Here is a 144,179-nt window from a genome sequence, read left to right as displayed (position 1 = left end):
TGCACCACTGGGAGGCGGGAGGGGCTGGGGTGCAGCTGCCTGGGTATGCAGGGGCGGACAGGTGATGATGTTGGGTGCAATTGTATGTACATTGCCCTTCATGTGTCTGGACTCTGTTTCAGATGTGGAACCTGGTGAACTGCACTTCATACCGGCATGTGGTTGGAGACACATTGGTGTCAGAAGGTAGTAGTGAGGCCTGGGTGCGCAGTGTCGGCACTCTCTCTTCCTGTCCCTCTCTTATTTTATCTGTTTGTCTCTCACCCTCTCTTTCCGTCTTTCTCTCTCTCCCCCTCTCTTTCCGTCTTTCTCTCTGTCTCCCTCTCTTTCAGTCTTTCTCTCTCTCCCACTCTCTTTCCATCTTTCTCTCTCTCCCTCTCTTTCTCTCTCTAAGTATCTCTCTCTCTCCTTCGCTCTCACTCTGTCCTTTGAAGAGCGCAAGACACACCTTCTCATCTGGATTTTTGTCTTACAGACTGTGACCTACAGATTGTCCCCAGGAGAGCCGCCTTGTGTCTTCATTTCTCTTCTGTGTTTATTTGAATACATTTTCGTTTGTTTATTCAAAGGTGAATGTGTGATGCTCATTTTTGTAACAACACATGCATGTCACCAAATGTTATTGGGCGACATCAGGCGATTATTTGGTACATGATTTTGTGTAGTTGATGTGGCATGTATTTGCCCGGGGGAGATGCCCGGGGAGGGGGGTCCTGGGGGTGGTGGCGGTGGGTGTTGTGGCCCTGTTGGGGTTCCGAGCTGCATGATCAGTGCTTCATGGCATCTGCTGCCCTTCAGGTGTGGCTGTGGGCTGGGCTCCCTTTGTGGTGCAGGCTGTCATTTTAACACCACGTCAGAGCAGGTGTTAATTTCCTGCTGCTAACGCACCTTATCGCCTGTTTTGTGTTCTTATCGCTGATCTGGCTGGTTGTTGAGAATGTTGCGGAGTGGTGTTGTTGCCGCTTTTGGAATGGGAACGCCTTCTCTGCATCTCATTAACGATAGTTGCCAGGGTCATCTGTGGTGATGTCTTTTGAGGCTGCTATCGCAGGTAAACTGGTGATATGGGCAGTTAGGACCAGCTTGTGAATGGGGTGTTAGTTTTAACACTACTTTGGCTGCGATAAAATGCCGATAACTCGCCAACAGTTCATTCAGAATGTGCCCCCTTGTCTACTGCAAGCACGACGTACTTTGTTGAAACCATTATTTATTTCCCTTTGTGTGAGACAAGCCCTTATTCTCTGTTTATCTGAAACCCCCCCCCCCCTAATTGTCCCCTTGTCAACTATTTATGTCTGGTGGAAAACATGTTGAAATCGACTTAGCAATCTCTCCGGGTAGAATGAGCATTGCCAAATCTAATGTATACTATTTTAATTGTGATTATTGATGCCCTTTAGTGAAACACGATACAGAAAAGGGGGTGGTGATGAACAGAGTGTCTGAATTAAGCAGACCACTCTTACCCAGTCCAAAGATCAGGGCTTTAGTGAAACACGCCATTACTTGAACAATGAATGTTTTAAGAAGGGCGCTATTAACGACGCACTTTAGCAATACCTTGTACTGCTTACACAATGCCAGACACCTATTCTTTATGGACCTTGACTGTTCAATGTTTTAGTAGCGATGTAGTTATTGATGTACTTTAGAAATATTTTGTTCTACTTGAACAATGACTGTTTTAATAGGGAAGGTATTATTGGCGCATTAGCCTTACTTTGTGCTGCTTGAATTACATGAAATATCACTGCTTTTACTGATTTTGACTGTTCACTGTTTTAGCAGCAACGTGATTATTGATGCACTCTAGTGATACTCAACATCAATGGAACAATGATAGCTTTTTTAATAGGGATATTACTACTGATGCACTTTAGCGACATAGTATATACATGACCAATGTTAGAAATTATTGCTTTTAAAATTCTTGATTGACCAGAGGCAACTTAGTACTTTTAACTACCCACCAAATAATGTTTTATGTTTAATGCATAGTGTAATGTTTTTTATTAATCAGACATTTAATACATTTTACTTACTTAGATAGTAAAAGCATTACTCATCGTCTATTTTAATGTGTCCCTGTGATGGAGTCTCCTCCATCTCTGACACATTTTTAATTTTTTTCTGTAAGAATTATGGTTTCCCAGGCACAAATATTTAATACCAATTTTAAAAGCAAATGAACTTTATCTGCTCAAACTGGCTCTTTGCTTTTTACATATGTTCTCCACTTCCTTAGCGTGCTTTCAGTTGTTGTTTTTTAAAATGTGTCATTTATTTACATAACTTGATGAATCTTTAGGAAAAAATGCCTGTTACCAGATTCTTTTTTAACTATTTTCTGAATTGTATATAATTTGTGATTTAATATGAGATTTTAACTCTAATGTATTTGTGTCACTGTATTGCTTTGTTCTTTTATGTGTTTTGTTTAAAATCCGAAATGAAGATTGATTCAAGCACCTTAGCATGTTTCTAGCTTTCCCTTCTGTTATATGGCTTGCCAAGAAATTCGGACAACTTGAAGCTCTTTTTCCAAATACCACACCTGTGGAGAAACACAGGATTTTGACAAAAAGTCTGCCGAAAAAATGGGTGTCCGAATTTGCAGATTGTAACACTTGGGGTAAAGTGTTTGCAACAGTATATTTGATGTGCTTATGGGTCCCTTAGAGGCCCATAAACAGGCATCTTATGGGAATGGCCATATGGCGCGTACAGCTGCAATTGGGGTCTTAGCTGACTGGGATATCTCCGCGGCTGTGCAGAACCCCCTGCACAGAAGTTTTATTGAATATCACGCAAGTTGTCCGGATATGCTTTTGGAAGCATCACATTACGAGGAGCACGTCTGTTCCTTCGGCATACCTAATTAAATGGCATCTCTATTTTCTACTAATGATAGGGATGACCTTTGGAACAAATTGCATTCTTAAGTGCACGTACTTTCATGGACTTTCAACCTCCTTCTTGATCTCGTTTTCCCTGAAACAACAAGATGTAAAACTTTTAACGCCTTAACAGCGGCGGTTCTTCCGCCGCGGTGCGGGCGTTCTAAAGGGTGGGTGCTTCTGAACTCTTCTGAACTTTGAACTCTGTTTTGGTCTTTTGTCTATATACTACGACCTTAACAAGGGGAGGGTGTTATATGGAGGTTAGGGTCATTCTCGACATTGCTATGTTAGCATGAGCTCTGCTGCCATGATGATGCTTTTGCGCACGTTACTCCATGACTCTATTTTGCAAGACTCTGTTTGTGCCTTTCACATGAGAACTGTCTGCTTATTGTGTTCTCTGCTTGTTCCTGGAGTTTAATCTGAACACGATGTGCAAGGTCAATAAACATGCCCCTTGTTATTTTGATCTGGTCATTCCCTAGCACCTAGAGAAAACATGCTAAACACAGCTGCACTGCTGGAAACTCGTGCTTTGATATTACGGGATGCATGTTGTTCACACACACTTAGAGAGAGACTTTCCTTGGAGAAGAGCTATGCTGTTCCTAAGATGTAAACCTACCATCTAGGCTCTAAGGTATGGGGTCTGCTGACAAAGCCCAGAGATCTTCCTTTATCCCCTTCCGTGCTCCCGTCGGCCCCTCCCCAGTGCTGCCTTCGGCCAACGGCTGACAAAGCCCCGCCTACCCTTTAGAACGCCCGCACTGCGGCGGAAAAACCGCAGCGGTTAAGGCGTTATATAATAAACCTCAACTTACCAAAGGGAGGGTGGTTAGGCCTTATAGTCCATTATCCACTGTCTGTATATGATGACATCCCCCTTTATATTCTATGGTATTGTAACAATGCTAACTGTTTGTGTTTATCCATTTTGCTGCTGGTAGTGGCTTGTATACTGCATTATAGAGCACAATAGTTAAAATAAACATTTTGAACTATACAGTTACTCTGACAATCCTTATTGTGGACAAGTATGAGTGAGTGAGCGAAAGGGTATGTCTTGCTACCGTGATTCCTGAGAGAGTCAGGAGGGTTGTGTTCTAGGTTGTCTAATTATTTGTAGCTTTTTGATTATGTAGGAGAACGAATGAGGCACTATTGCTAGTCGGTTTTGGGATTTTGGGTACTATGGTGGTAGGAAGGTACAACCCCTATACACCGAGGTCCTGTTTTTCTACGCATAGTTCTGTGTATGTGCAGAATCCCCACAACACTTCCGTTGGGTGAAAGCAATCACGTATGTGACGCGTGCCATAGATAATAGAAATGTGAAAGCTCAATACTGTTGCCAATTTCAAAAAAAGTTTCCAAACAAAAAAAACACATTTGTTGAAGGTATGTGTTTATACATTTTTTCAGGGTGCTCTACACTAAATGAAATCTTCCAAAATTGTATATTTGTAAACACAATACCTGCAATGAAAAACACCAACTTTTTGTGTAACACTACAGTCAACACTGAGTGTGGTCTATCACTGCAGTCAACACTGAGGGGAGCACACATTGTGGGCTGCATGTACCCTGATGCACAGTAGCATACTTTTCTGGGATGTGATGCAGTGTCTGGTCACACCATTTTCCCTGCTCAAACTGATTTTCATGACCTCCTCTACCATTATCTCACTTTCCTAATGTTCCTTTTTGCAAAAATTGCGTTCCGGCCCATTGATTACACTCCATCCGGGTTGAGCCGGAGATTACAGCCTGAGCCGGAGAGTACAGCTTGAGCCGGAAATTCCGGCTGACTATGGACATAAAGATGCAACTCATAAATAACCCCATGAATTCCAAAAGTCGTAAAGTTAAACTTTTGTCTCAGATTGCCTTTGTGAATCGGACCCATTGAACAGCAGTGCAAAAATAACACAAAAGTTAAGATAACTTTCGGCAAATTGTCCACATTGCACCCAAGAATTTAGCTACAGAAATAACCAAAATAGGTCTGGGGTCGGACCTCAAAATTCATAAAGCACACACCCAAATTTCTACAAGTGGGGGCCAACCATAATCTGAGTGAGTGGGCATACTAGGTCAAGCAAACACTACATGGGGGGCACTCTACACTGAGAGAGAACATACTGGACAAATGTCCGAGGTTCCACTGGACCAACCTGCAGTGAAATCCCTCATCTGGAAAGTGCCCATTTTGAGCTGGAAGTATAATGTCTGGTCCAGAGGGACAGTCACCAAGTCCCCATATGGCTTATAACTGCTAACAGCCTTAAACTCAAGAAAATCACAGGTCAACCTGAAAGGAGCAGCCTTCCTGGAGTCCCTGGCCAATGTAACTGCCCAGAAGCGAGATCTCATTGCTTTTTTTGGTGGAAAAGAGGAAGTAGTAGGATGGTCCCATAGCTCATAAAGCCCAAGAAGGTGAAGATAATTCTTTATGTACAGTAACCATTTTATTTTGGGAAATCATTCCGCATCCAAAACATCCTTTAATGCTAGAAGTAGTGGGCTAATTCTGGGGTAGTCAACAGCAGCCTCTAATATAACAATGGATGCAGTCTGGATTTGTCTATAAGCCTTTGTATGCCCATATTTTGAAAGAGCAGTTGCAGTGGAGTACTGGAGGTTAAAAGTGCATGGTTGCTAATAAATATGTTTTCAATGCCAGTTAATGGCTCTGTATTAGAAAAAACACACAATACATCCCCATAAAGGGTTGATGCCAAAGCCTTGGCCTTTAATATATAGTGTGCGCTTTACAAATACTGGATTTCAAGCCTTGGTGGGATTTGTTTGGTAAGGGAGGCACTGTATTCCTTATGTAAAGCACCCATTAGCTGTCAAAGCTTCATGGCAGACGCTTCAATGTGGGGCTTTCAAGACATACTCATGTTAAGTAAAATACCCAAATAGGTGAAGCAATCCACCATCTCTAGTGTAGACCCCCCCAAAACAAAACATTTTTGAAGGATTTTGAAGGTTAAATGACATAAACTTAGTATTGTTTGTATTGACCTCTAAGCCCAGAGTGAGATAACATTTCTCAAACTGATTGACGAGCTTCTGCTGTCCTCTGGGGTTCTTGGCCATCAGAAGGGTGTCATTGGCAAATAGCAAGAAAGGAGTTTTAATTAAAGCCAATGAGGAAGAGTCAGCTTCAACTGAAGATAAAAAACAAACAATATTGTTACTGTTTAATGCAAAAGGCGTAGCGGTCAACACACAGCCCTGATTAACACCTCTGTGTACAGGGATATACTCTGTCAATTCATCCTGTTTCCTTCCACCTGATTTCAGCATAATTGTGCTTGTGAAGGTGCATGACCAGGGATAAACAAATCAAGGGCAACTTCATGTTGTACAAAACCTGACACAACATCGTACGTGGGAGCACATTAAAAGGGGACCTGAAATCCACAAAAGCTACATAGGAAATCCCTTTCCAATTGTGACAATATGCCAATAAATCATGAAGTATATAATATACCCAACAGCTCCCTTATGTCTGGTACTACCTAAATAATTTAGAATTTAGAACACCTGGTTTTTATGTTGTACATTGCCTTGATAGTTTAGCTGCCAATTCTTCCATCCGACTCATAGTTTGCCGTTCTACTCACAAGTTGAAACCTCTGCAGTGAGTTAAGCTTTATTGCTCAATTACTTAAAATCGTTGCAATATATTAATATTACAATAATCTAAAAGAGAAAAAAAATGAGTTAAGATCCCACACAACTTGCTACGAACTATGGGAGAGTTTAAAACATTACCAACAGTTTATCCAAACAGTCAAAAAGGGCAAGTGCATAAAATTTTGTGGGGAGTATTGTCAAAGTCTCTCTTGCTTGATGGCCATCTGGTTTCTTTTTTGTGACTCAGTTTTCTGTGACAGGGCTGCCCGGATTGATTCTGTGAATTTTCCTAGCCCCGCAACTGTTTGAGCTGTTTTGGCAGAGAAACACAGGTCTGAGGCTTCTCTACATCGTACAAGGCCGTAGGTCATGCAGATGGGAAGAACTAGCCGGTGCCGCTCGCTAGCCAGCTTTGGGCAGCAATACAGCAGATGGAGCCAGGACTATCGATGATAACTACAAAGACGACATACACCTAAATTGTCCTTCCGGGCCCAGGCTTGGTTAAAATCCACAATAGGCAGTGCAAGAAGTCTCATATAGTTGATTTTTTCCAGACCGGGACTGTCAGTGCTTGCTCAAATATGGCTATGGTTTGCCCACTGTGTAGGAAGTGTCCAGTGCTGAGAGATTGGGATGATGGTGTAAGCTTTCCAGATCTCTTTCGTAGGATATTTTCTTAACCTGTGTATTCACTGTTCTTTTCCATGCGGTTCCTGGAATATTTAAATTGTGCACATTTTCAGCATCTATTTCGAGCAATTCTATGGCTTCTGCCAACTGAACCTGCCATGGGGATCGTCATTCTTCAAATATTGTTTTAATTAGCCTTTTCAGGGAGGTTACTGGAGCACGCAGGGTACTAATGTAGTATTTTAGAATATCCCCTAAGCAGCTGATGTCTGGACGGGTGAGACCCAGCTCCAACCATTATCTCTTGCTTTCCTGGCTTGTCGTGGAAGTTCTAGAACTTTCTTATAGGCAGAAATTTTATGGTTTATGAGAAACTTAGTGAAGGCTCCGGGGAAGGCTAGGTGGCCGTAGTTAAGAGAGGGGACTAATTTTGCTTTTAACACTTTCAAGATGTGTTCAGCAGTCAGACTCTGTAGGCGTCTATTGAGATTTCTCAGGCTGTATATGATGCTGGCCCCCTTCCTCCTTAGATGTTTCAGATGGGCTGTGGGTTTGGCACCGTCCGATAACCTGAGGCCCAGGTAGTTATAGCTTCTGCATGTTCTAATTTGCAGGTCTCATAGGCTCCATTGTGCTGTCTTTTTTTGGTGGTACTTCCCAAAGATAATTATCTTGGTCTTTTCTTGGTTCACCAAGAGATTGTTCTTTTGGTTAAAACTATACAGAGCTTCAAAGGCTCTCTGTAGGCCTGTCCTGGTGTGGTCCATTATGACTATGTCGTCTGCGTATTGGAGGATTTGGAGTCGCTCATTCCCCAGCCTTGGTGTTAGTAGATTTGCCCCCTCCAGGGCTTTGCCAAGGTCGCTGTATAAAGATTAAAAAGAAGAGGGGCGAGAACGCATCCTTGTTTGCGACCATTATTAGTTAGAACCTTAGTTGTTGCAGACGTTTGACTGGTTTTGATACGATCCCAGGTCCCCTCATGAAGGGCGATTATTGCCCTTAGCAATTTTTGCGAAATGTTTGTGTTTTTCAACTCAATCAAAGGCTGCGCTGTAATCAACAAAACAGCAAAATAGGGGTAATTGTGATGGCTGGGTCGCTTAGAGTGATAGGTGTCCCAGTGCTAGGATGTTATCTATCGTAGAGCTTTGAAGCCTGAAGCCGGATTGGAAGAAGGGGAGGAATTCACACATAAAGGCATTTGAAAATGGTCATCATCTGACTGTCATCCTGTATGAAACATGGGTACTGGACAATTTCAAGTTGGCTGATCAATACATCAAGCTTGCATCAGCCGCAGTTTTCCTAGATAATACCAAGCTCAGCTTGTTTATGTCTCTTCTCTACTCCGGCAACAACAGGTATGGGTTTTGACTGAAAACCCAGATATGTCATAACCAACATCCACACGTAGAAAATACCCTGTAATACTGGTAAAGCAATGGGGACAAGGTAGAAAATTCTGTACAGCGCACAGTTATCCAACTGCCATGCACTGTGTCTGCATATTTCCCTTCCCCCTCACTATAATGATCAGTGCAGAAGTTGTACACCCTCTTCCTAAATCCGCACTGCAGACAACATTGACTCATCAGTGTACTGTCCTCGGAATCTCACACTGCAGAACCCAGAGATGTGCATCCTCATCTCAAACTTCAGAGGTCAAATGAGAAGCAGTGTTCATTTTCCTTCATCTCACACTGGGACACAGACAACCTAATTTAGAGTTAAGGGTTACATTCTGCTCCTTGTGCTAACCTGTGTCTTCACAGGGATTGGAATCATGACTTGCAGTTTTCCCCTGATCATTGTAATTGATCAAATCTGTCAAAATGTATAGGAGAAAATCATTGCGAAAATGGCAAACATGTCAAATTTGGTGTGTTAAAAACCGACTCCTCAAGTTATGCGCCAATTTCCTTTCAAAAAATGCCAGAATAGGATACATTTACTACTGTGGGCTAATGATTTGTACCACATGTGGCAAATACCTGACCCTATTCGGACAAACTTGTAATGAGAACCAGAGAGATGCCGCCCTGACAAAAGCTGCCTACTCAGCTCTCAGGCTTTTCTCTGTCAGTTGTTGATGGGATCTTTGATGAGTGCAGAGGAAGCTACATTACCTCCACTGGGAAAGTGTGTCCTCCTGTGGAAGGTGATGAGAATCTGAAATGGGACACAGGAGCACCCTCCACCTTAGGGAAAGATATTTGTTTTTTCAATTGGGCATTTGAGGAGGCTACATCCTCCAGGCATTGGTGCAACCCCTGCAGTTCTATTACTCCAAACCTCTCTTAAAGCAGCACTCCCACAGTTTCATTCAGCCTTTTGGACAGTATTGTATGCCCCTCGAACATTTTGAACAGAACAGCAGCACTCAAAGTCCCACTGAACACGTGCCTGAGCCACTGCCCAAGCACTTCACACACCTTTCATACAGCACTGCTCTAACACATTTACAGAACTATGCACATGAAGCACTAGACTAGCTATCACACAATGCCACATTTGAGTCACTGCAACAGAACAGCTTCTTTCTAAGGTAATGTATCACGGAATCTCTTATAATGTATTGCACCAAGCCACTGTTGTAGTGTGGTACCCTCATGAGGTGCTCCACCCACCTGATAATTCCCTAAATCACCAAACATGTCCTTGTTATAGTTCTGCAGCATTGGGCTTATGTAATGAACTGCACCTCCTAAATCTCCACTATAGTATGGCATGCTCTATGACTCTGCTTAAGACCTTTAACCCTTGAGCCACATCACCCTCCTACGCACCTACTGCAACATTGCAAAGGTCTACCCTCATCACTGTAGTTCAACATTACATGCCATCCAATACACAGTACCCTCATGTACATTACCTAATCCACTGCACAGCCCTTAAGTCCCTATTACAACACTGTAGACCTTCCAATGCACATTTCAATGGTAGATGTAACCTATGTGACTGGACAACCCTTTAGGTCCTCCTCCAGCACCGCAGACCCAATACTCATACTCCAGCAGTGCTATATCCAGCAGACTGAGTTTACATAATCCTCCCAGCTCCATACAGGTCACCCATTCCCTGCTCGCTGCTTACCCGAAGGCCCACCTAGTCTCTCGCTTTACCATTTTTTATTCAGTAATATTGTATTGCTGTGAGCCCTTGCTGGACAGTGCCAGTAAGAGGAAAATTAGGGAATTTGTGATATTGTGACAAATATCTTTTGTGATTAAAAAATGAGAGTGCACCATTGCAAGTATACATTGCGAGCCTACTTCGACAAAGAGTGAATTAGATTATTTCCCCAACTTTACCTGTGAATTTCCACTTTCAACATTTTGTCTATCGACTTCAGCGGTACAGCTATTAGTGCAGCAGGTGAGTGTCATTCAAGCCCAGTGCTGCTATGTGTCTACCACTACCAAATACTGCTGTATTTTATTATGCAACCTGGGGCCATATTATAGACGTGTCCAGGGGGCGCAAAAGCATTAGCCTCCACTTTGTGCACCCTGGGGCACATTGTTATTACAGAAGGGTGCACCCCCTTCTGTAATACCAGAAGTGCTGCTGCACATATAGTGCCAATGCTTCCTCAAGAGGGTGTTCCCTCATTTGCATGAGGGTGTGGCCCGATGCAAATGAGCGAATTGTTTTCCCTCTGCACCCGCGCCGTATTACAGAGGGGGGTGCAGAGACAAAGAAGCTTTTAGGAGGAGCACTGACAGTGTGCCAGCTAAAAAGTGGTGCACTATAAGTGTGCCTCCTGACTGCAGCCGTCTGGTGGGGAGAAAGGGGGTCGCATTGACCCCGAGACATCCCCATGCAGGAGGGTGCAGTCACTCACCGCATCTGCCTGCAAGGGGATCTCTAATCCCCTTTTAAAGTGCAGGCGGGTTGCCGCCTGCACTGTGAAAACACCAAGCGACTTCAAAGCAGCCGCTCTATTTTTCAAGTGAATGCCCTGCCCTGGGGCAGAGCGAGTTCGCGGCTGCCTGGGAGCAGCGTATTCACTCTAATATGGCACATGTTCCTCGATTGTGCCGGGTGCATATTTTAAAAGGTGCACCCGCTTTAATCAAAGAAAATGTGCCGTATGGGTAATATGGCCACTGGAGTATGTCATTTTACATGCTTACATTGGAGCTCGCTGCACCTTTGTTATAAATATTACTTAAACAATGTTATTGTGCTTTTGAACATGACTATGTGCAGTCAATAAGGCCCAAGGTTTTTAGAGAACAATCAGAGATCAGCCAATTTATTTATTGACTTCACCAGAAATGCGCTCATTTTCTTTGGCAAATCTAATGAGGTGTGTAGCATGGAGAATCTGATTCCAAAAACGATTTCCCTCAATTACTAAACAGTATAATTTTACAGTATATTGTGTCTCTGATTATCCAATGCCACGACCAACCTCTTATAGCGCCCCTAAAACACTTAAGTACATGCATTATACATTTCAGCTGAAGATAGTTTGTTTGGTTTGCCTTTATGGAGAAGTGGGTTAGCGGTTGCGCACAACGCTCCCGTTAAAGCCCCTGAAGAGAAGCTAATGGAGCTTCGAAACGCGTCGGGCAGATCCATTATGGAGCGGCATCTATAAGCGGATCCCCGTCCTCACCTACACATAAATCAAGCTGCTGGTCATGTGCTACTCAAAGGTGGACAACCTTGGAGCGACAATTTATACGTGGCCATCCAGCCGCGGAGTATGTACCCGCCCGTCATCCTTGGGGGTCACAGAAGTGAAAAAGCAGTCGTACACGGGATCGAGGACGGGCCCACTTGCGGGGCCGATACAGGACTTGATTATGTGCTTTCCGCACCACACTTCCCATACCACACAGTCTCATTTGAGCCTCCCATTGGTGGGTGTGTCATATGGAAAATGGAGAAGTGAGTTAGCGGTTGCACACACCGCTTCCGTTAAAGCCCCTGAAGAGACGCATATGGAGTTTCGAAACGCGTCGGGCAGATCCATTACGGAGCGGCATCTACAAGCGGATCCCCGTCCTCACCTACACATAAATCAAGCTGCTGCTTGTGTGCTACTCAAAGGTGGACAACCTTGGAGCGACAATTTATACGCGGCCGTCCAGCCGTGGAGTATTCACCACCCCGTCATCCTTGGGGGTCACGGAAGTGAAACAGCAGCTGTACACGGGATCGAGGACGGGCCGACTTGCAGGGTCCATACAGGACTTGATTATGTGCTTTCCACACCACACTTCCCCTAATACACAGTCTCATTTGAGACTCCCATTGTTGGGTGTGTCATATGGAAAATGGAGAAGTGGGTTAGCGGTTGCGCACACCGCTTCCGTTAAAGCCCCTGAAGAGAAGCATATGGAGCTTCGAAACGTGTCGGGCAGATCCATTACGGAGTGGCATCTACAAGCGGATCCCGTCCTCACCTACACATAAATCAAGCTGCTTCTCGTGTGCTACTCAAAGGTGGACAACCTTGGAGCGACAATTTATACGCGGCCGTCCAGCCGCGGAGTATGCACCACCCCGTCATCCTTGGGGGTCACGGAAGTGTAACAGCAGCCGTACACGGGATCGAGGACGGGCCCACTTGCGGGGTCCATACAGACTTGATTATATGCTTTCCGCACCACACTTCCCAAAATACACAGTCTCATTTGAGCCTCCCATTGGTGGGTGTGTCATATGGAAAATGGAGAAGTGGGTTAGCGGTTGCGCACACCGCTTCCGATAAAGCCCCTGAAGAGAAGCATATGGAGCTTCGAAACGCATCGGGCAGATCCATTACGGAGCGGCATCTACAAGCAGATCCCCGTCCTCACCTATACATAAATCAAGCTGCTGCTCATGTGCTACTCAAAGGTGGACAACCTTGGAGCGACAATTTATACGCGGCCGTCCAGACGCGGAGTATGCACCACCCCGTCATCCTTGGGGGTCACGGAAGTGAAACAGCAGCCGTACACGGGATCGAGGACGGGCCCACTTGCGGGGTCCATACAGGACTTGATTATGTGCTTTCCGCACCACACTTGCCATAATACACAGTCTCATTTGAGCCTCCCATTGGTGGGTGTGTCATATGGAAAATGGAGGAGTGAGTTAGCGGTTGCGCACACCCCTTCCGTTAAAGCCCCTAAAGAGAAGCATATGGAGCTTCAAAACGCGTCGGGCAGATCCATTAGGGAGCGGCATCAACAAGCGGATCCCCGTCCTCAACTACACATAAATCAAGCTGCTGCTCGTGTGTTACTCAAAGGTGGACAACCTTGGAGCGACAATATATATATATATATATTTATATATATATATAATTATTTTTTTTTTTTTTATCTCCATACGACCTGAGATCACGATGTCCATGGCCAGTTGACAGATGGCAAGAGAACGCCAGGCAGGTCTCCCGGCAAATTATAATCCCACAGCGGCTTCCTTCAAAGAAATATTTGCTCTCGGAACATGCCAGAAGTTTATTTTACAAAGGCAAAAATGCAGCCACTTATTCAAAAAATGTGTGAGACTGATACAGATAATTACATATTTAAACATTACTCTCTAACCCATGTATTCACTAAGATACAATTAATCAGTCAGTTATACAATCAATTTTACAGAAAAATCTTCCATTTAGACACTTATATACCCATTTATTCTTCAATCGACCTTGAGATATACATATATAAAACATATTTAAATTTCAGAAAAAGACACATTTACTGGATGATGCCATCAGTGATGTCATCAGTGATGTCATTTGAGATGTCATCAGTGATGTCATGAGTGATGTCACTGACCATGTCATGAGTGATGTAGTATGTGATGTCATCAGCAGTGCATTGCGGGTGCGCAAGTTATAGTTAGCTGAACTAACTGTAACGGGGGAATTTCAATGGTTTTGTATTAGTGAAATGTCCTGTAACATGTGTGAAACCTATGGTTTTTTCGGTGAATTTCTAAGGTTTTTTAAATGCTCATTCCTAACTATAACTTGTGTGAAACCTATGGTTTTTTCAGTGAATTTCAAAGGTTTTGTAAATGATAATTGTTAAATGTATTAATTGTTAAATTTCTTTCTTTTTTATACTAATTTTCTTCATTTTTATAATAAATATTTATATATTATTTTTTTTTTTTTATTTCATATTTTAATGTAAAATAATAACAAAACTAAATTCGAAAAGATGTTTTTTTATTAATTACATTTTTTTCAATATATTAAAATTAAATTCTATATAATTCCTTTTTCATTGTTTTTTTTTTGGATAATCGCACAGTACGGTGTTCTCACCTTCGTTTGTACGGTAAATCGTACTCAGCGCGTACGCGCGCATAAGACACGAATACGTTCTGACATTACACGGCGCATCATCGCTTCCGCGTGACATCATGTACGCTTGAACGACGCCGCGTAAGCGTACCCCATGAAAGGTTTATAATGTTTAAAACGATATATCTATGTATTTATTGTAAATTTTAAAGGTAGACTTTATCTGGGATAATCATAAAAATAGTTTTTTTTTACTTTTAATAAGCGTATATTACTTTGAAAAGCAATTACGAAAATCCCGGCAGTACTTCGTACGTACTCGCATTGTAAGTGCATAAGAGCTCCGTAAGCGCACCGTAAGAGTACGCACAGACATATGACTTTAAAAGAAGAGATTTTATTGGTTACATAACACTTCCTACTGCAAGTGTTGAAAGACCCCTCCCATTTTGATAATTCTATTTGGACTTTCTCAGGAGCAGCATCTATTCTGGGGAGCTGAAGTACTTTAGAAGCATTATCATCAAAATGGCTGGTCTTCCTCAAACACCTTCTGACCATTCCTCTGATGAAAATTAATTTTTGATTGAGCCTCCTCAGAAAAAGAGGAAAGAAGCCTTCATCTGGATTTTTTTTACTTTTCCAGAGGGACAGAAGAAGGTTGATGCACCTAAAGTCACGTGCAAAATCGGTGACGTTACACTGTCCAGAGATGACCAATCAAAGAAGTACAAATTGTAAAAATAAAAAATGCAAAAACTTGTTGAAAAAATAGAAAAAAAATACAAAACTAAAAAGACAAAAAAACAGTTCTGTTCAGAACTACCTTCACTGGTCAAAGAAAGAACTCTATTTCTATGTTAGTGTGTCAAAGTTTGTCAGAATGAATTTGTAGTTCATAAATGAATGAATGAATACATTAGTAGTGTATGGTGAATGTGAAAGTGGAGAACTATAAGGAAGTGCTTCAGAATATATCTATAAGGTGTTTACCTATAGTATACTGTAGTACCTCCAAAGCACTTGAATGTAACATATGCATATAAATATGTTACAAGTCTATGCTTCAATTTGCACTACTGGTGAAACTGTCTGGATGAATTTGTATGTGTTAGGGGCGATTTTACAACCCCCTTGTGCCTCTTTTACACAACTGTTGCATCACTTTTGTGATGCAGCAGTGGTGCAAAAGATGTGCCATGGTGTGTGGTATTTAATATGTGACGCATTTGGAAGGTGCGTCACATTGTAAACCCCTGCACCAGAAGGAGGCTTTCCTGCGCAGGTGGGGGTGTTCTGGCGCAGGAACACCTCCTAAAAGTGACTAAATGAAATCTATAAGATTTCATTCAGTCACTTTTGGGCTTATACTGCAACAAAACCCTGCACCTGTTTGAAGCAGGTGTAAGAATTGACACAGTATTATGAGCATAGGGCCCAAAGAGCATTGCTGGAGCTGCATTGTGCTTCCAATGCAAGTCAAGCAATGCGTATCTCCACAGCACAGATACATCACATATCTGTGCCATTTTTGCCTCATAGTGCACCACATTGTAAATACGGTGCATCCATGGTGGTGATGTCACAGTGCGCAATAACTGTCATATCTCTGGGGATGTACCACTTATTGTACATCTACTAATTACTGTTTTAATGTAGTGAATGCCTTACTACACACTGATCAATGAGTCACTAGAAAACTATACCAAGAGTAACAGAGTCTTTGGTGGAAGTGTAAAGATAGAAACTGCGAAATTCAACATAAAAAGGCAAATTTGCAGGTGCATAGAACAGTATAAGCACAGTCTATGGGGGTTTGAAGCAATCTATGTCCTAGGGCCCACTTTGCACCATGAGTACTTGGCTACTGACATAGGCCTCATTCATGAGATTTTGCCATAGGAAAGGCCTACTTTGCTCTATAATTACTTGAGTACTGACTGTATAATTACACTTCTGCAAAGAGACTGCCTGATTGAATTTATAAGAGCTTCATTTTTACCACAGTGCATACATAAGGACATTCCGATGAATACCTCAGTACAATACTGAATCAGCAATGACAGAGTGTATACTGGAAGTGTAAGGAGAGAGACTGGGGAATTGAAGGTATAAAACACAAATTTGCCGGTACATAGAACAGTGCATGCATAGTCAAATGGGGTTTGAAACAGTCCATGCCCTAAGGCCCACTTTACCTCTGAAGTACTTTGGTACTGGCTGAATGATTAGAATCCTGCAAGGAAACTGTCTGGTTGAAAGTATAGCAGCTTCACTTTTAGAATAGTTTATAGCTAAGCACATAGTGCTGTATGGCTCAATACAATACTGAAACAGTAGAGTGAGAGTGATTGCTGAAAGTCTAATAATACAGACTGGGGAATTCAATATAGAAATGACTAGTTTGTAGGTACATAGAAGACTGCATGGATAGTGTATACAGGTGTAAAGCAATCCATGGCCTAAGGCCTACTTTCCTCCATGAATATTTCGGTACTGACTAGATAATTACAGTTCTGCAAGGAGAGTGCATGACTGAATTTTAAATAGGTTCCTTTTTAGCACAGTGCATAAATAAGGACATTCTGTTGAATAGCTCTGTACAATATCAGCAATCACAGAGACTTTGCTGGAAGTCAAACGATATACACCTGGAAATAAAAACTATAAAACACAAGTTTGCTGGTATATAGAAGAGTGCATACATAATCTATAAAGGTTTGAAGCAGTCCATGCCCTAAGACCCAGTTTGCACCATGAGTACTTGGATACTAGCTGAATGATTACAATTCTGCAAGAAGAGTCTCTCAAACCATTTTTTAATTTTTAATCATAAATTCATTCTTGTAACATTTCATAATTTAATAGAGCTTCTAACATGATGTCATCTGAAATTTCATTTTCTTGATTATGAATTTCAAAAGTCTTATCATGACACTCGATGTCGTCTAATGCTTCAACAAAATCATCATCCAATGTTTCATCTAAAAAATTGCAGGTAATATCTCCAGCACCAAAACTTTCATCTTCATTCTCGCTCCCCATGAAAGGTATATTTAGCTCCTCTATCAGAGTGTTACTAATTTCAAAACTATCTTCCATATTGTTCTGTTCTTCTTCCATAGTGAATTTTATTATGTTGTTGTTCCTTGTAGAAAAACATAAACACTTCATGTTATCATTTTTCCTAATACATAATACAAAACTAGCTTTATCAACTATTTTGCACTTTAAAAAATATTATGCAAAAACCATTCTCAACTACTTTATTTGATTATATCAATAACATTTGCTTATATGAATTTTTAGTTATAAAATGTCCTTACATTTTCAAACCAGTCCCTCTTTATCACTATAGAAAAAAACTAAGGCTAATATAATAAAATGCAGTACTAAAAAAAGTACAAAAAATATATTCACCTTACCAGTTCCAAAGTAGTTGATGTTTTGTAGTAAAATGCAAAGAATACAGGTACACTCAGTATACATATTTTTTTAATTTCTTCAAATGTGTTTCAAAGATACAAACCGTCTTTACAAACTTATGTACACCAAGGACATTCTGTCACTTCAGCTCTGTAGAAGTTCATCCCATCGATCATTTTTAACAGTTAGTTATACTTACCTTCAAAATCATAAATAAAAAAAAAATATATTTATTATAAATTTAGCATCTGTAGAAGACAAAAAAATACAGTTACAATTTATCTTTTACAACACAAAATCATTTGTAAAGCATTTCATTTGCCTTTTTTGCTGTTCTCAGAATATATTGAATTTCACTAGAAACAGTGAGTTCAATAGTACTCATCACATAACAGCAGGCAAAAAAAAAGACAATCAAGAAGATTATATTAAAAAAAACAATCTCTTTAACAATCTAAAAAATAGAAATAAAACATATGTTAAATATTTTTTTCTAAGTCCAAAAATATGAGGTATGTCAAACAATCTTGAAATAACAAAACACCATCATTAATTTTCTTCCATTATAAATAATTTTACTTACAAATATGTGCTGACAAAATTTACAACAGAAAGTCATTAAAGGTTTCACATACTTTTCCCCATGGCCAAAAAGTATGTATGAAATTCTTAGTTTGAAAGTTGTTCAATAGTTACTCTGAGCGTCTTCCTTCCAGCCTTCTGATCCAAAACCACTGACATCATTTGCACCGTCCCCCGGTGCTCATCCCTCAGCCCAACGCTATTCAACATCTCCATGGCTACCCTCGCACAAGTGGCCCGCCATCTCAACCACAACATCATCTCCTACGTCGACGGCACCCAGCTCATCCTCTTCCACACCAAGGAGCCGCATACCACAAAAAACAACCTGCACGACGCAATTAAGGACGTCACCAAGTAGATAAGGAGCAGCTCTCTAAACCTGAACTCGCACAACATGAAGATACTCATCCTCAGACCCACCTCCTCAGCTTCAGATGACTCTTGCTGGCTAACTACACTGTGAACAGTACCAACACCTACTGACCATGTGCACAACCTACGATTCATCCTCAACTCCTCCCTCTTCATGTATAAACAAGTCTACAGCATTTCCTCACACTGCTATAACACCCTCCACATGCTCCGCAACATTTACAAGTACATCCTAAAGAAAAGAAGAAGAAACAGACTACTCTGTGACAACACACTCTACACAAGAATTCCAGCCAAACATGTATAACAACTATAATCAATCCAAAGCACCTCCACCTGACTGATCTTCAATGTCCCCTGCTACAGCCTCATCACCCACGACATGATACACTGACACTGCCTCAACATCAACGAGAGAATTACCTTCAAGCTCCTTACCCACAGTTACAAAATACTCTACAACACCAGACTAATCTACCTTAACAGCAGCAATCCTGAAAGGCCAAATTTTGATCTTAACATTTTGGCTTTAAAAATATTAGGTAAGAATTTGGTAACTCTTTAGGCAAACATTGCTTAAAAACTAATTGAGTATCATTACAATGTATCTAACCTTTCAGACATTTTAAATAAACAGTGTAATGTCCAGATGTTGTAGAAGGTCCATCATGAAAAATAATTGCAACAGCTACAAAAGTTCTTCTTGATATTGGTAGTTGAGTAGCTACAACATTTTTAATTAAAGTTTCCAATTTTCTTCCATCAGCTCTACAACGTTGCACCATTAAAATTACATACTGTCCATATCTTTGTAAAAATAATATTGATGACATTTCTGATTTACATTGGCTACACTTCATGTTTTGACTTGCTCCTCTAACTAGATTGTTAAAAGACACTGATTCACAGTCTGGTAAAGTCAAATATATGAATCTTTCAGTGTCTATGCTGGTGCTACATGTAAACAAACACTTTTGACAGTCATGTTGCCATTCATAAGAAAGGTCAAAAATATTTTCAATATCTATACCTTCATCTTCCAGTACACCAAGCATAAACATTAAAAATTCCAGACAATCTTGCTGAATATTCTGCGTAAATTGAGTAGAACCAGAACATATGTCCAAAACATTTCGAATATCAGAATCACTTTGTATTTTACTTTTATCACTACTACATTTCTCATAAACAGAATACAACAATGAACAGAATCTTTTGTCCCGATTTTCAACAATTTGCTGTTGCAAACTTTCAAGAAATAAAACAACATTAACAACTACATTAGAATAGCAGTTGACACCACAACTATTTTCAAACTGATAACCAACATTCTCTTCAACACTGTCCTTTGTCTTTTTGCTTGCAGGCGCAACTTCATCTTGCTTTTCTTCTTTCTCTACAGTTTCACTACAGATATTCTCAAATCTTCTTTTTCTACCTACCACACGCTTTTCAAATACTGGATATTGACCTAAATAGGGTGCATATTCTCTTCTTAACCTATTATACTCTTTCACACAATTTGCATCTGCACTAACCTTTATCTCATCAAGATCAATCAAGTACAATCCAGATAAAGTTCTGACTCAGGACAAAGCAACATATGCCATACCCTCTTTAAACACGGTTCTTCCAATATTCACTAAAGCACTATCTACACTTAAACCTTGATATTTATGAATGGTCACCGCATATGCCAAACAAATAGGAAACAGTTTTCTGCGTACAAGCAAAAACCGAGATGAACAACGACTAAATTGTTGTATTTCAGCAGTTTTATCAAATTTGATTTTCAAAAATTCAATCCCATCTCTATTTACGTAATTAACAAAATCAACAATTTTACCCATTGCTCCATTTAGTAAACCTTTTCTACATTCAAATTATGTCGTAAAATTACCCTACAGTTTACACATGCATTCAAATTCTTTTCTAAACCAGCAGTTTTACTTATCGACTTCTCTAAAGAATCCAATATCCTCTTCAACTTTCCAGTCAAAATAATATTGATTCCTTCATGTTCTATTTTATCAATAGCTTCCAATTTTACAATTTCTTCATTTTCTAACTTTAACATTTGTTCATTGAAAATACAGAACATTCACGCAGTGTTGGCATTAAGCAGATTACAGACTTGTTTTCTGCAATTTTCATATATAATTTCTCAGGAACAATGTTTTCATTTGGAAACAAATTGGGAAGTAATCGTCTCTGTAAAGCTTGTTTGCCATGCTCTGTCACTTTTCCCATTCTTACATCTTGGAGAATTTTTCAATAATCTGCATCATTTGCCTGACGAATTTTTGTAATAGGTTCCTTATATTGAAAAAATGACCAAATGTTAACATTTCCAATGCTCCCCAAAGAATTTCTGGTATCTTCATGTGCCAGTGTTTTAAACACTGGTTGTCCTTTTACAGGAGTAAGTTGTAGTAGATCTCCTAAAACTATGACGTGTTTTCCTCCAAATAATACGTCATACTCTGTTTTAAGAATTTGCTGCATTCTATAATGCACAAAAGCAAGCATTAAGTTTGATACCATGCTTAACTCATCAATAATGAGAAGTTTCATATTCTTCAAGATTCTTGAAACTTCAAAACACGCTTTTCCAGATAGCTTGTGGTATTCTAATTTGTTTTCATGCTCTACTGGTAGCATTAAAAAATGATGTAAAGTAATTCCTTTAATATTGTGTGCCGCCAACCCAGTTTGAACAGTGACAACACAAGACAAATACGAGTTAGTTGTTTTGTGTACATAAGTTGAAATTACTTTAATTAAAAAACGTTTTCCTGTTCCAGCTCTCTTTCTTTTCATGAAGTAATCCATGGTTAATCTGTTCTCTCACTTGCGCATATATTTGTTTCTGCTAAACATTTAGTTGTTCTTCTAAGTTTCCTAAGTTTCTTACATCTTCTTGAGCTTGATACAATGCTGTTTCCACCTCTTCCATAGCAGTTGCTGCTTCACTTTGAATAATTGGTTCTCCTAATGGATCCTGACTTAACGGAGAAGAAGTTTGACTGTCTTGCGAACTGTCTCTAGCAATCTCAGCTGCAATTGTAGCCTCTTGCTCATTTTCGTCATTCAACTTTTCACATAATTAGCAAAAACAGGACTTTCTATAGTATCTTTAGTTGCATTAAAAGAATCTTCATAGCTCTCGAAATCTCAAAGTAATTCTAATTCTGAACGTCATGGCTTGAAAAGTTGCAAAAGAGCTAAATAGTAAAATTCCCTTTTGTCAGGTGTCTCGCAACTCAGTTTACGGTGATTAATCAAATGTCCTTTTCTTTGTTTCACCAGACATCCTTCAGAACCAATCACGGCATATATACCATTATTGATGTTTTCTGTAATATTCCATATAAAAATATAAGGGGTCAATTAGGATGGCGGACGGATCGCCACTGCCATGCAGGCGGTGGCGATCCGTCCGCCATCTTTGCCCATCCGCCGCCTATCTTCCGTCCGTCACCGATCTTCCCGCCCGCCACGGTCCCCCCACCATTGTAATATGGCAGGGGGACCGTGGCGGGCGGAAAGATCCTCCACCGCTTTTCCGCCACGGTCACCTTGCGACCGCGGCTGAATAGCTCTAATGTGGTGGCGGTGTCTATCAGACACCGCCAGCCATATTAGGATGTGCTGGGGCCTATGCCTTTCCGTGGCCACGAAAAGGCATACAGTCCTTGCTTTGGGGGCCCGTTGCGGGCCCCCAGGTTGAAGGTGGGGTGGGGGTTGCACATGGAGGGTACCTATGGCACCCCCCTGCGTTTCAAAATACAACATGGCAGGCACCGTGCTTTAGAAAAGTCGAGAAGGATCCGCATAGTGTGTGCGACGGCTGCGTGTTTTTCAGTTACATCATACACATTTAACCACATTAGTGCTAAGGCAATTCCTCTTCTGTGCTGCAGGACCTGGATCCTCATTGTTCATGACGAGCTCAGCTCGTCATCAGCACAGGAGCAGTGTACTGCATGACGAGCTGAGCTCGTCATGAGCATGGAAGGGGTTAATATTACGTGATGTGCGCAATTGGTGTGCGAACAGTCCGCGACTCCTGCTCCCGCGCATTCGTGACACATGCGCATTATGGTACATGGCACTTGCGCGGTGGCAGGTCCCTCATTTCATCATATACGTGCTGGGGAGCGCTGGGTGCACGACTCCCTCCCAAAAAATGTATGTTCTAAAATAATATGTATGTGTCTTTAATATACATATTAGGGCAAGAGATTATCTAAGATATTCATAAAAACGATATATTTGTACTTATAATAAACTTATATTATTTTTAAATATATTTTTGCAAAGTTGCATCGGGTGCGTGCTTCATGAGCGCAGAGTGCGCGGATCCCATGTGACCTAAAAAAAAGATTTCATTGTTTCATAACATTTCCCACTGTAACTATTGAAGGACCCCACCCATTGTAATCATTCTTGTTGGAGCATCTTTAGAGAGACATCTCTTTTCCTACAAGAACCCTTTTAGTGTTTTTCAAAATATATCAAACAAAATGGCATCTGGACAGCATCAGCAGCAGGAGGAAGTATCTTCTGAAAAATAATTCGTGCAGGAGGCACCACATCCACAGAGGCCGGAATCTGTCGTGTGGAAATTCTTCACTTTCCACCTGGAGAGAAGAAAGTAAATGCGAGAAAGGTGACTTGCAAAATTTGTGACCAAGTCCTGTCAAGAGGCAGATAAAAAAAATACTCTTGTGGCACTGCTTCTATGTACAAGCATCTCCAGACCACACATCCTCTCAATCTTGCTCAGGAGGAAATGAGGCGAGCTGCTTTGAACTCCTCACCTGCTGTGGCAAGTATGTCCAGAACGTCCTCAGGAACACCTGCAATGGATATTAGGTCAGAATTGGTCTTTCTCAAGCAACTCTCCGTGAAGTGTAAGAAACGTATATGCTTCGGTGAGCAGTCAGTGGATGCAGTTTGTGCCGTGCAACACAACCATCGTTGTCAATTATATGTTTTTGTTGTTTTTGGAATGATAAGTAATTCCAAAAGTTTCCTGTTTTATTTGTTCTTTTTTTGTTCATTTTTTTGAAAAAACAACAAAAAAATAAAAAATTGTTAAATAAATACAAAAGAAAAACGAAGAAAAAAAAAGTTCTTATCAGAACTACCTTATCTGGTTAAAGAAAGAACTATAATTTCAAGGTAATGTGTGAAAGTTTGGTTGAATATATGTATACAGCATGATTGACTGAAAGAATGCATTAGGTGTGTATGGTGAATTTATAGGTGAAGATTTATGAGGAAGTACTGCAGCATGACACTGCAAGCTCTTTAGCTGCACTGCACTGTGGCACTTCTGAAGCACAGGGATGTGACCAATGTACATGCATTTTTTGCAACTCTGTGCTTCCCTCATAAACTGCAGCCATGCAGTGACACAGGCACCCTTGCACCATGGTGCAAGGATGTCTGTGCCATGCAGAGATTGTTTTTGTGCAGGAAAGGACACCTTCCTGCACAAAAACAATCACTAAGCATTTTCCTCTTTCAATGTATGCTGTGGAATGCAGTACGCACTGAAAGAAGAAAAAATGAGTAGAAATAAAATAAATTATCCTCGCTGCACCTTGCTACACCAACTCTAGGATGGCGCAGCATTCACACACATCTCCAGATTAATGATTTCTCATGAATCTGGAGATGTGTATTGTTCTATGGGTGTTGCCTGGGAACACCCACAGCAACACCTATGGAACACCCCTTCAATGCCTGGTGGTGCAGTGTGCTTGTATATCTGCCCCATAAGTGCTTAGGTATTGTCAGACTGATAGAATTAGAACATAGTGTTGGATCGGTGATTGAAGAATTGCATGAGGCTGACAGGTGGTATCCTACGCTGCATGGGTACTACTTCAATAATTAATGGAGTGGACCAATAATATGTATCTGCTTAGAGATTTGTAGGGATTGTGCACAGAATATTGTACGTGTACTTGTGCTGGTGCCTGGGTCATTCTATAAGAACATCACTAGTAACTAGAATGAAGACAGTGCTGCAAACAGAGTGCTCAGTTAATTTTAAGTGCTTAGGTATTGTCTCCATGCCTGAGTCATTCTGCAAGTGCATAGACAGTGACTGGGTTCCTAGAGTGCTAGTAGTTGACAGCAGGATAAGTTTATAAGCGCTTATGTTTCAGCTGAGTGATTGGATACGGACATGTTTTTTTGTGTCAGGATGATTGTAGGAGTGGACACAAACTCACAGTGTGATTCCAGACAAGCATGACTATTACCTGCACTTTTGCAGGACTGACTCAGAAGTCTGCAACGGGTTAAGGGACTGCGAACATTATGGACATTTGACTGTACCACTGCTTGTCTCAATGCCTTAGTCATTTTGCAACTGCATAGACAGTGACTGAGTTCCTAGAGTGCTAGTAGTTGATAGCACCAAAATGTATAAGCGCTTATGTTTCAGCAGAGTGATTAGATAAGAACATGCTTCTTTCAGGAAGATTGGAGGAGTGCACAAAGACTCACAGTGTGATTCCAGGCAAGCATGACTATTACCTGGGCTTTTGCAGGTCTGACTCAGTAGTCTGCAAGGGGTTAAGGGAACGCATACATTGTGCGCATTTCACTGTACCACTACTTGTCATAATGCCTGAGTCATTCTGCAAGTGCATAGATAGTGACTGGGTTCCAAGAGTGCTAGTAGTTGATAGCAGGATACTTTTATAAGCAGTTATGTTTCAGCAGAGTGATTATATAAGGACATGCTTCTATCAGGATTATTATAGGAGTAGACACAGACTCACAGTGTGATTCCAGACAAGCAGGACTATTACCTGGACTTTTGCAGGACTGACTCAGTAGTCTGCAAGGGGTTAAAGGACCGCATACATTGTGCATATTTGACTATACCACTGCTTGTCTCAATGCCTGGGTTATTCTGCGAGTGCATAGACAGTGACTGGGTTCCTAGAGTGCTAGTAGTTGACAGCAGGATACGTTTATAAGCGCTTATGTTTCAGCTGAGTGAATAGATAAGGACATGTTTCTGTCAGGATGATTGTAGGAGTGGACACAGACTCACGGTGTGATTCCAGACAAGCATGACTATTACCTGGACTTTTGCAGGACTGACTCAGCAGTCTGCAAGGGGTTCAGGGACCGCATACAATGAGCACATTTCAATGTACCACTGCTTGTCTCAATGCCTGGGTCATTATGCTAGTGCATAGACAGTGACTAGGTTCCTAGAGTACTAGTAGTTGACAGCAGGATAAGTTTATAAGCGCTTACATTTCAGCAGAGTGATTCGATAAGGACATGCTTCTGTCAGGATGATTGTAGGAGTGGACACAGACTCACAGTGTGATTCCAGAAAAGCATGACTATTACCTGGACTTTTGCAGAACTGACTCAGTAGTTTGCATGGGGTTAAGGGACTGCATACATTCTGCACATTTGACTGTACCACTGCTTGTCTCAATGCCTTAGTCATTCTGCAACTGCATAGACAGTGACTGGGTTCCTAGAGTGCTAGTAGTTGACAGCACAATAAGTTTATAAGCGCTTATGTTTCAGCAGAGTGATATTAGATAAGAACTTGCTTCTGTCAGGATGATTGTAGGAGTGCACACAGACCCACAGTGTGATTCCAGACAAGCATGACTATTACCTGGACTTTTGCAGGACTGACTCAGCAGTCTGCAAGGGGTTCAGGGACCGCATACATTGTGCACATTTCACTGTACCACTGCTTGTCTCAATGCCTGGGTCATTATGCTAGTGCATAGACAGTGACTAGGTTCCTAGAGTACTAGTAGTTGACAGCAGGATAAGTTTATAAGCGCTTACATTTCAGCAGAGTGATTCGATAAGGACATGCTTCTGTCAGGATGATTGTAGGAGTGGACACAGACTCACAGTGTGATTCCAGAAAAGCATGACTATTACCTGGACTTTTGCAGAACTGACTCAGTAGTCTGCAAGGGGTTAAGGGGCCGCATACATTGTGCATATGTGACTGTAACACTGCTTGTCTCAATGCCTGGGTCATTCTCCAAGTGCATAGACAGTGAATAGGTTCCTAGAGTGATAGCAGTTGACAGCAGGATACACTTATAAGCAGAGTGATTAGATAAGGACATGCTTCTGTCAAGATGATTGTAGGAGTGGACAGAGCTGCTTGAGAGCCATAGAACAGGTCAGCAGAGCCGTTGTAGACCCAGGCACCCAGGTCAGCCGAGCTGCTGTAGAGCCAGAGAACCAGGTCAGCTGAGCTGCTGTAGAGCCAGAGAACCAGGTCAGCAGAGCTGCTTTAGAGCCATAGAAGCAGGTCAGCAGAGCTGCTGGAAAGCCAGAGAAACCAGGTCAGCAGAGCTGCTTTAGAGCCATAGGACCAGGCCGGCAGAGCTGCTCTAGAGCCAGAGAAACCAGGTCAGCAGAGCTGCTTTAGAAGGAGAGAACCAGGTCAGCAGAGCTGCTTTAGAGCCAGAGAACCAGGTCAGCGGATATGCTATAGAGCCAGAGAAACCAGGTCAGCAGAGCTGCTTTACCTCTCTACCTCTACCTATCTACCTCTATCTGTCTACCTATACCTCTCCACCTCTACAGCTCTAGCCTCTCTACCTCTCTCTACCTCTCTCTACACGCACGCAGATGCACATATATATGCATATGTATACATTTGTATATTTGTATGTGTATATATATATATATATATACATACATATATAAACATATATAATCTGCATATCTATATAAATACAAATATAAATACATGCATACATATACATATACATATATGCATACATATGCATGTAATGTACATGAAAGTTTGAAAAACACTAATAAAAGCAAAGCTAAAAAGCCACCTAATTATAAACAGAATTGCTTTAACTTAAACAAGGGCAAGACCTATTGTATTGTCAATGCTTGTTTACTTTGGTTCCATCGAGAGGGCATTCAGATGTGTGACACATTTGCCATACATTCTGAATGTTAGCACTCTAGTTGCTCATTGGATCACTGTAGTAAAGCTACTGCTCACCAGGGAAGTCTGCTGCTGGTATTCAAAGGGTATGTTTCAGTCTGCAGTTAGAATTTTTTAATGAAATAGAAGAGGATCTGAGAAGTCGAAATGTGCCCTAATTTTTCGTTTTGCAGCACTAATCATAATTTCGATGGCAAAATGAAGCCCCTCATTTTGTTCCTTAGCAAATAAATGTTTTAAGTGTTACCACTTTATTCTAATCAAGATGGCTTCAGGTGCTCCATACTTTTGTCATAAGTAAGACTGTTAGTGCTCTAGTTGTTCTTTAGAACAGTCTGGGACATTCTGTCATTTGGCTATACTTGGGCTACATCTGGTTGATATTTGTGCTACGTTTGGGCTCTTTTGTCTCTGGTGGCCAACTTGGGAGACTTATTTTTTATGAAGTTTCCTAATTTCCTCATTTACTACTGTCTCCTCAGTAGGAAATACTTTCAGTTATTTACTTTGGTTCCATCAAGAAGGCATTCAGATGTGTCACAAATTTGCCATAACTTCTGAATGTTAGCACACTAGTTGCTTATTAGATCACTGTAGTAAAGCTATTGCTGGTATTCAAAGTGCATGTTTCAGTCTGTATGTCAGAATTGTTTTTAATGAAATAGAAGAGGATTTGAGAAGTCACTCAAAATGTGCCCTAATTTTTCTTTCTGCAGCACTAATCATATTTTCTAAGGCAAAATGAACCCCCTCATTGTGTTCCTTTTTAAACTAAATGTTTTAAGAGTTACCACTTTATTCCAATCACGATGGCTTCTGGTGTGCTATACGTTTGTCATAAGTAAGGCTGTTAGCACTCTAGTTGTTCTTAGGAACACTCTGGGAAGCTGCAGTAGAACACAAAGGAATCAACTGACAGTCTCTGCCCTTGTTGGGTGTACATGTTTTACTGAGAATTTCAGACTTCATTCTCACATGACTGAGAAAGATAATGTGAGTTTACAGAAAATATGCTCTCAGTTTAGCTTATAGATCACCTTCCAAATCCCTGTGGGAAAAGCATGAGAAAATAGTTTTCTCCCAAACATGATTCATGATATCCCAGCAGAAGGATTTTTCACATGGTCAAATCACCTTAGAACACACCACAAATCCTAAAATGAGTATGGTACCCTCAACAAATGATTTATAATGTAACTAAAGTCTTAAAACTTTCTATTAACTGCAATGCTTTTTAATGATGTGTTATCATATATTGGTCCCAAGATGACTGCCAACACTTCTTGGATGAAGTGCTGACAGCCAATCAGATCTCACGATGAGATGTGTGGTTAGGCTACGCCCAGATATATATATATATATTTTTCCTTTAATATCTGAAAACTACTGAACAGATTTACACCATTTAACAAAAAGGCATGAGTCTGAACCAAGGATGACCTCTTTGCCAAATTTGGTGTAATTCCATTCAGCAGTTCGGGCTATAGCTGCGACTAAAGGTTCCTATGGAAAATTGCATGGGGAAAGCATGTTTTGGGACCCCCTTTTGTTCTCTGCTCCAACTTGATGAATCACCCCGAGACTTTCAGGATAGGAGCGGACCAGAGCTGGCCAAAAGTTTTGAAAGTGTCCTGATTCATCAACCGGCGCCAAAGTTATTGGGAATAGAATGTTGCGGATTTCCTACGGAAAATAGGTCCTAACTATAACTACCTACTGCCGACCTCCAGTAGGTAATATATATATATATATACAACAAATCCAAATCGCTGGCTTGCGTTGTATCGAGCACCACTCGCCGCAACACTGGACACAGACCCAGAGTAAGTGCTTAAGATGATTTTATTTTTCCGATGGCAAGACGCATTTCGCAGCACACAGCCGCTTGCTCACTCGATATATATATATATATATATTTCAACCAAATGCCCTTGAGCTTCGAGAGGGCACACATGCTGTCCCCTACCATTGGTCTGTGCACCTCGCTGCAGCGCAGTATTCTTGCATCCTTTTCTTTTGTTGCTTCCATCCTTCCATCCCGACGCATTTCGAGGCTGAACGCCTCGTAATCATGGGCTGCACACAGAGAAATCGAGGGCTCACCTGGATTCTTTTCATTCTTGATTTATTGAAAAAACCGCCCTCAGTGGGCGTGGCACACAACAGATGTCTGATGGCATGATGGTAGTTGTGGTCCGAGCAGGTGAGATTCAGTGTTCGCCTTCAGTAGGTTCAATTCCCCAGTGTTTATTTTCGCACTTGTAAAACCTTGAGTAGGCAAAGATGTCAGGAATGTGGGCTGATTAAACCAGGAACAGCATACTTCACGGAGAGAAAAAGTTTCACTCAAAAGCCTTTCCAGTTCACAGTCTTGCAGGAAATGGTGCTCCTCTACCACGGCCAGGACTGCCATGTGAGATAATGTTTCAACCAAATGCCCTTGAGGTTTGAGAGGGCACACATGCTGTCCCCTACCATCCGGTCTGTGCACCTCGCTGCAGCGCACTATTCTTGCATCCTTTTCTTTTGTTGCTTCCATCCCGACGCCTTTCGAGGCTGAACGCCTCGTAATCATGGGCTGCACTCAGAGAAATCGAGGGCTCAGCTGGATTCTTTTCATTCTTGATTTATTGAAAAAACCGCCCTCAGTGGGCGTTGGACACAACAGATGCCTGATCGCATGATGGTAGTTGTGGTCCGAGCAGGTGAGATTCAGTGTTCGCCTTGAGTAGGTTCAAATCCCCAGTGTTTATTTTCGCACTTGTAAAACCTTGAGTAGGCAAAGATGTCAGGAATGCGGGCTGATTAAACCAGCACCAGCTTGTCTTAGGACTGCGAAGTCGGATGAGAAGCGGCTACAGAGAAATTTTCCTTTCGTGAACAGCACGCAATCTCGAAGGTGATTTTATTTGCTGACTGAACTTCTAATCCCACTCAAGGATTTATAAAGTGAATATTATGTAGGGGGACTGAGCCTACTCAAGGTATTATTAGACTCTGTGTGTATTGGACTTCGAAAACCAGCATGCCAAGCGTGCAAACAGAAGGCCACGCCCACTTAGGGCGGATACAGCGCATCAATTAAATGCGTACCTAGCACAGAGATGTCATTCCCTCTACCAAGCAGTCCATGAATACGGGGCGGTCAGCCTTGAAACGCGTCGGATCAACAAGTATTTTAATGAAGACAGAAAGCAAATTACAGCGAGGCGCACAGTGCTGGATGGAACGAGAGAGCGCTGTGTGCCCTTCCGAAGCTTGAGGGCTTTTGTTCAAACGTATATATATATATATATATATATATATATATATATATATATATATATATATATATATATATATATATATATATATATATATATATATATATATATATATATATATATATTTATTTATTTATTTATTTAGCACTCTTGTAAGTCTAGCTGTCTAGCTGCCCACTGACTCGGTTTTACTAACATTTTGCATTGTGGTTGCGGCATTTTTTTGGGGGAGAAGCCAGGATGCAAAATGTTACTTGGCATTTACTAAGACATGCAAGGGCTGACTTGCGGCATCTTGGTATATAAAATGTAACGCAACACAGCCACTTGTGCGGCGTTGTTGTACTTTGCAGCATCCGGGAGGCATTATATTGGTGAAGCACAGGCTTTCCTACGCATTTACCCAGATTTGAGCACATTCCCAGACATGGGAATGTGCCAAAATCCTACACCTTATCCAGTGAGGCGTAACAAAAAAATATCTTTATTTCTCCTCTTTGGTCCCTCTTTCCTTGCATGATACATTCTGCATCACACATAGAAAAGATTGTTTTTATACAGGAAGGTATCCCTTTCCGGACAAAACCAATCCTGCCCATAACTCAGGCATTGGCGCTAGTCCACCACAGTGTGCCAGGGTTAGGTGGGAGCAGAAGACTGCCATATCTTAGTATACATAGCGCTTTCAGCTCTGTCTCATTCATGCAACAAAGCAACTGTGCTTGCTGCCCTATGCTGAGTGATAAGTATCACCCACCATCTTTGGCTGCTCATACACCCAAGTCACCATAACACTGGAAATTAGGAAGTAAATGAAAGAAGAAGAATTCACAAATGCACTATGTTTCGCCTTGCCCAACCTTCTCTCCAAAATACAGGCAATGGCAAAGACCTTTGTCTTCTTTTTTGGAAAGGTTAGCAAAGCATGTACACTAACATCCAATCACATACATTCACTTGCACTGGCTGTTTTCTGTTCTAAGCATGCCTGAACTTTAATATTTTTAAAATGATGTCCCTTAACATAATTTTTCCATGAGTGCTCACAATACGCCAAGGATTACCATTATAGTGTCAAGTCATTATGTGGCCAGGATTTGCTGTCATTGTTGTCAGTGTCATCATGGTCCGATAGTTTGAACCAGGTGCAGCAAATTGTCACAAAATATAACTATTGTGTCAAGGCCAGCGTGGTGCCAGGATTTACCACCTTGTGCAAGGGACAGCATTTTACCAGGCATTACCATCAATGTGTAATTGCTGGCATTTTTCCAGGGACTACCACCATTGTGCCTGGCCTAGCATCTTACCAGGAATTTCCAGGACCAACATTTTTCCAGGGATTTCCACAAATCTGATATGATGTTGCCAGAGATTACTGCCTTAGTGGTAGGCCACTATGTTGCTAGGGATTACCACCATTGTGTTTGTACCAGAATATTGCAAGTAATTTCCACCAATGTGCCAGGGCTATTAAGAATCCAAAGATCACCCTAATCATTCTACTATGTTTACTATGTTGCCAGGATTCACCACAATTGTGCCAGTGCCAGCATGTTGGCTGGAAATACAATCATTGTGCTAGGGACAGAATTCTACCAAAAATGATCACCATTGTGAAAAGTCAATCTTGTTTAACAAATTACTACCAACTTTACCAGGTCTAGAAGTTTATTAGAAATTTCTACCAATGAGCTAAAGCCAGCAAATTACCAGAGATTACTGCCATTGTGGCACAGTGAACATAATGCCAGAGATTACAACCATTTTTCAGAATTAACATGTTTCCACCGTTGTGCCAGGACCACCAGGTAAGCAGGCGTTACCACCATTGGGCTAGGGCTAGCATGTTGCCAGGGATTACCACTGTTGTGTCATGGGCAACATGATGCTGGGGATTACCTCCATTATACTAATGCCAGTATTTTGAAAGGGATAACCAACATTCTAACAGGACCGGGATATTAGCAAGGAATTACCCCTACTGTACCAGGGCCGGCTATATAATGCTACAGACTATAGTTTTTGTGCCAAGTCCAGTATTTTGTTAGGAATTACTACCATTGTGCCAAGTGAACCACCATGGTGTTCTGGACACCATGTTGGTAGGGATGACCACTATTGTGCCAGACCTAAATATTTCCAAGGGTTATTACTATTGTGTCAGAGCCAGCGTGTTGCAAGGTATTACCTCCAAGCCACAGTCAGCATGTTGACAGGGTTTATTAGTATTGTGGCAGGGCCAGTATGTTACTAGGCATTGTATTAGGGTCTACATTTTCACAACACATATCACCATTGTCCTAGCACTGGCACATTACTAAAGCATACCACCAATAAAACATGAGCAGCAAATTGCCACAATTCACCATAATTGTACCAGAAACAGCATTTCATGGGAGACAGCAGTGGGCAAGACACCTGTTGCAAATGAGCCCAGAATTACACTAGTGGTCCCAAGAATGTATCTCTGTACAATCTTGTTTAATGAACCCAGCCCTTCCGGGAGAAAGTACAATCATTACCATCATATATCAAGGGCACCAATTACTTTCTCAGTAGAATCCATTCTATTCCTTGAAAACAAGACTACATCCTGGTAATGTTGGATGGGATAATACTACATACATGCACAGACTAGAGACAGAATATCCGGCTTAGAGTAACCCAATCTACAATATATTGCATAGGCATCTTTTAAGAGTGGACTCTTTACCCATATAATCTATAGGCAGCAGTCCAAAGAGCATGTATGGAAAAAATGTACCCGAAAAAATATCTTGAGCCCCTGGGATACAGGCAATTATCAGGCTAAACGATTTAACATAAATAATTATAATTGTTTCTGTATTGCTGGCATTGTAGGACATATGGTAATAAATAATAACAAAGCAACTAAGCTGAGCCATAATACAGGAAGAAATTTTGTATAACACTAATACCATTTAGTGGAGGGTTAGACCTATCATCCGTAGGGTGGTCTTCCCCCAACTTTTTGCTTGCTTACCTCCACTTTGTGTTGTATCTGAGCACGTTACCATTGCTAAACAGTGCAAAAGTGTCTCTGCTTCTCCCCTAAAACATGGTCACATTGGTATATATCTAATTGGCATATTTAGTTCCCTTAGAAGTCCCTTGTAAAGTGGTATACCTTATACCCAGAGCCTGTAATCTAAATGCTACTGGTTGGCCTGCAGCACTGATTGCACTGATTGCACCACTGTGGAAGGTAGGATCTGCTTTCATGGTTACCCTCAATTTTTGCTGGTGCCATACTGTTTTTCTGACTAGTCTGACCAGGATCCTGTTAATCAAAACCCCAGTTACTGTCCATCCTCCCAAAACTGGCTGTGGTGAGTCCCTTGGTACATTCCTAATTGGTTTGTATATGTTACTAAGGTGCCTAGGGCCTAGGTACACGAGGGATCCCCCATGGGCTTCAACATGTATTTTATCACCCATGAGGGACCCTCCAGACTCTGACTACAGACCTGCCATTGCAGGCTGTGTGATTTGGTGCTTGCATCTCTCACAAAATATATGTTTCCTTATATTTAACGGCACTGCACTTAAAGCCTCTAAGTCACCCCTCTAGTAGGCGTTTCAGTCCCAAAGGCAGGGTGCTCAGTTCTGAGTGAAGAGGGTGCCTCTGCACGAGCAGGAGACCCCTGCAGCCTTTGGAGTCCATTCTCCTGGGTTGTCAGTGTATCAGCCATTACGATATTAGAGTGGTCATGCGTCATTACGCAATGACATTCTTATAAATGGCTGGTTCGAACCCTGTCATGTTTGATATCAAATACATTGGAATCATACTCCCTCCACTGTAAACGGTGTGGGAGGTATGATTCAATGCACTGCAAATCTCCTCCAGGAGGCCCTCAGTGCTCCCGATACCAGTCATCCAGGACCGGACAGCAAGCTACGGATGCTGCCGACCTGAGACATGCTGAGCCAAGCTCGAGTAGGGCAAGGCATAACAAAAGATATCCTGTCACACGGAGATGTGACCACCTCCCAGACAGTTTTTAGTGTATTGGAACAAGATGGGGTGATTGACAGCGCCACAAACCCTGCTTGACAGGCACATTTGGTGCCCCCCTTGCATACTCCAGTTCAACCCAGTTCGGGGAGCCCTTGGCTCTTGCTCTGGCACAAAACAGGGCAATGGACATGGGAGTATCCTCTCCACTGCCGAGCCCGTCCTCTGGGAGGGACCCCTGAATCATCCCAATCCTTTCCTTAGGATACTTAAGGTTTACCTGAGGGTAAGTTATGAGTAAGTATCAAGGACCCCCTGAGGAACTAAATGCTATAAGTCCTAGGTCAGGGATTAAACAGCAATTGAAACAAAACAACCTAGGTACTTAAATGTAACACTTGTCAAACCTAATATTGCACAGAAAGAGAGGTTACAAAAGGTATATACTCAATATTTATTGAATTCTTCATGAAAAAACAAGTATCACATATTATCAGTCACAAGTTAAAATTTATCACAATTCATATTAAAAACATAAAAAGCAAATAACACAACAATAAAAAGTGGCAAAATAAATCTCGACGCGCGTTTCGGCGACCAGCGCCTTCTTCTGGAGCAGCCACGTATATCCTCTACAATAAAGAAAAAATATAAAACAGGAATAACCACATTAAAATCCTCATATACTAATCAAAAAATACATATACAATGTCTAAACAATTAATCTAAAACCTATTTCTAGCCTCTCAATTTTAACAAGTTTACACATTTTATTATGCGCCCCTGTTACGGGCTTTCATTTCCTTGCACACTTTAGAGAACCATGGACCCACGAATTTTTGTTAGACCGATAGTTAATAATTCACAGAAAGGGCTAATTCGGGGAACAATTTTGCAAATATGCATTACGTAATGCATATTTGCAAAATTGTTCCCCGAATTAGCCCAGATGCTTCTCCTACATCGCAGCCAAGGCCTGGAACGAGCTCCCCCTCCTCATCAAACGAAGCCTGACAATGCACCTATTCAGAAAGGATCTCAAGACCTGGCTCTTTGAATGACCACTGAGCTGCTCGCACCCCCACCCCCTCCCCAGCACCTTTAGACCCTCATGGGTGAGTGGCATGCATCAAAACTCCTGATTGATTGATTGGAGTGTCTGTAATAAATAACTTTTTATAAGTACACTCTGTTCTTTTTCACTTAATTTGCACTACAAGATTGGATGCTGGTGAAATAAGCTGCTTTACACTCCTCCTAGACAAAGCCTGTAGGCTGATCTCCACTTCTACCACTTAGAGAGCTTTCTAAGGTTTCTAAGGTTCTCTAAACTACTAAAACACTATAAGGGTTGTCTGTATTGGTGCAGGGTATTACACTTGAATACGTGGGCACCATATACCAAGCCAGCCTCCTACAACTACCCACACACGAGGTGTGTGTCAAATATGTCTCAGGACAACCATTGCAAGGCTTGTGTGTGTAGTATAATGCCACTTTGACTTGCCAAGCCTTAAACTCTCCTTTTATTATACAAAGGCCACCTCTAAGAAAGGCCCTAGGTAGCCCTAAGGGCAAGGTGCTGTGTAAGTAAAAGGTAGAACATATACTTTTACGTTTTTCATGTTCTGGTAGCGAAAACAGGCAAAATAATTCTTCACTACTGTGTGGCCTACTCCTCTCATAGGGCAGCATTGGGAATTCCTTAAAACACTTTAAAGCTTTAATTCCTGATTGGAGAGTAGTAGCTAAATCATGTTTCCTATCTTTTGAATGGTAACGACAAATCCTCTTTAGTGGTAAAGTTGGATTTGAAATTACTATTTTAGAAATGGCACTGTTAGAAAGTACAAGAAAGTAAACGCAGCAAGTGCACTCAAGAAACTAATTCAAACAATCAGCGTGTGCACCAAGTGAGGGGTTCTGCAGACCACCTAATTCAAAATGAAAGAGAAGTACCTGGAAGTGTATCCAGGTTTACCCGGTGCACTACAAGTGTGTCACATAATAGTGTACAGCCACAATCATACAAGCATCAATGACAACTATGGATTATAATACAATAATTCCAAAGTAATCAGTAACAGTATGCAAGGAATCCAACACATTCTGAGAATGTTCTCAAAAACAAAGACAATTTAGGATCTGCGTATTTTATTCAAACGTCCTGGCAGATCAAATCCAAAGTGAAATGAATGATGCAGCTTAAATTCAGCATATAAAAACAAACTTCAAATTCCCAATACATTTCGGGCTGTTGATGGTAGCCCTTCATCAGGGGAATCGGTAACAAGTAAATCAATAGTTGTAAAGGACATCAATACAATCACAGTCATAAATACAAACTGACATTGGGTTCAAAACAGGTGACTAAGGAGCACCAATTCCCCGACTCCATGTTGACAAAAGTACCGAAGTGCTGGTAAGAAGAATATCGATAGAACCAACATCCAAGATAAAGACTCGATTAGTGCCAAGTGTAAAAGGTGAATGAAAATATGATGAAAACTACACCCAAAAACAACGAATTCCAAATACCTGAAGGCAGAGCTGTCAACACATTCAGCCACAATGTGTAACCAGCAACCATCAAAATAAACTGTCAAAGCAACAAGAATTAACTTAAAACCTTGTTACAGAGAGACAAACTCTGAAAAGCTGATGAACAAGTATAATAGCCGACTACCTCCAATGTGCAATGCCGCAGTCGTGAAGTAAACAACGTCCGACAGTAGAAACACGAGCACAATGAAAACACGACCACCTGAAAATCAGAGTGACCTCATTTTAAACTCTGCTCAAATGCTGAGAAACAGGGAATAAACGATATTCAACATAAAAACATAGGCTTACCAAAGACCTGCGCGAACAGTACCAAAACGAGACTTCTTCTGAGAAACGCCGGCCGCGTATGACGCGCCACGTTAGTTTCCAGTATATAAACTCGATCATGTAGAAAATAGTGCGTATAGAAAGAGGACTGAGGAGACGAGCCTCACAGTAACCGGAAGACGCATTAGAACGTGCAAAATAAAGTTCAAAGAAAGGAGACTGAAGCAACCCGCTCCCACTGCGAGAGACAAGAGCATGTGAAGTATAAAATGTGCTGATAGAGCACTAAAGCACAATGAGATGAACAAAATGAACTAAACCACAACCTAAATAATACGGAATGCAATGTTGTGAAAAAGGCAGAATTCTTAACCTTAGCAAATGAACTTGACATGATGGAGAGAGTAAAAGATGAAAAGATGAAAAATATAAAAAAGAGAAAAGTAGAATACCGGTGAGAAAATAAGAAAAAAGTCAACATGAATTAGAAATGCTCAAACATGAGAAGAAATATCCAAATGGTGCCTAAAACCTGGTCTATTACAAAAGCAGTAATAAAGAAATATAGCCAAACAGAAATTACAGAAAGCATGACAGTTTAAATTTGTCATTAAGCCCCTTAGGGGATAATGTTTGCATGTACCAAATCCAGTGTGAATCATGTTCAGAGAGTAATTTTGACATGTCTCGATCTTCTTGTTCTTCTACTTTTTCTAGCACCCCAAATCTAAGCTTTGTGATGGAATGATTTTCACGCTGCCAATGTTGTGATAGGGGTGAACTCATAGTTCTAGTACGGATTCTACTTTTGTGTTCTGTAATCTGGGTACAAAGAATCCTCTCTGTCTACCCTAAATACAACAAGTCATATGGACATCTGATGACATAGATCGCATGATGACTGTTGCAATTAGCGTTGAAATTCAAGGGAATCTTTTTGCCTGTACTTGTATGACATGCACTATTGCCAACAATGACATTGTTACAGTGTGAGCAATTTATACACCTAGTCATTCCTTTAAATGAGACCTTATGGATATCGAGTTGTATATTCAATATCTCTTTAAGGTTGCATGATCTTTTGTATGCAAATAAAGGAGGACTGGAGAACATGCCCTTAAAATCCAGTTCTGACTGGAGTAAATCCCATCTTTGTAGGATACATTTTTTCATGAGCGCAGAGTGAGTGGAAAAAGTAGAAACAAATACTTCCCTAGACTTAGAGGGAGGAACTGTTCTCTTTTTTAAAAGTTCCTCATGGTTTAAAGCAGATTCTCTCTTCTCAGCATGATCAATGACTTGTTGGGGATAGCCTCTCTCTTGAAATTTTAGTTTGGCTTCTCTCATGTTCTGCAAGCCTAACTCTAAATCTGAAGTTAGGCGTTTAATTCTCAAAAATTGAGAAAAAGGCAGGTGGCGTTTCAAAGGCCCGGGGTGGAAGCTCTGGTAGAGTAGAGCGTTGTTGCAATCAGTGGGCGGTCTCTATAGTGGTACCCGAGTGTTTGTGCATGACATTCGGGGAAGCTATGCTATTCAATTCAATCTGAAATGTAAATTGAATACGAGGATTTATGCTGTTGAGTTTCAGATTCGGTGTTTCAAGCAGGTTGCGTGACCCTTGCCAAGTGATAAGTATATCATCAATGAAACGTCTATAAGTGACCAGATTCGAAGTCCAAGCATTATGGGAAAGAATGTTCTCCATTTCAAATTTCAACATGAAAATGTTGGCATAGCTGGGGGCTCCAGAAAAGCCCATCGAGATACGATTGGCTTGAAGAAAAAACAGCTTTTTCCAGTGAAAGTAACTATGAAACAAACAAAAATGAAGCATTTCTAAAAGAAATACCTTGTTACCTCTCATATTGTCTAGTTTCAAAAAAGCCCATTCAATGGCTTCAATGCCCTCAGTATGGGGAATGGAAGTGTAGAAAGACACCACGTCTATAGTGCACAACCAAATGTTTTCACTTTCAGAACACTGATCTTACGTAAGATATTGAGCAAGTGAGTAGTATCTTGAAGATATGAAGGACTGGCTTGAACAATGGGCTGAAAAAACACATCCAGATAGTGCCCCAATGGCTCATGTAAATATCCGCAACCGGATACTATAGGCCTCAAAGGAGGATCCCTCACATTTTTGTGAACTTTTGGGAGCATGTATAAACCCTGTCTCCAGGAAAAAGGGTAAACAAATACTCTCTTGTTTTAGAATGAATCCAATTCATCTCAATGGCATGTGTTGAAATGGAATCCAACAGGGTAAGAAAAGTGTTTGTAAGATCTTCAGAGAGTGGCAAATACATCGAAGAATCCTGCTGCATCAAGCCAATCGTGTTGTCATATTGAATGCGATCCATCACTACCAGAGCTCCACCTTGTCTGCTTTGGTGAAATGTAATGATTTATTCAATTGTAAAGTTCTCAAAGCGAGTCGTTCTCTAGTGGTTAAATTTGGTCTCCCTGGAATGACATTGGGAAATCTGTTAAAATCTTGTTTGACTAATGAATAAAATAAGTAAATAGTTTTGTGTGACGTAGGAGCAACAAAAGTACTCCTTGGATTATATTCCTGATAATCATCTTCTTGTGAAGGAGCTGATTCATGAGAGAGGGTGGAGAAAAAATGTCTTAACCTTAACTTTCTGGTAAATTTGTACAAAGCAATTTGAGAATCAAGGTTGTTGGTTTGGTGAATCAGAACACATGAACTCCCCTTGTTCAATACCGACAGTTGATTCTCCGTAAGTTTTTTGGAGGAAATATTGAACACTACTGTTTCTTGCGGCGTGTTCCCCCGGTTTTTACTGAATCGATGACCTCTGCAGGATTTGCTGATTCGAAGACTACCTGCGTTGGCGGTTGGTTTGCTGCGGAACTGATCTCGAAAATATAAACCTTAGTCATACTAGGGCCTGCAATGGCAGTGTCATCTGCTGGAATTGGAATTGATGAAAGCACAGAAGGTCTAGATAGTTGGGTGTCGGTGACAGATACAAGGCTCTCTTCTGATGAGGGTGTCCCCTGCTTTTGCCAGCTTCTTTTTTGGGCGTAAACCTCAGCCCAAGAATAAACTTCATCCAGTTTATAATCTATAGTATCATGAGAAAATTTTCTAATCTTTTGCTCGTGAATTTCCTTGGCATAAACATCTTGTTTACTATTAAGGTCATCCAGAGTAGTTGTCCAAACGACAGCTTCCATTACAGATATCAGGCTAGATTGTAATTCTTTAATTTCTGCTTCAAAACCCACTAAGACTTGAGAAAGTTCTTCAATAATTAATAAAATCAGATCTAGGGAACATTTTTTTAAAATGGCATACCACTTTTCCATGAATTTCTTATTCATTTTAAATAGCATGGGCTTAATGGCGAGGCGTAACCCCCTGGGTATGTGACTGGCCTTATGATATTGGATTAGAGTGGTAGCGTGCAGATGCTGGTTGATCTCTCTCCGCATTAGGTATTCTAACTGTCAAATTTGTTGTTGGACAGGGCCTGTAGCAATATCAAATGTCCTCACTTCTCAAATAAGCCCATAAATGTCAGTGGCCTCTGAGGAAGTATAAACCTTAGTTTGAGCTCTGTTTTCAGTCAAATGCAAAATATCATCAAACAACATCTTGACAACAATGAAACACAAAGTGGTGCACAAAATAGCTGCTGGGCAGAAAATTGAAAATACATGAAAGTAAACACAGCAAGTGCACTCAAGAAACTGATTCAAACAACCAGCATCAAAAGTCCAAATCTGAAATTAAATGTTTACAAACAAAATAGTGTGTGCACCAGCTGATTCAAAATAATAGACATTTGTCTGGTCTAAACTTTGCTCTCTGTGCCTCAGCCTGTCTCCAATATACTTCTGGGCTGGGGGATAACTACCCTTTGGGCATTCCCTTTAGACAAACACAGGAAGGGTCGATGCGACAGAGGACTCATCTGCATTCATCTGCATCCTGGGAGACGAAGCTCACACTTACAGCTGAATAGACTGTATCCTCTCCCCACACAAAGTACTGATTACCCCTCTCCACAGATAGCCTGGCAGACAGGGCTGGGATTAAGGGTGATCTGTGCACCTCAAGGAGCTGATTAGAAATCACACCCCACTTCAAAACCATATTTGGGTATAAGTACTGGGACTTTACCAAATCAGTACACTTGTGGACCTGGGAAAAATTCTGTTGGAGTATAGACTGCTGAACTGTAAGGATTGCCACTTTGCCTTGACTGATTGTTCCAAGGAACTGCTTTTGTACTTTGCGGAGCTGCACTGCAGCCTGCTGATCTCTGCACTGCTGAGGACAATGACTGGACCCATCTCATCTGAACTCAGAGTGACTCCCAGTGCTTCCTGGCTTGCCTCCTGTATTCTGAAGTCTCAGACACACAAAATACTTTCTACAATCCTGCTGGTGCTGCTGGACTCTGACATCTATGTGCCCTTCTAGTCCTGTGACTTAGAAGTGGGTTTAGCAGCTGTTTTGCATCAAAGCTGAAGCATCGGCATCATTGCGCCGGTCAAATCCTAAGCATCGCCCTTCGAGGGTGATGTAGAGGCTGTTCCATGACACTGATTCCACAGCCTGCGCAGCCCAATGATGACACTCTGTGCAACTCGATGATGATGCATTGTCTGCATCTAAACGGAGCTCTAGGATGACTAGACTGTGTGGAACACATCATGCCCTCAGCGTTCTCGCTTTGCTCCCTCCAAGGTACTTTTCTGGCAGGACCTGTGTGAGTCTCATAGCTGGCCTGTCTTCCATTGCAGTTGAGAAAGCAAAAGACACAAAAATGATGGACGGAATGCAGACTAAATCAAACACTCACCCCGAGTCAAGAGATCTGGGTTAAATCCATCATTTGTTTGCTCACCATGTCAACCCAGCAATATGCAAATAAGTCTTGACCCTGTGCCTCATGGGAACAGTACAGCCCGAACGGCCAAGCCAGGTCCTTCCTGGACCAGAAACAAGCATCCTGGGACCAGTTTCGGGGCATCACCCCTTATCAGCCAGGCTAGTTTGAAACCAGTGGCACAAGTGAGCTCGGGACCCAAGTCTGGGCATACCCAGCGCACCTTGGGCGAGAAAGTAAAAGACACAGAGATGATGGACGAAATGCGGAGCAAATCAAAGATTCACCCCCAGTCAATAGATCTGGATTAAATCCATTGTTCTTTCGCTCACCATGCCACCCCAGCTCCGACTCAGCCATATGCAATTCAGTATTAACCCTGTCCCTTAGGGAAAAAGTCCAGACCAAGCTGCCAAGCAAGGCCCTCCCTGGACCAGAAACAAGCAGCCTGCAACCAGTTTCATGGCATCACCCCTCATCAGCCAGGGTAGCTTGAATCCAGTGGTACAATGAGGCTGGGACCCACATCTGGGCATCCCAGGTGCACTTAGGGTGAGAAAACAAAAGACACAGAGATGATGGACGGAATGCAGAGCAAATCAAACATTCATCCCAGTCAAGTGACCTGGGTTAAATTCATCGGTCTTTTGCTCACAATGCAACCCCAGTTTAGATCTAGCCATTTGAAAACTACTAGTTCCCTGTTGCCAAAGGTTGAAGTGCCTCCGAAAGCCTGATAACATATCCAATAAACAAACATGTTCGCTATTCAATCTGGTCATTCTTAACATTGTGTACTGTTAGACCTGTTAGCCTTAGGGTTGTCTGCCCCCATTTGCCTTCCGTCTCCATTTTTTCTGATCTTGTTTTTGCTGGCATCAATATTGTGTGCACTTCAGCATAGCTAACCAGTGCTAACATGCATGTGCTCACTCCTTAAAACATGGTATTATTGGCTTATTGCCAATTGGCAAATTGTATTTACTTACAAGTCCCTAGTAAAGTGGCACTACATGTACTGAGGGCCTGTAAATTAAATGCTACTAATGGGCCTACAGCACTGAGTGTGCCACACAATTTAGTAGCCCTTTAAACATGTCTCAGGTCTGCCATTTCAGAGCCTCTGTGTAAAACTTTAAACTGGCAGTTAAAAATGTTGTGCCTTGTTTATTCCTCTTAGACAGACACACACCATGGGAGCTTAGGTGTGACTGAATGGGACGTCTGTGGCAGGATGGGATGGAGGAGCTGGGCACAGCTCCTCTTGCACTTGAATAGGCTGTGTCCTGTCTTCGCTCAAAGGGGCTAACAACCCTGCATTGACCCGTCTTCAATAAGTTCCTGCCCCCCAAGTGGTGCTGCTCAGGTCTTTAACCCTTGGTGTGGCTGTTGAGCTCTTAAAATCATGCTTTGTAACTCTTAGCGAAAGTGAGCGGGCCTGTTCACACCAGAACTGTGCTCTTGCAGTGACATTCGTTGCAAGCTTCTGCCAATAAGTCTCCAAACACAGCCAGCATCGGTGTCGCAGAAGACCGCCACCAGAAAGCTCCAGCCTGCCTGTCCGTGACAACCAGCTTGCTCTTCACACCTGACCAGCCACCGTCCACAATGCTCTCCTTTCTCCCTGAGTGTGGAGTTCACCTGGCATCTCTGCAGAGGGGAGATGGGCAGACAGATGCCGGATCCCAACTTTCCTCACCCACATGCAGCATATGGTATTCAATTTATGGTAACGTGAACAGTTCTACCCTTAATAAAGGCTGCCATAAATCCAACAGACCCAGAAATATAACTATTCTGATACTACTAGGAAAAAACTAAAACAAAAATTCCGACACAGGATAAAGAAATTAAGAAAATCTACAAAAAAAGGTGATGGGTCAAAATTTAGAATAGGCTATCCTTGGTGTTCAGGAAAATTTAAACCATTTCTACTTCCTTATTATTTTAGCATAAGGAAGAATGCAGAGAAATCAAAGAAGAGGCTCCGAAAACCTCACAGCATGGCTAGCAAGACATCAGATAAGTAAAATAAATACAGGAACGCTAGTCATCCATCCTACCATGAATTTATTAGGCGAGGATACTTCAAATAAATTCTTCACCTATTTTTATACAAACTGGGTTTTGTTGAAGAAAACAGGAAGTCAGAAAACACTGTCCTTGGAGGAGAAGACTAGGAAGCCTGGCGAGGGAATGCCACGACCAGCTGATGCCCTAGAAGGAGGACTAGGACCCGGAAGAGAAGGCTTTTTCCGTCGCATCACACATGCACCAGAGACATCTCCTAGACCAGAGCGAAAATGCAGGGGAAATAAAGTAATTTCAGCCAAAGACTGATGTGTGGGGAAGGCTTGGCAGGAATCTGTGATGGAACATAAAGCGCGCTCCATTTACAGACCACGCTCTTTATCTGTAGTTGACCCTGCCCCTGTAGCCGACATCCGTCGGCGAGCAGGGCTCTTGTGACACTGAGAACTAGCAAGATTAAACTTCAACGGGAGTAATATGGTACTGTATATGACATTTGCTACATCATGGTAGGCGTGAACATTTGACTTTGACCCAGTCCAGCATGATCAGATATCCCCAGTTGGCACTTAATGGTTTTAGGTTCATAACTCAGATTCTATTGACTTTTTTTGTTTTGGACTTGTTTTATTTATTAAAATCTGTCCATTTTCCTGACCTACTGTGGAATCTTTTTGTGTGGTGGTATCACAGTTTTACTACTAAAAGTGTTGCACAAATAAATTACACAGTGCCTCTAAGTTAATCCTGACTGCTCTGTGCTAAGCTACCAAGGGGGTTGGTATAGGTATTGCTTGTGTCCTAACCTGACAAGGATTGTGGTTGTTGCTTGACCAGGGCTCACACCCCAGTTGACCAACAACCCAAATTCTTATATGCATGCTATGATTAATTTCTTGGTTTAGCAGCACACCATTTTAATATAAAGGTTTACAAAAGAGCAGTAATAGTACACTATGCTGGATGATCTATCGACACATACATAACCAGTGAATGCATACAGAAACATGATTGTATAGCCAACTTTTCATAGATACTTAGGATATGCAAACAAACAGATTAATGAAAGCAAAACCGCTGTCATAATAACATTTTCAATGGGTAGAGGCAGTGACAGGTATATATCAATCATTACCTTCCAATCCCCAAAGAAGAAACTTCGGGGCTTTTTTAAAATTGTTTGAAGAAGGAGTTGGCATCAATCATGGAAGCGATGGAGGGGTTCAAGTTTGTAGAAGGAATAACTGAACTGAACCTCTCTAAATCCATTACACCATATTGTGTCTGATTATATGCTAATTGTCTCATTGCTTCCCTAAGTTCTTTCACCGGTGCCTTTCCGACTATTTGTTATTAGATCAGCAAGAAGAATGTGTGAATGATCTGGAATCCTGTACTTTCCCTTAATATTAGTTTTGCAAGTAGTATATCAACCACTCTTTTAACATAATGCATTTGTGCAGAACTGCTCCAACTGTTACTACTCATGAGCTGCTACATCTCTTCCACTACTATTAGAAATTGGGGTCTCTAGTTGGCAGATTGTTACCCTGTCCAAATAGGGACCCTTCTTCCTTACCAGGAATAGGGGGAAACCCTTTTAAAATACCCCTGCTTACCCCCTTGGTAAAGCATTTGCACATAACCAGCAGTAATACAATGAAAACACTACAAAAGGACACCACACCAGTTTTAGAAAAATATCCAATATTTTATCCGTGGAAAACAAGACTAAAATGATGAAAATCCCCCTTATAGTTCTTAGAAATATCAATAGGCAAAAATAGACTTAAATTGCAGTTCCTTAAGGTCGATAGCTCCATATGGGGCTATCGCTGCGTCGTGAACATTAAATACAAACAGTTCTGGCTGACCGCAGAGTCACTGGTCAGCTACGGTGTCAGGAAGACAGCTGGCGTCAGCCGGCATTGGTTTTGGAGGTGAGTGCAGAAGTCGTTGGGCCCTTGAAGTCACACGCTTTGCAGATTGAACTCCGTGCGGTTGAAATCAGGAGCGCTGGCATCGGTGGGCATTGGCCCTGCAGTTTTAAGTGCAGCGGTGTGGTGTGCGGTGTCTTCAGGTCATGGTGCAGGTAGCGGCAAATGACGGTGTCCAACAACATCGGTGAGACCAGAGCTGTGATGCGAAGTGGAGTGGTGCTCATTGCGGTGCTAGCAGCTCATGGTGCAAGCAGCAACGGGAGCTAATGGTGATGGTGTCAGTAGGCCAAGGCTGCGATGTGTGATGGGGTAGTGCTTCTAGTAACTTACAAGTGGTGCCATCAAACCACAGTGCAAGAAGCGTCGATGTCGGCGTGGAGCGGTATCATCAGAGCTACCAGGGCATTGACGTGAAGCGAGGCAGTGCAGAGTGTGGTGCCCACAGATCATGGTGTAATCAATGGCTCGGTGGTGGCGTTGGGCAGTGTCGTCGGTGAAAACAGGGTTGCTGTGCGAAGTTTAGCATGCCTTCAGGACAGCAAGGCAACAGCAGTATCGCTCATGGCATTGGGTTCCTTTTTCTTCTGTTACAGCACAAAACACACAGTTCCCAGTGGTGGTAGCAGATGCACTTGAAGTCTTTGCTGAGGGGGCAAGCTCTACCTTAAGCCCTTGGAGAAACTCAAAAAAATAAATTGAAGAACGTTCAGTCCAGTCATTTCTCTGCCCAAGACAGAAGAAGCCACTACAGGCCAGCACAGCTAAGCACACAGCAAAGTGGTAGTTCCTCCTCACGGCTTCTCCAGTTCTTCTTCTTAGCAGATTCCAAAAGAGTTCTAAAAACCAGGGGTCAGGGACCTAATATTGTTACTGCATTTTCCCTTTGTTCTCTTTGTGGCAAGAGACTCTGAGCCCAGTCCAAACCAGTTCTGCCCTCTCTGGCCCAACTTTACTACAGGAGTTGGAGACAGCATTTTGCAGAGGAGAGACTGGCTATTCAGGTGCTAGTGAACACTGTGCCCACCACTCTAAATGCAGACCTGGCCTATTCAGCTCAACTATGGGCCACCCAGTAAAGGCAGGACACACCTCAACCCCCCTTGTGGCTATCTACAGAGAATACACATCTCCAGCACAACCCTAGCCCCTGTCACTTCAAAACCAGACAGTCAATACACAAACCAGCAGAGACACACAGAATGGTTAGACAAGAAAATACCCACTTTCGTAAAATTTAATTTGTAAACAGATAATTTAAAAATCAACTTTACTAAAAGATGTATTTTTAAATCCCAAGTCCAAACTAACTATTTCTCTATCTTGTCTCAATTGAAAGTTAGGCTTGTAACATGTTACAAAGTAACTCCAATGTTAGCCTGTCAATAGTGAAAAACGAAATTGGCAGTGGTTCACTATCATAACATGTCACACACACCAGGATATGCCCTACCTTTTACATACACTGCACCTTGCCCATGGGGGTACCTTGGGCCTACCTGAGGGATGCCTTACATTTAAGAAAATGTAAGTTTAGGGCATAGCAAGTGAGGAAACTTGCCAGATCTACATGGCCGTAAAAACTGCACGCAGACAATGTTGTGGCAGATCTGGACACCTTTGAAAGGCTGCTTGTGTGGGTGGCACAATCAGTGCTGCAGGCCCACTATCAGCATTTGATTTACAAACCCTAGGCACACACAGTGCACTATATGAGGGAATTAGTAGTAAATCAAATAAGCCAAATATCGAAACACCAATCCATTACACAATTTACAGCAGGAGCACTTGCACTTTAACACTGAACAGCAGTGAGAAAGTGTGCAGAGGCACTAAACCAGCAAAACGAAGTCCAACATAGTCTAACATAGAATTGAAAACAGAAGGTCAGAAAGAAAAAAGACAGCGGAAACATGCCAAAAGATGCCAGTTCTAACAACTACCTATGGACCTTTTACTGGGACACCTTTTGTCTATGAACCTTCAGTTGACTGTGATCGCTTCTTCGTTCCACTGGTCAGAGCTGTAGTCAAGAGCATCCATATGAGGTTCTACTTTGAACAGAGAATCTTTCTACCTTTACAGTCTGGCCACCATGCTCAGTCAATTGAATCACCATTCGCATGAAGAATCCAAAGAAAAGCATTCAAAGGCTCTGAAAAGGTATGAATTCATATGGCCAGCATATGTCCAAACCTGCCTCCTTGTGACCACATTGTAAGAACTAGAAGTAGAGGTCCAGGGACTTCCCCAGCACCCCAAAATATCAATGCTGGAGCTCACAAGGTGAATCTGCAATAAAGATGCTTACATTTTGCTTTTATCTTCTCAACTTTGCTGCACTTGAAAGACAGGCCAAATGTCATGCTTGTCTTCTGGCAAATTGCTGCTTGTTCTTTGACTTTGAAGATTGGAATTGTCTCTTTTTTCCCTAAAAGTGACATGATTTTGTAAAGTGAAGTAGCTGACAATCGTGTTGGGTGTATGTGATGCCAAAGGAAATGTTGAAGATGTAATTTATTTACTTCTAACACACAAAATGTGAATACTTGTAAATGAACTGTAAATATATTTCAGAATGTATCAGCAATTAGGAAAGCATAAATGAAACACATTTTTGTAATTTTGAAGTGTGATATAAACAAAGATTCAAATATGATCAAAACAAATCAACACACTTGGTGATGTCCAAGTGAAATATTCACTTAAACCTGATTTTCACACATTATCCACTATAGGAAGACTCAGAATAAATATATTTAAAAACACAGGTTGAGAAGAAATCGTTTATAGGACGATCGCTTTCATTCACCCTTTTTATGAATCATCAAATGCACCACGTAACCACCTCTTCAAATTGTGGGTTAGTGGATAATTGCAGGAAGAAACTGAGGGCCATATTAACAAGGGCTTTATCTTTAGAATGCCAAAAAAGCGGAGATAAAAGTATCACCCTCTTTACAAGAGGGTGCTAACATGCATAATCACATGTTAGCACCCTTTTTCCCGCCACCTCCCTTTGCATCTCTAATGAGATGCAAAGTGGGCGTCACTGGGCATTCCCCAAAGGACTACCTTGTAAAATATCGCTGATGTTCACATCGTGATATTTACAAGGCAGCCCACAATTTCAGCAGACTTTAGAATTTGGCGAAAAAGGAGGTTTTCGCCAAAATCTAACGTCGGCTAAAATCCTGATTTAGCAATCCCTAACATAGGGGTGGATTATGCTGATACGACCACAGGGTTGTATCAGCAAGGTTATCAGTGTTTTGCAGGGAACATCTCTGGAAAACCAGCGATCTTCCCTGCAAAACGACGATTTCCCCGCTATCACAGGAATTTTTATCCCCTTGGAGATACGCGTTGTTAATAACGAGATATGTCAGCGATAAAAACCTGCAATAGCTGGCGTTGAGAAAATGAGCGCTAAGCGAGCTTTGAGATAGTTATCGCAAAGCGTTGCTAATATGCCCCTGAGTGGTTGAAACATTACAAACCTTTGAGCATTAGGGGCTTGCAACTGGAAAGCTGAAAATGTAACATTTGAAGAGAAGCATTAATACTTTATTATCATGTTGAGGGTCAGACTGACCAATAGGGAACTCAGGCATTTCCTGATGGGCTATTCTGACAGGTCAGTGTGAGTGCCTCTTTTTTGGCTAATTGTGGGCCTGTGTTAAGGTCTGCTGGGCTGGTTTATACTGTTTATTTCCCTGATTTTCAAACAAATATTGTTTGCAGCAATTTTAAATCCATGCAGTCTTCCATATCTTTCAAAACACTAATAAAACTTTCCTTTACAAGGTCAAAACGTCCCAAATTTGCAAACAAAGGCTAAATTTTTAGCCCTCTAATTCACTACTGGGACCACTTTTATTTTGGTGCCTGGGCCTATTTTCCAGAATATGTTACTGATTATGTTCATATATTAAACACACCCACCTTAAATAATTGATTAATAAGGTTTTAACTATTGAAAATATTAAGTTACTATTGAAATTTTAAACGTAGAATATTCTGCACTCTCTGTGCGACACATTAAACTTCACCCAATTGTGTACCTTTACATTGTCTGTGGTTTGAAGCCCAACACGGTAAACAGGACTTGACAATGACTTTATTGGCCTTTCATTTTCACGAAAATGCCTGGCGGACAAACTGCAACGGAATATCATATGCTGGAATTCGTTTCTCCTAAGAATAATGTCGGTTTCAAACGTTGTTCGCACAGAGGTTGAAATAATGTATCCTCACACTGCAAAACATAAAAAATAATCTACTTGCACTGGTACTCTATACCCTGCAGCAGAAAGAAAGCACGAGGTCATTACTGATGCAGCCAAAGGAATAATGGATAATGGGCATTTCCTGTTTGCCACTTTTAAGAATGAAAGGGCAGATCATATGTGGCGCCCTGTGAAGAAATTACACCCATCCCTTGTGCATTATTAACACCAAACATGCTGATATATTTTGCCTGGGCCTTTCATGATGGCTTTTCCCTTGTTATTTCCTCTGATGAATTCTGCTCCCTGTAAGCGGTAACAGTTTTTTGCATGGCTGAACAATTAATTTTCTCTCCGTCTTGGCTTCTGCCAAGCTTTGTCAAGGTCAGAGACACAGTGTGAATGGGAGTCTTCTGCCTGTCATTTTACTTTGAATATGAATTCAAGTAATATATTACAGGGCAAACACCTGAATCCAGCCCCCTCATTGGAGAAGCCCTGCGACAAAACCACCAGTTGCCTATTATTAGTTCCATACAAGGAGATGCATTATAAAGTAGCATGTATCATACTCCCAATTATTGTCTAAATGCTACCAGTTTCCCGATAATCAAATGAAATTAGAGAGCTCAGTTTAATGATGCAACATTCGTGAAAAATTAAAAACATTATACCTACTGGAGTTGTTTAGGTGTTTAATTTAAAATGTGTATCGTTAAACTTATTGCAAATGTTATCAATTAAGTTATGTATTTAAAATGTATATGTTTCATAAAAGAATTAAAATAGTAGGGGCTTATTTATGAGAGCCCTGCATCACTTTTGCAGCATGAAAGTGGTGAATGTGTGACACAGGGCTCTCATAAAGATTTATGAAGCCACAAAAAGCCACCTTGTTTGGCTTTAAATGGCCTCATAAATGATAAGTAATGCGACGCAGCGCAAATCACTGCATTACCTTACTGTGCACCCGGGAGGCATTCCATGGGCGCAGCAGTGGGTTTCCCCATGTAATACCCATGGAATTTGAGGCTGTCCCAATTTACAAAGTGATGTAAACCTGGGGAAGCATCACATCTGTACGCCTCCTGAGGTGAGGTGTAACAACGAGAAATATGTTTGTTTCTTCTAGTTTTTTCACATTTTCACCAACATGTCATTAATGAGGCCCTAGGCATTGTGCAGTGGAGCACTGTACCTTGCTGCACTGCCCTACGCCAAAGTCAAAGGACAGGAATGCACCGTATTTAACCAATACAGTGAATTCCTATACTTTCTGCCTGGGCTGGCACCGTTTTGGTAGCCTAGTGCCAACATAGGCACCGATGCTCCATGATGCTAGGGTAATTCCATTGCAGGCAAGATTGTGTGTGTGCAGGAAGGGTCTCCATCCTCCTAAAAAAATATTTTAGAAGGCGTTTTCCTCTTTCTACATTTGCTGCACAATGCAGCATACATGGAAAGAGGAAAAAGCAAGGAGAAATAAAATTTCTCATTGTTACGCCTTACCTTGGGAGGCGTATCAATTTAACGCCTCCCCAGGTTGACATCACTTTGTAAATCTGGGTCAAATTACATGTGTGTTGCGTGGGAAAACCCACTGCAATGCCCATGGAATGCCTCCCAGGTGCATATTAAGGCGATGCAAGGATGTGTGCTGCATCGCCTTTCTCATGATTTATGAGGCCACCCAGAGCCACTCATGGTGGCTTTGCGTGGCTTCATAAATCTTTGTGAGAGCCCTGTTTCATGCATGTGCCACTTTACTTGATACAAAAGTGAGGCAGGACTCCCACGTAAAAGACCCTTAATGCTTGCCTTTTCTATTTTGTAAATGTGCTGTAATTTAACCTAAAAAGATTACAAGTATATTTTGACTTGGCAATGTTTGTAATTCGTAATTTTGAGATTATCTGTGACTCGCAAATTATGACTTGCAATACCAAAACTCCCCAACCGGTGGTGCACAAGAACATTTTTGCACCATTAATACAATTAAGCCAACCACAAACAGCAAATCAGCGTGTTGTCAACCTCCAACAAATCACACACATGCTCGGTGGGATTCTTAGCATTTCAGGCAAGCAAGCTGGCACATTAGTCATCAGAAAAATACCATCCACGCTCAGCACATAGCATGCAATGTCTATCTATTCGGTGTCTCATTCTCTAGCTACATTGCTGCTACCTAGCAGTGATGAATACAGTGTTCTGCTTATCACTGAAAGATGATACACCACCAACAAGAACTACTACCAACAAGAACTTAATTCAGTCCTTGTACTAATCATTCCTACATCCAAACCCAAAACAAAAGCAGTCGACTCCACCTTGCCATCGCAGCAATGCAAGCTAAGGAAGCTAGTGAACTATCAACAAGGACAAGGCCACAACACTGACTGCATTTGAAGACAGGAGCCTTGAAAATGATGTGGTTAAAAAAAAATACGAATTTCCAGACCATGAACACACCCGCCCAGTAGTGAGGGGCAATGGACTGTAACATTACATGAGGGAGCTGGTCTGTGAAGGAGAGTATAAATATTTATTTATTTATTTATTTAAGCGATTTTATATAGCGCAAACTTTACCCGAAGGTGTCAGAGCGCTTTACATAGGACCCAGTTTCAAACATAAGGACTGACGGTACAAAAAGAATTTGCAAATTTTTGACTTACATAAGAACCAGTTGAAAACATACGGACTTAGGATTACATGCGTTATAAAAAGGTACAAACAGAAAAAAATTGCAAATGTACAAGAGATAAAGTCACACAAGGGGGAGATACAAATCGATAAACTCTAGGCATATACTAGTGAAATCTCTATCTACTTAGGGAGGGGATACACATGGATATACTCTAAGAGTCACATAGGGATGGTAGAGAGCAGAGCGGACTCCTGCATAAACTAGTGATTAGAGTTATCTCTATATACATAGGGAAGGGGTAAGACTGGATATACTCTAAGAGTCACATAGGAATGGTAGAGAGTACAAAGGTCTACTGCATATACTAGTGATTAGAGTTATCTCTATATACATAGGATGGGGATACACATGGATTTACTCTAAGAGTCACCTAGCAATGGAAGAGAGCACAACGGTCTACTGCATATACTAGTGATTAGAGTTATCTCTATATACATAGGGAGGGGATACACATGGATATACTCTAAGAGTCACATAGAAATGGAAGAGAGCACAACGGTCTACTGCATATACTAGTGATTAGAGTTATCTCTATATACATAGGGAGGGGATATGTCTGGATATACAGTCACAGCACCAAGGGAGGGACAGAGAAGGGCAGGAAAGTGAGACAAACCAGAGAGGGAAGCAGATAGTAACAAGTAAGACAGCGAGGACTGTGTCAGGGGCATCAGGAGAGACAATAGAGAGGTCACTAGGACAGAGGGGGGAGGTCAGAGATCGCTAAAAAGGCGGAGGAGAAAGGTAGAAGAAGAAGTGAGTCATAAAAAGAAAATGGCGGGGAACACAGAGGTCCAGGTCTGAAAGTCCAGGAAGAGTGCTGCCATAGCCAGCAAGTCCGGGGGGAGAAAGGCAGTCCGCAGCAACGGTTGGGTGTTTACCATCGTGTTTTTATTATGTCCTTGCTGCAGAGAGAGAAATTCTCTTTAGTTTTGTCTCTGGAAGCGCGTGGTCCGCTGCTCACCTCTGTCCCGATGCTACTGTACACCCCCAGATATCCAGGCTCGGCTCCGTCGGCCGTTTTCAACACTGGACGCCATTTTGGAGTCAGGCGATTGTTGCCGATCGGGGCTATTTCGTGCTTCAATGCGGTGTTGGGGGCAGCAATCGACTCTCCAGCTCCCAGCTCGCCGCCGATGGATGGGTGGCGTCACGACCATGCTCGGTGTGATCGCGGGGCTGTGGAGCGGCGAGGCAGAGACCAGGACAGCCAAAATGGCGGACCGTCACCGATCGCCGCCACCTGCCTCCGCGTGTGCCCTCCAGAACTCGCGTCAGGGAAAATGGCGCTGTCGGAGTGCCGCCACTCCTCCGCTGCGGCCGCCAACAAGTGCCCCCGTGCTGCTCCTGGTGCATACCTCGAGGCACCGGTCCGGACTCCCAGAGCCCCGGCGGGTGCCATCTTGCCACCGGGAGCATGCAGTCCAACTCTCCCCGTTCTTGTTGTTGAGCGCACCCAGGCATGACTTCGCGGCATCTCCCGGCGCTGCATGCGCTCCGTCACCCGGCCGATGTCAGTACAGGTCGGGGTGATGCTAGGAAGCGGGCAGCATGAGAGCCCGATCGGGGAGTCTCAGCAGGACACGTCTGCCTGCTGAGGCCCCTCCCTCTGTGAATACGGTTTGGTATGCTGCCCATTCAATTGCAGAGCCAGTGACATATATGACAAAGCGCCAGGCTCAAGAGCACAATCTGTACAAGATTCAACAGAAAGACTGTGGAGAGACTGGCAACATCAATCTTCCTTTTTCTCATTAAGTGCCAGATGTACAACCATTCATAGCAGTCGCAAACTGGAAATTGGCCCATTTGCAAACGCTAAAAATGGTTGTAGCATGTGCCAAACTTATTTTGAGAGTCGATAACCTGTTACTGACTCGAAATAGGTTCTGCGAGTTGTTATTAGAAAGTGGCATGCCAAGGACATCCCTTCCTAATAGCAAGTCACAAGGGGATGTAACACTGTTTTACGACCACAAATGCAATCACAAAAGAATACGATTTATAACCAATTTCAAAGTGGTGGTAAGTCAGTCGCAAAGGGGTAAGGGTCCTCAGGGGACCCATTCCCCTTTGTGATTGACAGCAAATATGTTTTTTAAGAGTGATTAAAAAATTAAAAAATTAAAAAATGAAACTTAAAAAATGAAACTGAAATGTTGAATTTTTAGAGTAAATGGGCTGCATCTTCCCCCAAAAATGTTTTTTTGAAATAGCAGTCACAGACATGGTGGTCTGCTGACCCCAGCAGGCCACCATCCGTGTGAATGCCAGCCATTCACAATGGGTCGCAAAATGTGACATGTCTCATGAATATTAATGAGGAAGGTCATTTGCGACCCATTTGGGTATCGCAAACAGTGTCTTATAAACTGTTGTAAATCAGTGGTGGTGACGCGTAGTGTGCGAGCTGCAGAAAATGCAAATTGCGAGTCAAAAACACGGAGGGTCACATATCTGTCCCCTAATCTTCAATCTACTGCTGGAAGAAGTGGTCGTAAGTGCTGATATATCTAGTGATTGGTTCAAGTGACATCAGCACATTTTTCAGTTGGAAACTGTCAATAAATGAAAGGAAGGGGTCACTTCTTTCAGTATACAGAGTAGCCTCCAGCCAAAGTGGTCAATCTATTGCTAAAAGCAAAAGCTAGAAGATGCAAGTTTTAAAGGGATGTGGACAGCTGTGGGAGATTTCCCAGCACATATATCCAGAGGGTGTCATTTTGTTAAGTGTTAGTGTCTCCTTGTTATACTGTCAAATATATAACCACTGAGCAATTGTTCAAATGGACGGGATTAATTTACAAATCGATGCACATCAGCAGAGAAATAAACAGATATTTCCTAAAAATATTGATGTGCCTTACTGTGTTCTCAGTCATTCTCTGATTGTTTCACTCTGTGGGTATTACTTATTTCTCTGATGGATTACATTTTTTTCCCAAACAATTGCACTAACAGTGGGCTGTGTAGGGGAAAAAGTCACATGATTCTATGATTTTCCAACATGTTTTAGGGTCACACAGGCCAGCCGGCCCAAATGAGATCTTCCAACCACATAACCTACTGCCCGTCGCCGGCTGCTGAGGTGTGTCCTGTGGCCCCGGAACGAGGTCATCTTCACCCTTGATTCCAGTGTGTCCTGCGGCCCCGGAACGAGGCTGTCTTCACCCCAGCCTGATCGACTCCTTTGGGGATGCCTTTACTCCCACTGCAGGAGTGAGGCCACCATTCACACCAGCCTGTTGCCTGCTGTGAGGGCGCCCTGTTTCCCGTGGCCCGGTGCGAGGTCATCCCTTCCCTTTGCCAGCTGCTGCTGTGAATCCTGCGGCTCCGGACCAAGGCCCACCCTGATCGACACCACTGGGTGTAGCCAGTGCTCCTACATCCGGAGTGAGACCATCTTTCACCCCAGCCTGGTCGCCTGCCTTGGAGGCGACCCTGATCCCTTCAGCCCTGGAGCGATGCAGTCGCAAGGCTGTATCTCCCCATCTCCTGCTGCCCTTGCTGGCCGCAGCAGTGATCCTTGTTGCTGGATCTGGATTCGCCGCCTCAGTAAGGGCCCTGCCTTTCGCCCTTCCTTGTTTCTTGCCGTGTGGGTGGCCTGGTTTACTGCAGCACAAGAACGAGGCCGCAGCAAGGCCTCTTCCCCCGCCGAAACCTGCTACATGCAGCTGTCTACAGCGCCTCTATAGTATTGCTATTATCTAATAATAACAACCGTCTTTGCCTCTCACAACCTTGGAACAAGACCTGCTCCCACATCCTTGGAGCGAGACATGCTTCCCACCGCCTGCTCTCACACCGCTGATTGTGACGGCGAGTGCTTGCCTTACCCTGCCCGAGTTGGTCGGGCCCCCTCAGTGTTCTTCCATTAGAGTCCTCTGCCCGCTGTGCATGACTCACAGCCCTATTGCTTCACTTACTCCAAAAATGTTGCTTGCCTTCACCGTCCCAGGAGCTCCTGCTTGGCTTTCTCCTTGGTGAGCCTCAACACACAGAGTCCCTGCGGGGAGCTGCCTTTCTGCCTTGCCTGCGCTCAGAAGTTGTCTCTCTCTGCCAGCAACTTGAACAGGTATTGCCATGCTCCCTGGGTTCAGACTCTACATAGGTGCCTCCACTCCTGACGCCCCGCAGCTCAGCGGCAATGTCTAATTGTGCTCTGGATCAGCAATCTCTCTAAATTAACACTTGAACCTTGTCTTCAGCCTACCAGTTAATCCTCCTGGCTTTAGCTTGAACTCCATCTCTCTCCAGTATGGCAGGCTCTTGCCTGAATGCAACAGGGGGAAACTCTTACACCATCATAAACCCTCCTAACCTCTCCAGGACCACTGCTAAAATCTTCAGGAATACCATCCTGAGAAGATACTCTTAGACTCTGATCTCCGACCTGTACTTCAAAGCTGTACTTCATTACCAATTACCTTATTTGTTACTAAAGAAAAACAGCACTATGGTCTACAGCCATATCAAACCTACTTAGTGTACATGAATCGAGAAATATTCCCTATGGGGCCAAACTGACGATTGTGCCCTCCCAAAATCTTAGAGCTGACCTTACCATTACTTTATATAAAAACAGCACTATTCTGATCCAAGCACCAGGACAAAGACCTCAGTAAACTCGCTGACTTCTTCACAATCTTTAAAATGCAAGTACTTACCTCCTATCTCTCTACGCACCCCCTATGCCTCCCGTTAATGTCTACCAAAGCTGCAGCTACTCCCCCATGCACCCCTTCACTCTTTCATAAAGGTTGGCTGGCACGACTCTCCCCATTGTTTTCCCCAGTCAAAACTAATCTCTGGGCTGCATCTCTAGATCTGTTAGAGAACTTCCCTCCACTCCACCCAACCTCCGTCATCTTATAACAAGGCAATGCCGTCACCCCCTCTTCCGATCCTCGCTCCTCTCGTATACTCTTAGTGTCTAACACACAAGCCACTCACAGCCCTATGACCACCCTGCTGAGCATGCCTAGCCCTTCTCACACTCCTCCTCTCAGAAACCTAGCCTTAGAGTGGTCGAGCTCCTCTACCAGGCTATCCACTCATGTCAGCAGAACTAGTCCTGACTCACAGATCCCCTTTCCGCAAGTACAACTTTCACTTATGGACCTTGAAACTCTGAACCTCAGAGAAGCCAATATAGCTCAGAGCATCCATAAATCAATTCTTGATTTGAAGAGCATCCTTCACCTCACTGAATACTCTATCTCGAATATCAAGCTCTCTCATACCTCCGTTCTTCCCCCACTCACCAAGCCCTTCCTCCAACCCATGCCGCTGGCCCATAAACACCTTCGCCCTCACTAGCATCCCAACTATCTCTCTGAGAATGAACTTCTAGCCCTCCTCTTATCATATAAGACCTCTCCTGATGCCCCAGTCCTCTAGACAAGAAAGATGAATACTTAAATTGCACGGTCTTCAATGAACATTTATAGATAATCTACTCTCCGTAACAGCAATAGCTTAGCGCAAGTACCCTTATCCTCCCCTACTTACAACACAAGCCCCAACCCTCCACTCTCTGGCCTCCTATTTAGCTGCTGATCAGCAGCGAAGCATGCCTCTGACATTGCCACACTCATCCTGAGACAAACAAACTGACGTAGCATTCCTAACTGAATCATGGCTCAACGAATCAGCATAACCTTACCTAGATTTATTGGTCCTGCCAAATTATAACATCATAAGGCTTGATAAGCAAATAAAAAAGGGGGAGGCATTGCTTGCATCTACTGCTCAGACCTCCTTGTTACAGATCTTCACGCAGACCCCACCGATACCTGCGAATATCTTGCACTCTCCGTATGTAACAACGCTACCCAGTTGTGCAAACTGCACACCTTCTACCACCCTTCAGGCAAGAACGACACATTTATCGTCCTCCTCATGGAAATCATTACAGCTAAGTTTTAGCCTCACTCCAATAACATTTTCCTCTGTGACTTTAATCTGCACTGGAATGGCCTCAATGACCCTCAGGTCAAAGACCTCAAAGATTTCCTTGCTGACCAATCACTTACTCAACCCTGCACATTGTCAACTCCCAAGAAAGGCTCCACGATGGATTGGATCATTGCTAATGCAAAGGCAGTCAGGCTTAACTCAATAGAACCATGCGACTGGTAAGACTACCACATGATTATATTCTTAATGTCTGGCATCCCTAAGAAAAGGCCAGCGCAACCTGTGAAACCAAAACTCTGGCTCAGAGACACTAAGAGCCTAGAACTCGAGAAACTGGCTGCACATTGCAAGAATGACCTCCACCCCTCCAAATCTATCAAAGGCCAACGACTTTCCAGAGCACTACAACTCGACTATGTCTGACATAATTGACATAATTGATGATCTTGCCCAGCTGAAGCAAAAAAGATCCCAAATCAAAGACAAAAACCCCTGCTTCAATCACTCAACAATAAAAGGAGAACTATCCGGCTAACAGAAAGAAACTGAAAACAGCACCCCTCAGTATTCCAACTAAAACTTCTCCGACAGACCAGAAATGCATTGAACCGGAACATCCTCAAATCCAAAAAAGAGTTCTTCAGACCAAAACTGGAAAATTCCAAGAACAGACCTGCCAATTCGGCACATTGGCAGGATATGCAGCCAACAAAGAAAAAACTGAGATAATGATCTGGAACCAAGATGGTGGAGAGATAAACTGCATTGAAGAATTGAGATATTTGTGGAATAAAATAACTAACGACCGTGAGAAAATCACTGCTCTTATCTGTGAGAGAGTTGGAAAAGAAATAGATGGGTTATTAAAAAGATGGCAGAACCTTCCACTCTCGATTTATGGCCAGATTAATCTGGTTAAAATGTCTATCCTGCCCAAACATACCTTTCTCTTTGACAACATCCCGTTACACTCCTGAAAAGCAAGGGAAGATAACATCCTTTATCTGGGCTAGCAGGGGTATAAGTCTCTCATGGAAAAAGTTGACACCGGAAGCAGGATTGGGAAGTTTGGGTCTCCCAGACCTACAGCTTCACTGTTGGGCGATCCAACTTAAAGACAATAGAATGCTTCTTCAACGTCCCAATGAGTCCCTAATAGGAGTTATGTTCAAAACTATGTTAAAAGGCCTACCTGAGGAAGGATTCTCTTACAAATATGGGGCTCTAAAATGTTTTTAAAAGGTCAGACTGAAATGTCTCTAGACAGCGGCAAGAACTTGGTACGAGATATGATCAATTCTGGGTGTACCATACTATAGCAGGTTGTCCCCTATATGGGATGCTCCAGGTACTCCAGAATGTTTAACTGATAGTTTGGCGAAACCTTTGAAACAGCGAGATGTTAGGTGGTGAAGACAGTTGGTGGATGATGGACAAAAGCTAACATGGAGCGTCTGGTACAGTAAGATGAATGGGGCTATCTCTAGATTTAAAATGTATCAGGTTAATGCGCGGCTTAAGGGTTAAAACTGGTTGGATGTAGATTCTGGACAAAGGGACCTAGATCTTCAAGATATAGCAACAAGGAAAAGAGAAGTTGCACACTGGTATCAATGCCCACTGTTAGCAGAGTTGGCCGAGATGAAAGCACCATATAGCGCATCAGATGGATACTTGCCAGGAGCGTAGCTGGCACCGTTATGGCAAGTATCTTGTTTATTAGGTGGTTATACCTGCTGCATTAATCCTTTTTTCATCTTGCATAGAATCTACTGCACCCAAAAAACTTGAAAAGATAAGGGGAAGTGTCGACCTAAAGTATAAACGGTGTGGCAGTGGAGATTTTGACGATGTGCATATGTTTGCCACTTGCCCACAGTTAGAAGAATTTTGGTCAGCAGTAGGTAAGTCTATCTCTCACTCTGTAGGAGTCAACATAGAAGTAAGCACTGATTTAAGTATGTTTGGAATATCTCAGCTGGTTAAAGACAAGCACAATCTGCAGGTTAACTGCCTCCATTTGATCTGTTATTTAATACTACTAGCAAGGAGAGAAATCTCAAACTTTGGACTCAGGCAGGGGACCCTTCGTGGCAGGGACAGAAGAGATCTGTGTGCTTTTTAAGAAGCTGGATATAAGTAGGGGTAGGTTCTGGGACTTGCTAAAGATCTGACAACCTTTCTGTCCAATGATTGCACCCTCTCAATTCAGAAAAACTGAGATGGCTGTGGAGCTTAGATATAACCCAGTAAATCTGAGCAAATTCCGGGCACTTACGAAGGGTTGGTCTATTGGTGCCAATTGGTGGTGGCATGAGGACAAAACAAAAAACAAAAACAAAAAAAACAAGGCTAAGTACACTTTGCGTCATATACAAGGGACTTATAGGTAAATAAAAAAATACAAATTAGGAGTATAGACAAATTTAACATGTTTTAAGGCTCAGAGCAAAGGCACTTACACACTGTAGGGCACAAAGAAGGGGACTCATTTGCGGAATTTATTATAGTGATAAGGTGATTAGGTACTTCTTGCTATTTTGGAATATTTATAGATGAACCCTTGTGCTGCTGATGCAACACTTTTTTTGTTGCAATGGCGGTGCAGTACGCAGGCACATAGTTAGAAGGTCATGCAAAGCCACACTGCCTGGCTTTTCATGGCCTTGTAAATACAGCCCGTTTTCACGCAGCACGTTGCGTGAAAGGGGTATGCCATGGGAGTTGCTGTGTGTGTTCCCAGGCAACACCTACGGTTTCTGCCGCATTCCCAGAGTTTCAACATTTTGTAAACCTGGGAATGCTTCAAAATCCTATGCTGGCTTAAGGAGGCGCAACAAGGAGAAATACTTTTATGTCTCCTCATTTTTTCCTCTTTCTATACGTGTTGCATTCTGCAGCACACATAGACAGAGGAAAACACCATGAATGATTGTTTTTGTGCAGGAAGGTGTCCCTTCCTGCACAAAAAAAACATCCCCACAACACAGACACCCTTGCACCATGGTGCAAGGGTGCCTGCATTGGCACATGGCAATGGCAGGGAATTGTGAGCCAGTGCAGGGGAAAGCACAGTGATGTGTCATATTGTTGTAAATATGGCGCATCCCTGTGCTTTTAAAATGACACAGCTCAGCGCAGCAAAATGACTTTCAGCGCTGCGCCGCGTCATTTTGAGGTAAATGAGGCCCGAAATTATTTTTGACGATTTGGTGGTCAATACTAACAGCAAGTAAATACAGGAAAAGTTGTGGTTCATAGGAGTTCCCACCCTTGATGAAATAATCAACTCTGCCAAGGCAATTGAGAAATCAGTCTCCTAGGTATGTGAGATCAATGATGAGCAGCCTACCAGCAAGGCCAATGAAGTGGGCCCTGTGATCAGCAATTCCAATAAGCGTGAAACAGGTAAACAAAGAAAGAATGGCATTAAACCTCTATGTTGCTGATGTCGAAATGTATCACAAGTGACCTCGTATAAAAACTGTCCCTCCTGAGAAGAGATTGTCATATCTCTGGGCGTACTAGGTATTTGCAGAGAGGGCAGGCGTCACAAAGACCTAAGGTGGCAAACATATTGCTTGATATTAACTGTGCCAAAAATGAATGTGCTGAGCCTGAGACCAAAGCAATAGGAATGGCATTGGTTGTAAAGAATTAGAAAACAAGTTTGGAAGAGAGGTAGATAGACCTCCCAGGTGTACCTTACATGTAATGAACATTGAGCTGGAGGTTATGGTAGATTCTGGTTCACCATAAACTACAATATCTGGTAATGTTTTTGATGGGAAGTTTCCAATCCCTTTTTGGCACACTACTAAACCCTGAAATAGCAGCAGCAGCTTTCGATAGGAGAACCATTGATTTTCATTGATAACTCTGTGCAGAAGTAACAATCATGGCGAGAAAGGCAGTCATCAAAATTGATGTGACCCACAACGGTGTTTGTGTGCTAGGCTAGATGAACCAACAATCCTTTCAACATTGGCATATCACGAATAGGAGATCTTTGGGCAAAAGGGGAGGTGGTGGAGTTTCAGAAACTACAACAACAATACGTGCTAGCAGATAAAGAATCCTTCTGATATCTACAGATCAGCCACGCCTTATATACAGCTATACCGAGGAGCACGTCGCTCCCTGAATCCTCTCCACTAGAGGATAGGCTCCTCAATGGCTACTTGTCACAAAAAGTGATCTCTCTTACATATAAGAAGCTTATCAATAATACCCCTGACCCCCTAGAGAGACTTAAGGATTGCTGGGTGAGAGACAGCCTTGAGATAGATGAGGACGAGTGGCGGTGGCCTCCCCCTGAGAAGTGAGTTTTTCCGCTTGACTGAAACTTAGCCATCTGAAGATCCTTCATCAGATTTATGTCACAGGACCTCAACTGATACACACGGGGAGGGGAGTTGAAGGTGAATGTCGTCGGAGGTGTGGGCAAGTGGGCACATACATGCACATCATAAGGGAATGTGACCACATCCAGCAGTTCTGGCAAGGGATATGTAGCACTTTCAGGGCAGTCCTACATAAAGACATACTCACTGAGGCTAAACGATTTCTCCTTAACATATGGGAGCCCATAGATCTCAACACATCGTAGAAAACCTGAGTGACACTGGGCCTCACTGCTGCAAAACGGGATATTGCACAAAAATGGGGGTCAGATGTAGCACCTACATTGTCAACCTGGAAAAAGAACCTAGATTGGTGCACGTTTAGAGAAATGACTGTATATATTGCATTGGGGTGTCCAAAGAAGTGGTCCTCAATATGGAATAAATGGAATACATAAAGGGTGGATATCTGTGTGGCTCCCTTGATATCAACAGAAGATGAGGCACTATCCCCTTGAGTCGAAACCATAGACCTGTTTTGTTCATATAGGTCAAAATTCAGTATTTGTATTTATCATGTGATAGAAGCACTGTAATTCTCTATTACGATGCCATTGTCTTGTTATTTTTTCAATAAAAATATATATTTTTTTTAAAACAACAATTCTTTCAAATTATTGTGAATTCCAATGATGGGAATGATTTGGATATGGTTGCTAGCATGAGTGAGGTTTGTGTGCCTCAAAATGTGCAAAAGACAGAAGAAATGTGGTTAAAGTTCGAAGCTGAGATGATGCCTTAAGTAAAGCCAAATAGTACACACCTTCCGATTGGCCACCTATCAAGCACCTGAAGGGAGAGTGGTAAACCTTTTCCCAAGTTTCTGATGAGCTAAGTGTGATAAATTAGATCTTATTCAGAGGTGACAAGTGGGTGCCTCCCAAGGCTTTCAGAAAGGTAATCATGAGTGCCAGCCACCAGTACCACATGGGCATGTCAACTCGGAAAGTTTCCTTATGAACCTATTTTTGGTGGCCTGGAATACACAGAGAAGCAGACCATTTTGTAAGTACTGAGAGGAGTGTGCCAATTGTGATAAAAACCTCAGGTGTATTTCGTCTCCTATACAACCAGTCATTTGGCCTCAATCACCACGGCAAAAGTTGGCCTTCAATATAGCAGGTCCCTTCAAGAGACTACCAATTTACATGAAGGTTGTCATAGTTTTGGTTGTTTTTGCACTAAGTGGATGCATTTTGGACCTCATCTCACTGTTGGGACCACAAGTTTCCATAACCCCTTGCCCCAGAATGAATAAGGGGCTGCAGGGGAGCACAATTTAGCCTGCATTGGCCTGCTTTGGCCTCTTGCATGAGGGATGCTTATCGGACCTCATCTCGTTGTTGGGACTACAAGATCTGTAACCCTTGCCCCTGAGAGAAGGAGGGGCCACGGGGGACACATTTTGGACCTCATGCACACTTGGGCCAAATCATTGACCTTGGTCTTGATGTACTTAAGAGTATAGATTGTTCACTAAAGTTATTAGTTGACCAAGGGGCTTGCAGGGCTGAGCATGGAGGACTCAGACACTCTATGTAATATTGATGAGCTTAGATCAGGGCCCGACTCGGCTGGCAATATCAGACGTAATCGTAATAATTGCCTGCCACTAAAGGTAACCATAAAACCTGCAGATGCTAACCTGTTGCACAACGATTCTCCCCCTATGAGGAGCTCCATTCCATACCCTAGACATCTGGGTACAGTCCCCTGTTCACGTGTAACAGGGTCAAAAGGGACATGGTCAGACAATCATACTAGTGAGATGTATGTACCCAGACTATACAACAAGGTTTTGCAGCTACCACCACTACTTCTCTTGTGGTAGGGCTCACAAATGCTCCTTTTCTACATAATTATCAAGCTAAGGATGATATCCAATTAAAGAACAACATTTTAAACTGGCTGAGCAGAACATTGGTACGCTATAACTGTGATATTTTATATAACAACATTCTTAATGTGTTATCCTGTCCAGCTTGCCCGCAGTCCGCTACCCTCTGCTGCCTGCCTACCTGCCAACCTCTGTGACTCAGCTCCTAATTTCTTGCTCTGTTTTGCCTTATTTGCAATTTTTTCTGCCCTTTATTTTGCCTTTTCTGCTCACTTTTCTGTCCTATGTTTTCCTTTTTCTGTTTGTTTCTTACCTCTTCTCGCCGTTTCATTCCTCTCACCATTTCCCTCATCTGGCCACCCAGCACCCCACCCTCCCCCAGGACTTACTCAATGGAGGCCACAGCACAACCCCATTGAGCGTGTTTCAGCTCCCCCTGAAAACCAGTTCTGTCCAGCTTGCCTACAATAACCTCCCCTCTGATGCCTGTCTACCTGCTGCCCTCTGCTCGTGCCTCCTCTGCTCCTTTCTTGCTTTGTTTTGCCTTTCCTGTTCGTTTTTCTACTCTGTTTTGCCTTTTTGCTGCTCATTTTTCTGCCTCCTGTTTTGCCCTCTTCTGCTGTTTTGCCTTTTCTGTAAATTTTTCTGCCTTCTGTTTTTCCTCTTTCTGCTTGTTTTTCTGTCCTCGTTTTCTGCTTGTTTCTTCGTGCCGTGTCCCTCCTTCCACAGTTTCTCTCCTCCCACCACCCAGCGCCCGCCCTCCCCCTAGGACCTACTTAATGAGGTCACAGCAGGACCCCATTGAGAAGGTCCCCGTGCCACATCCCCCTGTAAATGTTCTCTGGTCCAGCTTGCCCACAGTCTTCTACCCTTTGCTGCCTGTCTACCTGCTGCCCTATGTTTGTGCCTTCTCCTCTATTTCTTGCTCTGTTTATCTTTTCTGCTTATTTTTCTGCCCTCTTCTTTGACGTTTGTTTAACGTTTTCTTCTAATTTATCTACTCTCCTTATTGCCTTTGCTGTTCATTCTTCTGCCCTCTGTTGTGCCCTCTTCTGCTCTGTTTTGCCTTTAATGGTTTGTTTTTCTGCCCCCTGTTTGACCTTTTCAGCTCGGTTTTCTGCCCTCTGATTTGCACTCTGCTGCTCTGCCTTTTCTGTTAGTTTTATTGTGCTCTGTTTTGCCTTTTCTGCGGGTTTTTCAGCCCTTTGTCTGCCTTTTCAGCTGGCTCACGTTTCTGCCCACTGTGGTGTCTGTGGCAGAGATTGACTTTCTATTTTGGAATGTAGCTGGACTTTCGATTAAGGTGAATAATGCTGTTTGGAATAATCTGAAAAGGATCTTCATATTGTCTGTCTAAAAGATACATAGGCATGCAAGTTGGTACATATTGATGGGTTCATATTAGTACTAACCCCAGCGCCTATTCTAGACCGGGTCTGGTGGTTTGGTAAGTTTAATTTCAATTGCGCTAGATAATAGGATCTTTAAAAACAACCTTGATTCACTTTATTTTCAAATTATATGTCTGTTACATGAGTCTAAGGTAATGTTTGCTATTATAAACTTCTATCATAACAATGTTAATCCTTATTACACAGGTATTGTAGCCTCTCTTGATCCAACCCGTATCAAGCTTTTGAATGAGATAAAAGGGGATTTTATGATAGTCTGGGAGGTGACTTTAACTGCAGACTTTTCCCAAGTTCTGGAAGCTCTGTTTGTGGTGCATTGAGATGTGACAATGAGGATTTTTCCCACGTTGAGCATAACCCATGTGGTGATACCCTTAATAAAATAAATAGTACACATTCTCTTTTACTTGCATTAGATTTCACTGCTGCCTCCTCAACCCATAAACAAGTTACTTTCACTGGGAAAGGCTCTGTAGTCTAATTTAATTCATCATCTTTTCAGAGAAGTCTAGACATAGGGTTGCAGACTTCTCGATTATAGATAATTGCCTGATGGATCATAACCCTCTGCCTTTTACTCTGTCTGTGGAAACTTTCAATCCTTAGCCCCGTATCCCATTCAACCAATTGAGACCAAATGCATTAAGGGCATCCTCCGCAAATGTATAATGGTGGATCCTAAGCACCTGTTAGCTGACATAGTAGCCAAAAAGAGTAAACAGTTGATGGTGTACCTGGAAGTTGAAATGGACAGGTGAGAAAGGGACTCACAGCTGAGCATACCCTGACAGGTAAGTAAACATTTAAATAAATAAAACGAATTTCGTTGCGCTCACTGCATCGCATTTTTGGATGCAGTGTACTCAACACAATTTGTTTTATTTATTTAAATGTTTACTTATCTGTAAAACTCCATAATCCATACATTACTTCCCCCCACCCTGCCCCTCCCCCTCCCCACCTCACCGCCCTGCATTTACTCCCAATGCCGGCCGCGGCTGTCCAGAATGTGTGCTAAAACAAGCAAGGACATTAAAAGTAGCCTGGGATTGGGTAAAAGAACAGGCAGTCATGGCATCAAACACATCCTGGACCCAAACAATACCCTTAATCCTCCAAGAACTCGAACACGAAGGTCTATTGTTAATAGTGATGAGACAATTATACCAGGGAGGAGAGTGCAGAAAAGTATTTCTAGAGATTATCCTTGGCTGACAGTGAGGCCTTAACAATGAGCAAGTATGCTTAAACAATGGAAGAGATGTGAGATTAGTCTTTGCAGTAAAGGCAAGAAATTCTGTTACGTAAAAAGGAGCAAATAAGTGACATTCAATGGTAACCCATGAAGGAGTAAAAGGAGAAATATCCGGAAGAAGCCAATGAGAAGCTTGTTTAAGACAGAAGGCTTTGTGATACAGACGAAAATCCGGAAAATTCACTCTTTCATTACATTGTAACTGTCTAACATGTGACAAGGAAATTCTATATTTTTAATAATTCCATAAAGATTTTGAGAGAAGCAGATCATTTTTTTTTAATAAATGGAAGGAATATGTATTGATATCATTGAAAAAATATATACCAGAATGGGATTGATCATCATCCTAATAGAATCAAGGCAACCCCACCAGACCCTCTTTCATATTTATTTTGACCTAATCCGTTATGGAATTAGTGAACCATATTCCTAAGTATTTGTTTCTAGATCTATTCCAACTAAATACAGTCAAATCAAAGTGTTCCTTGCGGCACAATTTGGTAATGGGAAGGATTTCACTCTTGTCAGAGTTCATTTTATCACCTGAAATTGCTGAAAAATCAAAGAGTTCTGGCAATAAAGGGGTATAGAAGATTTTGGGTTTAATATCGAAAGTAAAATATGATCCGCATAAGCAGATAGCTTCAAATGATGCTCATCATAAAGAAACCCAGAGATAGAAGTATTATGGTGGATATGAGATAGAAAGGGTTCAAGAGATAAGATGAATAAAAGAGGAGATAGAGGGCAACCTTGCCGGACACCACGCTGAAGTGAAAAGAGCTGTGAACCAAGTTCATTACCTATGATAGAAGCTCTGGGTGTTGCGTAAAGTAAAGAAATTAGAGAAATTAACTTATGTCCAAAGCCAAGCCAATTAAGGGCGGGCCATATGTAGGTGGCCAAATACCGATCGGTAAAACCGAAAAAGGGTCATTTTCGGTGTTACCGACAAAAAGTTAGCCATGTAAGATGTAGGTAATACCGAATAGAGTCGATAATAACGAATCGGTAAAAACAATAAGTTACCGACTAGGAATTACCGAAACAATGAATACCGAATCGGTATAAACGATTCGGTAAAAACCCCAAATATGCTATGTAGCAAACCCCGGTAATACCGATTTTGGCCAAAATCGGTAATAACGAATCGTTAAATACCACGTTTCAGGAGCATGTGGTAATCAGGAGGAGTCTATATAAACAGACCCAAAATGCATCAGTGTGAGCACAATGGCAGGCCTCTATCTCATAGCAAGGCGGCTACGCCTGAGAGCAGCAGGAATGAGGATCTGGAGACGTGAGGAGCAGGTGTACAGAGTACGCATCACTCTGTTCCAGTTGACAGATGCAGAAATACACGAGAGATACAGATTGCACCCACAAACCATCCTGGAGCTAATACGGGACCTAAGACCCTATCTGGAGCATCAGACGCCAAGGGCCCACGCAATCCCCACCCATGTCCAGGTACTCTGCTGCCTGCACCTCCTTGCATCAGGAAGTTTCCAGGGTGTCATAGCAGCAGTGGGTGGAGTATCACAGAGCTGCCTATCCCGGTTCTTCAACACCTTCCTAGACGCCATGATGGACAGAATGGAACATTACATATCCTTCCCCAGTACGCAGGCGGAGCTGCAGAGAACCAAGCTGGAGTTCTATCAACTTGCCCACTTCCCCCACGTGATCGGCTGCATCGATGGGACCCACATTCCCATCTGCCCACCTGCAGCAAGTGAATATATTTACAGGAACCGCAAATCCACCCACTCAATCAATGTGCAGGTGATCTGCAATGCTAAACACATAATAACAGACATCGTGGCAAAATACCCCGGGAGTACCCACGATGCTTACATCTTCAGGAACAGTGGCATACATACACGTCTGCTTGCTGGTGAATTTGCCGACGGATACATACTTGGTAAGTAAATGTCACACACCCTGATGTACACCCTGGCACAAGCTGTTGGTCACACCAATCAATGCAACTTACTTCTCATCATAGGTGACAGCGCATATGCCCTCCGGCCTTTTCTCCTCACACCATATCTGAACCCAACCACCCGAAGGGAGAGGAGATACAATTGTATTTATTTGCGTGTTTGTATAGCGCTATGAATAAACTCCCGGAGGAGTATCTCCGCGCTTATGACACCTGGAATAAGAAGCTTAGAGAGAACCACAGGGAATATGATTTATAACCAGAAGCCTAATATGAACCATCTGATAGGTGTTTAACATGAGCTAAACAAAAAAGTTTTCAGACATTTTCTGAATTTAAGATGATTCCTACATTGTTTTAAAGAAAGCGGGAGGGAGTTCCAGAAGCTGGGACCTACCACAGACAGAGCCCTACCTCCTTGCCTAGATTTGGTAATTTTAGGAATGTTTAGCAAGAGCTGTTCACCAGACCTAAGGGTACGGGTAGGAGCGTATGGAACAAATTTTGTAGCCAAATACTCTGGTCCCAATTCATTAAGGCCTTTATGGATAATACAGCAGGTCTTAAACTTTACTCGTTGCCGTATTGGCAACCAGTGTAGTTTGTGCAATAAAGGTCTGGAGGGGGACCTAGGAGGTGCATTAAGCACCAACCTCGCTGCTGTATTTTGTACCACCTGTAGGCGGTTGAAAACCTCTTCATTAGCTCCTGCCAGGAGACCATTGCAGTAATCAAGACGGCTGATAATCAGAGCCTGAACCAAGGTTCTCCTATAAGAATCAGGGAGGAATGGAAAAATCCTCCGGAGGAGACCTATTACGTGAAAACATGTTCCTACCGTAATGGAGACGTGATGTTTCATAGTCAACTCTGGTTCCAATCTAACTCCTAGATTCTTGATTACTGTTTTGGGCTCAGGAACTGGGCCCAGATCGAGAGGCCACCAGTCAGGAGACCATTGGAACTTTACATCACCGAAAAGCATCACCTCCGTTTTTCCAACGTTGCATTGAAGGAAATTGGAGGACATCCACCTTGCAACTGCCTTCATTCCATCGGAGAAGGATTGTATTATCTCCGGTGTAAGATGTTTAAAAGGGAAGAGCAGCTGCGTATCATCAGCATATGACACTGGGTGGAATCCATAAGCTCTGGTTACATCTGCCAAGGGGGCCACATAGGTGTTAAACAGGGTCGGGCTCAGACATGAGCCCTGCGGGACCCCCTTGGTGATGTTAACCTCCTCCGACCTAAAATCACCCATGGTGACAGATTGGGTGCGGTTGGAGAGAAAGCTTCTGATCCATTCCCGTGCAGTACCACCGATTCCACTCTCAGACAGGCGTTCGATAAGGATGTTGTGAGAAATAGTATCGAACGCTGCCGATAAATCTAGCAGTACCAGGATCACAGAGTAACCTTTGTCCTGGTACAGCCGAAGATCGTCTGTTATCGACAGCAAGGCCGTTTCAGTGCTGTATTTTGGCCTAAAGCCTGACTGGGATGGATCGAGGCAGCCAGATTGTTCCAAATAGGTGGATAGGTGTTTATTGGAATGCTTTTCGGTGATTTTCCCCAAGAATGGTAAAAGGGAAATAGGTCTAAGATTAGACAAATTGGTCCAAGGAATTGATGAATTCTTCCGGATCGGTCTGACAAGAGCTTTTTTCCAACATTGTGGGACTACTCCAGATGTTAATGAGAGGTTTACTAGCCTCTGAACGTCAGGGCCCAGTGTGCTCCCTAGTGGACCCATGAGTCTGGCTGGAAGCCGGTCTGCCGGGCTTCCGCTTTTAATATCCATAAGTAGTCTTTGGATCTCACTCAGTGAGATTTCCGGAAAGTCATTAAAGGAATGAGACTTTGTAGCTTTAGTAGATGACATGTGCACCAAAGCAGAATGATCTTGGCTACTATTATCAGTATTTGTTGTCTCTATTCTCCTGTAGATGGCATCAATTTTATCAGAGAAGAAGCTCGATATGCTGTCACAAAGATGTTGTGAGGCCATGTCTGCGCTCTCGCAAGCAACGGGCTTCAGAAATGTATTGACAATCTGGTACAAGGTCTTTGAGTCATTACCAGCTGCCTCTAACTGAGCGGTGATATAGTGCTTGCGAGCAGATCGTATGGCTTTGTGATAGGTGTTAAGAGCCATCCTATAGTTAACTTTATCTCCTTCCAAGTGAGAAGTTCTCCATGTCTTTTCAAATTTCCTAGCTGTACGTTTAAGACTACGCAAATCCTACGAATACCAGACTTCATGTTTCTTAGTAGGGCTTGTTTTGAAGGTCTTTATCGGGGCAAGTTGTTCTACTACATCACCGATTGCTGAATCCCACTTCGAAAGAGCGCTATTAATGTCGTCTGTACATACGACAAGGGGGGAGAGATATTTTTGTTCAAAGGTGATGTTAGGGATTTTATGCCACTGCCTTCGTTTGGATGGAATATGGACATGTACAGTGGATCGAGGAACATTTATTGGCATGAAAAACTCAAGCATAAAATGATCTGTCCAGGGATATTGTTTGGGTACATTACATTCAATACCAGGAAAGTTGGTTATAATCATGTCCAAAGTATGTCCTGCTTGATGTGTGGGTCCACTATTATGTTGTTTTAGTCCCAGAAGAGAGATATCGGTCATAAAAGATTGTACCTCATTGTTATTTTCTTCCTCACTATGAATATTAAAATCCCCAAGTAATAAAAAGTCTTTATCTGGGCTTATATGTGGTGCTATTGCTTCCACTAACAATTTGGGCATATTTTTCAAAGGGCCAGGCGGGCGGTAAACCAGGGCTCCTTTCCTACTACATTTAGTGGATGAATCAATCCTAAATGTCATCATCTCAAAGTCAGGGGTGCAACATTGATCCAAAACTGAGACAGAAATCTCGTCTTTAAATACAATTGCTATCCCTCCACCAGTTTTTTTAGGTCTGTCCTGTCTAACAATCTTATAACCCACCGGTATGCCAAGGGTAATAGCGGGGGTGGTATGAGGTTTAAGCCAAGTTTCAGTTAAGAAACACATATCTGGCTTGTAGGTAGAGATAAGATCCCAAACCTCAGTTGAATGCTTAACTATAGATCTAACATTGCACAATAGGTTGCTACCCCCAAGAGTCTGAGTAGTCGTGATGTTCTCAGAGCATTGTTGATAGGAAACGCTATGCGTCAAAAATTGTGTATGGCAGGACCTACACGAAAAAGGCCCTTCAGGGCAACAGTGAGATGATGGCGAACAGTTTAGTGAAAGCAAATTAGGGCGTAAATGACGTAAAGTGTGAGAGAGATATACCAGCCTGGTACCAGGAATATCACCAGGCGGGATTGCCATAGCCCTAGCCACGTCCTGTCGCGGATGGGCGCAGACGGGCTTCTCTCTGGCGCGTCTCAGGCGCTTCGCTGCGCGCGACCGCTGCGCGCTTGCTGTGACGAGGGGGCTAAATACCTCCCAATGTGCAGCAAACTAGAGCGCTAACCGCTCTATGATAGCGGAAGTGACCTGGCTCTGCCTGACCCGCCCTCCGCTCAACGGCACTGGTTGCCGAGTCGGACCGGGGCGGGCAGGACAAGAGATCGAGCACAGGTTAGGTAAGTTAGTAAATACCAGTATTACCTTGTAGCTTATAGCGCTGCTAGCAATCAGCAATGACTATACACTTTTTAAAACACGGCGCTATTAAAATTCACAATTCAATTTTTCAATTTTGAAATCACATTTAAAATATTCATGTGCAGCGTAAGTCTATTGCTCTCAGACCTAGGCGTCAGCGGGTCGGGGAGACACTGCCACCGTCCTCCCAACCGCAAATGCCGCCTGCTCCTCGCTGCCTAAATACCTCCGAATGTGCAGCAAACTAGAGCGCTAACCGCTCTGTGATAGCGGAAGTGACCTGGCTCTGCCTGACCCGCCCTCCGCTCAACGGCACTGGTTGCCGAGTCGGACCGGGGCGGGCAGGACAAGAGATCGAGCACAGGTTACGTAAGTTAGTAAATACCAGTATTACCTTGTAGCGTATAGTGCTGCTAGCAATCAGCAATGACTATACACTTTTTAAAACACGGCACTATTAAAATTCACAATTCAATTTTTCAATTTTGAAATCACATTTAAAATATTCATGTGCAGCGTAAGTCTATTGCTCTCAGACCTAGGCGTCAGCGGGTCGGGGAGACACTGCCACCGTCCTCCCTACCACATAGGAGCACACGCAACGTGGTGGAGCGCACTTTTGGTTTGCTCAAAAGCAGATTCCGTTGCCTCCACAAAACAGGAGGTGCGCGTCTTTACAGCCCCATCAAATGTTGCAAGATCATTGCTACGTGTGCAATGCTACACAATCTGGCCACTAAAAAAGGAACAGCAGTGGAACTAACTGAGTCAGAGGACGAGGACGAAGACAACCCTCAGCCAGAGCCCAGCGCGGCTGGTGCTGCTATTGAACATGATGGGAGACATAGACGGGCAGAGATTACATCACACTATTTCTGAGTGAGTAACGACACTGAGGCATTTCAAATTACATGTAGAGGTGTTTATTTGGCACACCTCCAGCATTGTGAGCATAGTCCAATTGGACATGGGTTACATCACCCATCACATGCATGTGGACAGCCAGTGTCCTTCACTTCTTGCGTCCCCGTGCTGCACGTGCATGTTCCCCATCGACACACACTGGTGAGTCGGACCGTTCCTGTGCTGGGACATTACGTCCACTACGCCTCCTGCACTCGGTGGGTGAGGGTGTAATGCTACCACGGCTGGTAGCCTCCTCACTGTCCCCCCCCCTTCCATATTTGAGGCCTTAGCATTCTGCATGAGCTCTAGCACTGAGGTCATGGACACCATCCCCCTGGCCACATCCCTGCTGCAATGCGCCATCTCCTCCTGCATGGCGATGGACCGGCGACACATCAGTGATGTCGTAGTGGCCAGCCGGTTCACCGACTTGGTATAGTCCTGGAGTCTCTGTCTCTCCCGGCGCATGCCAACACGGTCCTGCTCCAGCTGGCTGCAGAGGTTGTCCACCGAGGTTGCTACCCTCTCCATCCCTGCAGACATATTCTCCCCCATGGCACTGATACCCTTCTCCATCTTGTGCATATGTCTGTTAATGTTTGCCACCTCCCTGTGTAATGACTTCATCTCCCTCCATTGCAGGCGCTGGACCTTCGGCATGTTGCCTTCCAGTCCATCAAACACACTGTCACCCTGCTCAACTGCCACTGGACTGTCTGGCCTTGCCCTGCGGCGTCGTGATGAGATGTTCGCACCCTCAGATGCAGAACCAGCCCGCTCCCTGTTGGATCTCTCTACGATAGGACTGTGTGCGCGCTGGCTGCCCTCCTCCTCCGACGCCTCCATCTGCTGGAGGGTGTTCACGGCATGCCTCCTGCCTGACTGTGGTGGTGGTGGTGGTGGTGGTGGTGTTGGTGAACGTCGCAGTGGTGACTGAGTGAGAGGGGATTGCGGACCTCCCTGGCGCTGTGGTGATGGCTGTGGTGGAGGATTGGCTGGCTGCGATGGCGCAGAGCTGGTGTTCCCTGCAGGCATGCTGTCTTCATCCCGTCCACTCCCCTCTGGCCTGGCTGACCTGCCTCTGCTGCCCTCAGCTGCACTGCGAGATGACTCGCCTGAAATGACACAAATGTAAATATTCTCAATGCTCTGTCTGCAATGCCATTGCATTAAAGTACATGCCAACAGTGCACAGTGGTTATCCTGACCTGTCCAATTCAATTACCATGCTATTGTGTTAGCTGCCCTGACAGTCCTGATCATGATTTCACACTGACTACATCACCCAGAATGCATTGCAGGTAAGCAGTAAGACATGGTGTGGAGTGGGAGCACATGTACCACTATGGGGGTTGGGGTTGGGGAGGGGGTAGGGCAGCATGCTGGGCATGCTTCTTACCTTGTTTTCTAGCTGCTCTGGCGGAGCTGTCTGCGTCTCCTATGCCACTCACACTCTCCCGCTGGATGGTGGACTCTACCATCTGTTCCAGTGGTGTTGGCACTGGGGCACGATTTTTTCCTCCTCCAGTTTTCCCAGCCAGCCTATGTCTCTCTGCCATCCTCTGTTTTGCTGTTTTTCTGAGGTCGTACCACTTCTTTCTGATGTCCTCTATGGTGCGCAGGGTCACACCTATGGCATTGATCTTGTCCCGAATGCCACTCCATATTTGCCTCTTCTGTGCGTCTGGCACTTGTTGGGACTGGGCTCCAAACAGCTTGTGGTACTCTTGGGTGACATCCTCGATCAGGATCTCAAGCTCCTTGTCGCTGAACTTGAGTTTTCTTTTTCTTTCACCTGCCTCCTTCTCCTTGTCCTGGCTTGCCATTGCAATGCTTGTTCAGTGGTTGTTGTTTTTTTTTTCTTGGCTGTGTTGCTGCTGGCTCCTCAGCTCTCCTGCCTGCCTGCCTGCCTCACAGTGTGCTCCAGGCCCTGTGCAACTGGCTGGGTGTGGCAACTTCCTGTTTGGGAAGTTAATGGGTGTATCAGGATTGGCTGATTCACCAAAACGCTATTTTTTGAATTACCGATTCGGTAATTCCGTTTTGGGTGTGGATTCGGTAACACCGATTCGGTAATGGCCTTTCGGTATGTATTTTTATTACCGATCAGTTCACAATCGGTATTTAATACCGATTTGCAACGATTCGGTAATGTTTAACGATTTTTTACCTACATCACGTTTACCTCATTCTTAATACCGATTCGGTATGAATCGGTATTAAGGATTCGGTATTGGCAATTTACCTACATATGGCCCTTTGTGCTTTAAATAAAAAAACACCAATCTACCCTATCGAAAGCTTTCTCTGTATCAATAGACACCGCAGCCAAAGAATAAGAAAGAGTAGAGGCTTTATTTAAAACATTAAAAAGTAACCCAAAATGATGTGATGTTAATCACTTTTCCGGACAAATTACAGCTGGTTAAAGAGGTTCAAGACGTAATGCAAGTAGTTAGGCAAAATGTCATAGTCTGCTGACAAAAGGGGTATAGGGCGATAATTCTTGTATAGTTTAGGATCTCTGCCCTCTTTATGGAAGAGCCATTTAGTGGCCTCTTGGAAAGTACCACTTGCTGTGCTCGTAGTGCAAAATTATTGAAAAAGTTTGACCATTTTTCAGAGCAACAGATTTGAAAAGTGTAAGTATAATTCTACTGTCAATCCATCAGAACCTGGGGATTTATTTTTTCTTAGGGAACCCAGGGATCTAGAAATTTCTGGAATCGATAGATCAAAATCCAGAGAAGCAAAGTCAAGATATACAGAAGATGGGGGGAATGCGATTTAGGTAGGTATCTGTTGGAATTGGCCCTTTTGGCAGGTTCACCCCTGAACTTTTTGCCTTTAATAATTCATCTAAAATGTCCTGATCTTAAATGGAGTCTAACAACATCCGCTCCTTCCTGGATTTGAGAGGATTAGCTAAAAGTGAACCAACTTTGTTTCGTCCACCATAATAACAGACACTACTTCGACGGAGAATAGAGGAGGCATTATCAGTAGATGTTTTGTTAAAATCTAGCTTTGCGTGGACAAGCTTCTGCAAAGTGTAATTCAACTGAGAAGTATGAAATTGGTGCTCTAAGTATTTAATGTTGCCTAACAGATCTTTATGTTGATTAAGGAAACTGCAGATCTGCTACCAAACACACAACAGAACTGGCAGAAACCATCCTGACCCATGACATAAACATCATGTTCATTACAGAAACCTGGTTGAACAAATCCTCTTCCCCTATCATTGACATGCTGGTGCCCGTGGGGTTCCCAATCATCAATAAAGACAGAAAGAACCATCGAGGTGGGGGGATTACAATTTTCCACAAAAGTAATGTCTCCATAACGGAAACAGACTCCTTCAAAAATACCACATTCCAATATCTAACTGCCACCATTAAGATGACTGACAACAAAGCACTCTACTGCCATCTTCTTTACCATCCACCAGGCAACACCCCCTCATTTGGAGAACACCTGTCCAACCTTATAACACACTGCTCACTCTTGGGCTCTAACCACATAATACTAGGCGACCTCAACCTACATTGGGATGATGATAATAACTCTCTGATCCAATCCTTGAACAAACATCTACTCAATGACAATCTTATCCAACACTGCTCAGAGCAAACCCATAATTGAGGCTCCATCCTCGATGCCATCATAGCTCACGAAGATAAAATCACTATTGACCACATCCTTCCTGTTGACTGGTCAGACCACTACATCATTCTATTTCACATCAACCAAAAGGTCATTGCCTACCTTGCACACAGGATTCCCCTGATGAGCGAGAAATCTAAGACAGATTCCCCTTGCTGCCCTGGAAGAAAGGATAACTGCAATCCTTCTCACCACCACATGCAACCTATCTATAACAGGACCTACTTCACACTACAATGCAACTATAACCTCCATGCTTGACCAAATGGCTCTCTTGAAACAAAAGAAAGTCAGGAACATTCCATCAAGATGACAACTAAGAGCTGCAGAAAGACTCTGGCAGAAAAACAGCCCTTAAACCACCTTGATCAATGCAAAACTGAACACAGGAAATATAAAAAGCACATCAAGAATGAAAAATCTTCCTTCTTCTGTGGCGCACAAGACAATGTCAAAAACCGTCCTAAAGAACTCTTCAATCTCATTAGACAACAAACTTCCAAGCCCCCCTCAACCTCAGTGCAGGCTTCTAAAGTCCTATGTGACAACTTTATCAACTTCTTTAACGATAAAATCAACAAGATTGAGCTCTCCCTGTATTTCCACCTCTGTCCACCCAGCGAAAGCCCGACCCATGGCACAGAAGAAAACATTCCACCCATACACCCCTCTACCAACTAGAAGTTGTTCAACCTCATCTCTGAAGCAGAAATCATCGAACTGATTACCGAATCCAATCCCTTGTCTCACATTGCGGACCCTATCCCTGCCCAACTGGATAGAAAGCTCAAACAAACAGTAGCCCCGCTCTGGACCAAGATTTTAAACAGCTCCCTGACAACCGGAATCATGCCAGACTGTCTCAAAATCAGCCAAGTCACGCAACTACTGAAAAAACCGGGCTCTAACCCAAGTGATCTCAATAACTTCAGGCCCATATACAATCTCCTATTCTTAGCCAAAATACTAGAAAGATGTGTTCTCCTTCAACTTACCCAGCACATTGACAGCAACACCCTGATAGACCCCCACCAATCGGATTTTAGAAAAGATTGCAGCACGGAGACAGCGATCCTGAATGTCATAGATGATGTCCACAAATCACTCGACATGGACTGATGCTGTCTGCTCATACTCCTGGACCTATTGGGAGTCTTCTACATGGTAGACCATAAATTGCTCATTAATGTACTCCGAGAAAGGGTTGGAGCAGAAGAAGTGGTACTACAGTGATTTACCTCCTTTCTGCAGAACCGATCCCCAAGAATAAAAAATTAACATTTCATGTCTGATCTACTCCCCATAAGCAGGGATGTTCAACATCTACATGGAGGCCCTCACCATCATATTCAAAAAAGCCAACATCCCCTTCCACCTCTTTGTAGACTATACACAGATCTACCTAGAAACCTCCTCCATTGGTGACATTCAGAGACTAAACCACACCCTAAAAGAAGTCCAACACTGGCTATCCCTCAACCACCTGAAACTCAACCAAGACAAGGCGGAAATCCTTCCCATATCCAACAAAGAGCAGACCCCCAAAATCACAGAATGTCAAAAAACCATTGATGCTCTTAAATGCAATCTCATCCATGCTGACTCTGTAAAATCACTGGGAATCACTCTGGACCCAAACTTGGACATGGTCAAACATTTCAAGAACACCACAAAGAGATCTTTCCTCATCCTAAAACTACTCAACAAAATTAAACCATTCATCCCTCCCAATGACCTCAAACAAGCCACACAATCCCTGGTTCTATCCACATTGAATTAAGGAAATGCAACCCTCACAGGCATGGCAAAATCTCACTTAGCTTCCCTCCAATCAACTCCTAAATGCAGCAGCCAGGATGGTGATGGGAGTGAAGAAATACAAACACATCTCTCCTGCTCTCAGGGAGCTAAAATGGCTCCCATTCGAAATGCGTGCAAGCTTCAGAACTGCTTGTCTCACAGACAAAGCTCTGCACATGGGTAAACATGCCTACCTGTCATCAAAACTCAACAAGACTGGTCAGACAAGGAATCTATTTATTTATTATTTATTTATTTATTTATTTAGCGACTTGTAAAGCGCCTGGTGACCCGAGGGCATCCCCGCGCTATAATGGATTTGAGTCCAGCTGAGAGGGGAAAGTGCAGAGGGTTTATTTAGGAAATAGAAGGGTTTTAAGTTTTTTTCTGAAAATCAGATAGCTAGGTTCCAATCTAAGGGAACGTGGGAGGGAGTTCCATCCAGTGGACGCTTTTACAGAAAAGCGACGACCTCCGGTACGTGTCCTCTTGAATTTAGGGACGTTAGCTAGGTGCTCGTTCTCGGACCGTAGGGCTCTGGGTGCTTTGTAAGGAGTAACCAGGCCACTGAGGATCGCAGGTCCGGAACCGTTGATCAATTTATAGGCCGTGCACATGGCTTTAAATTCCACCCTTTGGCGGACTGGAAGCCAGTGCAGAGCTTTGATAGCAGGCTTGGCAGACACTCTAGAAGAAACGTTCATAAGTAGACGGGCTGCTGCATTCTGGGTGCGTTGCAGTCTCGCTAGGGTGGTGTCTGGCGCTCCCAAATAGACCATATTACTGTAGTCCAGCCGTGACAGTATAAGCCCTTGGACTAGTAATTTCCTGGACGCGGGAGGAAGTAAGGGGAGGATTCTGCGGGTAGTCCGCATAAGCCCAAAGCAAGTGCCTGCAGTTTTGGCCGCTTGTGTCTTCATTGAAAGGTCAGGTTCTAGCCAGACTCCGAGGGTCTTAATTTCGTGTTTCGGGGTGGGGATTTCCCCGAACACGTCCGGCCAGACCGCTGGGGGGATGGTCACCCATTGTTTACCCATGAGCATCACTTCGGTTTTTGATCCATTTAGTTTTAATGATGATTCACACATCCAACCGTGAATTTCGGTAAGACAGTTTGTCAGGTTGTCTGGGTGGTCGTCTAGTTGGGACAGGGAGACGACCAATTGTGTGTCATCGGCGTAGCTCACTATTTTTATACCGAATGGTATCACTATGTCTTCAAGGGGGGCCATATATGCGTTGAAAAGCGTGGGGCTCAGGGAGGAGCCCTGAGGGACCCCGCTCGTGAGAGGGAGGGTGGATGAGTGGTAGATTCCGTCCCACACCTGGAACGTGCGTCCGGTAAGGAAAGACTCTATCCAACTGAGTGCCGTCCCGGTAAGCCCTGCTGTCGCCAACCGATGGAGGAGGACACGGTGGTTGACTGTGTCGAAGGCTGCGCTAAGATCCAGGAGGATCACTGCCACTGACCCTCCTGAATCTAGGATGCGCCTTGCCTCCTCGATGACGGCAAGAAGGGCGGTATCGGTGCCGTGCCCTGGGCGGAACCCGGTTTGGGATTGCCGTAGGATGTTGTTGGTCTCGAGGAATTGGGAAAGTTGGCTATTGACCAATTTCTCGGTTACCTTGCTGATCCCAGGGAGGAGGGATATTGGCCGGTAGTTTGCCATATCTGTTGGATCAAGCTGAGGTTTTTTGAGGAGTGCTTTCACTACCGCGCTTTTCCAGCTGTCGGGGACCGACCCTTGTGCAAGTGAGCTGTTGATAAGCTCCGTGAGCGTGGGGATGATGACGGGGGCTACGTTTTTGAGGAATCTCATGGGTGCAGGGTCCAAAGGAGACCCGCTTTTCATTTTATTCAGGGTAACTTCTACCTCGTTAGGCGTTACTGGCCTAAATGATGCAAGTTGGGGGCGTGTTCCAGACTGGCAAGGGGGTGAGTTTTTGTTCCTGTGGTTGGAGGGACATGGGGGGGGAAGGGATGTAAGGATGCGGGAGATCTTATCATTAAAATACGTGGCTAAATCATTGCTTCTGTCTACCTGGGGAGTGGTAGAAGAGGAAGAAATAGGCACTTTTAGTAGCTCCTTTACAATGAGGAAGGATTCCCTGGAAGAGTTGGATGCCTCCTTTATGCGGGTATCGTAGTGGGAGGCTTTAGAGCGTTTGATAGCAATTTTATAGAGTTTAACTGAAGTGTGATAAGCCTCTTTGCTAGCATTCTGCCAGTCTTTTCTCCATAGCCGTTCGGCTCTCTTACAGTTTTTACGGAGCTGTCGAAGTTCCGGGGAGTACCACGGGGCGGATCCCGTTTTGCTGGTTTTGTCTTCCCGCGTTCTGAGTGGGAGCACGGAGTCAAGGGAGGTCGTAATCCACTTTCTAAAGTTGCTATCGGCGTTGGCCAGGTCTTCTTCATGGGCCGGGGCAGTTGATTTTAGGGTCTTAGCCCATTCTTCAATGGACAGTCTGGACCAGGTCCTATCTTTGGTGAAGGTAGGCAGTTTTTGCTGTTTCCTAAGAGTCCCAGGGAGTTGGAAGAAGACTAGGAAGTGGTCCGTCCAAGGTAAGGGGAGGGAATCTCTCCCTTGCATCGTGGGAATGCTAGTGAACACTGGGTCCAACAAGTGGCCTTTGATGTGAGTGGCTCCTGAGTTGAGGAGACGGATGTCCAGGGCTGCTAGCTCAGTGATCAGGTCGGCTGCTCCAGAATCTGAGAGATCGTTGAAGTGCATATTCAAGTCTCCCAGTACCACGAAATTGGTAATGGAGTGAGCCTGTGTTGCTACTGTATCTAAGAGGGCGTTGGTAAAAGAGCCAGGATGCCCGGGGGGGCGATATATTAAGATCCCTGAGAGTGAACTAGTTGGGTCTAGTTTAATTGTAAAGTGTAGGCTTTCAGAGTCGGGGATCTGTGCATCGTTAGATTTGCAAGTGAGAGTGTCCCGGTAGATGATGGCGACACCACCACCTCTACCTAGTGGGCGATGGAGCGATTGAATGAGGAAACCCGGTGGGGTGGCTAACACCATGTCTGAATCAGAGTGAGGGGTGATCCACGTTTCCGTTAGGAAGAGGATGTCGATCTCATGATCTTCTATGAGGTGGTTAATCAGTGTCGCATGTTTGGGGAGAGAGCGGCAATTCAGCGAGGCGAGTTTGAGGGCTACAGGCTTGATCCCTCGAGTCGGGAGTTTAAGCTGGGCTGGCTGGCAGTGTGTGCAGCTGGAGAAGAGTCCATTCATGTCGTAAACATATTCACATGAGGCAGCGATGGGAGGTCTGAGACTTAGGAGGTCTCGACGGGAGTAAGTTAGCCTAGTGACATCTTTATCTGCCAGGGGGTCTGGCCCTAGGCCCGGCCGTGCGCAGACGGGCGCAGACGGGCTTGCCTTAGGCGCGCCTTCGGCGCGCAAACGGCGCTCCCGCTGCGCTCGTCCGCTGCGCTGGGGTGGCCGGCACATTTGTAGTAATTATAATGGGCGTGGCCTCGCGGTGGGCGTGGCTTCACCTTTGACCGCGCTGGCGGTGTGGGCGTTTCTCCCCTGAATCGGGAGGGTCTGGGCGGGCTGACTTAGCGCGTAGCAGCGGCGCTTTCAATCAGGTGAGCTTCGTTCGTCTTTCTGTTAAAATCGCAACAACAAAAGTGACAGTTTTAAAAATTACATGAGCAGCGTGCAAATCCTCCGGCTTTCCGCCTCAGAGGGGGTTCAAATAAGGAGTACGAACACTCTACTCCTCATCCCTCCAAAAACTTGAAAACAAAATACTTTATCACCCTCTTTCTCCCATAATGCACCCAAAATCTGGAACGGCATTCCAGTCCGTACCAGGACAAACCCCTCCTTCATAAAATTCAAAATTCAGCTCAAAGACCTCTACCTCAGCCGATCTCTACTGAAGGGATAGCTGCCACCCAGTACTGCCCATTGGAGTATATAGTCATGTTGATAAGAAGACTTTGACATCACCTACCTCTGGACTGGCCTCACAAATTCATTTGTTTACTATTGTTTTGCCCTGTATGCGATTTCTACCTCTGACCCCCCTCCCTGAACAGGACTTGTCACAAATCATTGTGTTTACTGCTGTGCTTATATTGCTTCACTTTGTTTACGATTCCTAGATGACAAAAGGTTGTAAAGGCGCTCCGATACCTTGGGGTCTGGCCAGCGCAATATAAAACCGTTAAAATAAAATAAAATAAAATATTTAAAGGACTGCTTCTTTTTCCTGGATACAAAATCAATATTGAAGCCATGAGCAGTGGCCTTAAAAGCATCCCACACTAATGCAGGGGAAGCAGAAGGATCTTTATTTAAAGAAAAGAATTCATCAGCAAAGAAAATGAAGGAGGAAGAAAATACGGGGTCCTGTAGAAGAAAGTTGTTAAATCTCCATCTAGAAGACTTGGGTTGTGAACGGAACAAATCAAAATCAGCAACCACCCTGGCATGATCCTAGATCAAAATAGGTTCAATTGAGGAGGAAATGAGATTTTGAGACAAAGACTTAGAAAGGAAAATGTGGTCTAATCAGGTCAGAGAACCATGTGGAGGGGAGAAAAAGGACAATTCTGCTAGATCTGGGTTACATAGTCTCCACGCATCTACAACATTTTACTGTGAAATGGTTTATGGGTTTTGTGAGGAATAAAGTGCACTTTGGTCCATAACCTGGTTACAATCAGCTCCAAGGATAAAAAAAATGATATTTATGTTGGATACTGTTTTTTGTAATAGTAGGCCAGAAAGCATAATCCGGTTCAGTTGGTCCATAAACATTCAATACAGTTAAAGACACGCTATTGATAAGTAGCTTAAACAATAAACATCTACCCTCCGAATCTATTTCTTGAGAAATAACAGAGTATTTTGACGTTTTATGACATAAAATAATGATGCCATTCTTCTTTGTGTTCGTAGTGGAAACTAGAACTGAACCAACCCAGTTTCAATTAAGCTTGAGAGCCTCCGTCTCTGCTCTGTCAAATGAGTTTCCTATAATGAATCTAAGGGGCTCATTACGATGGTGGACGGACTGCTGTCCGTCCGCCTTTGTCCTGGGAATTGGGACGGGCTGCCTATAAGGCGGCAGTCCCGCACATGACATTACAAGGCGACCGCCACTGTAGCAGTCTCATTGTAAATATTTACCAATGCAGCAGGTGCTGCTGGCTGCAGCACCCGCCGGAATGGTAAAAGGCATGTTGTGCCTGCTACCTGGTGCAGGGAACTGTAGGGGGGCACCATAGGTACACCACAAGTGCAAATTCTATATGCCCCAGAACAAGGTGGGCTCACAACAGGCCCCCAATTTATATCCCAGCCAGCCTTTCAATGGCGGTTGAACCGCCATAGACTGGCTGGCGGGGATGCAGCATCCAAATCTGGATCCGTGGTGGACGGACTTTCCACCCACCAGGCACACCGCCCACCATCCTGATCTTGTGGGTGAAAAATGGCTTCAAGATGGCTGTGAAACTACCACCGGTAGGCTGCGGGTGGCAGGTTCATCTCCATGCAATCAGGCTCTAAATCTGGATTACAGGAGGCTAAGTGTGAAATAAATCTTTGCCTCTTTATAGGGTTAATAAACCTTTTACATTCGAGGAAACAACTCTGAATGTAGGGGAATAACACTATATACAAAACAACATGCTCAACAGTAGTAAAATGTGAGAATTATAGTAGACAAAGGAAGGCAGAGAAGAAAAGATATATTGAGAACAGATATATTGAGATGAGAACATTAAGAGAAAAGTTAGAAGAGGAGAGTGGGAAAGGAAGAACTGGGATAAACTACCCAGATGTATTCCCAAAACTGTGTGCTCTTTCAGATGGCTCCTACTCGGCGGCCATCTTCTGTTGGCCATCTTTTTGTCACCCCATTGGCAAGCCTGTTTATATCATTTGGAGTCTCAGTGATATCTTATGCCAGCAATTCCCAAATAGTGGTATCTATTTCCAGCAATCCTAGGGACACTGCACAAAGATTTAGCTCTTGTATGTCCCAGGTAGATTGTTGGCTGAGGCTAAATTGCTAAAAGCTCAACTCCAGGAAAACAGAGGTCCTAAGACCACTACCTTTGGTCACCAAGTTGGTGGCCTTAGGATATGGTGTTGCCTCCCTCCCCAGTGCGTAAAGTAAAGAACCTGGGGATTCTCTTTGATGATGAACTTGAATTCAAAGAGCAGGTTAATGCTCTTGCCTCATTAGTATTCTTTACCTTAAGAATAATCAGACAGATCTGTCCCAGTTAATCCTAGCTAAATTGGATTATGGGAATGCCCTATTTAGGGACATCCAGAACAAATCCTTCCTTAAACTACAGATGTTGCAGAATACCTCAACCCAGCTTCTCTCATGAATACCAAAATACCATTCATCGTCACAGACCTCTATTAAGTTACACTAGGTCCCAGTGGCAAAAACGATCAAATTGAAGGCTTTTTGTATTGCCTTCAAAGCACTTCACACTATTGGTCCAGACTATCTTCGTGAAAGATTTGTCTGGTACACACCTCCTAGGAAACGTAGATCCCTGAAGGCCAAGTACCTAGTACTGCCAAAAGGCAAACAAGCATCATGGAAAGGGAGGAGTCTTCTTTTCAGGACCTCAATATTCGGGAACTTTCTCGCCATGAATTTAAGAAACTGCCCAGGCCTCTTGTCTTTCCGAAAATCTCTGAAGACTTGGCTCTTTAACCACTAGAGTAGCTTTTCTGGTTTTATATTTTTTCTCTCATTTATGAAAGTAGCAGCGCATTTGAGCGCAACATAAAATAAAGATCAAATCAAATTATAAATCAACTGGAATCCTATTATCATAAAGAATCAGACACACTTCTTATTGTAGCTTGTCCTTTGTGAAGGTACCGGTTATCATTTTGAACGTTACTGAATTGTTTAAATGTGAAATATTTTACTAACTAAACCGGTGCACAGCATCTGCTTTCACATCCATGGTAAAGAGGCACGCTACATCTCATTATCAAGTCTACTTGGAGGACCCAGCTAAATTTACAATACATGTGAAAATAACTTAATTTACAAGTACAAACAACCTTTTACAATTCATGAAATTTAGTTTTGCACTTGTAAATGGATTTCCTCACAGACAGGTTTCTGTGTGAAATAAACTCATCCTGTGCCAGGGAAATAGGCCACAGAAGGCAGAAATGCTCTTGATGTTTGTTAACATTCGGAGGGCGGTGTAGGCTAAGAAGTTTTTTCATGTGAATTTTTTTTTTGCCTACAGAGCCATGTATTGTAACTTGTTCCTTTCTTAGAAGCAAATATACTTATGTATGTAGGAGAAGAAAGGAATTGACTGAACGTTATAAAAATATGTGGGTGAACATGTGGATCACACAGCTTGCCAGGCCATTGCTCTTTGAAAACCTCTCCGAAAGCTTGAAACCATAAATCTCCTCACTTACACAGTAGTGAAATTGTGGTCCTGATTTATGACTTGTTTTTTATTAAGAATCAGGCACGTTTCCAAGCTATTGTTTTAAAATTGACTGTTCTACATGCTTTTCTACATCAAACACCTTGCACATTCAAAATTGATGCCCAGCACTGACAATTCAGAGTCAAATTAACGGCACAAATTATTTCGTGGGTAACTTTTAGATGCATGAAAACTCTCATTTATTGTTTTACTCTGTTTGTCTGTATATTGTTAGAAAAATAATTCAGACAATAGTTCTGCTGAGCTGCAGACGAACACATTTGTACTATGTGGCAAATGCTTCACCCTGGTGTTTGCCAAACCCCTTTAGGCTTCTTAGACCCATACTTGCTGTTACCACAGAGAAAACACAGGGCGATGACACAGTTTTTTCAGTTCATTCACAATTTCACTTACTATTTGGTATCAGTCAATAGACAATCATTACAAAGCAAACCCCATATGATCATAAATCCTTTGTTTGGGTGCTACAGTCCTGCCATTTTGTGCTAGGGTAAATTACGTATATATTTCAGTGTATACATTTCTGAGGTTGTAGACAGTTATTTAAAAGTGCTGATTAAGGCTTCTGTGCAGGTACTATTTTTTTTTTTTTAATAAGGCCAGAGTAACCTGATGCAGGAAATGCAGCAGTGGCATAAAATTTAAATTCCAAATGTGGGCTGCAGTGTTCATTTACAAATCCCATTTGTGTGACAATATAAGACTAACTTTAGTCCTATTACTGTGGCGGGTCTGATTGACTCCTAAATGCTATGATGAGCTAGACAGTGCTTTTTTCAAAATATGAAGCCAGTGTGCATTTTTCTATTGAGGTAGCCTACCTGTAGTTAAACCTCATATTTTATAGTTCAGGCATTTTTGAAACACCTACAGACTTCATTCAAATGTTATTTTCTATCTTTTTCAAAAATCTATTTAGTTGGTGAAGGCAGATATTTGCTACACAATATGTAAAGCTGCCTCTCATCCTGGGAGAATGAAAAGACAGAAGACCCATGTGAAAGAACTAGGTGATCCGTTGGGAGTGGAGTGCACTGGATTCTGCCGGAGCCCTGGTTTGAGCTGGTTCTGGCACTCTCCCATGAAAGTCTTGAACCTGTAGGAGTGATCAGAAGGAGATTTTGCTCATGAATGAAAATACTACATTTTGTTGCAAGGAGACACAGTTTGAGGCTGTTTTTTGTCTTACTATAGCTAACAGTTTACACACATTTTCAAAGTAATTAGGAAAAAATCAGCAGTAAGAAATGGTGTATTCAGAGGAGAAGAGTCTGAAATATGCAGAACTGCATATCCTACCTCACAGTTCAGAGGAAAGGTAAAGACTTGCTGTGAAGTAATGAGCTAGACGTAATAAGTTACAAAAACACTAGTGCAAATATTTTTCATTCTCAGATTCATGATTTAGAGTTTTATGGATAGGTACACCGTCAGAAATATGACAGATATCATGTCTGCCTTATTACAAGTGCTAATAAACCTGTATTACGGTGGACGTGATACCTGTCATATTTGTGAGTGGGTACTCATTTCCCAAATTCACAATCAGGCCCAAAGACTAGATATGTATTATAGAGTAACATTTCTAGATGCTACAGACTTGATATTCGCTATATTGCTTTTAAATTCCATAATTGATATCAACAAACTTCTTGTCAAGAATTTACCTTATTCTGCATCTCAAATGGTTTCCCCTTCCGAAAGTTAAGCTGGCATGCATTAACTGTGCATGATAGTGAAGAACCACTCAAGGACCGGCCTGCTCTCCCAAATAAAAACACTATGACCATCACCTTTGTAGAAGAAACAGATAAGAGTTCAGAACAAAGTGGTGGACAACCAACTATTTAAGTGCTTCTAATACTGGAGTCTTTAAACAGCTAGTAGAGCACACACTTTTAGAATGACCCTCCTAGTTCCTGTAGACCGCACTGGTCTTGGTAATATTGGTTTACACATGTTTGGCATTTTTTATTTACCTGTAAGTCTTGTAAAGCAGTATACCGTATACCCAGGGCCTACTAGTGGGCCTGCAACACTGATTTTGCCACCGGCAGGAGTAGCCTTTCAAACCTGTGTCAGGCCTTCGACTGCAGTGCCTGCTTCCCAGTTACTGTCATATTGACCTGACATTTATAACTACTTGCCAAGCCTTAAACTCCACTTTTACTACATATAGGTCACCCATAAAGAAGGCCCTAGGTAGCCCTATGGGCAGGGTGCTGTGTAGGTAAAAGGTAAGACATGTGCTTTTATTGTGTGACATGTCCCGGTAGTGACAAACCACCTATTTTGTTTCTCTCTACTATGAGGCCTACTCCTTTCATAGGCTAGCATCAGTATTTCCCTTTTATATGCTGAAGTGGTAATTCCTGATCTGAAAGGAGTAGCATGACCATCTTTGATATATTTAGATTGGCAGTGATAAATCATGCCTACTGGTGTAGGTGGAAATTGCATTACTATTTTAGAAATGCCACTTTTAGTAAGTGAGAAAATATAATAGAGCATGCAGTCCTTCCCTTTCATATGACACCATGCTACAGAAACTTATGTGTAGATGCGTGTGATCAGTGTCCATGGATCGCCCCAAACCACAGTCAATACAAATGTATTCCAAATGTTCACTCCATTCGTGCTCTGCGCTGTCGCATTGCGTCAAGTGGGAATCATTCCTGACAATGTATTCCATTAATCCAAGTACTCCAATGTAAACTCTTATAACTGTAGCCTTTTTGTTGTCCAATATTACATCCATTCACTGTTTCTCTTCATCTCAACGGAGACAGTATGATTGAACATGCAATCTTTATTGAACTCTTCCCATACCAACTGCTCGCCACTCCAGGCTTTTTACAATGGTACGTACAGGTCAATCACAAATTGAAGTTGACACACTGTATAAATACCCAATGCATTTTGAACCCTCTTGTCTCTTCATTAGGGGTTGCTTGGCTTGCCACTTACCTGCCGTGAGGGAAATGGCCAGCGTCCAGGGTAATCCTGCCGTGAGGGAAACGGCCAGCACATCGAGGCATTTCTGGGTCAGGGACCACATCCCCCAGCAGCCCCGCCCCCCCGGCGCTCCCGTGACGCTCCTGCTGCGCCTGCTGGTGCCATAACAACGCGGAGCTTGAGCAGGACAGAGGGGACGCTTTGCTTGCCACTTACCTGCCGTGAGGGAAACGGCCAGCGTCCAGGGTAATCCTGCCGTGAGGGAAACAGCCAGCCCATCGAGGCATTCCTGGGTCAGGGACCACATCCCCCAGCAGCCCCGGCCCCCCGGCGCTCCCGTGACGCTCCTGCTGCGCCTGCTGGTGCCATAACAATGCGGAGCTTGAGCAGGACAGAGGGGACGCTTTGCTTGCCACTTACCTGCCGTGAGGGAAACGGCCAGCGTCCAGGGTAATCCTGCCGTGAGGGAAACGGCCAGCACATCGAGGCATTCCTGGGTCAGGGACCACATCCCCCAGCAGCCCCGGCCCCCTGGCGCTCCCGTGACGCTCCTGCTGTGCCTACTGGCGCCATAACTACGCGGAGCTTGAGCAGGACAGAGGGGACGCTTTGCTTGCCACTTACCTGCCGTGAGGGAAATGGCCAGCGTCCAGGGTAATCCTGCCGTGAGGGAAACGGCCAGCACATCGAGGTATTCCTGGGTCAGGGACCACATCCCCCAGCTGCCCCGGCCCCACGGCGCTCCCGTTACGCTCCTGCTGCGCCTGCTGGCGCCATAACAACGCGGAGCTTCTCCCGCCTCGCGGGACGCACGCGGGCAGCGCCGGGCTAAGCCCGGGCAAAGGGCGGGCCCTCAGGGGCCTGAGGAGGACGGGGACGGACCACCCTATTTGATCTTCGCCTCATTCTCGCTGGAAAAGGGAGGTAATACGAACGAACCCATCAAAGTGACTGACTCCACATACACTTTGGTATTCCCTAAAGGGCCACCTCCTGACTTTTTCGTTTTTGGCCACTATATTACGTGTAGAACCTGTACAGGTATCTGTCGTAGCAAAATACATATACAGAAAGCTAATCACACCATGACTGATAAAGGGCTTCATATAAATAATTTCCTTCAGGGGGGGCAACTGAAGGGAACATTGGACAACTATCTAATTAGGTCTACATCTGCAATCGAGTCTGAAATAGAGAGAGTTGAACAAAGTCTTTCCGCAGAGCCCACATCCAGTATCCAATCTGCCCTGGTGCTACCATACCAATTCCAAAACTTTTCCTTATTGGATGAATTAAATTTGATTTGTAAAACTGTATATACCAATGTTGAAAATGGAAACAAGCAAACAACAGCTCCTGCATGTGTAATGAGTAATACAATTCCCCAGCCTAGCATTACATCTCAACTAAACGTAAACCATCTTGGTACCCCCCCCCCTTAACATCACCTAAGGATACTATCCAACTGTCAGCAAATACCCAGGCCACCCGTTCAAACAGAAAGCGCAAAGGTGCTAAACAGACTGAAAGATTAGTTAAAAAACAAAAATTGTATCTAAGTCCCCTTTTGCCCACCAGCAACACCCCAAAAACATCTGAGGTTCGCCCAATTCTGGATTCCCCCATATCCCCTACACAATTTGACTTATTGGTTCAGATTGAACTTTTGGTTAAATCCTTAATATCCCCATTGGAAAAAAGAATTAAGGTAATAGGGGAAAAGCTCACAACCTTAGAGGAAACCATTAAATCAAATCTGATACTCACAAAAAGTATGGTAGGACATAAACAAGTAGAGACATCAGTCGCTTCTGACATCTCCATCACCTCTGCACAAAGTAAATCTGCACAAATTTACGCAGTTGCCCCAAAAACATCCGAAACATTACTCATATCAAACCCCCCAGTTTCCCAAAGTCCTGCCATTAGAAAAGAGTCGGCTAAAGAACCCACGCCGACAGAGGGGATGTCTTACAACTATGGCAACACGCAAAGAAAGACTAACCATATAGATCTACCGCCCGAGGCAGCACCTTTTGTGTGCATCCTCTCATGCGTGCCGGAACTCACTAACAGCAAAATTGAAAGACCAGCGGATCTGACAAATAAGGTATCTTTTTGGCTTACCAAAAATAGACCCCTTCCACACAATATAGATGGAAAATTTTTAAATGCCAGAAGGGTAGGGTGGTTAGGATCCACCCCCCAGGATATACCGGGAGACCTGGTCTTAGTCAACTTTAGGGACACCTGAGTCATCAAATAATTGCGAAGTTGGCAGCCACAAATGGGCGATGGCCCAATTGGAACTTGGGACCTGTGTGACTTCTACCCTAGAACTACATACCTCCCCCCTGTAAGATCATATGTACAAAATAACCACTGCATGGGTAGCAGAGGCCCGGGACCTAGTTGGCACACAATACCCACCTATAACCTATTTGCTTTATTCTCTGGTATAGATCAGGTGCACTGACTTGTTAATTAGATTTTCGAACGGTTTTGCTAAAACCTGAATATGATAACGACTAACACCAAGTCGGGGGATGGTGCTTACTAAAGAAACCAAACATGCACTTTGCTCTTTTGTAAATTTTGAAGTTTATAGGTTTTATTTTAAACTATGTCTTCATAAATTGCTTAAAGTCAAACAACACTATTTTTTAAAAGCTGTTAAATTAATTGATATGACCACACCTTGTACTATAGCTGCTGGGGTCGGTTTATAATGACTTGTAATAACGATTTTATTAGTATAAGGAATCCTTTTTAACCTTTGTGACTATGTTATGAAAATAATCGTTTTTTGTTTTTGAATGTGTTTTATCTTGTATGCTTTTATGAATTTATTATTGAATTTGAATAAAGCTTGTTGACTGACTGACATTAGGGGTTGCTAGAACAAATACAATAAACAGCTTAGCCACGCATTTCATTGTAAGCAGTATTAAATGTTAAAGAACCCAACATCAATTACAAGAAACACATAACCACCTCTGTATATCAAACCCCAGTCAAACATAATTTAAATGCTACTAATTTCTGCCCCTGCACCTCCCCTACACCAACCAAAACTGTAGAAGAAGCACAACCGGGGAAAGGGGTTTAAGCACAATTGCACCTATCCTGAGTGCTGTCTTATGTAATCCTTTAGGTGCCACGGACCGGATATTCAAAATCCCCTAAATCTCCTATATTTGTCTTATTCTTAAATATAATACAAAATTGGTCCAGCACACAAATTTTGTCACAATTATTCAGCAGTACAATGATTATCAGACACCAATATAAATTATTCATAGCAGAATCAGCAGTGTTGTTTGTAGTTCATTCTTTATTTATTTCTTCAGTAAAAGACTGTAGCCGTAGCCAATGCGTTTCGTCCTTCACGGACTTCTTCAGGGTAAAGAATTGTGTTATGATATTATCATGTATCGATTTCAGTACAACCCCAATCAAACCCAGCTTGGTCATGTAAATCTTAAAAATATTCTTTTTCTTTTATCATGCTACTACGGAGGACGCCACGCCTTGGAGCCGGCCGAAATTCACTCTGAACGCATTAACAATTTGGGAAAAATACAATCAGGACTGATCTGACAACGCGAGAGCAGTTCGTCATCTGTGTTAAGAGAATAAAGTTAAAAGAAAAAGAATATTTTTAAGATTTACATGACCAAGCTGAGTTTGATTGGGGTTGTACTGACACCAGCCAAAACGGTGATTACCCTAAATATACTGTGAACACAAAGAAAACTCATGATGAACATTCCACAAAAGACCCCTTGGCCCAAATTGTAATCCTCCCTTATCCTACAATCCCTACACTTACCAACTCGTATCCCCTCTAAAACAATCACCGTTAGCACTCTGGTCTCCTCGTGCTGTTCACCATGAATACACTGCTTCCTCCCTCTTCCTGGCCTTTAGTCCGAATTATCAGCGGCACTCACTCTCAACTCTTAAATTTTTGCGGTGCATGTTACCAAACCAGCACCACGTGACAATTTTTCCCAGCAAAGTGGCCATTTCTCTGTGCCTATAACTCCGGTGCTTTGCAGCCTGACTCCAAACCACGTCTGGGCCTGATTGACGGCCACACTTTGTGTATTTTCAGACAGCCACAACACACGAAAGGCTGGGTGTGACAAGAGAAGCATTTGCATCATTATGCATACTGATAGTATTCCATGGCTGGGAGAGAGGGAGGCAGGGCACACTTACATTTGTATAGACTGTGTCCTGCTCTCACACAAAGAGCTGATTTACCCCCTACTGTATGCCTGGAGCAAAACCAGAGTTGAAAGGGGGTGTTGTGCACTTCCTAAGGTTTCTTTTGAAGTGATGCCCTATATCAAAGACATTTTGAGGCTCTGACCCAATGTTTGTATACTTGTGTGAGACTTGTAACCAGAGGCTGCTGGCTCTACTTTCTGCACTTTGCCAGGAGGAACTGTTTTGCTACCAGGAGGGACTGGCACTTTACTAGCTGCTTTGCTGTGTCAGCCTGCTGCTTGATGTGTGCTGAGCTGCAGGAGTGACTACAATTCTGCATCTTGTTTCTGTGTGCTGGCCAGGGGCCCGCTGCCTTTCGGTTTTAGAGCCCTCATTGCTGTCCAAGGACGGGTCACTGGTCCCTGCTCTGGTTAGTTAAGGGTCTCTAAAGGATTCCAGGACAGCACTGTTTGTGGCTAGACAGCATGTGTACTCACTCATCATGCTTCAGTGCTTGCTTTGCCTTGCCAGCACTCTGTGGTGTCAGAGTGGTACCTGACACTGCTGGAAAACAGAGTGTGGCCCCTAAATGCAATCAAATTCCCTTTTTCTGCAAGCCCCAATTACTTGCTGATCCGAGGCGAGGTGACCGGCACCCGACTTGCATGCTGATTGGAGATATGCAACACACACTCCTCTGTACTCCCGAGGCCCAAGCAGGGACCCACTTGAATGCTCTCTTCTGGGGAGATGTCCATTAAAACACTGGCTTTACATCGTAATGCCTTACAACGCAACTTTTACAACGCAGGTGAATCTGCAACCCATGCCATTAAAACGCATTGTAAAGTAAGTAATTGTTTTAATTGAGGTAAGTTGTTTTTGTTGTAAATTTCTTATATTTTTAATAGCATGAGTAATAGTACTTACATTATTTTAAATTATTTCAAATGTTTAGCTGGGGTAGGATGTATGAGAAATTGGCATTTTGGGTGGGGGAGTGTATTAATAGAGTATTTATTCGACATGAGTTGTATATATATTATTTTTTTTAAAATGATATTTGTAAATTAATTAAAAAATCTATTGTGAATTAAAAAAAAAATTATTAATTTAGGAGATGTGAGTAAAAATAATAATGTTTATTTACAAAAAGAAGAGTATTAATTTGAATTTAAAATGTTTGATAGTAACATTTTAAAATCAAAAAACATTTAATTTTTTACTAAAGGTGTGGAGTATTTTAATACTCTTGATTAAAAGTATAAATACACATGAATTAATAAAATTGTGTTATATTTTCGTTTGAACATTATTACAAAATGTAAAAGTTAGAATGTAAAAAAACACTTGTACCTATCCACTGGGACGAGATGCAGGGAAACGGGAGCTTAGGGTGGGGGAGCCTATTAATACTCATGTATTAATATAAATACTTGAGTATTATTTATTATAATATTTGTAAGTATATACATTAATTTTTTTTATAATGAAGTATATTTGCAAAAAAATAAAATAATAAATGTGCTCGGAATTTTAGGGTGATTTTGGAGAGGGGGTGAATTGATGTTAAGGGGAAATGTAATATATATTAATACAATTGTAGGTAATTATTATGCTATAAATTATAATATAAAATATAAATACAACTATTGCAAATAATTTGATTAAATATTCAAGCATAATTGCATAACATAGATATGTATACATACACATCATATATCTGTAAAAGACAATTTTGTATTAATAAATTATTAAATATAGTAAACAATCAACAGACAGATTAAGGATATTATTAAAATATTGTATTTATTAAAAACCTAAAACAGTATAAATAAATAAGCAAAAATGTTCAAAAATATTTTATTAACAATATAATTTAAAACAAATAATTACAGATTTTTCAAGTGCATTTTATATATTTTTTTTATTTTTATGTCGGTTTTTCCACTGTTTCCTATTGAAGTCAATGCGTAAAATGGTCCTTTTTTTCTTTTATGGAAAGACATGATATTGTTGCATATACGTAACTTTCGTCATTGCGAGGATCGTCGCACACCGGATCAGATGCAAGGGAGAGTTCATCCAGGTAAGGTGAATTTTTAATATTTAAAATATTTTAATGCTGGTAAAGGTTATTGTGAGGAGAAAGAAGGGAGGTAGAAAGAAATAGGAAAGGTGTTTTTGTACTTCATTCCAAAGCAGGTGCAGTTGTAGGCCCACGTCGGGTTTTTGGCTTTTGTAACACTTTTTGTTCCATAGAATATATTAAAAAATTTAGATTATTTAATCTATCAAACAAACGTGTTATGAAAGTTATAGTTTTTTTGAAGCAACAGGTTTTAAAGAAAATAAGTAATTGTGTTGTCGCGGTTTTCACGATAGGTCATAGGATCATGGAGAAAGACATCGTGTTTTTGGACTTCGAATGGACTTTGGACGAGAGAGGATTCCAAAGATTGATTTTTGGGTGGGGATTTATTTAAAAACGTTATTACTTTTTCATGTATTTTTGTAAGTGGAATTCGATCGAGATTGGATTGCATCTATGGAAATTTGTTGCAGTTTTTGCCAAAGAAAATTTATTTTTCGGGAATTTTATTTTGGGTGCGATTTTTGTAGGTGTGCACAGTATTTTTTAACAGTAAAAATGTGTTTATGCAGAACTGTGCCCTTTTTTGTTAGCTTAACTCGGGTCATGGATTGAAGCAAGGATTATGGACTCTTGGTGAAAATCTGTTTTGAACGTAAGTCCTAGGGGGCTATTAGGATGGCGGGCGGGCACCCTATCGGGAAACGGGACTGCCCGCCTCAAGGGCGGTGGTCCCGAAATGTGCAGTGGCGGGCGCAAACCTCATTTTAACATTGTGGCGGGCGGTGCTCACTGCACCGCCCGCCACAATCTGAAAGGCAAATGCACGCATTTGCATACACGAAGCGGCAGGCACCCTGCGGTGCCTGCTGCTTGGTATATGCAAATGCGGGGGGGTACCAAAGGTACCCCCACTTTGCACCAAACACCTCGGCCAGCACCAGGGGGGCCCGCAGGGGTCCCCAAACCAAAGACCGCCTGCCTTTCCGTGGCGACATTGCCAATATGCCCATTGTAATATGGCTGGCAGTGTCTAACAGACACCGCCACCATATTAAACAATTTCCGCCCCGCGCGCAAGGCTATCCGGGGCGGAAAACAGGTGGGCGGTGTTTTTCACCGCCGCGGTCCCCCCTCCATCCTAATATGGCGGGGGGGGATTGGGCAATGGATGTCGGGCAGATTGCCTCCGCCAAGTCGCTCAGACATTTCCTTTGTTCATTTAGAAATTTGTGGGTTCAGACAACCTGTTAATGATTGCGAATTTTCTTGGAAATTTTGCTCTTCCTCAAAATTTTCAAAAAATGATAGAGGTTAGGATGTGGTTTTCCTAATTGATTTGTTGAAGGAGTTGTGCCATCCCTCTATAGCATTATTTGATTTTGCTCCTCCCTCTAAGCTGGTAGGTTGAGTAGCAGTTCCACCACTTCACATGGAAACATGGTTTTCTCCTGTGACCTGACCTGCTTAGATGGCCAATCCATGTGTCTTCAAAGTAATTTAGAAGGGGTGCCACTTTGTCTTCGTTCGCAGTAAAGTATTCAGATTCTGTAATAGATGTGTAGCATACATCTACACTGTCAGGAGGAACAAAGGAAGGGAAGGTAGTTTTTTTTCATTCAAATATGAGTTTGTTGTCATGTAAAAGAAAGGATTAATTAGTAAAGGTTATAGAAAGTTAATGGTTTGGGGTGTTACTCTTAGGGGGTTTCTTGTCTGTTTTTTATGCTGAATAATTCTGCGTAGTTTGGGGATTGTGGGCATACAACTTGCTAAATGTGATTGAATGTGTTGTGAAACCTCCCTCAAAACTGAGCCAGAGGGTTCATTATAGGTTTTATTACATTGAAATTGTTTTGAACCTCTATCTCTATTGCAGAGGTAGAGTGGCTATGCTCTGTGGTTCTATAATATTGCACACACCTTCTTTTTTGTAAAAAAAAAATTATTAGGTTTTTTTACATATTTTTTTCCCCCTAAACCAAGGGTAAGGAGCACAGCATTACATACCATCAATTAGACTTTCTACATAAAAGCAAATAATAGAAATCGAAATCAAAAATTCAAAAAAGGAGAGACATTCGGATAGGTAAACATCAGGAGTAAAACAAACCTAAAGCATGAGATAATCATATCATTAACTAGTCCATCCCCCTATACAGTCCTATTGTGCTGAGTCTCCTCCTTCCAAACAGTTATTGGTTCCCATATTTTTAATCCCAGCTTCCTCCCTTTCTTCCCTTTTCTAGCATAAATACCTTTTTCCAAATTATATATATTAAGAATCCCGGCTAGACACTGTTGGTATGTCGGTGGTAATGGGTCGAGCCTTGCTGAAGAGATACACAATCTTACTACCGCCATAGCCACAAAAATAAAGTAGCATCCTTCCCCCTGAGTACCATCCGGATTCACACCCAGCAATATTAACGAGGGGGTTAAGTTAACTGGTATTCTCAATGCCCTTTGAACAAAAATATCAATTTCTTTCAATATTATGGATAAGTGTGGACATGTTGCAAATACATGTACTATATCAGCAAGCAGAGTTCCACATCTTGGGCAATTAATGCCCGTTGCAGCCCCCCATTGCGCGATTTTTGCCAGAGTATAATATAACCGGTACAGTGTCTTATAGTGCTGCGCCTGGAGTGCTGCAGAACACAAAACATTCTGACCCAACTCTAATGATAATTTAAAACAATCCGCTTCTACCTCCAGCTTACTTGCCCAACTTTCCCCCCATTTCTCCATATCATCCTGTTTTGTTTCTATTAATTCATATTAGAACCTCGTAATAGTGCAGCTAACTCCTTCCTGTGCCACCTCCAAAATAGCGTTTTTTTCAAATCCAGCAGGCCCCCCTCTTTTATTTACCAGAAAGCTTCTTACTTGAAGGTACTTAAAAAAATGTCTTGTTTCTATCCCATACTTTGCCTGGATCTATGAAAACTGCATCAAGCCCTGAGACCCCATCAGATCGCCAATCCTCGTAATTCCCTTTCTCACCCATACTGTAAAAACTGCATCAGAGAAAATGTCGTAAGGAAAATCTGGATTATTCCTCATTCTTGTATATCTAATATTTTTGCCCAAGCCATATCTCTTACTAAAGGCCTGCCAGATATTGTATGCTGCCATAAGAGTCTTAAAACGAGTCCTCTTAAAATAAGCTGAGTCAAAATGTCTAAGGAGAACATTATTCGCCTCATCACCCAACAAGAGGCCATATATTGCTAAGGTCCCCAGTTCATCCTCCCCCTCCACCTCCGCTCCACCTATTAAACCCACCATGTATTGTAAGGCAGCAGCCCAATAATAAAGTTTTAAATCTGGTAATGCCCAGCCTCCTCGTTCTCTTGGGAGTGCCATAAAACGTAATGCTCTCCTGGTCTTTCCTTTGGACCAGATAAACCTATTGATCATAAATTCTAGCTTATTAAACCAGGAGTTATCAAACATCAGCGGAATTGCCCTAAATATATATAGGAATTTTGGTAGTACAAGCATCTTAATGATATTTGTTCTATCAACTATCGACAAATGCAGGTTATGGAGCCTATCTAGATCCCTTCCAACCTTAGCTATAATAGGGGCTATGTTTAATTCAGCCACCTTATCTAGTTCTGAAGTAATTATACACCTTCAATGATATCTGGGCTCAGTTAATCTCTCCTTACAATAAACGTACCCTCTGTGACTTAATAGTCTGCTTCCTCTGCTGGACTTGATGTGTTTGGCTTGTTTATTGGATGCCATTGTTGGAAAAAAAATTGAAAAAGGGAAAAACATCTTTAATGCATTTGTGTTGTTGTTGTCCTATTAAAAGCAATAAGTTAGTGAAAAGTTAATGCACAATATTTTCCAGCTCAAATATTAGGCAATATGACCTTGATTTTATTGTTTTTGCTTGTTGATGTTGCTTTTGAAAAGTTTGCTTTGTTTCTTTACCTACAAATGAATAAAGGCTAAGTTTCAATATACTAGAGTTATTTGCAAAGCTTACCCTTTTGAGTGTTTTTTCATGTGTTAATTCAGAAAGTTCTAATGTCTTTTGTGAATGGATTTGTGTTCTGAGGCTGTAGATCTATTTTGGTATTTTTCCTTGTTTTGTTTGTTCTGAATATAATTATTCATAATTAAGAATAATTTTGGGGAGTTTTTAATATTTTCTATTACCCTGCAATTTAAAAGAGTAGTGGTGTTCAATGCTTGTGCACAAGTTTGGCTTGCTTTTTTCTGACAGTTTGCTTTTGCTGGACAGTTTTACTTTTTGGGAGAACTTCAAACTTTATTTAAAAAAACATATGGCTAAAACGTTACCTAGTGACAATGGTTTACTTCTGAGGGCTGTACTTTATTTATTTAGATGTATTAGGGTGTTTTCTGTATTCTATAAGGAATATTCAGATTTCCTAAAAGACTGAAAGAAAATAGATTTTCCTTTTTAAATAAGATTAAAAGACATATTTCTTTTGTCGGTGATTTTCATAGATGTAATGCAAAGTTACATTAACATCACCTAAAAATGATTGTGCACTTCTAACCTGAGTATGTTAACAAAAAAAATGAGATTATTATTAACTTGCTTTCTTGTTTGTTTGCTTTGAAAATTGTGGTGTGTTGTAAATATGGGCTGGAGGGTGTGTCCTTCTCTGTTGGTGTAGTTTATCCTTTATTCTGTGGAGAATACTTATGGGGTCATTAGGATGGCGGACGGGAAACAGAATCGCCCGCCATAAGGGCTGGGTCCCGTGGGGGCAATTAGGATGCACCCGCCACAGTGGCAGGCGCATCCTGCATTCCTGTCATTGTGGTGGGCGGTGTGCTCAGCACCGCCTGCCACAATGCCAGGAAGTCATGTTGTGCACTTCCATGCATCGCATGGCAGTCCCTGGGGGCCCGTAACGGGCCCCCAATGTCAAACACCGCATGCCTTTCTATGGCGGCAATGCCCCGCCTCCATAGTAATATGAATGGCTGTGTCTAACAGACACCGCCACCATATTAAACCCTTTTACGCCCGGTCAACTCGTTGACCGGGCGGAAGAGCGGCGAACGGTCTTTCGGTCCTCCGTACTCCCCCCTGCCATAGTAATATGGTGGGGGGAAATGGATGGCGGGAATTTAACTGTTTTAGTAATTACCATCTTTATTTTGCGTACTACTACTTCACACTCATACCCATCCAACACTTTCCCTGAGGCCAGCAGATGTCGGAGTAGGAATAGTAAATGTAACCCCTCCACTATCCATCACTTTCCATGAGGCCAGCACCTGTTGGAGTTGGAATAGTAAATTTGCACCCACCACCAACCAGCTCTTTCCCTGAGTCAAACACAGGTCTGAGTAGTAATACTAAATGTGCCCCCACCACCGACCAGTTTTTTCCCTCAGGCAAATGCTTGTCGGAGTTGGAATAGTAAATTGGCCCACCCACCACCCCACACTTTGCCTGGGGCAAACACAGGTCAGAGTAGGAATAGTAAATTTGCCCCCAGCACTATCCAGCTTTTTCTCTGAGGTAAGCACACTGGTAATCTCCTTAACAATTTATTCCCAGCTTTCTTTTTAAAACATATTCTTCTTTTTATTTCAATATATATATTATTTTAAAAAGCTTACTTTTATTTATTTCTCATAAAATTAAGACTTTTTTGTTACTTACTGATTTTTTTATGCTCTGTTTTAATTCTATTGCTGTTTTTGAAATTCAGCAAATGCTGTAAAACATTTTTAATAAATACTTGTAAGTATTTCTGAATTTATGTGTTAATGTTGTGTATTTTAAATAATTAAATTGTACACTTACTTGTCTCTATTGATGGCACTGTTCGGCTTATCACATTCTAAATTGTTTTCTGGCTTGCAAAATGCGTGTGGTCACCGTGGAAGTCAGTTTACCACTCAGCTCAAAATGGTGGACATCTGCTTTTATACGTTTTTTTGATGGTTAACAATAATTTAAATGAAAATATGTTTGGAAAACAGTTTTTCAGCGTGTTTCAGAAGCTGACAGAAAGAATAATTATTTTGTTATCTTTAAAAATGTTTGTTAAAACATTTATGCTTGAAAGATCAGCCATTTTGCAAGTTGCAGGTATTGGAGCATTCAAATAAATAGTCGATGGACTTTCATTTTTTCAATGTTCAAAATTGGGGCTTTAAAATCTCGCTTTCACTCTGTTGGTAGTATGTAAACATATTCTTTTTTTATAACTTTCGTTTTCATTCTGATATTAATAAAAGGGTATTAAATTGGACTGGGACATTCTAAAGTACACACATATTATTTTTAATACCTAAGTAATTTTTTTATGCCCGCGTATTAATACACTTCCCTCTCCCAAAAGCCCTATTTCACTTACATCCCGTTCCAGGGGTTAGTTATAAATTATTTAAAAATAAGGTCAATATTTAAAAAAAATAAAAAATTGAAATATGCATAGTATTAGTATGCGTAGTAATAGTATGCATTGTAATGGTTTGCGTTGTAATGGTAGTTTTAGTGTAGTTCTATGATCATGCGTTGTAATGGTATGCATTGTAAAATCATGCGATGCAATGGTAGTTACGTTATAAAAACTGAGTTGTAAAAGCATGCATTGCAATACTTTGCGTTGTATCATCATATATTCCCCTTCTGTCCATATACTCCCCAGAACTACCAGGGAAAAAGCTGGCACCTACTTGAGAAATCCCCCTCTGTGAAGCCCCTTCGGGGAGAGAGGCCAGCACGAGGAAACACTAAGGGAGGGGTGAGAGCAGTTTTGAAGAGACTCTGCACTGCTTGCTCCACTGATGAGCCCTCAGGAAGCTCGGGTCTCAAACCCTGCAGTTCCCAGGGACCAAGGTACTGTGACACTGGTGGGGCCCGGGGAAGGTTGTGTCTTTACAGACTTACAAGTGAGGGGCCAGTGACACCATTGTGGTCAGGGGAGCCCGCGCTTGCTGGCATTGTATGAGGATCGTACCTGCCGACTCCTCCATGAATCACCCCACCTGAATGGATTGTCCAGGATTTGCGGTAGAGGCACTGCACGCTGAAGGGCAACTGCCCGTCTGCAAATCTCACTGCTACAAGCCACAGTGTGTGTGCTCCTCTACTCCTGAGGAAAACAGGACTATGAGGGCATTGTCCCTAAACCAACATTCTGGGTTGCAATCAATATAATGAGGCTCATTAGTACCCAATAACATGTTATAGGAGAGCAGGTACAATGTGCCCCATATATGTTTACTGCAATTTCGATGATGCGATGAAACAATCTACAGTACTTGCAAAACATTTGTGATGTATGTCGGGCTTACCTTCTTAAATTCACTAGTACTATTTCCATATTTGTATTACTGTTCGATATTTTTATATGATTCCATGTGGAATCTCTTTTGTGGTGTATTCATTGTGTTACTTTTGTGAGTGTGTTGTGCAAAAGCTTACACATTGCCTCTTGAGAGAAGCCTGACTGCTCTGAGTCAAGCTACCAGGAGGTGAGCACAGGTTATATTTGGTGGGTAACTTACTTGTCCTGAATAGAGTGGTAGGCTCTGGCTTCGGTGCATACCCTAGCCAACCAGACCCCACCGTTCTAACAGCTGTGCACAATAATATGTAATACCTAAAAATGTCCACAAACCAAGATGGCGACAATGTTTAAGGGAAAGACTATAGAGAACTGGCATGTAAAGTATTTTTAGCATATTCATCAATGAAGCTGAAAGGAATACCCTAGATATGATGTATATTACTCATATATCAAGATCAGACATATATGAGTGCTAGGTTTGACTCTAGGAATATACACATTTTCTTTAGCAGCAATGCATTGCCACATTTTATTAAAGAAACATGGCTTTAGCTTTAAATCAAAATGTCATCTCAGACATTTTAAAAATCACAAAATAATCAAAAATGTACTCAACTTTGTTCTTAGATCCATTGATGGCAGGGTTGAATATTTATGCTTTAGGGATTCACATTTGATTGAAAAAAGTAAGACAACAGTTGACTAACCTATACGCTAAGACGCTGATTTATGAGAGCCCTGCGTCACTTTTGCATCACGTAAAGTGTTATATGTGTGACACAGGGCTCTGAATCAGATTTATGAAGCCACATAAAGCCACAATGCATGGCTTTGAGAGGCCTCATACATCTGGAGTAAGGCAATGCAGGCTCAAACCGCTGGGTTACCTTACTGTATGCCCGGGAGCTGTTTCATGGGTGTTACAGTGGGGTTTCCCATGCAACACCCATGGATTTTGATACTGTCTCAGATTTAAAAAATCTTGTAAACTTGGGGAAGCACTAAATTCTTACACCTCCTGAGGTGAAGCGTAACAAGGAGAAATATCTTTATTTCTTGTAGTTTCCATGTCTGGAAAAGGCAGCAGTGTTGATCAACTGTCCTGTTGCATCTTCTCTCCCCCTGGTCAGGACTGTCAGTGCAGCAGGCTGTGGTAGAGACTCTCCTCCTTCTTCTTGCACACCTTCCAGCACTTTGGCAGAGGAAAGAGAGACACCAATATTTTGGGTCTCTATAGTATCTACACTCTGTGCCTCATTTATGGGGAATTGGTGTAGGGCAGCGCCTCAAGTCTTCTTGCTGCACTGCACTACCCAATATGAAAGGGCAGGAATGCACATCATTTATGAAATATGGTGCATTCATGTCCTTTTCCCTTGCACTGGTGCACAAATTTGTGCCTAGCGCCAATGCAGGGACCATAGCACCCTTGCACCATCGTGCCCGGGTATCTGCATTAAATGCAGGATTGCTTGTGTGCAGGAAGGGGCACCTTACTGCATGAAAACAATCCAAAGAGGCCTCTCTTTCTATGTGTGCAGACTCATCTGAAGAGGAAAAAGCTAGGAGACAACTAGGAGACAAAAAACATTCTCCTCGTTACACCTGCTCTGGGGAGGTGTACGTTTTTGGCACAGCTCCAGGTTTACGTGATTAAGTAAATCTGGGGCAGCGTCAAAACCCATAGGTGTTGGATGGGAAAACCCACTGCAATCCTCATAGAACGCCTCCCTGGCTCAGAGTAAAGTAAAGCAGTGACTTTGCACTGCTTTGTCTTACTCAATATCTATGAGGCTATGCAGAACCATGCAAACCGGCTTTCCATGCCCTCAAAGATATGGTTGAGAGGTTTGCGCCACTCAGAAAAAGTAATGATCTGGTAGTGCAAGTCTCTCATAAATAATCCTCTCTGTGTTTGGTTCTGGGAGAGATTACACCTCATGATGAGACCTCACTCTCTCAGGCTATTCCCGATAATTCAGCAGTGTGTTCGGCATGTCGGGTTTCTGTGGCGCCAGCCTGTGAGGCATACCAATGCATTTGTTGCTTGCGTTTGACAGGCACTCTTTGGACCAGCAGTGCTCTGCTATCTTTTTACTTTTTTGTGCTGTACAAATATCATCTACATACTTATATACATGTGCGCTTGTTCTCTATTAGTACAGTTGAACTGAATTTTTCCACTTCACTGCCATGCTTTTCTCATCTCTGTGCTTGGCGGGCCTGTGCTTGAAATGTGCAGTAGTGGGACACACTCTGTTGAGGCTGCCCTCACTATTTTGTCCAGGACACGTCTTTTGTAATTTACTTTAAACTGTTCCCTTCTGCAATCCTTGCCCAAGAACCCCGCTATTGTGAGATTTAAACATCGATAAACAGATGAAAGAAAATACCTTCTTGGACAGATTCAGGGTCGTAACAACGGTCCCAGCTGCCCCTGCGGTGCTGGGGGAGGGCGGAGTTCCAGGGGGCCCCTTCAGCCCAGTACCCTGTCAGCAGAGCTCCTGAGTGTGGTCAGAGGGGGCCCCCTTCATGCACTTTGCAGGTAGGCCCCTCAAGTTTCATTATGCCACTAGGCAGATTACATGATCTTAGTTGTCAACCAGAATCTGAATCACTGAAAGTAGGTTGGTCTACCAAAACTAAACTGACAAAAATTGTCATCCAACCGAGTCTGTCACAATTATTCTACATTAATTTCATTGAGTGATACACTACTCTCTTCTTATCCCTATCCTCTTCAAAGATGATTGGTGTGCCGGTAAAACTGGAGATTCAATAAACTCTTTGATGCCGTGGGCAATTAACTATTTATATTTCTTATTATGTTTATCATGTCTGTCAATAACTTCTTCCTCTCTTGCATGAGATTGCCTAAAATTTTCTTTTTTTGTTATTTGAACACACTTTACAAGTATATGCACTTATGTTGAGAAGTTATGAGATCATGCAATATGAAAAATAAAACAAGAAAATAATATGGCTTGGTTTGCCATGGCTAATAACTGTCTAATCAGGACTCTGTAGTGGGAATGATCTTTATTGAAATTAAAACATATGGGGCCATATTTAGGACTTTGGTGGCGCAGGGCAGTGCAACATGTCACCTTGCTGTTGTGTCCTGCATCACAGGGAAAGAGCAGGAATGTTCTGTATTTATCCAAATCAGCACATTCCTGTCCTTTTTCCATGCACTGGTGCTATTTTGGTAGCCTAGCCCCAATGCAGGCCCCATGCACCATGGTGCAAGGGTATCTGTTTTGTGGGCTGGCTTATTTTTGTGCAGGAAAGTGCATCTTCCTGCACAAAAACAATCCTGAGAGGCTTTTTCCTGTTTCTATATGTGCTGCAGAATGACACAAGACAGAGCAACGCATGCAGTGATTTGCTCTGCATTGCATTTATCCATGTTTTTGGACACATTCAAAACGACTTCAATAATATGACTTAAGGTTTGTGTCGCTCTTGAACCACATTTTGTGAGCGGCACAAACTGGGTCATCCATTTTGCCTGTGGGGGCAGATTTATCAATAAGTCATGCACCCCAGCAAGAGCTTGCTGCCCCATGTTGTGTGACAGGGAGAGAGCAATAATGTGCCATATCGACTAAGATATTATACATTCCTGCTCTCTCCCTGTGCTGGTGGACTAAGTGCTGGCTAGTGCGAACTCATGCACCCTAGTGCCATGTTGCAAGGGTGCCTGCGTTAAAGGCAGTATTGTTTCTGTGCAGTAAGGGACACCTTCCTGCACCAAAACAAACCTTTGAGACATTTTCCTCTCTCTTCATTTGCTGCAGAATGCAGCACACATCAAAAGATGGCCCACATCCCACTGCAGCTGCGGCAGGAATGGCCCATAGGTACACCATCATTGACAATTACTTCTCATGAGCACGTGACATTATGGCCATCCCTGGCAATCATGGGACAGTACAAAATGTCCAAAAGCACAACATGTGTGAATAAAACATGTTTGCAGGTTACAGGTTGTACTTGTACATTGTCTTGTCACAGTTTCCTGCTGTGCCAGATGTGATTTGCCATGTTGTGCACATTTGTGGCACCAGTTGTGTCCTGTGTTCTGTTGTGGAGGTGTTGCTGTTTGCTCCGGGATGTTGTCAATGTCAAGGTGCACTTATACTTATGTGCGTATTCTGCACTGTGGGTGATTCGCTCCTGCGGCTCTGATTTGTCTGCCACTGGTACCTTTCATGCGGTGTGCCTGTCAGTTCTGTGCTTCCACGGTGTTGAGATGTTGCACACTTGAGTAACTTGTGCTCTTTGTCGAGTTGTGACTCTTGGGCATGGTTTGTACACAGATGTGTCGTTGACGTCAGGGGTTGTTTGTGTAGGTGGTTGTGTCTGAGTGTGACTTGCTCCTTTCCAGTTGTGGTCCGTACTCAGCCACCTAAGTGTTGTGCCGTGTACATTGTCATAGTGATTGGACTACAGCCATGATACTCGTCATGAGGTGTCTCTTGCATTGTCAGTGTGGCTGATGTATATGCATGTTGCTGTGTTTTGCACATGTGCATGTGTTTGTTGTGTGCTTGTTGATGTGCTGTATGGGTGCCCCTTTGGGCACATGGTGTACGTGGGACTACTTGGTGTTTGTGTGTGTGCTGAAGTGTTCCTGTGGGATCAAGGATATGATCCTGAGTCATTGTAGGTGTGCAGTGTGCTCTGCTTAATTGTGCAAGTGTGCCATTGTGCCCATCTTCCCCCGTCCACCCACTCCCCGGTCAGTGCGCACCCTGTTCATGTGATGTCGGGTCAAGATGGATGGTGTCCGGATCCCCGACTCCTGTCACGGTCTCCCGACTGGTTACTGTGGCCACCATCTTCTCCATGTCGTTCAGCTCCTGGTGTTCTGCTGGCCCTCCTCCTCCAGGATGCGTTTCTGGTTTTGTGTTGGCATTGAGTTTCTGCTTGGTTTTGCCATTCACATCAGTCCAGGGTCTCTTGTGCTTTCCATTGTCCTCCTCTGCCTTGCGACGGCATTCACATGGTTCGAGGTGGTGTGCCATTTTGCCTCTTTGTTGCCAATGACACGTTGGAGGTGACGTACAGTTGGTGGTGGTGTTCTGGCTCATCCTTTTAAAAAATCAGGTTTTCCTGGTGACTGTAACCCGTGTTCCTCTTCCTCTTCTCATTGGCCTTCCATGGGCCCTGTATTCCTCGGTGTTCCTCCATGGGGATTGTGGGGTTCATGTTGTCCTCTGCAGTGGGTCAGAGTGCATCTGTGGTACTCCGCAGTTGATGCCGTTTTTTTTGTGGCATTTTCCGTATGCTGTTCTGTTTGGGCACATCGCGTCTTTTTACACATTGGGGTTTGCGTTTTTATCTCCATTGCGGTGGTTGTATAACGGACATTGGCCACGTTTTCGAGGGACTATTGCATGGTACCGCCGTGTTGTGAGTTCCACGTTGACACAGGGTTATTTTCCAGCAATAGGCTGCATTGTGTAAAGTTGCGTTAGAATTTTTTGGGGATGTTTAGCACGTTATTGTGAATAAACCCCAGAGTGCCTTTAAAGCAGTTGCTCCATTTTTCACATGAATCTGCTTCCCACAGGGCAGCGCGAGGTCACGGCTGCCCTAGGGGCAGAGCATTCATCATAATAAGGAGCATTTTCCTTCATTGTGCTGGGCCTTTCAAAAGGGGCGCCCAGTGCAATGAAGGAAAACGCACAACATGTATAATGAAGCCCCAGGACTGAATATCTAAGAGGTCCAGCTGCTTTGCCTGAATAACAGACACACTCCACCACCCGCAGCATATACTGGTACTAGTTCATCTGAGCAAGGAAAGTCAAATAATTGCCTGGTGAATTTCAAATAACTCTTAAACATACTCTGGGGTATGTTCGCATTGTATTTATCTTTTTCAGTTATTGAACAGCTTAAAAGGCAGTTTGTTGTACAGTTTGAGTAAAAAAATACTTTTTGCAACAGCAGTAGGATATGAAGTAGTTCAAAAGAAATTGATTCCCTAAATATACCTTATAGATTGTTGGTTAAGAATCCAAGCTAGAAGGGTTGATGGCTATATTTTATTGTGTTCACAATTATTTGTTGATTTTTCATAATATAAAAGGAAGTCTTGCCAGCAACAAATAAAAATACTAGTAATACCATTACTATGCTCGTTCCTCTTTGTGTTACAGACATGTGCATATAAACTTTACGCACCAGATCTTGTAAGACTTCAGTTGTATTGTGAAAAAGTAGTATAATACGGCTAGACATAAGTCTCGAGAAAGTAATTAACATCCGAGAAATTAGAGGAAGAAGGAAAATAGAAATACAAAGGTAAGAAATGAGAATAAAATAAGGAAAGATCGTAAGACAATTTATATCAAGGTAAAATATATAATCAGACAAATACATCACTTATCTAGCAAGTGGTTGCGTTATATAGGTCCTGTTCAACCCATTATATGTATAATGTATAAAAACCTACAAAGTAATTTGTTATATCTGAATCCACAGTCTTTATTTCACTCTTTGACCACCATCACCATGAGGGGGTTACGTTTTCGATATTGTCATCAGTATTAGCACAAATATGGTATGAGTTCATTGGTTCTCTATTAAATAATGAATTATACAACTTCCCTCAGTTCCTTATATGAAGATCCACGCCCAACAAGTATGAGATGATAAATTTGCATAGTTTTTCCAGTTACACATAATTGATTTCATTGCAATATTTATCAATAAGCCCATTCATTGCATTTAATTTTTCCCTGGGCAGATTATATCTAAGTCAACGAATGTGCCTAAACATGACTCTAAAATGTGTGACTGTGAGAAATTCAGCTGTTGGTTGAAAGGGAGTAAACACTTTTAAAAAAACAGCTATAATCTCTGTCAGTGTGAGCCACAAAAGTCACAGTAACATGGCATGAAAACAGTCAGGTTCATCTTAGAGGCAATGTATAAATAAAGTATTTATGCAGTACACAAACATTAATGAAGTGAAAACACAACACATAAAAACACCAATTTAGCAAAATAGAGTATATTTTAATAAATTATTTGACACCAAACCAACAAAAATCCAGTCAGTAGATCTGGTTAAAGTTCAATTCAATAAAGTAAGTAAAAACGAGCACCTAAAATATCAAAGCACCAACCACAGACATCTAATTGCGCGAGATCGGGTCAAAGTAAACAAATATGGGCAAATGCGATGCATCGCGAGTCAGGTGCCAAAAGTGCTTTGGGCCCGGTCACGGTTTACCTTCGGACTTCAAATTTCAAGAAAAGTGTTCTGAGAATGTAAAGGTTAGCAGATCAATGCTGCAAGTGGTGTCCGAGAAGGGAACATCATCGTCAAGGAGCTGCTGGACAAAATCACGACAAAGATTTCTACATTCAGACTTAGTTTCTGTTTTGGAAGTTGAAAATCTCCAGTGGGTTGATGCTCAAGACTATAGGTGACAAGAGTTCAACAAGGCTGGATACCTCTTTGGGGAAGGGCTACTGAACAGGATTTGCACCTGTGGAGAAAAACGTAGCGAGTGCTACCGCATAGCCCGGCCAACCAGCGATTAACCTTGTGTGGATAGATGGGCAAGTTCAGCCCGGTCTTCTCTCATTCTCAATGCAGTTTTTAGCCAAAAATGTTACAAGTCCCAAATCTTTGATTTAGGCTTTGTGCATGGTTTTGTCAATGTTTTACCCACTCTCTTTTGCTGACATTAGAACTGTGTGCATATTGCCCCTGCTAAGCTGGAGAAAAGTGCCTATGCTCCCTCTTTAAACATGTTGAAATTGGCTGAAACCTGATTGGTGCAGTTAAATAACCTGCATGGCAATAGTACATGGTGCAGAAGTATACCCTTGGCATGAAACGTTAAATGGACCTGTGGACTGAGCATGTGTTGTTCTATTCACTACAGTGGCAGTGAAATAAACCCTGTGTATCCTGACAGCAGCAACTTCAACTCTGCCGGCACAGACCGGTCAAAATCACCCTTTTGACAGGTAGGAAACCCATATTTTAAATAAGCTCCCTATTCACACCTTGGTGCCTGCAAGATAGGGTGCATAATATGTAAGAGTGGAAGATGGGTGTCTTTAAAAATGGTATGTTCCCCTAGTGAGTAGGACCAACATCACATTGTCACTGGTTAAGCTGTAGCAAGTACATAGGAAAAGTTAACTATAAATTATATACTTTAATATATAACATTTAGCAGGCATTAATTAAATGGTAATGAAGTGTCTTAATCCAAGAAGAAATAGTTACTAGTTGGTGAGAAAAATGTGTACGTAATCTGACATAAGGGTATAGCTTCCTCAGGGTAATACAATCCATACCATCTAATAATATTGCCGCTGATCAGGCCGCACAATTTGCCTTATCCTTGTTGTAGAATTAATTCAATCAATTGAATTTTTGTGCCACACATTGTTTCATAATTCTGCAAATCCAACAAAACACCTTAACATCAAGATTCATAGCTGAGTCATCCACCCTCTGGAACACCCTTTATATTTTCAACAGCTAAGTGAGGAGCTCTTCTTATCCTTAATTCAAGGGCGTTAACATTTTATTTAATCCCCCTCCCCCTTAATTCACCTCCCTGCTGGGGTTTTTCACCTGTTTACAAGACAATCAGAGAAACGTGTGTATCTTAGAAACTCAAAAACAGAAAGCTGCAACATGCAAGTACAGGGAAATAAAAGGTAACATGGCCCTCAGCAATACAAATGAATAACAAGCATTTGCAATGCAAAAGGTCTTTGTCATGTCATGTACAATGCCAATAGCTCAAACTTGCGTAAATGTGAGACATATTGCATTGCATGTGCTTGTTTCGAGTTGAGTGAGCTGCGTTTCGAGTTGCATGCAGGCGCCATTATTTAGCATGTAAATAATCAAAATAAAAAACGAGTTGGGTGGGCCACGTGCAAAGGTACGCGGGGCTGCTATTATTTTGAATGTCAATTAAAAAAAATTATAAATGTGTTGGGTGAGCAACAAGATGTGTGCGGCACTTATTCAGCATGTACATTTAAAAAAAATCATTGGCATAGCCAATGGGGAGGCACCTCGGACAGCGGGAGGGAGGACGGGGGTAAGTTAGGCATCACGGACAACGGGAGGGAGGGCAGGGGTAAAGAAGGCACTACAGACAATGGGAGGGAGGGTGGGGGGAGTAAAGAAGGCACGAACAATGGGGGAGAGGGCGTGTCTGCAGAAAATAGTGCTTACAGACTAAATAACAGGTACCATGTAACGACGAAGTAAAAGGGCCAGTCGCCATGGAAGGTTACAAATGAAGACAAGGCGATACTAGGGGGGGACTAACAAGCCTATTTACGAATCAGAAGCCAGCCTTTATGAAGGACAGTGACACAAGCCAATGGAAAATATGGTAGGAGAGTGGGCGGGGCTTCTATTCCCCACTCGACTAAAACATGTCTTGCAGAGCATGTGTGCGGACTGTAGGCTCACGCTGAAAAAGGCAGTGGTGGAGCAGACTGGGTGACCTAGGAGAAACGTTTGAAGCAGACTGTTAGCAGCTGCAGTATATAATTGCGGCTTATAAGTATACTCCCTCCAGATAAGTGGTTGAAGACAGAACATTTTAGCAGTAACTTCCATCAAGGTCACATAGTTGGTCGCATGAATATTATGAAAAAAACTGTTTAAATATTGAAAAAGAAAATACACAGATACATACACACAATATGAAATGCTATCCATCTCACCTACAACAATCAATGTATTTTCTTTTGTTGAAAGTAGGCAGCTGTGCAAGACAATTGAAAAGGTGAATTTCAATATTTTGTGAATAATAGTGCTGATGAGTGACAGTCAGGATGCTGGTCTGGGCGTTAGGATATATTACTATTAGGTCACTGGCTACCGCACCTAATTGTCAAAATGGACTTGTGTCAGGACATCAGGATGCACATGGTGGTGTATGCATGTTTATTGTGTGATTTACTGTGGAGAAAACATGGGTCAGAAATTACTATGGCACAGCTCAGAGGGCTCTGGTCCACTTGAAGATGTCCCTCATTTCTCCACCTCTCATATCTCCACCAAATTTCTGCCACCAAACCTCCCCCTGCCACATAAAAAGCATTGCTTCACTTAGTCCCGCAGTAGCTGTGCGATTGTGAAATGGGATGTTTGACGGAGAGCAACTTTACTCCTCTAAATATCGACAGACATCTTGATGGTGCTGTTGGTGTAAAGTGGATGAGGTTGGAAAGCTTTTTAGCTTCAGTTATTACTCCCCGCAATTTGAACCTTTTAATTTAAACTCAGAGGAGAGGAATCCTGACCCACAGGACTACAAGGTGTTTTAACTTGATGCATTGATCTATCACGAAATATGCGAGTCCACAGTATGCCCGCGCAGGAGAAATGTATCCAATGGAAGAACTATTAATGAAGTGCAGAGAACACCTCACTAGTGATTTTATCTACCGCTACATGTTCTGAATATATTTGTCAAGATACGGATCTGTATTGAACATAGGATGGAGAGTTTATCTCTAAGCTTGTAAGGACAGTCCTATAAGATTTGAATGTGCATCACTCTAGAGTGTAATAGGCAAATACTATAATATTAGTTAGCAGGGATATATTCTTGTTGTCCTAAAGAAGGTGGTCTTATCCTGTTTAATCCACCTAGACGTGTCAATGCCTAGTTTTGTTAAATTGGAGGAACAAAGTTTCACAATCACATTATGACAAATGTGATTGTCTTATGTGTTGTCTCTCTGGCTATGGTGTATTTTTATTAAAGCGCTGTATGATTTTTTAAGTCTGGTTTAAGATTGATTTTACTTGATCAACTTTACGACTATATATATATATATATATATATATATATATTACCTACTGGCGGTTGCCAGTAGGTAGTTATAGTTAGGATTGTTTTCCATAGGGAAATCGCAACATTCTATTGGGAATAACTTTGGCGCCGGTAGAGGAATCTGCCTGAAATTTTCCTCAACTTTGCCTCGCGGCGCTCCGGTCCTTCCCTAAAAGTTTGGGGGGGATCCGTCAAGCGGGGGCCGAGATAAAAGGGGGGTCGCAAAACGTGTTTTCCCCATGGTAATTTCCATAGGGCGGTCAGACTCACTTTTAGCTCGAACGGCTGAATGGATTTTCACCAAACTTGGCAAAATTGTAGGGACTGGTAGCCCGATGTGCCTTTGCTACGTCTCAAGATATGTGCTCCAGAGGATTTTGAGTAATTTAGGTTCAAAAAACATATATATATCTATAGCCGCGCCCCGGTACGCGCACCGGGGAGCGCTCCGGGCGTGCCACGCGACTTGCGCATGGAAAGCTGATTGGTTCTCGGGTGTCTGTAAACATTCCAAACAGTCCGGAGCGGCCGCCATCTTGTGTCTCGGTAGGATCGAGACACAAGAGGTGGCAAAAACAAAGGGGGAAATACCCAAAAGGGGGCAGGGTAGACCCCCCCTGACCCCCTAGGTTTGATATGGGGGCCATAAAAGGGTCCCGCGGGTAAAAAAAAATAAATTATTTTTTTCCGATTTTCGCGGGGGGGGGGGGGCGCCCGGTACGCGCACCGGGGAGCGTACCGGGGAGCGTACTTTGGTGAAAAATAGTGAAAATAGTAGTGTAAAAAAATCATTTTGAGTGATTAGAGGTAGGGTAGCTCTGAAAAGAGCTTTTGGGTTCTGTGGCTGTTTTAGGTACCTACAAGTACGTCCCATACACACCCACACGCACACAACCCCACACCCCCACAGCCACACACTCCCCACACATACCATTACACATGCACACTTCCATCCACACCCAAACACCCCACACCCCCACACCGACACCTTACACATCCACACCCACACACACACACCCCACACACCCACACACACACCTCACCCCCCCCAACACACACACACACACACCCTTATGATATTTTAAAATTGCACAGTATACTGTAAGTTTCCCTTTATACTATAATATAAACATAATCATTTTGGTAGTACTTCATGAATTAGATATAAAAATGAATAATGTCTCAAACAATTTTTAATTATTAAATATTAATTTATTATTCTGAATTTTCATAATTTAATAACACTTGCAACATTTCATTATCCGAAATCTCCTCCAAATTTGTACTGCATGATTCCATATTATCTAAACAGTCTATGAATTGTTGGTCAAGAGACTCATCCAGGAAGTCAAATAAATCTTCTTCAACAATCTCTTCATCAGTTATTTCGAAATGAATCTGCTCATCAGTTATTTCGAAAGAAATATTGTTGGTCTGTGGTGTATCTTCCATTTTCTTGCTGTAAATTGCATAAAAAATAACTACATCAGTAGAGTTAGGGCACTGTTGGGTTTAAGTTCAGACTGGTAGTTCTGATTTTTTAACAGTGAAGTTAACTTTGGGCAGTGTATGGTAACAGGCAGGAAGTAGAAATATAAAAAAGTGCCTGTGAAGAAGCCTAAGTCAATCCATAAATATAACAGAGGAGCCTATCTCTATCTATAAGTATAGCAGAGGGACAGTAAATAACTATCAGAAAACGTTTTTACAAATTAACTTAAAGTGCCCCTTACAAATTATCAACTTACTTTACAGAGAGGTGAAGAAGAAAAAATGCGAAAATCCTTTCAAGATGTACCTCAGGTAGTTGTAGTCAAAATGGCCGTGTTTCCCTCTCATTTTTCATTTATATTCATGTACATAACCAATCAAATGTCAGGAAAAAAAAGTAGAAAATGAAAGTAACAGTTTAATTGGTTGTAAATTCTAACACTTCAGATATGTTTTTGTCATGTAATTTACCTCAGGATATTTAGACAATGCTACAGCTCAAATGGCTCAATAGAATTCCACCAAATTTGGGAAAATGTCTCCAGTGGTTTTTATGTAAATTAACTTTAAAAAATGTTTGGGAGCACTTCCCAGTGCGCGCCCCGGTACGCGTACCGGCAGCGCTACGGGAGTCCTCCATCTTGTGTTTCGGAAGAATTGAGACACAAGATGGAGGACAAACAACGTTGGGAATGGGTAAAAGGGGGCCCGGTAGACACTCCCTGACCCCCTAGGTTTTCTGAGGGGGGCTTAGGAGGCCCATATAGGCCCAAAAAAACCCATTTTTTTAAAAAAATTGCGGGGGGAGCGCCCGGTACGCGCACCGGGAAGCGTACCGGGGAGCATACTTTAGTGAAAAACAGTGAAAAAAGTTAGAAAAAGATAATCATTTGGAGTGATCAGAGGTAGGGTTGCTCTGAAAAGAGCTTTTGGGTTCTGTGGCTGATTAAGGTACCTACAAGTAGGTTCCGATGCACAGTCTTATATTCAGGAGGAATATTCTATTCCCCTCATCTGAGAAGTGCACACCATCTCCTCTGTAGATATCTTGCATGTTGTAACGCAAGTTGTTGTTGTATATTGAACCCATTCTATAGTCTCTCATGTAAGCAGAAACAGATTTATTCACATGTTTCCGTGCTTTCTCAAATTGTGGACAAAATTGGTTGGACCACTTCCATTTCTGTCTTTGGCATATATTGGAATATACCAAGGCAGTTTGAGGAAAAAGTGCCATCAATTGCTCAAAGGTGCCCTTTAAAAGCATTTCCAGACCTACCCCAGTCAAAGTGCCTAAGTCATTTCCACCACAGTGCAGAATTATGAGGTTAGGGTGTGGCAGATGCAAAAAGGTTTTCACCAATGGTATCAATTGATGACATCTCAATCCTCTTTGGCCAATCCATTTTATGTCTACATTTGGTAAGTTAAGGTTGTGAAAATGTCTGGTAGCTGCATACCTTTGAGCCCAGTGGATGTAGCTATGTCCAACAATCCATACAGAATACATGGTAAGAGGAGGTTCTGGTGCAGTCAGATGAAGTGTGGGAATGAAATGGCAGTTAGAACAGTATGAGTTTGCAAAAAAAAAAACTGTGGAGTTTCAGTGCTCTTCAATCACAAGCAATGATTGGTGGATTCAGATAGTTGAAAACTGGAAGTTAGGGTGCATGGTTCTGTTCTGTGAAAGAAGCAATTTGAATGGTTAAGAAAAAGACATTTAAAGACAGATTGCAGCGGATAAGCTGGTGTATTGAGAGGTCAAACATCCTTGCTTAGTTCATTTGCGACATTGTAGAATAAACTTTTAACCCTGAGAGCTCAGTGAGGAGGGAGTTGCTATGGTAACAGGTAGAAAAGGCTGAGGGGGGGAATGGTGTTGGTTTGAAAATAGAGAGGGAAGAGTTTTGATTGGTTACCATGAGGAATATGTGTGTAGAATTAGAGGTTCTCTGTGCCATTCATGGTTGCAGTGCCTGGAGTACATACCTTTTGCTCTGCTAAAGAAATATTGGTGTGTGTGTCTGACACTGTTCTCAATCTCCTAAGGCATTTGTAAAGGTGAGTAATGATTCATTTAATATACATAGAGACTTGTATACTCTATGGAGAAGATTTGGAAGCAAATTGTGGTTTTGTAATGTTGCTTTGTGTCATGCTGTTTGATAATGCTTGGTAAAAAGTTTTTACTGCATAGAGGAATTGTATTTTGTAAAATTGTGAAGTTTCAGTAGTGACATGGAATGCTTGTACATAGGACCTGTGCTGTGTTTCTTAAATGTGATGTGAAAAACGATTTTGGGAAAAATGAATGGCTTTTAAATTTTTTAGAAGGAATAAATAATGTGTGGATGTTTAAAGAAATACATTTGACTCTTTACAATGATGTTACCTGTGTTAACTCAGTGTAGGAAGCACATTGAGTTTCTTTGCATAGAGGAATTGTATTTTGTAAAATTGTGAAGTTTCAGTAGTGACATGGAATGCTTGTACATAGGACCTGTGCTGTGTTTCTTAAATGTGATGTTAAAAACGATTTTGGGGAAAATGAATGGCTTTTACATTTTTGAGAAGGAATAAAGAGTGTTTGCATGCTTAAAGAAATAAATTTGCCCCTTTCACAATGATGTCACCTGTGTTACCTCAGATTAGGAAGTAGATTGTGCAGATGAGGTGAGGCATGTCCAGAGGTACAGAGGAGGTGAGGCCTTTGTTTTAGTAGTGACATGGAATGCGTGTACATAGGTGCTGTGCTGTGTTTCATAAATGTGATGTCAAAAACGATTTTGGGGAAAATGAATGGCTTTTACATTTTTGAGTAGGAATAAATAGTGTCTGCATGCTTAAAGAAATAAATTTGACCTTTTCACAATGGTGTTACCAGTGTTAAGTCAGTGTAGGAAGCACATTGAGTTTCTTTGCACAGAGGAATTGTATTTTGTAACAGTGTGAAGTTTCAGTAGTGACATGGAATGCTTGTTCATAGGAGCTGTGCTGTGTTTCTTAAATGTGATGTGAAAAACGATTTTGGGGAAAATGAATGGCTTTTACATTTTTGAGAAGGAATAAAGAGTGTCTGCATGCTTAAAGAAATAAATGTGCCCCTTTCACAATGATGTTACCTGTGTTACCTCAGATTAGGAAGTAGATTGTGCAGATGAGGTGAGGCATGTCCAGAGGTACGGAGGAGGTGAGGCCTTTGTTCAAGACTGCAGTGGGAGAGAGGGCTTTCCTGGGGAGCATAGGTGGTGAGGCTTGTGTCTAAGAGTGCAGTGGACTAGGCTTTATGAAACCTATCCCCGACTGCACTCTTAGACACAGGCGTCAATTTGACTCTTTATAATGATGTTACCTGTGTTAACTCAGTGTAGGAAGCACATTGAGTTTGTTTGCATAGAGGAATTGTATTTTGTATAATAGTGAGGTTTCAGTAATGACATGGAATGCTTGTACATAGGACCTGTGCTGTGTTTCTTAAATGTGAAGTCAAAAACGATTTTGGGGAAAATGAATGGCTTTTACATTTTTGAGAAGGAATAAATAGTGTTTGCATGCTGAAAGAAATAAATTTGACCTTTTCAGAATGATGTTACCTGTGTTAACTCAGTGTAGGAAGCACATTGAGTTTGTTTGCATAGAGGAATTGTATTTTGTAAAATTGTGAGCTTTTAGTAGTGACATGGAATGCTTGTACATAGGTGCTGTGCTGTGTTTCTTAAATGTGATGTCAAAAACGATTTTGGGGAAAATGAATTGCTTTTAGATTTTTGAGAAGGAATAAATAGTGTCTGCATGATTAAATAAATATATTTCAACCTTTCACAATAATGTCACCTGTGTTACCTCAGATTAGGAAGTAGATTGTGCAGTTGGGGTGAGGCATGTCCAGAGGGACAGAGGAGGTGAGGTCTGTGTTCAAGACTGTAGTGGGAGAGAGGCCTTTCCTGGGGAGTATAGGTGGTGAGGCCTGTGTTTAAGAGTGCAGTGGACTAGACTTTATGAAGCCTATCCCCCACTGCACTCTTAAACACAGGTCTCACCTTCTTTGTACCCGTGGACAGACCTCCCTTCCACTACACTCTTCAATACAGACCTCACCTCTCCTGCACCCCTAGACAATCCTCACCTCATCTGCAACCCTGAATAGACTTAAACTAATCTGCATGCTTAGACAGGCCTCAGCTTATTTACACCCTTGGACATGCGTCACCTCATCTGCACCCAGTTACCATCATTTATACTCAATACATTGAGGCCTGTCCAGAGGACACAGATGAGGTAAGGCTTGTCCAAGGGTGAGAGGAGGTCAGTTCTCTCCACTGTACTCATGGACACTGAATGCTTGTACATAGGACCTGCAGTGTGTGTCTAAAATGTTATTTAAAACACGATTTTGGTGCAAATCAATGAGTTTTAGATTTTTGAGAAGGAATAAATAATGTCTGCATGATTAACTACATATATTTCATCCTTTCACAATAATGTCACCTGTGTTACTTCAGATTAGGAAGTAGATTGTGCAGATGAGGTGAGGCAATTCCAGAGGGACAGAGGAGGTGATGCCTATGTTCAAGACTGTAGTGGGAGAGAGGCCTTTCCTGGGAAGCATAGGTGGTGATGCCTGTGTGTAAGAGTGCAGTGGACTAGACTTCATGAAGCCTATCCCCTACTGCACTCTTAGACACAGGTCTCATCTTCTTTGTACCTGCGGACAGAGATGTCTTCCACTACACTCTTCAATACAGGCCTCACCTCTTCTGCACCCCTGGAGAATCCTCACCTGATCTGTAACCCTGAATAGACCGTTTGCTTTTTGTCATTGCTTTGTTGTTTGGTAATAGTGTTCTATAATGTGCTATTTTTTTCTTTAACACAGATTGAAATCAAGATTTCAAGAGTAAGGAAAGATGCCCTCAAGGCAAAGGAGAAGAAAACATGATAACCGCAAAAAAACAAAAACAGCAACGGAATTACAGCACTCTTCCACAACAAATACTTCAAAAAACAGGAACAAAGCTCCTGGTAAGACAACTAAGTCTTTCTTACGGAAGATATGTAGATAAAAAAAAAATGTTGGACAGCATGTAGAAAAAGAAAATGAGAGAGTAAATTTGAAAAGGAAGGAGAGACCCTCCAAAAATCCTACAACTGGAACAGGAGAGAATAATATGTATAGGAATAGAAGGCAGAATCAGTTTAGAGACATTCGTAAACGAATGTTTCGCAATAGGGTGGTTTTAAATTTGTTAAAAAACATTAGGAAAGGTAAACTGAGAGCTGCTTTTTATAAGAAAAAGAAAAGTGTAGAGAAGATTGTTGATCAGGCTTTTGAAGTTAAGAAAAAATTATTTATTTTAATAATCAATAGAATTAGGACACTTAACAAGACAATTAATGTTTTCAAATCAAACAGTAGATGGAAAAGAGTAATTAATCGGACTAATTTTTGTAATTTTTTTTCAGGAGAATGGATGCACAGTTCAAGTTGTGAGCCATTTTTTAATGAGGAGAGTTACTTTCAGGAGAATGATTTAGTGCATGCAGTTGACACCAATGCTCGAGCGTATGAAGTGAAAGACGGTTGTCCGATTAAAAAAGAGAAACTTGTGCCTAGGGAACCAGAAGAGGTGTTAACTGATGGAATTTTAAGGAGACGTACTAAGGGTCCAGTGTACACTTGGAAGTGTAGTCGTATTTGTAGTGTGCGACAGGAATCAATTGATTTGTTTTGTAATTTCTTACGTACATATAGTAAGAAAAGTCTAAAGCAGAAAGTGAAGTTGTTGCAAGACTTAGATCCTTGCAGAGTGAGAGAAAACACAGGTTTGCAAGGGCATTCACTGGCTTGTCTTTCTAGAAAAGTCTGTCAGAGTGTTTTTCATCATTTTAGGATGTTAGCAGTGCATCATACCAAAATGAGGAAATTAGTGAGAATGTTGTATTATGCAAAAAGTTCAGCATTTAATGTTAATGTTAATGTTAATGTTATATTGAGTTTGTATAGCGCACGGCTACTCTGAAAGAGTGTCCCGGCGCTTTCTACAGGCAGCTCGGTGTAGAATAACACAACAAGGAACAACAGATACAAAGAAAGAAAAGAAAAACCCAACCAGAAAAAGCCTAAAGATTAAAAAGCCTAAAGATTAAAAAGCCAGGTCTTCAGGCTCTTCCTGAACTGAAGCAGATTGGAGGTGCTGCGTAGCGCCAGCGGAAGCGAGTTCCACAACTGGGGAGCCTTGAAGCTGAAGGAGCGCCCCCCAGTGCGGGCCTTCCTCACACGCGGGACCACGGCATTAAAGAGAGATTCGGACCGCAGTGAGCGGCTGGGCGATATAAGGCCAATCTTCGCTGCAGGTATCCAGCACCTAAACCAAACAATGCTTTGTGCATCAGCGTCAGGGATTTAAACATGATCCGCTTCCGGATAGGCAGCCAGTGAAGCGTATGCAGCAACCCAGAAGCTCGTGCACGCCTATGCAGGCCACAAATGGCGCGGGCCGCAGAGTTTTGTGCCACCTGCAGGCGCTGGACCAGATAATCAGGAAGGCCAAGGAAAAGGGCGTTGGCGTAATCCAACCTGGATCCAATGAGCGCTTGCACAGTAATGCGCCTATTCTCCACAGAAAGCAGTGGTAGGAACTTGCGAAGCATCTTCAGAATGCCGAAACAGGTGCCTGCCAGCCCAAGGACATGAGCTCTCAATGAAAGCTTGTTGTCCAGCTTGACACCAAGGTTTTTGGCGACCTGTGATGACTGTGCGGGAGGACACATGTCAGACGGCCACCATTGCCGCCATTCAGGGTCGGTGACACAGCCAAAGAATAAGACCTCCGACTTACTGGAGTTGGCCTTCAAACTGTTCCGCTGGAACCAGTCGAAGACCATTCCCAGACAGCCCCGAATACTCTCTCCATCAAATGCCTGGTCTTTACCGCATGTGAAGAGGAGTTGCGTGTCGTCGGCGTAGGACACGATCTGGGCCCCATAGGCCTCCACCGCAGCCGCCAAAGGGGACATGAAGATGTTAAACAACGACGGGCTCAGCACAGAGCCCTGTGGAACCCCGACTCCCAATGGCGGCATCTCGGCGGAGCTCTGGGAAACCCAGATCGTCTGGCGGCGGCCTTCAAGAAAAGGTGTAAACCATTTGAACACCGTACCCCTAATGCCGATGTCATAAAGCCTGGCGAGAAGCGCCTCATGGGGGACGGTGTCAAAGGCCGCCGACAGGTCCAACATGACTAACATGGCCTTGCCGCCCACATCCAAGGTCTCCCTGATGATCTCCGAGACCTCCAACAACGCCGTTTCCGTGCTGAAATTAGGACGGAATCCGGATTGGGATGGATGGAGCAGATTGTTGGCTTCCAAAAAGCGCGACAAGACGCCATGGACATGTTTCTCTGTGATCTTGGCCAGAGCCGGGAGAAGTGAAATTGGCCTATAATTGGCCAGAACCTCGGCATCAAGACCAGGCTTTTTCAGGAGGGGGATTACCATCGCCCTTTTCCAGGTGCGTGGGACACTCCCCTCCCTCAAGGAGGCATTGAGGATAGGGTTGACCAGGGGGTTCACCACCGCCGCCATCCCGGCCAAAAATTTGGCAGGGCAGGGGTCTAGTGGCGAGCCTGATTTAAGACTGGCCAACAGCACCCGGGACGCATCGCTGGAAACGGCTGGAAAGTCTGACAGCACAGCGAGAGGCATGGACGGTAACCCATGTCCCGCCCCGGGGCCGCAGGAACCCTCCTCCGAGCTCTCCAAGAAGGAGGCCTGAATCGCCTTGATCTTGTTGGTAAAAAAGCTGGCGAGATCACACGCCCACGCATCCGATGATACTGGCGGGGGTGAGTAGGAGCTAGGGGTCGTGAACTCCTTCACAATGGTGAAGATCTCCTTACAGGAGTTCGCCGACGCCTCAATCCTCCTAGCAAGGTATTCTCTCTTAGCACCTAGGATATCCCGGTGATATGCCTTCACAACCGCCCTATAGGCAATTTTAGCCTCCCCATCGTACTGAAGGTGCCAGGCCCGCTCAGCAACCTTACATTGGCTGCGAGCCACACGCAGCGCCTCCGTGAACCACGGCGCAGATTGCCGTATTACCGTGGAGCGGGGGGCTGCCTTAGGGGCAAGATCCTCCAACCTTTCAGTCAACCACAGCTGCAGAGCCTAAGTGTATCTTTCCAGATCCCCCGAGAGGTGGCAGGGATGTTCCGTGAGCGCCTGCTCCAACATATCAGGCGTCACTCTGTGCAACGCTCTCGAGGCTGGTCTAGGCAGCGTGGGGGCGCTGTTGTCCGGCCGCCCATTCTCCAGCACGAAGAACCTAATCAGCCTATGGTCCGTCCAGAGCACCGGCAGGGTTTCGATATCAGCAATCGGGACTGACGAAAACACTTGATCGAGGGTGTGCCCTTTCTCATGTGTAGGACCCGACACAAACGGTGCGAGGCCCAACGGGGATGTAATGTCCAGCAGTTTAATAGCATCCGGGTCATCTATCACGTCAAGGTGGACATTGAAGTCGCCTGCTACCACACAATGCTGTGTAGATAGCACCAACTCGGAGATAGCTTTCTGCAAGTCCTCCAAGAAAGAGCCCATGGGGCCTGGTGGCCTGTAAACCAGCAGCCCCTTAAACGCTTGGCCCGGGGATAATCTAAGTGTAAAGGCAAGAGACTCAGAGCCCCCAATGGGATTCAAGGGGAGAACCGAGCAGGAGACGTTCTTCTTCACCACCACAGCTACTCCGCCACCCCTTCCCTTAGCTCTGTCCTGCCGGAAAATGTTATACGCCGGTGGAATGGCAGAGAAAATGTCCGGATTGGACGCCTCTCCCAACCAGGTTTCGGTCAGAAGAAGACATAAGGGATTTTCCCTAACAAGGAGATCATGTATGTGCTGGGCATGGCTACCTACTGACCTCGTGTTGAGCAGCAGGCATAGATGTTTAACACGAGCCTCAACTAGCCTATGGGCGTTGGCTGGTGTCCAAGTAGGCGACCAGCCGCAGCCCGGGCAGCGCCGTTTACCCTTGAAGCGCCCCGGAAAGACCACGCGACAGGAGCAGGAATAGGTCTGCATTGCGCGCAGCGTCGCCGAGGTGTAACAAATCATCCTCACCCACGCCTGACCGGACCGTAGTCTACCGCCGCCCCGGCGCCTCCGGAACACTGACGGGCGCAGACGGGCAGACTCTGGCTCGATTCAGGCGCGAGTCAGGCGCTTCCGCTGCGCGTCAACCGCTGCGCGGGTATTGTGAGCTATAAATAGAGGCTCACCTGATGTGGAAACCGAGCACTAGAGTGCTCAGGCAAGTAACAGGATCAAAATCTCAATCACCCCCTAGATGGCGGCGAGGCGCCTCGAGGTACTGTAAGATCGGGAAGTAATCTGCTCTACAAGCGGTGGGGGGCACAATTAAAATGCAAGTATGAGGGAGCGATGGTAAATGTTAAAATCAGGGGCTAACAAACGTAAATATAACAGAGATGCCAAAAACGGGATTAATTAAAAATGCGATAGCGCTGCACACCTAGTTACACACTAGTGCTGACGCGCGATTTAAAACATCATACACCTTTCCCCAAGAACGAGCAGCTCAAGGTGCTCACCTTAAATAGAGGCTCACCTGATGTGGAAACCGAGCACTAGAGCGCTCAGGCAAGTAACAGGATCAAAATCTCAATCACCCCCAAGATGGCGGCGAGGCGCCTCGAATGGCTGTAGGATAGGGAAGTAATCCGCTCTACAAGCGGTGGGGGGCACAATTAAAATGCAAGTATGAGGGAGCGATGGTAAATGTTAAAATCAGGGGCTAACAAACGTAAATATAACAGAGATGCCAAAAACGGGATTAATTAAAAATGCGATAGCGCTGCACACCTAGTTACACACTAGTGCTGACGCGCGATTTAAAACATCATACACCTTTCCCCAAGAACGAGCAGCTCAAGGTGCTCACCTTAAATAGAGGCTCACCTGATGTGGAAACCGAGCACTAGAGCGCTCAGGCAAGTAACAGGATCAAAATCTCAATCACCCCCAAGATGGCGGCGAGGCGCCTCGAATGGCTGTAGGATAGGGAAGTAATCCGCTCTACAAGCGGTGGGGGGCACAATTAAAATGCAAGTATGAGGGCGCGATGGTAAATGTTAAAATCAGGGGCTAACAAACGTAAATATAACAGGGATGCAAAAACGGGATTAATTAAAAATGCGATAGCGCTGCACACCTAGTTACACACTAGTGCTGACGCGCGATTTGAAACATCATACACCTTTCCCCAAGTCTCACCGCCGTAGCCCCGTAGCTCCTCCGTATTCCCAGCTCAGCGTCAGACGCTTGCTTCGAGGAGGGCCGCTTTGCCAGAGACAAGGTGGTCGGCATAAGCAGGACCTCGGGCGCCGCAGGACCTCGAGCGCCGCACTTTTGAAGATATTGACGGCATCCTGCACAGCGTCCTGCTCGCTAGTTGCTTCAGCTGCAACTGCTCTCTCTGCTCGACAGTTCTCTGCTGCCCTCTACTGTTGGTCTGCCTCCTTAATGTCTGCATGATTAAATACATATATTTCATCCTTTTCACAATAATGTCACCTGTGTTACTTCAGATTAGGAAGTAGATTGTGCAGATGAGGTGAGGCATGTCCAGAGGGACAGAGGAGGTGAGGCCTATGTTCAAGACTGTAGTGGGAGAGAGGCCTTTCCTGGGAAGCATAGGTGGTGATGCCTGTGTGTAAGAGTGCAGTGGACTAGACTTCATGAAGCCTATCCCCTACTGCACTCTTAGACACAGGTCTCATCTTCTTTGTACCTGTGGACAGAGCTGTCTTCCACTACACTCTTCAATACAGGCCTCACCTCTTCTGCACCCCTGGAGAATCCTCACCTGATCTGTAACCCTGAATAGACCGTTTGTTTTTTGTCATTGCTTTGTTGTTTGGTAATAGTGTTCTATAATGTGCTATTTTTTTCTTTAACACAGATTGAAATCAAGATTTCAAGAGTAAGGAAAGATGCCCTCAAGGCAAAGGAGAAGAAAACATGATAACCGCAAAAAAACAAAAACAGCAACGGAATTACAGCACTCTTCCACAATAAATACTTCAAAAAACAGGAACAAAGCTCCTGGTAAGACAACTAAGTCTTTCTTACGGAACATATGTAGATACAAAAAAAATGTTGGACAGCATGTAGAAAAAGAAAATGAGAGAGTAAATTTGAAAAGGAAGGAGAGACCCTCCAACAACGCCGTTTCCGTGCAGAAATTAGGACGGAATCCGGATTGGGATGGATGGAGCAGATTGTTGGCTTCCAAAAAGCTCGACAAGACGCCATGGACATGTTTCTCTGTGATCTTGGCCAGAGCCGGGAGAAGTGAAATTGGCCTATAATTGGCCAGAACCTCGGCATCAAGACCAGACTTTTTCAGGAGGGGATTACCATCGCCCTTTTCCAGGTGCGTGGGACACTCCCCTCCCTCAAGGAGGCATTGAGGATAGGGTTGACCAGGGGGTTCACCACCGCCGCCATCCCGGCCAAAAATTTGGCAGGGCAGGGGTCTAGTGGCGAGCCTGATTTAAGACTGGCCAACAGCACCCGGGACGCATCGCTGGAAACGGCTGGAAAGTCTGACAGCACAGCGACAGGCATGGACGGTAACCCATGTCCCGCCCCGGGGCCGCAGCAACCCTCCTCCGAGCTCTCCAAGAAGGAGGCCTGAATCGCCTTGATCTTGTTGGTAAAAAAGCTGGCGAGATCACACGCCCACGCATCCGATGATACTGGCGGGGGTGAGTAGGAGCTAGGGGTCGTGAACTCCTTCACAATGGTGAAGATCTCCTTACAGGATTTCGCCGACGCCTCATTCCTCCTAGCAAGATATTCTTTCTTAGCACCTAGGATATCCCGGTGATATGCCTTCACAACCGCCCTATAGGCAATTTTAGCCTCCCCGTCGTACTGAAGGCGCCAGGCCCGCTCAGCAACCTTACATTGGCTGCGAGCCACAAGCAGCGCCTCCGTGAACCACGGCGCAGATTGCCGTATTACCGTGGAGCGGGGGGCTGCCTTAGGGGCAAGATCCTCCAACCTTTCAGTCAACCACAGCTGCAGAGCCTCAGTGTCTCTTTCCAGATCCCCGAGAGGTGGCAGGGATGTTCCGTGAGCGCCTGCTCCAACATATCAGGCGTCACTCTGTGCAACGCTCTCGAGGCTGGTCTAGGCAGCGTGGGGGCGCTGTTGTCCGGCCGCCCATTCTCCAGCACGAAGAACCTAATCAGCCTATGGTCCGTCCAGAGCACCGGCAGGGTTTCGATATCAGCAATCGGGACTGACCAAAACACTTGATCGAGGGTGTGCCCTTTCTCATGTGTAGGACCCGACACAAACGGTGCGAGGCCCAACGGGGATGTAATGTCCAGCAGTTTAATAGCATCCGGGTCATCTATCACGTCAAGGTGGACATTGAAGTCGCCTGCTACCACACAATGCTGTGTAGATAGCACCAACTCGGAGATAGCTATCTGCAAGTCCTCCAAGAAAGAGCCCATGGGGCCTGGTGGCCTGTAAACCAGCAGCCCCTTAAACGCTTGGCCCGGGGATAATCTAAGTGTAAAGGCAAGAGACTCAGAGCCCCCGATGGGATTCAAGGGGAGAACCGAGCAGGAGACGTTCTTCTTCACCACCACAGCTACTCCGCCACCCCTTCCCTTAGCTCTGTCCTGCCGGAAAATGTTATACGCCGGTGGAATGGCAGAGAAAATGTCCGGATTGGACGCCTCTCCCAACCAGGTTTCGGTCAGAAGACATAAGGGATTTTCCCTAACAAGGAGATCATGTATGTGCTGGGCATGGCTACCTACTGACCTCGTGTTGAGCAGCAGGCATAGATGTTTAACACGAGCCTCAACTAGCCTATGGGCGTTGGCTGGTGTCCAAGTAGGCGACCAGCCGCAGCCCGGGCAGCGCCGTTTACCCTTGAAGCGCCCCGGAAAGACCACGCGACAGGAGCAGGAATAGGTCTGCATTGCGCGCAGCGTCGCCGAGGTGTAACAAATCATCCTCACCCACGCCTGACCGGACCGTAGTCTACCGCCGCCCCGGCGCCTCCGGAACACTGACGGGCGCAGACGGGCAGACTCTGGCTCGACTCAGGCGCGAGTCAGGCGCTTCCGCTGCGCGTCAACCGCTGCGCGGGTATTGTGAGCTATAAATAGAGGCTCACCTGATGTGGAAACCGAGCACTAGAGTGCTCAGGCAAGTAACAGGATCAAAATCTCAATCACCCCCTAGATGGCGGCGAGGCGCCTCGATTGACTGTAAGATCGGGAAGTAATCTGCTCTACAAGCGGTGGGGGGCACAATTAAAATGCAAGTATGAGGGAGCGATGGTAAATGTTAAAATCAGGGGCTAACAAACGTTAATATAAAAGAGATGCCAAAAACGGGATTAATTAAAAATGCGATAGCGCTGCACACCTAGTTACACACTAGTGCTGACGCGCGATTTAAAACATCATACACCTTTCCCCAAGAACGAGCTGCTCAAGGTGCTCGCCTTAAATAGAGGCTCACCTGATGTGGAAACCGAGCACTAGAGCGCTCAGGCAAGTAACAGGATCAAAATCTCAATCACCCCCAAGATGGCGGCGAGACGCCTCGAGTGGCTGTAAGATAGGGAAGTAATCCGCTCTACAAGCGGTGGGGGGCACAATTAAGATGCAAGTATGAGGGCACGATGGTAAATGTTAAAATCAGGGGCTAACAAACGTAAATATAACAGAGATGCCAAAAACGGGATTAATTAAAAATGCGATAGCGCTGCACACCTAGTTACACACTAGTGCTGACGCGCAATTTAAAACATCATACACCTTTCCCCAAGAACGAGCAGCTCAAGGTGCTCGCCTTAAATAGAGGCTCACCTGATGTGGAAACCGAGCACTAGAGCGCTCAGGCAAGTAACAGGATCAAAATCTCAATCACCCCCAAGATGGCGGCGAGACGCCTCGAGTGGCTGTAAGATAGGGAAGTAATCCGCTCTACAAGCGGTGGGGGGCACAATTAAGATGCAAGTATGAGGGCACGATGGTAAATGTTAAAATCAGGGGCTAACAAACGTAAATATAACAGAGATGCCAAAAACGGGATTAATAAAAAATGCGATAGCGCTGCACACCTAGTTACACACTAGTGCTGACGCGCGATTTAAAACATCATACACCTTTCCCCAAGAACGAGCAGCTCAAGGTGCTCGCCTTAAATAGAGGCTCACCTGATGTGGAAACCGAGCACTAGAGCGCTCAGGCAAGTAACAGGATCAAAATCTCAATCACCCCCAACAAGGCGGCGAGGCGCCTCGAATGGCTGTAGGATAGGGAAGTAATCCGCTCTACAAGCGGTGGGGGGCACAATTAAAATGCAAGTATGAGGGCGCGATGGTAAATGTTAAAATCAGGGGCTAACAAACGTAAATATAACAGGGATGCCAAAAAACGGGATTAATTAAAAATGCGATAGCGCTGCACACCTAGTTACACACTAGTGCTGACGCGCGATTTGAAACATCATACACCTTTCCCCAAGTCTCACCGCCGTAGCCCCGTAGCTCCTCCGTATTCCCAGATCAGCGTCAGACGCTTGCTTCGAGGAGGGCCACTTTGCCAGAGACAAGGTGGTCGGCATAAGCAGGACCTCGGGCGCCGCAGGACCTCGAGCGCCGCACTTTTGAAGATATTGACGGCGTCCTGCACAGCGTCCTGCTCGCTAGTTGCTTCAGCTGCAACTGCTCTCTCTGCTCGACAGTTCTCTGCTGCCCTCTACTGTTGGTCTGCCTCCTTAATGTCTGCATGATTAAATACATATATTTCATCCTTTCACAATAATGTCACCTGTGTTACTTCAGATTAGGAAGTAGATTGTGCAGATGAGGTGAGGCATGTCCAGAGGGACAGAGGAGGTGAGGCCTATGTTCAAGACTGTAGTGGGAGAGAGGCCTTTCCTGGGAAGCATAGGTGGTGATGCCTGTGTGTAAGAGTGCAGTGGACTAGACTTCATGAAGCCTATCCCCTACTGCACTCTTAGACACAGGTCTCATCTTCTTTGTACCTGTGGACAGAGCTGTCTTCCACTACACTCTTCAATACAGGCCTCACCTCTTCTGCATCCCTGGAGAATCCTCACCTGATCTGTAACCCTGAATAGACCGTTTGTTTTTTGTCATTGCTTTGTTGTTTGGTAATAGTGTTCTATAATGTGCTATTTTTTTCTTTAACACAGATTGAAATCAAGATTTCAAGAGTAAGGAAAGATGCCCTCAAGGCAAAGGAGAAGAAAACATGATAACCGCAAAAAAACAAAAACAGCAACGGAATTACAGCACTCTTCCACAACAAATACTTCAAAAAACAGGAACAAAGCTCCTGGTAAGACAACTAAGTCTTTCTTACAAAACATATGTAGATACAAAAAAAATGTTGGACAGCATGTAGAAAAAGAAAATGAGAGAGTAAATTTGAAAAGGAAGGATAGACCCTCCAAAAATCCTACAACTGGAACAGGAGAGAATAATATGTATAGGAATAGAAGGCAGAATCAGTTTAGAGAGATTCGTAAACGAATGTTTCGCAATAGGATGGTTTTAAATTTGTTAAAAAACACTAGGAAAGGTAAACAGAGAGCTGTTTTTTATAAGAAAAAGAAAAGTGTAGAGAAGATTGTTGATCAGGCTTTTGAAGTTAAGAAAAAATTATTTATTTTAATAATCAATAGAATTAGGACACTTAACAAGACAATTGATGTTTTCAAATCAAACAGTAGATGGAAAAGAGCAATTAATCAGACTAATTTTTGTAAAGTTTTTTCAGGAGAATGGATGCACAGTTCAAGTTGTGAGCCATTTTTTAATGACGAGAGTTACTTTCAGGAGAATGATTTAGTGCATGCAGTTGACACCAGTGGTCGAGCGTATGAAGTGAAAGACGGTTGTCCGATTAAAAAAGAGAAACTTGTGCCTAGAGAACCAGAAGAGGTGTTAACTGATGAAGTTTTAGGGAGACGTACTAAGGGTCCAGTGTACACTTGGAAGTGTAGTCGTATTTGTAGTGTGCGACAGGAATCAATTGATTTGTTTTGTAATTTCTTACGTACATATAGTAAGAAAAGTCTAAAGCAGAAAGTAAAGTTGTTGCAAGACTTAGATCCTTGCAGAGTGAGAGAAAACACAGGTTTGCAAGGGCATTCACTGGCTTGTCTTTCTAGAAAAGTCTGTCAGAGTGTTTTTCATTATTTTAGGATGTTAGCAGTGCATCATACCAAAATGAGGAAATTAGTGAGAATGTTGTATTATGCAAAAAATTCAGCACTTAAGCTTAAACAATTAAACAGTGCTCTTTTGCATGTAACTGAATTAGATGTGAAGAAGATTTGTGAAGAAATTGAGATTTGTTATTTTGGTGAAAAAGAGGACAGTGTAGAAATTGACACAGCAATTCAAGGTAATGTGGAAGACAATGTACAGATTTCAAGTACAGAAAAGTTTGAGCAGGAAATTACCAGGTTTAAGGTGAAATCAAGTGAAAGGCCGAATTTAACTTGTGTGTGGTGTCGACAAAGTAATTATAAGCATCAAACTAGATTAGTTGATTTATACGTAAAAAGTGAAAAGATAAATAATTATGAGTGGAAGGATTTTGCAACTTATTTGTGGGTGGAGAATCGTTTTGATTTGAGTTCTGATCAGCGTATTTGTAAATATTGTTATGATAAATTAAATCAAAACAGAATGCCTGCTAGAGCTGTTCATAATAATCTTGAGTTGGTATACATTCCCCGTGAATTGATGGATTTAAATACATATGAGTCTATTTTGATTCAATGTGTCCATCCTTTTCAGGCAATTGTTCGCATGGAGCCTAAGATAGGGAAATTGCCTCCTACAGAATTGCAGTTAGGATTAAAGGGAAGAGTTGTTTATTTGCCTTTAGATTTAAAAAAAAATATTAATTCAATTGGTATAGAAAAAGTAGAAGAGGAACCTTTAGTTATTCTAGTTAATGGGGTTCCGACAAAGAGTAAGAAAATCTGGCAAGATTTAGTGGATGTTAGGAAAGTCAAAAAGGCAACGTTGTATTTAGTCAAAATGAATGAGTATTACAAAGATGTATGTATTGCAGCAGAGGAAACAGCTGCAGATGAAGACAGTGATTGTTCAGGCGGCCAAATTGAAAAAATTGATGTGTCTAGAAGTGAAGAAATATATGAACATTATACTGTTCAACCTTTGCATTCCAAAGAAGTAATGGGGAATGCAATTGAATTGTTTCAAATTAAAGCAGCAAAAGGAAGTCCCATTAGTGTATGGGAAGAAAGTTTGGAAGCTCGTTGTTTTCCACAGCTATTTCCAACAGGTCGAGGTGGATGATATGACGATCGACCACTTCAAATTCCTGCATCTGAATATTGAACTGTAAGATTATATGCTGAAGATCCAAGGTTTCATCAATGCATTCCCTATTTGTTTCATTTACTGTATGAAAGTGACTTGTCTGGGCTTTCTTATGCAGTAAAACATATACTGAAAAGTGGAGCACATCTGCAAAATATTTCGGCGAGGGACTTTATGGAGAAAGTGAATCTGCAAGATAATATTTTAGAATCTCATTTAATCAACCTCATGGCATGTCAGCGTGGTACAAACGAGTATTGGTACCGTCGTCATGGGGAATTGAAATGTATGCTAAGAAACTTAGGAACTCCTACATGGTTCCTCACTCTTAGCTGTGCCGAGTATACATGGGACGACTTACTTCAATTTCTACGAGAGGCAAATGCAAATATACAAAATATAGAATTCAAAACACCTGGAGAACTGTGTTCTTTGGATCCAGTGAATGTATGCAGATATTTCAATCATAGATTTGAAGCTATGATGTCTTTTATTACCAACAAAAAAAATCCTTCCCTTGGAGAGGTTTTGGATTTCTTTTGGAGAAAGGAGTATCAAGCGAGAGATGCTTCTCACATACATATGTTGTTGTGGATTAAAGATGCACCCAAATTTGGAACAGATTCGGATGAGACAGTGATGAGCTTCATTGAAGAGTATTCAACATGTGTTGTTCCGAAAACTACCGAAGAAAACAGTTTAAGGCAACAAGTTTTACGCTTTCAATCCCATCGTTGTGGAAAGTACTGTCGTCGAAAATTCAGAAACAAGGACAAGTTCTACACAAAATGTCGTTTCAGCTTTCCACGACCAGTGATTTCTAAAGGAAGAGTAAATAATTTGATGTCTTCTCTGCGACATACTTTGACGAGGAAATCACCAAAAAATACATACAATTTAAAAAGAAACAAAGAGTCCAAGTACATCAAGGACTACAACCCAGTGATTTTGTCCATGTGGAATGCTAACATGGATATTCAATTCGTTGCTGACAACTCTATTGATGTGGCTCGATATGTGACGTCTTACATCACAAAAAAAGAAAAGACAGAACTGAAGGAAATGTGGGAGGACATTTCACATGAAAAGAGTCTAAGCAAGAAATTATACAGTTACAGTCTGAATATGTTGTCGCATCGAGAAATTGGAGCATATGAATGTTCTGATCGATTGTCATCAGCAAGTCTCTATGCCAAATCTAGAACCATCATTTGGGTGAGTCTAGGTCTTGCTGCAACACGAAATCGAGTTTTGAAATCTGTACAAGAAATAGAGTATTTGGCAGAGAAAGAACCAGAAAGTACAGATATTTTGTAGACAAACATGTTGATACATACTATCCAAATAGAAGTAGTCATCTTGAGAACAGTTGTTTGTATGAAGTTCTGCAAAACTATATTTATAAGAGAACCATCAGAGAAGATATCAACAATGGAATATATGCTATCATTGGGTGTGAAGGATGTCTAGTGAGACAGAAAAAAGGCCATTTGATTATTCATCGAAAATTGAGTTGCGAAAATCCAGAGAAAAGGGAATTTTACTATTTAGCTCTTTTGCAACTCTTTAAGCCATGGCGTACAGAAGAGGAACTACTTGGAGATTTTCTCTGTTACGAAGATTCTTTTAATGCAACCAAGGATACCATAGAATGTCCTGTTTTTCCAAATTATCTGCAAATGTTGAACGAAGAAATAGAGCAAGAAGCCACAATTGCTGCAGAGATTGCTAGAGACAGTTCTCAAGACAGTCAGAGTTCTGCTTCATTGAGTCAGGATCCACTTGGAGGACCAAGTATTCAAAATGAAGCTGCCACTGCCATGGATGAGGTGGAAAGAGCTATGGAACAAGCTCAAGATGATGTAGTTAACTTAGAAGATTTGGTGAAACAACTAAACCTTGAGCAGAAACAGATATATGACGAAGTCACAGAACAGATTGAACATGGATTCACTCATGAGAAAAAAGAGTGCTCATGTACATCATTTAAACCAGTCCAGAAGCGGGAACTGGAAAAAGTTTTCTGATTAAAGCAATTGCAACTTATCTGCAGAAAAGGACTGAATCATCGCTATCTTGTGTTGTTACCGCTCCAACTGGGCTGGCAGCACATAATATTAAAGGGATTACTTTACATCGTTTACTGATGCTGCCAGTGGAGCATGATAACAAATTGCAATATCACAAGCTATCTGGAGATGCGTGTTCCGAAGTTTCGAGAGTCCTGAAGAAAATGAAACTTCTTATCATTGATGAAGTAAGCATGGTGTCAAATATAATGCTTGCTTTTGTGCATTTGAGAATGCAAGAAATTCTTAGAACAGACTATGATGTCTTATTTGGAGGAAAACATATTATTGTTTTTGGAGATCTACTGCAGTTGACTCCAGTGAAAGGACAACCTGTGTTCAAAATGCTCACGCATGAAGATACCAGGAAGTGCCTAGGAAGCATTGGAAACGTTAATATATGGTTAAACTTCAAATATGCAGAACTGCTTTAAAATATGCAGCAGGCAAAGGATGAAGATTATAAAAATATTCGACAAGATGTAAGAATCGGAAAAGTAAGTCAGCAAGGGAAAGAAGCTTTACATGGACGATTAATTTCAAATTTGTACCCAAATGAAAACATTCTTCCAGAGAATATTTTTAAGAAAATTAACGAGAAGAAATCTGGCATTTGTTTGATGCCAACTCTGAAAGAATGTTCCATGTTCAACAACAAAATGTTAAAGTTAGAAAATGAAGAGATAGTGAAACTGGAAGCTATAGATAAAATTGAACATATGGGAGCAACAATTATTTTGTCTGAAAATTTGAAATCAAAATTGGATTCATTAGAGAAGACTATATCTAAAACTGCTGGTTTTTAAAAGACTCTGAATGTGTGTTTAAATTGTCGTATCATTTTGAGAAGGAATTTAAATGTTGAAAGAGGCCTGGTAAATGGAGCAATGGGTCATGTTGTTGGTTTTGTGAATTACAAAAATAGAGATGGAATTGAAATTTTAAAAATTAAATTTGATGGCATTGATGAAATAGAACAAATTTGTCGTTGTTCAGCTAGATTTTTGCTTGTGAAAGACTTATATGTTCGCAGAAAACAGTTTCCTATTTGTTTGGCATATGCGGTGACAATTCATAAATCTCAAGGTTTAAGTGTAGATAGCGCTTTGGTGAACATTGGAAGTTCTCTGTTTAAAGAGGGTATGGCATATGTGGCATTATCACGAGTCAGAACTTTATCAGGATTGTACTTGATTGAGTGTGATGAAACAAAGATTTGTGCAGATCTACATTGTGTTAAAGAATACAATAGGTTAAGAAGAGAGTATGCTCCACATTTGCCTCAATATCCTCTGTTTGAAAAACGTGTGGTAGGCCGAAAAAGAAGAAATGAGAATAATTGCAGTGAGGTAGTAGCAAAAAGACAAAAAGTAGATGAAACTGTAATTGTAAGGAGAAAGAAAAAGGATTCTGTAGAAGATGTTGTTGGATTTCAGTTTGAAAACAGTTCTGGTGTCAACTGCTATGCTAATGTAGTGGTTAATGTTGTTTTTTTTCTTCAAAATATACAAGAACAGATTGTTGAAAATCGGGATCAAAGATTCTGTTGTTTGTTGAATTCAGTGTTTGAGAAATGTAGCAGTGATAGAGCAAAAATAGAAAGTGTTTCAGAAATTCGAAATCTTCTAGACATATGTTCTGGTCAAAATGAATTTTCACAGAATATTCAGCAGGATTGTCAGGAATTTTTTATGTATATGTTTGATGTATTGGAAGATGAAGGTGTAGATATAAAAAATCTTTTTAGCCTTTCTTATCAATGGCAGCATGACTGCGACAACTGTACTTTATCAAGTACTACTAGAATAGACACTGAAAGATTTATATATTTGACTTTACCAGACTGCAAATCAGTGCCTTTTAATAATCTAGTTAAAGCAGCGGATCACAATATGGTGTGTACCCAATGTAAGTCTGCAATGCTGTCCACATTATTTCTACAAAATTATGGTCAGTATGTCATTTTAATGTTCCAACGATGTAGACCTGATGGAACTAAATTGACAACTTCTATTAAAAATGTCGTGGCTTCTCAGTTATCAATATCAGGAAGAACCTTTGCAACTGTAGCTATTATTTATCATGACGGTCCTTCTACAACATCAGGGCATTACACATGCTATTTAAAAAGTTGTAAAGGTTGGACCCACTGTAACGACACTCATTTGACTTTCAAACAACGTTTGCCTTTTGGCTTAAAAAATTCATATCTAGTGTTTTTACAACCAAAATTTAAGTAAAGGTAATTGGCCTATGAAGACGGGAGCAGTTAATAAAGGTTATTTTGCTGTTTAAAAATATATTCTGAGTAAAAGTGATCCAGGTAATATAAAAAATTGACTTGTCATATAGGTACTGTAAGTGGATCTCATAGTAAGTGATATTAGTATTATACAAAATGATGAACATGAGTGAGTCAGAGATGGTTTTACAAATACTTAAATATTGTGAAAATGTTGTATGAGCCTTTCTTTCAGAACGTCGGAAAAAAAGGTAATTTCAGAGTTTCTTAGAATTAATTTGAAAATATACTCATACATCTGACACTATTTGGCCAAAAGGAAAGGTACAGGAATGAGTAAAGAGTCATGACTGAAAAAAAGGAGTATATGAAAATAATGAAAATATTTCAGATGCTCTTGGAGCTTTTCTTCTAGAAAGTCGATTAAATGGATTTTTTAGTGAACAGCAGAGTACTTTGCAACGAGAAAAGGACCTCCATGATATACTATTTGGCCTCAAGGAAAAGTAAGTCAATCAAAGATTAGTGTACATTTGTCATTTGTCAGTATCTAAGTTTTTTTTTAAAACACAATCTTTTAGATTGTGTTTTTTTTTCCCGCTGTCATATGATGAGTAATTTGAACTCACTGTTTTAAGTGAAATTCAATATATTCTGAGAACAGCAAAAATAAACTATGTAACATGTTGTACAAGTTATTCTATACTTTGGATTGTGTAAATTAAATTGTATTCCCATTCTCTGACACTCACTTTCCTTTTTCCATCCTCTTTCAGCTCTTTTTACTCACTTATAATGTCTTTCTCTCACTCTCTGTAACCCCCGTTCCTTTACTCCACTTCTTTGACAACCCCTCATTCTCATTTCAACTGTCTGCATCCCCTCTCTCCCTTGCATAACTTTTCAGCTTTCAGTCTCTCTGCTTTACTTCCCTTTTCCGTATTTTCCTCCTTTGCTCTTTTAGTAATTCCTGTTTACTCACTCAGCGGTATTATCGCACTCTATCACTATAAGTTTTAAGTGAAATTCAATATATTCTGAGAACAGCAAAAATAAACTATGTAACATGTTGTACAAGTTATTCTATACTTTGGATTGTGTAAATTAAATTGTATTCCCATTCTCTGACACTCACTTTCCTTTTTCCATCCTCTTTCAGCTCTTTTTACTCACTTATAATGTCTTTCTCTCACTCTCTGTAACCCCCGTTCCTTTACTCTACTTCTTTGACAACCCCTCATTCTCATTTCAACTGTCTGCATCCCCTCTCTCCCTTGCATAACTTTTCAGCTTTCAGTCTCTCTGCTTTACTTCCCTTTTCCGTATTTTCCTCCTTTGCTCTTTTAGTAATTCCTGTTTACTCACTCAGCGGTATTATCGTACTCTATCACTATAAATCACCCACTCTCCCTCGCTTATCTTTGTTTGCTCCTTTCTTTTGACCTCTTCTCTCTATTTTTCGTTCACTACCTCTATGTCCTCAGTGCCTCACTCTCCTTGTGTTATGTTCACTTGTGCTTTATCTACCTTCTATCAATTCTTTTACAACAACTTCACTGCTCCTCTCTCATCGTTCTTCATCCCATTTCTTTTACTCTGGTTCCATTACTATCCCTCATTTCCTTTCTTTCAATGTCCTTCTCTTTACTTTCATCACCAAATTATTTTCTCTCAGTACCACTGTTTTAGTCGTCTTCTCCTCTCTTTCCTTTTTTTGCTCCCTTACTCATTTCCTTTTCTCGCTCATTGTACTCCACCTCACTCAGTTTTTCTCTTAGTGTGTCTGTCTACTAACTTCCTCACTCCATGTCCCTCAATCGTTGTATATTATCCTCTCTCCCTTCATCCCTTCACTCTATGACTGTTCTTCACTTACTCTCAGTTATCTTCTATTCCTCATTCTTCTAAATGCATCCTTAATTAGACTGTTTTCTGTCTCAGTCATTATCTTTTTACTTACTACTGTTTCCTGATTTAGTTTTGCTAACTCACATTGTTTTAGTATCTTTTTTACCTTCAGTTCATTTCTCTGTTCTTCTCTTCCTCTCTGTCAGTGAATCTATATTCCTTACTCTTAGTAATTTGCTCTCCTTCTATTTCTTTTCTCTCTTTTTGTCCGTGTACCATACTTTATTTCCCTTTCTGTGTCCTTCACTCTTACTTTATTTCTAAATACACTGTTATGATTTTTAACCTCTTCATTTGTATCTTTTAATTTAAAATACATATTTTACTGATTATAACTTATTTTTTCTTCTCTCTTTCACAGATACAAAGTGTAGTAAAAACATGTAATTAAGTTTACATTTATTATATGGTAAGTGTGACTAAAAAAATGTAGTTTGTCATCACCCTTTGCTTTAACCTCACTAATATTTTCTCAACGACCCTCACTCCTGTTTCTTTACTCTGCTTCCCTCACTTATTCTCCATGTTTACTCCCCTTTCCCTATTTCCCCTCTCATATTCAACTTCTTTCAGTTCCCATTCTTTACTTCACCCTCCCTCTGTTCCCTTCCTCTACTTCTTCACTCATTCTCTTTTTCTTAATTATTTATTTCACTCCTACACACACACCTCATCCCCCTCCCAATACATACACACACCTCTGACATACACCCCAGAAACACACCACAAACACACCACACACACACCTCATACACACACACACCCCCACATACACTCTTCACTCACACACACACACACATTCCATACACACACACACATCCCACACACATACCTCCCACACCCACACACCCCTCACAGATATCTCACACACCCTCACCTCCACCCACACCGAAACACCCCACACACCCACACCCACAGACACACCTTACACACCCATACCCCGACCTACACCCACTGACTCCCTATAAGTCACACACACTGCATTACCTTTCTTTGCTGTTTCACTCAAACCCATTCAGGCACTGTTTCCTTTACTCTCTTTGTCCTTTCTCTTTGTCATTCCCCATGTCTTATCCTAATTCAATTTTTCACCCTCTTTCACCCCTCTTTACTTACACTAACTGGTCTTTTCTCACCCTCCTTCACCGTTCTTCATTTATCCCGGTTCCGCCATTACCCTTCATTCTCCATTTTTTACTGTCCTTTCTTTTTCTTTCAACACCCGCTCACATTCTCCCACTATCTCTACTTTAGTCTTCTTCCTCTCTCTTCCTTTCTTTCGCTCCTTTAGTCATTTTACTTTTTTCAGTTTCACCCTATTACACCTTCCCTGTTTTTTACTATGTAATAAACAATCCCTCTGTGTTTCTCCCTGTAGCTCTCTTTCTCTTAACATTACGCTCTTTGTGTTCTTCCCACATGCTAACTCCTTCATTAATTTTTTTTTCTTTTTTTTCGGTACGCGCCCCGGTACGCGTACCCTAACAAAAATAAATTGAAAGAGATTCTTTAAAAATATAGGTTTATTTTTACAAATTAAAGGTAGTTCTAAAAAGAACTGTTTTTTTTTTCTTCTTTTTGTTGTTTTATATTTTTGTTATTGTTTTTTGAACATTTTGTACTTTTTTTGGCTTTTCAAAACAGTTTTATATTTTTTTTTGTATTTTCTGGGGGGAGAAACTAAAAAAGGGAATTGAAAATGGCTCAACTGGAGCAAAAAACAAAAAACAGAAAAAATTAGGGTTTTTTGGGGCATTTGTGATTGTCACCAGCAAGGACGACGAGCTTTACGCTCTTTTCGCCATAGGAGATGAGCTTGCCACAATGAATACATGTGATTCGGAAATCCTCAAATCTTTGTTGAATGCAAGGCATCGTCTCCGTTGTTTCTGGTCCCGATGGAGTGGGTTGCTTTCTTTTGGAGTTGGTCCTTGAAGACTTGGGGAGGTTACTGGCCAGTTACCTGAGCTCTGCCTGAGAATAGTTGTTTGGATGCTTGCGGGTCATATGTCTAATCATGGTATTATTACCAAAAGAATATTTTTTGTTTGGGTTGCCCCTTGAGAGTTCCATGCCACAGATTAGGCAAGTTACCTTGGCCGCATTGACTTTTTTCTTGCCCTCTGGGATTGAAAAAAACTCCCATACAATGTGTGACCTTGGCTTGTATGGGGTATTGTCTTCAGACAGCCATCTTCTCCCCTCCTCCTCTTCCTCTTCCTCCTCCTCTTCTTCTTGACCACCAATGTACTGTTGTGGTGGTCCTCTTGGTGGTGGTGGTGGTGGTGGTGGTGGTGGTGCAGATGCTCCAGCTGTTGCTGCTACAGTAGCCATTTGAAAGTACAAAATAATTCTCTTTATTGTTGAAACAGGTCTTCCTCAGTCAAAGGACAAAGTCAGAATAAGGAAAAAGAGGTGGGGTCTTTCATCATTTGGAAAAACAAAACTGTCCTGAACCAATGAAAAGTGTTATTTTCAGGTCACATGACCCGGGCTTTCATCATTTGGAAACCAAAACTGTTCTGCACCAATGAAAAGTGTTATTTTCAGATCACATGACCCGACGCGCTTATGCTACGTGCCCCGGGGCGTGCCCGTAGTCGCGCTCCGGGGCGCGCCCGGGGGTGCGTAGCGTAAGCGCGTCAGGACGTTGCGCGATCGTATGCGCTCGCGTGCTTCCGGGTGCGCTTACGCAGTGCGTCATATGACGCATCACGCGGTTACGCTAAACGTCACGATGTTATTTTCGTTCGCAAGAATAGCGCTAACGGGACGCTCCCCGGTACGCGCCCCGGGGCGTGCCGTAACATTGTGCTTACCCGTGCGATCACCGGTACGCGCCCCGGGAGCGCCCCAGGGCAAAAAAAAATAAATTACATAATTGTACAATATCAAATTCGTTATAAAATGTTTTACTTTTTATACCTATAGAGATTTGCTATTAATAAACCTATGAAATTCACTGAAAAAACCATAGGTTTCACACTAGTTATAGTTAGGATTAGCATTTAAAAAACCTATTAAATTCACTGAAAAAACATAGGTTTCACACCAGTTATAGTTAGCTGGAAATTTTACTCGCATAAAACCATTGAAATTCCCACGTTATAGTTAATTGGACTCACTATAACTTGCGCGTGCAATGCACTGCTGATGACGTCACATATTACATCACTCATGACATGGTCAGTGAGTGTGTGGCAAAGCATCTTTCACACAACCCTCTTGTGATTAGCAGCTGCCGCTACCTCTGCATCCGGAGCCACAGGACGTGGTTGCGAAGTTCTAGCTGTGGAATCTGGGTCCTAGGACACCAAAGGTCTCTACTGCCTGAGGGCATAGTGCAACTCCATTGCTAAGTGTTATTTTAAGGGGTGCTTCATCTCTTTGACAGCACCAGCGGATCATATCAATATCAATGACAGTCAAGACACCTCTGCACTTGGAATCCCTGGGCCAGGTAAAGTAAAACTGACTGTTGAGGCGTTTCCTAGGGACCCACCTCCCAATACTTTGTTTGAACTCACCCTGCAAGTGACCAAGTGTCACCTGTGTTTCCCCAGTTCATTTAAATTGGACCAGTTTGACAACTTAATGTGCATCTGTTTTTTAATGCTTTAAAAATACACAACTCCGGTTGTATGTATGATACAAAGTTTATTTTGGTGTCTATATTTATAAATTGTTGTT

This window comes from Lissotriton helveticus, chromosome 4_1 (assembly GCF_964261635.1).
Source record: "Lissotriton helveticus chromosome 4_1, aLisHel1.1, whole genome shotgun sequence".
In the NCBI taxonomy this organism is placed as follows: Eukaryota; Metazoa; Chordata; class Amphibia; order Caudata; family Salamandridae; genus Lissotriton; species Lissotriton helveticus.
The sequence above is the reverse complement of the archived record's forward strand: the minus strand, read 5'-3'. Positions refer to the sequence as shown.